Source organism: Cyrtonyx montezumae, unplaced genomic scaffold, assembly GCF_038088225.1.
Source record: "Cyrtonyx montezumae isolate F1298 unplaced genomic scaffold, pur_monq_1.0 scaffold_0, whole genome shotgun sequence".
NCBI classification, from domain to species: Eukaryota; Metazoa; Chordata; class Aves; order Galliformes; family Odontophoridae; genus Cyrtonyx; species Cyrtonyx montezumae.
Window position 1 is genome coordinate 6,041,459 of NW_027071824.1, and position 144,179 is coordinate 6,185,637.

At 39.9% G+C, this 144,179-nt stretch overlaps 2 protein-coding genes across 2 annotated transcripts; both read right to left on the reverse strand.

The window, feature by feature from the left end:
* Window positions 1–33,629: 33,629 nt before the first annotated feature.
* Window positions 33,630–93,981, reverse strand: TGFB2 (transforming growth factor beta 2). The gene is made up of 7 exons (XM_065742626.1): window positions 93,411–93,981; window positions 57,353–57,516; window positions 42,966–43,098; window positions 42,739–42,849; window positions 40,217–40,391; window positions 39,485–39,638; window positions 33,630–37,047 (listed from the first exon to the last, which is right to left on the reverse strand). Exons 1-7 carry the CDS (start codon window positions 93,751–93,753, stop codon window positions 36,889–36,891), a joined length of 1,239 nt encoding a protein of 412 aa, XP_065598698.1. The 5' UTR covers window positions 93,754–93,981; the 3' UTR covers window positions 33,630–36,888.
* Window positions 93,982–104,734: 10,753 nt separating this feature from the next.
* On the reverse strand, window positions 104,735–128,010 carry RRP15 (ribosomal RNA processing 15 homolog). Its single transcript, XM_065743924.1, has 5 exons — window positions 127,930–128,010; window positions 124,465–124,739; window positions 122,315–122,412; window positions 121,264–121,465; window positions 104,735–105,375 (listed from the first exon to the last, which is right to left on the reverse strand). Exons 1-5 carry the CDS (start codon window positions 127,988–127,990, stop codon window positions 105,223–105,225), a joined length of 789 nt encoding a protein of 262 aa, XP_065599996.1. The 5' UTR covers window positions 127,991–128,010; the 3' UTR covers window positions 104,735–105,222.
* Window positions 128,011–144,179: the final 16,169 nt, after the last annotated feature.

The window sequence follows — 144,179 nt, forward strand, 5'->3', positions numbered from 1 at the left end:
CATAAACTGCTGACAGACACTACAAATAGACCAATTTCTTTGGCTGTTTTTATTGCTTCTTCTAGCCATTGGCTGGGAATCAAGGTAGTCTTGTTCCAGCAGTAGCCACACTGTCCAGCACATGCCTGATGGGCTACTGTCATTTTTCCACCTCTGATTCAACTGCTCTGAAGCTTCAGCTTAGGAATGGATGTTCAAATGTAAGGGCTGTGAAAGTGCTCGTCAAGTTGGTAACAAAGGCTGAAGAGAGGAATTTCACCGGCTTCTCTTTCTTTTCCACTCCATATTTGAAAGCTAGTTACTGTAATCAGTGTATTGGATTTGTTTTTGTATCAAACACCCAGTGGAAAAAAAGCACTGGGGAAAATACCTGGGTACACAGCAAAAGAATATATGCTGTCAACTTCAAAATTTGAAAATGAAGAGTTTGTCCAAAAAAACATGAGATCAGCATGGAAATTGTATGTTTGGTTTCCTTGCATTTGATTACATATTTCTGAGCTTCTAAGAAAACTTTTTCAGACAACTTCCCTTGCCTTGCCTCCCAAACACACTCAGCTGAACAATATTCATGAAGCAGAGCTCAAGGAAAGGAGTTATGGTTGGATTTCTATCTGCTTCAGCATCTGCACGAGCAAGTGTAGAAGAGCTCCAAGAGAAGGTGAGGGAAACAGGTTTGTTTCACAGGTACTAATATTGCAAGTGGTGATCCTAGTTGTCTTCTAATAAGATACTTCATGCTTATAATCCACATTCTTATTCAATAGCACAGTGCTCTGTCCTATAGGTTACACAAATTGGAGTACAGTACTGTCCTGCAGTCCCTGGATGCAAAGGCTTTCATGCAATACCATTATTCTGTCACCTAGTTTCCCCTCAGTACAAAAGTGATACATTGTGTTGCAGAAAAGAACTAATTTTACAAAATGGGAGAAGGCTCCTCCATGTGACTGCTGCATAATCCGATCCATCAGCATGTCCTGATAAGCAGAGCTGTGATCACAAATTTTAGACCCATTCATTTTAAAGATGGGGCATTTTATTCCTTTGTGGTGAGCTCCACGAAGAGATAACACATCAGTTTTCTTTGCATCTCTGCTGCTGCTGTAACCTCATTATTCTTTTAATTATCTTGGCTGTTAGTCATTTTTTAGGTTCAGTTGGTGCCATCTTGTCTGTAAGGCACTACAGTTGAAAGTACAATACAAAGAAAGGTCAGAGCACAAAAGCAAGCCATTCTCTGTCTTCTAGCAGTTGCAGGACTCCTTTCATTTCATAATTGTTCATTTTCTATTTAGCCGGCTTTCTGTTCTTGGCAACTGAGTGATATCATCCTGCTCATGCTGTTCATGTGAATGTCCAGTGAACGCTAGAAAAGTTCCCTTTCTTCCTTCACACTGCCTGTTTTTACCATTTCCACTGGAGCTCTGTAACTGGGGTGAGGTAACACACCCTCATGACTTAAAACAGCTCATCTCCAGCAGCACAATAACCAAGAAGCCTTGTGTACACTGTCTTGTCACTAGAAGGTAATATTCAGCATTGAACTATGAGAGGATTTAAGTAAAAGACTTTTCCCTTCTCCCCACACCACATCTCTCTTTACAAAATGAATATCTGATTCATGCAAAAATAATGTATGAACTGTTTGCACTGCATTAAAAAGAATCTGTTTGTTATTTTGAGACAATTCTGCCTTCTTCTGCTTGAAATCATACTGCTCTGCTTCAGATAACTTAGAAGTGTGCCAAAAATATAGGGTGGTATTTGCCAAAATATAGAAGCTAGAAGTATAGATATGTTAGTATAAAAATGGGAAAAACAGTTTGCAACAGACTTTAGAGCAGCTGTGAGAGCAGGAGAAACATTCCTACAGCAACTGCTTTCCAGTGGTAAGTATCATTTCTATATCACAGAATCACAGAACTGTAGTAATGTAACATGCAGTAATTGCCATTAAATGTTATGCTACCACTTGCCAGTGGTGTCTACAGAATGGTACAGCATGACCGCAGCATTCCTCTGCACTTAAAATAGACATTAGCAGCATAAATCCATTCTTATGGTCTAAGGGTGGGTAACAATTACCAGCTTTGCACGGTCATTCAGTATGAGGTGGCTTCTTTGCTCCATATCCACTGCAGTAGGGAGGAGGTGGCTGTGCTTCCTCTGCCCCAGCACTTTACATTCCTTCCCCTTTTGTGGCTCTTACTACTCTTTGAACGGAAACTACCATTGTTTCCTTAGTGCAGTGCTTATTCAAATGGTTTTCAAATGGTTTTCAAGATCTAAATGGGGACTATAAGAAGGAACAGGACAGGCTCTTCAGCAGGGTCTGCCATGTTAGGACAAGGGGATACAGTTTCAAACAGAAAGAGGGGAGATTTAGATTGGATACGAGGAAGAAGGTTTTTACAGTCAGGGAGGCGAGACACTGAAACAGGTTACCCAGCTAGATGGTAAATGTCCCGTTCCTGAAAACATCCAGGATCAGTCTGGACAGGACTCAGCAATCTGATCAGCTATAGTTGCCCCCATCATTGCAGGGGAATTGGACTAGATGGTTTTTAAGCATCCCTTCCAACTCAAACAGTTCTATGATTCAATTATTCTACTTGCTTAAGGTTAAACAGTATTAAAGACCATTTCAGAATCCTGACGTTTTCTAAATTAGGAGCCCCATTAGCTGCTCATCTCATATGATGGAATTTAATTTATTTGGCATATTCTAAATCACTTCCCAGGCAGAAGTTAAATTCTGATTACACGCATTCCCAACTTCCTCAAAATCCTTTTTGAACAGATTGCTTTTTGCTCTGTAAACTCCTATTGGGTTCACACATTTTTAGTTCATTGAATTATCCTTCACATATTTTTAAACATTTAAGGTCTAAGTTCACTTCTGAAGTCAAATGGGTGAAATGCTGTTGACTTTCAGGCAATTCTGAAAGTGACAATTTTCTTTCACATTAATTACCATATTTCCTGTTATTTATTATACGGCACTGCTATTTCACTCATACAATTTTTCTGTTCCCATAAAATTTTCCATCTGGTGTATAATTTTTAATCCTTCTGTAAACCCATGTATTTCGTTTCACATCTTAAAGAAACTTAATAGCATCAATCTGCAGTATTCTTTTATAGAGACAGATAATCTAAAGTTCTCAGTAAAGAAATCATTGGCTTACAGTCTGCCTGCAGGCACACCACCTCAGAATAGAGAGTGCTCTAGAGTTTAAGTTACCCTCATGTGAAATCATCATACACGAGAAGTTCATCTAGCTGAAAATGGTCTTTGCTTCCATGCAGAAGAGGAAAGTGTGGAAGAACAGCAGGAAATCGTGAACTCAGTTGGGGGTAGGGGGTGGGGAGGAGAAAAAAGAAATATCAAGTAGGATTTTTTTTACTAGTGGAACAGTCAAGTGCAAATCTTATGCATTTCTGTTTTATCCCAGAGGAACAGGAGAATCTATACAGCCATGGACCATGTGAGAACAAAGGCAGAGGTATGGTATAGATATAAAGCATGTGATAGCATTTAATTACTGACAGAACAAAATGGTAATCATCTATTTTTGTTAGGACAGCATTTCCAGTGGCCTTATGATACAGGTCTTATTTTAATCTGAGGCAACTTTCCAATTTAATTTGTTCTGCACATAGTAAGAGTCCATTGGAAACATCTTATTTTTCTCCACATCAGAAATATTTCTGGTTCAATTTCTTTTTCTACTTCTAGAATATACCTGTTATTTTGCCACTAATCCTCAAGACCTTTATGTCATTGTGAGGAACATTTGCTTGGAAAACTCTTTAAGTGGTGGCAAATTTATTAGCCTGATATTATAAAACCAAAAGAACTGAACTAACAATGATCCACACATTCTCTGTCAGGGCTACAATTCACTGAAACAGCTGAAGCAATGAAGAGGAAAGGCCAGAGGGTCAGGATTAGGGATGAAATGTGTTCTTGAAAGGACTTCTTGCCTCCACTGCCTCCTGGCATATTATTATGGGAGCTGTGATCGAAGTGCTGAGTGCCACAGCAGTGATATATTTGCATTTCAGCAAATAATATTAGATACATATGGTGCCCTGTACTTTGAAATTTTACCAGAAGACTTTGAAAACCTTGAGCAATTTTTTTCCTCATAAGATACTGCACACCAGTTTTAGCGTACCCATTTCAATTGGTATTCTAGGATCCTGTTCCTCATGGATTTTAATTTGGTGGATCTTGGAGATACTCAAGATAAATTATCTCAGGCATCAGGAGGGATCTAGCAGGAAGAGCATGCAATATGGCACAGACTAATTCACTTTTCCAACAAGCTAGAAGTATTAACTTTTCTTCACAATTTAGTATTTGGCACTAAAACACATTTTACAATCAGCACTTTAAGAATGTTCTAAGTATTTTGTTCACTCAAAAACTTCTAAGTATCTTCCAGCCTTCAGCAGCTTATTTAAAGGCAGTGGTATGGAAAAGAAAAAGGGAATAAAATGACAGGTTTCAGAGGACTCAAAATTACCTTCACATTCATGTTCTCACTGATAAACAATTTTAACAAAATAAATTGGTGAGGGGGAATTGTGGAGATTATTTTATTCAGAAAATATATAAGTGATATTTGGGGATTTGTATGCTGGTTGGTTGGTAATTTTCATTTATTTATTCATTTAAATTTTAAGAAGCTCAAAATTCATTGGAATAATTAATTTCAAAATACATGACCCAAAATACATACTTTTTTTCTGTTTGTCATTGTTGTTTTGTTTTTTAATTTACTTTTACGTCACCAAAAAATATCATCAGTAACAGTGAATTTCTATTGTGGAGTTGCACAGGTCAACCCAAAACCCCTCTCGACTCAAGCAACTCCTTAAAGTTAGGCAAAAATGAATTGGGATCTTACTGGAGAGTGAGAGAGAAGTGCATGGGAGGACAGAGGGCAGAATTCTGTAAGAGGAAGGCCACTAGAAGTGGAACAATAAAGGTATTTCACTAAGAGAAAACCAGGAGTCCCATGCATATTTCCCTACCTTAAGACAAGTGTTACAGGCATAATGCTTAACATAAAAATTAATGACTACAGTAACTGCTGTCCTTAAACTGATCCAAAGTCAATCCGTCTGAGAAATGAAAAAAGCCTTCTGAATCTGCAGCAAAGAAGCTAAATTCAGAAAATCTTCCCAAATTCTGTTCTTTATGGCTGGGCTGTAGAAATACATATATTTTTTTCCTCTGAGGCCTTAAATTTTCTTCTAAAGAATATTGTTAACAGAAGGAAATCATCTGGTAAATGACTTACAACAAAGCAGCATTTGGCTTGTACTGAATTCTCAGAGATGTAGAACTTTCATTGTAGTCAGAATATTAATATATGAAATTGTAATAATGATTTATTAATTAACTAAGACTGTCATCACACTTTTCCATAGCTAATTTAAGTGGCAATCACACTGGGGCCTGTTTTGTTTCACTTTCTCCCTTTCAGTAAAATCAAGCACAGACACTTTGTTGGCCATCCAATATACTTTTATCTTCGCCTACACAGACCCAGGGGGAATGGAAGCAGGGAAAATATATGGAAAGTGGATTTGTACACCTCATGGTTTTGAGACTTCCCTTCAAACCCTGCATTTTTTTTACTCCCCTTTTCCTGTTCAATAAGATATCAAAGGAGAGAGCAAGAAAAAAGACAGAGAGAGGCAGGAGCATTGGTTTCAACTTTTTCCAGTGTCTAAACTCTCAGAACAAAAGAAAGATCTTTTAAGTTTTTCTGAGCCAGGATTAGAGATGGATTTTTCAAATTACAAAGTGAGGAAAGTAAATCTGGTTTTCATGTACTTACAGCAATCATCTCCAATCGGTAATTAAAATAAATCATGGGAAAGAAGGAGTTTCAGTACACAGGGAAGCAGTGTCTCTAAAAATACCCAACTGTATGGCAAAGCGTTGCAGTAGATGCCAAGAAAATTAATTCAGTTTCCTCCCAAATACTTACCATGTTTGCCAAGGCTAACGACGAGAGAGCTTATCATGTCACAGTTCACATTTAAAGTATATTAAAATTTTCAAAGGTTCCTTAGAGATTCAATAGTGAATCTAATTCTTAGGTGTTTACTAAAGATACATGAAGGCAGTGAATCCTGAATTTCAGATAGGAGCTACTAAAACTGATCTATCTTGGAACAAGAGAAAAGCCTTTCTTTTAGTCCGAGTACTCCTTTATATTAACTATGACAAGGTTTAGCAGATGACTGGTGAATATGTGGATGAGTAGGATAGACAGTGAAAGCAGATACACCTTCAGGAGTTGTGGCTTATAGCCCTGCCTGAATTAGAGTGCTTCAACTAACCTCAAAGCAGAAGAGTCAAATCTGCACTTCAGAAGAAGGTACCCACCTCATTTTTCTCCACAGTCATAATTACATTTGAAACTCAGCTTACTTCTGATGAAGTATGAGGTTGACAGTGGCAATTTTAGATACATGTATCATTCTATAACGTTTATAAATTTAGTAATAATACGCGTTAATAAAATGTCTTGAAGTATCTGACAACAAAATGCTTTGCAATGTTTTCTCCTCCTGTTATGAGCTATGACTCTTGCTATCAGCTCTTCTCTGTTACACAGTCTCACAGACAAACTCATAGATGGTTAAAGTCCCACAGATTTGTACTCTGTCTGTAACCTCTGCCCACATTGTAACAATTTATTACTTGAGTGTAAATCTAATACTTTTGGCTTGAAAACAAAGCATTAGACAATCTGCAACTATGAGCTCATCACTTTGGGCAAGGTGAAAAGGGTCTCTGATGCAGTGTACTCATTACTGGCACTCAGATATTAGTCAAAACTCTGAAAGGAAACCAGCTTTTAGCATGGTGTCTTTTTTCCTTTTCATTAGCCTTTTTTCCATCTCTGACTCTATCACAGTTTGATAGTCACTCCTTCCCTTTTGTGTGTTATTTGTGTTATGATTCAGCCTTCTAACATGTATTATCAAGCAGCTGTGTCTCGAAGAGAGTTTGTGGCAAACTTGAGTGAGAAGGGATTTATTTCATCATTTCACAAATTCTACCCTTCCCTGTCCCTAGCTCAGGTAGTTCTCTCTAAGAGCAAAGATTTGTAGATACTGTGAAAAACAAAACAAAAGAAAAAAAAAAAAACACCAATCAACTGAACAACCCAAATATGAGAGAGCACTAGAAAGCAGGAATCCTTGTATTTCAGCAGGTGTAAAACCTCAGATCTTTATTACACTGTAGTCTGTGCAGTTCCTCCTCTCCAATCAGTTAATACAGAGCTTGCAGCATGCCAGCTACTGGCAGGAGAAAGGTTCTATTCCAGAGCCTCACTTTTGGACTGCATATTTTAGCCTAAAAATGCTATTGCACTTTACTACCTTTTTTTCCTCCCTCTTTTTTTTCCTCTTTTCTATTTTTTTTCCCCAGAGAAGAATGACACACTTGCCAAAGCTAAGACTGATAGCAGCCAGAATGAACTTGAGCACAAAGATTTTATTAAAGCTTAAGAGATAATTTGTAGATAACTTGTTTAGCACTCAAATGTTTTGTTTTTGTTTCCACATATCAGACAATGCAAACTGCAGTAGAGTCCACTTCCAGCTCTAAACTGTTGGAGCTTTTAAAATCAGCCCAAGGAGACATGCAGGTGCACAAACTTCAGGTATCCACCCATAACTCAAATTCCTAGACAAAAAAAAATCTCTTCTTTAGACACTGTTTCAACTGACTCTGTTTTTCCATTTAAGAAACAAAACAGTAATAACCTTGAAACAAAGTATGAGAAGGAAAATCCTATCATCTTTTTTTTTTTTTTTTTACTTTTATTTTTATTTTTTAACTCATCTTTTTCATTTCCTCTCTGTTGCATCTTTTTCCAACTGAGTCTGCAGGCTGATTCATCTCCAGGAGATATTTTTTCTCACGGTACATCTGGGGGGAGTATAAACTCAATATTGGATTCCTATTCAACAGAACTGCTACTCTGTTCTTCAGACTTGTTACACTCAGGTTCTTCCTTACTGGACCCCAGGTTTATCAAGCAGAAAAGAGGCCACAGCTGGCCAGCCTTACTAAAACCACGTAGCAAGACATCTTTTTGACTGGCCTCCAAGTTCTTCAGGTTTAGAATAAAGTCATCGTTCTGGCAAATGGGAGAGAAAAGGAACCTGGTGTCAGCAAAGGTCAGCTCCTGCTAGGTTTGGAAATATCTAAGAACAAAAAATCAGGAAAGCCTCACGTCTTCCATGGGTACCTCTCAGTAAGGAAGTTTGCTGAGACAGAGCTACTGAAAGAGACCTGAATAACCCTAACTAACTTACTGAAAGCCAATAAACTTGGATCAGAAGCTCACAGTGATCACCTCAATCATTCTCCAGCTCTTTTAAGCACAATGATACATCACTAATAGCACATCTGCCCAAAATTTAGATTAGAAATATTAAGAAAGAGCTGTAGTAACTGAGGAATCTTTTTTGGCTCTTGTAGCTTGACTGCTGCAATAAAAGGAGTGGTAGAAACGTAGCAATTTCCTTTGAAGTCTGTGGGATCCTAAGATCTAGTATCTCAGATTGATTATTCCATGCTTAAAGCAAATAGTTGCAAGAAGGATAGGCAGAGAAAAATGAAAGAGGGAGGACAGGAGCTGTGTAGCTGACTACTAAAAACTATGAAAAATTGGCCCTAGATAGAACGAAGACTGTGATCAGTCAGAAACATTTTTCAAATTCAATCACAGTTTCAAGAAGAGTGAGGATATTGTGCCTGTTCAAGTAACAAATGGCACAAGGAATCAGGCTAGGAAAGAGATGTGGATGAGGACTCCTCTCCATCATGCTCACAGTCCCGGCTGGGAATAGCATGGCTTTCTATTGAGAACTGGGGAAATGGAAATAGATGCAGAATTGGATGAAGCCCTAAATCCAAGAAAAATTGCAGATTATAAAATGAACATGTCAGAGACTGTTGTGAGACCTTTAAGAAAGCACATTCTTTCAAAGCTTATGCATCTGCAGACAGAATAATAGGAAGAGCAGTCGCAGTGCTACACCAGGCCACAAGATGGCAAAACCCAGAAGCTGACCTCAAACCAGACTTCACCTAGAATAATGTAATAACATTAACATTCGAGGACTCAAACTGCTAAAACTATAACATTAATAAAACTTGCCATACTTCTTCTATCACTCCCTTGAATTTTAAGTTTAATGAATTGTCATCCTTTTTAAAACAAATCATTGTATGTAACTTCTTGCTGCGCCCCAACTTAATCCTTTTTATTTCCAGCCCCAAGTTCAATTCTTTGCTCTTCAGGAGCTGCAAAATACAAGCTAAAGACAATCGCTCATTGTCAGATTGTAATCTAAGATATAAGAGTTCCAGGAACATTATAAAAAGCCACAGCACCATTAATGGTTTCAATTTAGGTCTTTGGAGACAAATGTCTACACTGCACACAGCGTTTAAGGTTGCTGGTCTGGCCTCATTACGGTCAGTGGCTGCATTAGATCTTCCCTAGAAGCCTTCTTCCAGTGGTTCTCTGTTAATTAGCAACTGCTTTGACACAGTCAGCAGAGACTGAAAAAATCCCGAGAGGCTGAATTCTGGCTAAAATAGAATGCCAGCCTGATGTTAGACCATTTTCACAGTTACACATGTCCTGAAAACAAAGACAAGATATCCTGTCGACAGCAGGTTTTGTCAACTCCAATTGACATGCAAAATACTGCTCTCAATGAGCACAATCTCTTGAAATTTCTTCCAGCCTTATAGAACAAAAGAGACTATGAAAATTAAAAACAATAACTCCCTATTGGAAAAACGATTCCATAGAAAGCTTTCATCTGTTTAATGACTTGGGGTCTTCTAAGCAGCCTCTCTGATGAGTCTCTGAAAACATTTGGAGGAACATTTTCTTTGGCAAGCACCAAATCCTGATCCTTCAGGAAGAATCAAGCTGCAGCCATTCCTGTGCCTTTGCTACCCTACCCTCATATTTGGTCCTGGACATCATATTGCCAAAGCCAGTGTGATTCCAAAGCACACTGTCCACACGGTGGGCTGAGTCTGTGTGAGGGCTGTGGAATCCAGCACCCACCACATGCAAAACCACGTACAATTGGTGCATGTTAAGCATCTCAACACATTTGGAAGCACTCAGCCAGGACAGCCTTTATTTGTTCCCCCAGTCTTTTCACACTACACGGAAATTTCAAATGTTTTCAGAGCCATGGGAGAGCTAATTAAAACATTCAGTGGTTTTACTGTGTGAGCAACGTAGATATGATGTTAAAAGAAAATTAAGGAACATTTACACAGATACATACTTGTACACTGTAACTATAAAACCTAGCTGCAGGAACCTGGCAAGAGCAAGAGTCTCTTACACTTCAAAACAAGTTATTCAGCAAAAAAATTAGACACCAAGTTTCAGTGTGGAAGAGTTACTCTTTGTTATGCTCATCTTTAGTTCATTCCTCCAAAGCCACACTTATATTTTTTTCCCCCCTTGGTTTCAATTACTGGTCACTCAATTTACTGCTGAAATGGGTCAAAAGTTGATTTGAAACAAAATATTTGCTTCACACTCTTGAGGTCAGTCCACACACAAGCTTTTTTCCCTTTTACTCACGCAATAGTCTCTTTTGGGTAGTTAGTCCCAGTCACAGTGAGTAAGATCCTCTGAAATACTGGTGACAGGCTATGCCCAGGACAGGGAAGGCATTCTGGGGTATCGTATTTTCCAGTGCTGGTTGATGTTTCAGTCTGGGATTTCAAGAACACCGACTATGTTGTTTACACTGCAAAGAAAGGAGCTTTTTCATCAGAGTTAGCTGAGTCATTCCCTGTTAGTTTTATCATTTTGCAAAGAGCAAGAGCTGATGCCTGATCTTTCTCTGACCTTTTATTCAAACTTTTTTTTTTTTTTTGCTGGATTCTCAGGCTGTTGTATTCAACTTAATCATGTCTTGTTAATATTCAGAAGAATCAGACACTTTCTCATTTGATGTTAACACGATGTCATAGGCAAAAGCAGCAGAAATCCCATGAGGTTACTCTCCGTTCAAAATGGTTCAGTGAAAGGATGAGGCTTGATCCTAGAACTTTGTTTCTGGGTTCTGATCTATTTTCAGGGCTTTGTGGTATTGCTTTTTTTTTTTTTTTTTTTTTTGGGTGAGCAGGGTTGGGGGGGGAAGGTTGAGGTCTCTTGCTGTTTTTTTCCCACAGAGATCATAAGACAAACAGACCGCAGGTCAGGTAATGTAAGCAACAGACTGCAAAAACCTTGCCAGAAACTGTAGCCACCCAATTGGCTCTGGAGGAAAAAATTCATTTAAGTGACACATGTTAATAGTATTGAATTCAAAACAAGTATTTTGACATCCAGATGTTGGAAAGTGCCATATCCTCATTAACAAAAATATTTTCTGGTCTTTCAGATCTTCCTTTCTTATTTTGATCACAATTCAAGTTTTGGAGAAATTCTTTCCCACTACTGTCCACTGATCACATCACTGAAGTATTTCAAAATTTTAACTTCTTTCCTATAAGGAAAAAATGGAAAGCATAACCGCAAATATTTATGTTAGTGTCACTGCTTATTATTGGAAGCTTAGTTCAGTCTGCTGCAGTGCCGTTGCAAGAGCATACCATCAGATATGGCAACCAGCTCTTCCAGGCATTTTACAACAACATCAACACACACAATCTTTATAACCTGGGAGAGAGCATGTATCCCAAATGGAAAGGTGTGAGTGACATGCAGAAAAAGTCCCCATGCAATTTCTTCTAACTGCAAGGCATTGGAAAGATACAGCAGCATTACCAACTGGAAGAAACTCTGGATGTAAGAGTTTTGAAGAATCATGCTCACAAAAATAGAGTTAACATGGAAAAATATTAACTCTTTCAGAGTAGGTGCTGCCACTGTGATGTTCTGCAGTCAGGTGGATGTTTTGCTGTCTACTCTCTTTTACTAAGTCAGGACCCCGCATTTTCCTGTAATATGAAAGTATGGAGAGAGGAGAAATTTCATGAAGAGAGAAATTTAGGTGAGTATTTAATAATCAGCTTCCAATTTGACTTTTAATTCTTTCTAAGGATACAGCAGGTGAAATTCCCAAGTTCAGAAAAGCTTGTTTACAGTGAAGGTACCCATATTTTTAAGGGAAAAGAGTCATCAGGAATCAAGATGCCAAAGCACAGTTCTACCTTAATAAAAGGGAAAATTATTGTCATAGAGAAAGAAGTTTGGGATTGAAGGCACAATGTTAATAGTAGCCTACCTTTATTTTATCCTTCAGGTACTTGATCCTAATGTTATCCTTATCACTAAAGATCCCCAATGGAGTCTTATTAATTACTTAACATTAATTATTAATTAATTAACATTCAATAAAGCAAGTCTTACAGCAATGGTGAAGGCTTATGCAATGTTCTACTTTGTCTCTTATGTCTCAGACTACTTTACAGCTAAGGCAGAAAATATTTGCTACAACAGAAAAGCCTTCTGATTGTTATATCTCCTATATCTTTTTTCAGATGAGGAAATAAAGGGCCTTCTCTTGTGAAAGGTTTTTTAGTCTGTCAACAGAAGAGGCTAAGTTACTGAAACGCAAAGGCTATGCCAACAAAGAAAGAGAGCATCTTAATAGTCTAATCACAAGCAAGAAATAGCTTCAGGTCTGGTCAAGAACAGAATTTGAGTTCCCCATCCTCAGATCAGAGCCATAACAATTATATTCTATTTCTCTAATTAGTGTACTTTGATACATAATTACCTATCAACCAAGCAGCCTCATTTTTTTAGAATTGCAAGGTTTACAGCCCACTTCTGTTCCCTCCTTTACTTTATGGGAAAGACATAGAATGATCTACATCACAAATATTGGGTAACATCTTGCAAAGCCTTGTCCTAACCTAACATGACTGAGTAGTGTAGGAGGAGGAAGTAATGACTTCCCCCTGACCTGTGTAGCTGACATGAAGCCTGCCAAGAATCACAGTCCTTTTGCTCAAGGGAACACAGGAGCAACTCTTCGGAGAGGAGGCAGGGAGTCGGGGCCAAGGGAGGGTAGAAGCATGTCTCCACCTCCTCCTGTGATCCACACAACAGAAGAAAGTGGCTGCACCACTTAAAAAGAAATAGTAAATTTCACCTTCCACTCACATGCAGTTTGTTTCTGAAAGGTGGGGCAGCATAGATGCTGCTCCTCACACTGGTACAGTTTTGCTGTACCCACCATGTGGGGTAGCATATAAAATGCACAGACTAGCCTATTTGGAAAAGAAAATGGTTTTCCTGCATGGGCAAAGAGACAGGGCTGTGCTGTGAGGATGGAATTTCACAACAGAGCAAAAATAAAACACAAGACTGTTTCAGAATTTCTTGATTCTTATTCTAAATAGCAATAAACCCACCTCCGGAACTCCAGCCAGTACAAAATATTAGCATTCCCTCCATTCTGGTTACAGCTCTCATCCCTCTTAATACGCCCTGCTCTGCCATGAACTATTTGTATAAGAAAGGCTTATGTTTGAACTGGAATTGGCACAAATAGTTACCCATTGGATATTCCTTTTCTGCAGAAATCTGATCTCTTTCAGTGCTTCACAAATCACAGAATCCACTAAGGACAGAAGCCTCTGTTTTCTTCTTCTCCAAAGAGAGTAAAAAAATCGCCAGTAACCCTGACAGCTTCCTGTAGTGTGGCTCTCACAGCTTATTCCAGATGAGCTGAACATTAAACTTGCCATAAAAGTGTTATGTTGGGAGGATGTATCTCTCACAGTACTCAGAAATTATTTAGTGAGTTTTGCCATCATCACCCCCAGGCTGTAACTATTCCCCAGCTCTTCTGAGAAGTGAAAGCAACAGGAATAAACTTAAATCCAAGCCATAACGTTGACAAATAAAAACAGCTACCATAAGCAACAAGGCAGAAGAGGCTGTTGAGTCTGTGTACTTTGTGAACAGCTTAACCTCACCTATTTGATATGGTAAAGAAGTCTGCAAGGGTACACCTATGACTGTAGGCAGGCAGGACAGAAGTCAGACAGAATCATAGAATCACTGAATCATTAACATTTGTAACGAGCTCTAAAATCATCCAGTCCAACCATCCACCTACCATTAATACTGCTCACAGAACCACGTCCTTCAGTACCATTTCTTGAGCACCACCAGTGACAGCCACTCCATCACTTCCCTAGGCAGCCTGTTCCAGCACATCACCACCTTAGCAGAGTCTTTCCTAATATTCAACCTGAAACTCTTCTGGTGCAACTTACCTCTCATCCTATCACTGTTATCCAGGAGAAAAGGCCAAACCCCACCCCACCCTCCATTCAGGCAGCTGTAGAGAGGCCAGCCTTATTAGTGGGAGAATGTGTCTTTCCTGCCTCCACTGCTTCCTCACTGTGAGATGACAGTAATTACACAATGTGATAAATATTCATTGCATACAAAAATCCCTGCAGGAAAAGGACATTTGTGCTCTTTATGGACCACTGTGGACAACCAGGCACTATTTTTGCCAGCAGTTGCCCACTAAGGAACTTCCTCCCCTGGTTTTCTTCTACCTGTGCAGCTGCTCTTCCATCATAGCCTACTTGGTTATGTCATCAGTAGCTTGTTCGATACAGGTAAGAAACCTTGGAAATGCTTCACGTTCTCAAGAGATCTGGATTTTCTCAAGAAAAAAAATTCCAATGTTTCTCAAGCCTCCCTCCCTTCCTCCTTTAGAAAAGGTTTTAAAAACATGGAATGTTGTGGGAAATTACTCAGAATGTAATAAAAATGTACATGTAAAAAAATCTAGCTCAGAGCCTCCTTGGCTAGAGTGATGTCCCAGGGCTGGATCCAGCTCAGCAATGCTCTTTGGCCTTTCTGTAGTTTTCTCTTTCCAGGATCACATCCTTCATTCTGTCTCTGCTTCCAGGACCCTCTCCCTCACCCACACACACCACATAAATACACAGACACATACAGCTCTGACATACATTTATTTCTAGGGCACAGAAATACATTTATTTCTAGGCACCCCAAAGCTTGTTTTCTATTTTGCAAAGTCAAGGCAGTCCCTCAGCAGAGCATCTCCCTCCTTTGTTCCCTGGTCTCCAGCTAGATACAAACTCTCCAAACACTATTTATTGGATCTGCTTTTCTTAACCACTCAATAGCCACACCAGCCATTTCTCCTCTATGCATACTTTACAAAAATTAACAAATCCAATATAGGAAAGCATTAGTTTTCCTTGTTTTTGTACCTCATGATGTTATTTTGAATGCTCTTTCTACACACATGCACACTTGTGGCCACCAAAATATCACTGACAAAAACTGAAAAAAAATCTCTTAAAAATGGGGATATTATTTTTTCAAAAAGTTTTCTTAATGTTCTTTAAATGTGCCTCTAAAAATTAAAAAAAATATTTAAATATATAGAAGGGTGTTACTCCAAAATTTTCCAAATAAAAACAGTCCAAAATTTCATTGGTTTCATAACAGTTTTAACCTTTGCATCAAGAAGTAGCTTCAGTGTTCAGAGCTATACATCCATGAGTCATTCCCTCCACCTCTTTTATACCTCCAAATGTTCCTGCTGTTACTGTTTAGCAAATAGCATTTTATTTACGTGTTTTATGTGAGGAAGCAGAACGTTTTTGTAATTGAAAGGTCTATTGATGGTGATAATTGCTATTCAGAAGATTATTACAGACTTCAGCTTGCTGACTTGAGACTCACACTGAATTAAATGACTCACACACAATTCAGCAGTATAGAGATGGGTTTTCCAAAGCCAGTTAAAAGCACAAATTGAGGAATTTATTTCATGATGGCACTAAACTCTAAGCAAGGAATAGCATTGCTGAGGCTGATTAGAGAGTTTGCATGCTTAAATACAGACTTTAGTACCTTGCTTGGTCATGTCATAAATGAGTATAGCTTAGATACATAAATAGTTTAGAAAACACTCTGTACTTAAAATAACTCTTTACCCTTTATAAATCCTTGTACATTTCAAGTTTTCCATCCCATAGGTCTCATTGCCATAGAAGCATAAAGTGCAGAGCATGTCACACCCCTTGGTGTGCCTGAGGGTCGCTTTCTGTTCAGGATTCACTCGGAACTGGTCAGAATGCCCCTTCCAGTCCAATGCACTAGACCTGATGCTCTCAGGGCACTGAAAAATTCCCACTCAACTCCATTGCAAGTTTTCAGGTAGGAATTAAGCAAAGCAGGGACCTCCAAAAGGATAAGCTTCACCCAACAAGTTGCAGGACACATCCTGAAGCCACATGCTGCCCGCCTCCCAGAACTACAGCTGAACACAGTGGCAGAAGGCAGGCCTCCAAGACTGTAAATTTTACCATTTACATCTATTATTCAAGCTTTGAAGACACTGCTTTGGGGAACACTTACACTTCTGACACCCTTGTAATATTCTGCAAGCCTCCCATGCTGATGAGAAGCAAAAAGGGGTCAACACACTCTCTGCACTGTGCTAGTTTTTTCCAGGTTGATAGCCAACACTGACATTAGTCTGTTTTCCAAGATAGTTGTTCTTTGGATGAACAGCTTCCTAGGAAGGCTACAAAAACCATCATGAAGAGAAAAAGATGCAGCACATTTATATTTAGTACCTTTCAGTCATTACACTCAAGGCATTACACTTAGTTCCCTTCAGTCAGGTGGCATACATTTATCTCCACATTTTGTGCAGCACGAAGTGGGCAGAAATACAGAGACAAAGAAGACATGAGGCTGAGTCTTTCCTAACAACTTTTTTGAATACTCTTGCAGGCAGCGGGACTGCTCTAGAGACTCATCTAGAGAAGTGTTTGCTTGTATAGCAGAAATTGCCTATACACATAACAAACATAGATTATAACTACCCCAAAGATGTTACAGCCAGAATAAGAGATGCTTTACAAAAAGTATTTGTACTGGTAAGCTTTGGTGTTCTGCAGAAAATAATTCTCCAGCCAGTTACATACATGGCTTGATAACTGCAGGTGATTTAAATTTAACCTAAATAACATTTGCAAATGAGACAGCATAAAGAGGAGTAACTTAGTCTCCTGCAGAGAGCTGTCAAAGCATATATCCAAAGTTATTATGGTTTACTAACAATGCCACACATGCTTTGGTTGTGTAAATCTAAATATTATATCGATAGGCACAGCAGCCATTCTTTGTCTACCATGGCATATGTAATACTATGGAAAGCACAGCAACTTTAGCAGAGAAGCAAAGTCCCAGGTTACAGCAAACGAGGACTCATTCAAATGCAACAGCCATAGGCACAGAAATAAAGGAAAGAGCCTGCTTACCTTTAAGCAATCTCAGATACTCAGGAACCTCAAGAAAAACAACCGTGCCTCCACAGCCAATCCTTAAAACAGGTCAGAGAAGGAGCAGATCCTGGCACCACCTCTTCTGGTCAATCGGGTACAGCACATACACCTGGGCTCCCCTGGGTTGGCCCTACCTTCTCACCAGGTGCTCAATCACTGGTTCAGGCTGTGACTTAGCATTTCTGCTGCAGCTTGTCACTACCATAGCATGTAACATGTAAATCAAAACAACTCTGTGCTGACAGGCAAAGATCTTGGTGCTTTCAACAAATACTGGCTACATCTCAGCTGCATAAAATGCTTAAAGTCTCCCAGAGAAGAGCCCAAAGCAGTGGAAAGTTGTACTTATCTTTAATAAAATTCCGAATTCAGTGTTTGGCATTCAGGTGAAGGAATGATAATAAGCAATAAAAAATAATAATAAAAAAAGGATGGGTAATTCTACCACTCATTATACTGTGATGCCTTAAAAAAAGGAACTTGTGGAACCACTCATACACCTTTTTAGTGCCAATGTGAAAATTACATCCAGATTACTTTGCTTGAACAGTAATGACACTGGAGAGACAGGCAATGTTAATTGCAGTTTGTGCTACAGCCTAGGAAATTAGTGAACGCACCTGCCTTACATAAATGGCAGCACACTCCATGCTATGAAATTACCTCTAAAACAAACACTGGCAAAATTTATTGAGGTTTCTTGCACGTTTGAGAGATCTGCTCTGCGTGATGCAGAGAACTCAACTGCACAAGGTGCCTAGTACTGAAGGGCTTGAACTTTACAGTGAATGGCAGACAATCTAATAGGTAATTAAGCAAAGGGCTGTTCTAGTACTCAGCTTTAACGAGGACTGTATTCCAGGGGTGAAAGTATGGAAAAGTAGTTAGATATGATTTGCTGAGAGACTTAAAAGGAACCTCAGTGCACACATAAGGACGATGTTGACATGGAAGAATAGCTGACCATTTAGTCTGAGTAAACTATTACATAACAGCTAAGCTATAATAAAACCCTGATTCCAAATCAAATAAGTCTCCCAGACTGCTTAAAGTGAGTCACCAACAGCTTTATAAACATACAAAATACTTGACAAGGAAGTCTCTGATAATTTTTTAGTAATTATGTCTGTGAATTGTTCTCTGTTGACATCACTATTAGAAATGGTTTCCCATAAGTTTGCACTGCCTGTTAACATCTGCTCATTAATCACTGAGGCTTTGAATATTTCTTTCATTACAAGTTTATTATGGAGTTTACACGATCCTGAATCTGGTTGTTCAGAGAGATGTTTAATTAGTGCAGGAACAATAGCTGAAGACAATACAATTTTACTTCGTATGGATTTTTATGGCTTCAAAAACCTCTTAACAAGACATGATTTCACAAGACAGTCACAGATGATTAAATATCCGTGCATCTCAGAAATTTATGAGCAAGAGAAAACCATTTTTCACAGGCTTCAAGGACACTTTCAAGCATTGTCTGCGGTCTGAATAAAGCAATAAAAGTTTCGTATGAAGTATGATTTGGAAGCAAATGCAGAACCAAAGTTAGAGGTCAAGCAGTGCTTCCTTAAGACCATCCTGCAGGGCTGATACAGTAATCAGATACAATTGGCCTAAAAGAAAACACGAAAAAGGAAGGATATAAGCAGGGTCTGATGAAAGAAGATGTTCCTGGATAATATGATTTTTGAGGAGAGATGAGTTACAACACTGTGTTTTAGAGACAGGAAGGTCCTAAGTTCAGTGGGAACTAAAGTATCACCAGGGGCAGTTCTCCTGACCTTTGTGGTACCTCAGTCAGCTAAGCTGTAAGACTGGGTCCCATTGAAATCCAGATGTTGCCTCTGAATTAAACTACCCTGAGTAAATAAATTACCAGGAGAACTGCACATCTGAAAAATGCCCTAGCCAGAGGTTACTAAAGGATATTACCGATGACAGAGAAATGAGGAACATCAGAGACTGCCATATTTGTAGATACTTCAGCCAGGGATGCTACTTTATGTAATGCTTGGAAGCAAATAAATAACGAATTTCATTATGAAGGGAAGGGAAGGCCACAGCGCAAAGACAGATTCTACTCTTAAATGAAAGCTAAAATGCTTTCAGAATCAGCAAGCCAGTGATGGAAACTTCTCATTGCCTTCATAAGCTTTAAAAGCTCAAATGAAATCTCATGCAATCTGCCTTAAAAAACACAAATTTATGGCCAGAAAGAAAATATTTCAGGTATCCAGTGAACTCTTGCACTACACTGCCTATAAGAAAGTGGATACCAGCCTGCTCCCATGCAGGTGGTGAAAATGTATCAATGGAAAGAATCCTTGAGGAATCAAATGGGAAGTGATGATGACAGACCCAAGGCCATGACCCCAGCCCAACCTGGCTTTGAACAGGGTGGGTGCAAGTAAAGCCCTCTAGCAGGCAGGTATGTTGGCAATTCACTCAGCTTTACACTTCATTGTCCAACTAGCATTTCAGGCCAAAAATTACAGGATGACAGCTATTTTTCTTCCAATTGTGCAGAAGAAAGCAAAAAATGTCTTAAGAAAGTGGGAAAATGGTACTCTGCTTGCCTTCATTTTCTGTAACCTCCTTGATGGAATCAAACTCAGATTATGTTATAGATGCACTGTTTGTCTCTTTAGCACAATTGAGTATGCAGCTGAAATAGATTCCTTAATAAGAGGTGTTCCTGTTGCTAAACTCTTTGAATGAGCAGGTTGTACCATATCAAACTACAGAGAGTGCTGATGCCCTGAAATGCGGATCAGCAAAATCAGCAAAAATCTTGTTATGAAACCCAATAGCAAAACATGTGGCAGTATTGTTAGAATTAGGATTTAAGCCAATTTCTTAATGCTACATCATAATTTGACTTGATGCAGCTGCACACAAAGAAGATTGAGGATCCTGATGTGTACACACTGGTTTGTGGTTCTTGTAATTGGATGGGGGAATGGGACTGCCTGCTGTTTACTTCCTCTAAGTAGCAGTTTCGGATGAAAGACTGGCAGCAGAGGGAAATGGATGATGATAGGTGGATGCATGGGACTAGAGACAGGATATAATTAATTTCTGTCTTCATCAAGACCAAATTACTTCGTTCTGTACCTTGCAAAAATAACTCCTGTGGCAGCTGCTTTTATGCACTGTCTATAACTGAGGACTATATAAAATGTCATAGCATGATCATATGTAGCAACCAGATCATGGGCTAAACTACGGGAGAAAGAAACACAGTTGATGGTGATTGTAAGCCTGAAGACAATGGACAGAGCTCTGAGCCTTATGATTACATTTTTCTAGTCATCACTTGCATATATTTTTCCTTTTTTCTTTATTTCTCTCTCTTTCCTCCAACAAGAAGAGTGGCAAGAGCTCTACCTAGGATGTGTTGCTATATTGGAGTGGGATGGACTTCAGTGTTTACACCTTTCTTCTACACAAGCAGCTTTGGTTTGAAAATAGTGTCTAGAAATGAATAGGGATTTTGCCATTTTTTTATTAAGTGCAAAATGCTAGGAATGTTTAAAAGTAACAGTAACCAAAGTAACAGGGAATAGGAAATAAGAGAGACATTTATCCCCTTAGAAACAGCTTTATTCTCCTTGCATTTCTACAGGAGCATAGACGTTTTCTGTCTGCTTTGGCATGAAAAGCAACTTTTTTAAACATCAGGAATTTTTCTGCTTTTTAAAAGGGTTGCATATATTGGACGTGAGAGCAACAAAATGGGCTTCAGTTTTAAAACACTTTATCACTGCTACCAGCAGGACAGTGTAACAAATAAGAAACTCTCAGAACAATAAAGGCCACTAAAGGAATATATAATTTCACTGCACTCCAAATAATTTCTTACTTTGTAGCTAGCTCTTTGTCTGATCCTCTGATCTAATGACATCAAAGCAGCTGAAATATGTAGACTTGGTTAAGATGAATGTGTGTGTTGCTTATACTCTCCTGATTGGGAAGAAAGTACATTACATCATTAAAAGACAGGCATTTTTATTGTGACTGTGATCCAGCAAAATCAGTCACAAGGGACTTAATCCAATGTCCATTAACATCCATGGAAGATGAAAGTTTTTCCATTGATTTCATAGCCTTTTAATCAGGCCCGCTACCACTCCTACAAAATCCATCTACTCTGATTTTCAAAGAGAACATTAGCACAAGGCAAGTGATGTGTATGCTGCCATGAAGGTCATATTCATGGATCTACTATAGCGTATGCAGATGTAGGCAGAATGTTGTGTACCCTGAGTTGCCATCAGGAGCAATTTAGAGGAGAGTATTGAATAACAGGCTTTCAAATACAGTCATTATAAGATCTTTGAAACAAATACTACTATTGCAATTTGGGAAGCCTAAGGAATTTAATCAGCCATTCTTGATCTAATTGCCAGTATGATTTTCACCCTATCAGATGAGATTTGTAATCATTTTGGAAAAGTTTGACATTCAATAGGTTTCTGAGTTCTCCTTACCAAAAATACTTTCTTTTATTAGACAACTTTCTCAGTACAGTAGATAATCTGGTTTGAAATTCTTGCCCTTTTTCCTAGGGCACACTGAAGTAAGTACTGAAATGACCATAGGAATGGCTCTGGAAAGCTATGACAGCTAGTAAGGGCTGAGTTATTGATAGTTACAAAAGGCCAGAAAACCCTTTGTGTTAACATCCACTATTCTAATTTTAATGGAGCAAAGTATAAATCTTTGTCTGAAATCCCATAGTACAGGGACATCGTCAGGAAAATGAAAGGAAATACTTCTTCACAGTGTGGAATTCATTGCTGCAGGAAACAGCGTAGTCAAATAATGCGTCTGGATTTCCAAAGGACTGCAGTGGCATTACTGGTAACAACTGTGATTTCAATTCATGACCCCAACTCTGCACAAAACAAAATTTTTGCAGGATCTGGACTTTGATTTGCAGATTTGCTGTGGCAGGAACCTATCTTCAGATTTATTCCTGAAAATTACACAGGGCATGCAGACAGTGGGAAGATATTGTGAAGCTGAGCTGGCACGATGTCCCAGCAACAGCTGATGTCCTCCATTAAAATACCAAGAGTTTTTACTACATGGCTCAGGTGAAAGTTCTCCTTCAGCTGCAAAAATTGCAAGCATAAAGCAGTTCAGGGGTAATGCATGTCTTCCAGCTTTCCTACATTCAGCATAACAGGGGGGCTGTGGAAAGAGTAGCAAATAGTTCCCATCGTTTGGGCGTGATCAGGTAGCTGCGCAGCCTTCAGTACCTCCAGTGAAGGAGAAAATGGGAAAGTGCTGTCTGTGAACAGAGGAGTCCAGGAGGGGAACGTCAGGAGGCTGTACAGAAATGTGATGCAACACAACCTGGGCCTGATCCAGAGCTCAGTGGAGCTGATGGAAAGACTCATAATGACTGTTGGATCCCACTCATGACGCATTGTAACCGGCTCTGTGGGGAGCACTGTACCCATCTTCACTACTCTCAGAGCACACAGCTATCCTCCAGCTGGGCTGTCCCAAACGGCACTGAAACGATGTTTGTTATTGTTATTGTTATTGTTGAAAGAAGCATTTTCACAGCAGTGAAGGTCAGCTACAAATGATGACTCACTTGCACCACCGATCTACACAAATAGCATGTGCTAAGATTACCATCTGGTATAACAATCTACATCACAAGACTCCACATTTCCTGTTACCCAGGGTAAGTAAATTTCAAGCATGAGGGAAAATTTTAGCAAGTTTCCCCAAGTACCTTTGCAGAAAGAATAATGTGGCTTACACAGAGGGGGGAAGAGAAAGGGAAATTATGAGGTAAACGTTATTTCCCTCCCTTCTGCCCCCTCATCTCACAAGAAGAAAAACATATTAAGCTCACCATTCTCATTTCTATCGCATTTAAAAAGCTGGATCTATGTAATGAATACCTGCCTGGAGGGAGGCCAGCAGGATGCTGACAGCCAGCCTGTCTGGGCGCAGAGGGCGTGCGTTTCCCCCTCTCCCTTTCCCTGTCTCCATGTTATATGTGGTGCGAGGGCAGCCTCAGGTGAGGAGAGGGGCATCTCTGAAGATTTCTGTTAGTTCCTGTGACACTGCACAAGGTGCTGGGGTGTAATCTATCCTCTGGACAAGTCTCCCATCACCACCACACTTTTGATTCCCTCTGTCCCACCTGTCCTTGGCAGTGAGACAGTGTCTCTGCTGGATGCAAGGCTGAAGCTCCCTCTCAGAGCCAAGCTGTGACCCCAAAATCTCTGCTGGTGGCCAAAAGCTTGTCACTGAGGCCACCCCTGCAGCCCAGCCATGCCTTCATTATGGTGGGCCCCTGTTCCAATACCTCCTGAGGGACACAGGCTGGCCCTTCCTCAAGCAAGGCTCCCAGAATGTGTGACTATAGGATCTGGCAGAAGCTGAGAGAAAGACCCGAGTCTGGGAGGAAAAACAGATGAGTCTTTTCCAGACAAAATAGAGGTAAATCAAATAAAAAACACTGGGCAAGCTACTGGATGCCAGCGGCATTGTGCATGAGTGAGGTGGCTGGGAATCCCCTCTGGGATCCTGGCAAGCAGGAGCTGATGATGTCTCTCACCATGAGTCAGTGCCCTTCAACATGCACAGCTCAGAGACAGGCCTCTGCAAAGACGGGAGAGATTTCATCTCTTGCTGGCATTTCAGCCAAAACCAAACACTCAGCAGAAGGCTTCACTCTGTCTGCCTGTTAATAAGGGCTGGGGTGGCCACTCCTGAGACCTGGTCCCTGATGGGGGTTACTTGAGGCAGCAGAGCAAGAAATGAAATAATAAAACCACACAAGAATAGGTGCTTTGCTTTACAGGTGCCAGGCAGCCTTCTTGGCTGCCCTGCCCTGCCCTGCCATGGCACACTCCTGAATTTTCCTTCCCAAAATCTTCCTTTCTTGATTTATGTGTGTTTTAAACCACCTCATGGGTAACACTGCTGACTAGGCAAGGGCAAATCTTCAGCCAGGATAAACTGCTGCAGCTCTGTCAAAGAGGCCACAGATGAACATCTTCTGAAAAGAAAATTTCATTTCCTTACTATTAAGTGAAGAACTTTCATCAACGCCTGGCTGAGCCTTGCAGTGATATAAATCAGATCACTCTTGAAACCACTGAACTGAACTAAAACAGCAGAGAACCAGCTCAAAGGTTCAGTGTGCATCGGGATGGTTTGTGATGTGTTACAGTCATGTACGACTTCATGTCTCATCGAAACGAAGCAAAAATGCCCCATTAATTCTGTATCATTTGTTTAAAGCATGATGCCCTGGACACAGCAGATTAGAAAAGTCAAAACTGGATAACTGTAGGGATATTTCACACAGTTTGAGGATGAAAATTATTAGGAGTGGGGCATTTTTTAATTGTGTTTGCTTAGTTTGAAAAATCATTGCCTAAACCCACCTCTGAAACTGCAGTACCAAGAGTACAGATTTCATTCTCATTTCTACAAGATTAAAACTGTGTCTTCATCACTTCTGAGTTATTTTTAACATGAGCCATTTTCTAGAGAATCCAAGCCTTTGATCAACTTTACAAGAAATACCTGCAACAGAAGGAAAACATTTAATGAGTCAGAGATGTCAATTACAAGCATACAAGCAGTGTTATGCCCTATAATGCATTAAAACCAATATAGTTTAAAAGGGATTTTATCATGCTATGAATGTCTTGAACTATCCTTTTAAATATTTTCATTTTTTTTTCATTTGTTTGTTTCTTCATATGTTTCATGGTCTTTCATGGCATAAAGCAAAACAAACAGTGAACAAACCAGCAGAGCTGCACAGATATTGTAAATTTCAAATGAAACACTTCTGTATTTCTTATTTCAATCAACTCTTGTTTGAATGGATATACAATGATTTTTGTTTTTCAATATTTATGTTTTTATGCTTTTTCTTATGTTCTCCCTTTTTGACCATTGAATCATTGTACTTGAGGACCTGGTCCTGCATCAGTGATACTAAAGAGAAACACCACTGACTTTGAGGAAAAAAAACAAACACATATGCATTAATCATAATCTTCGAAAGATTATTTTAGACATCTTTATTGTTAGTGTCTATTTTTAGGTGCCTTACTCTGCCTTGATTTTCAGAAAATGCTGAATTCCAGTTTCCTGAACTACACAACCATTGTAGGGCTTGAAAGCAGATGTCTTGTCTTGTATATCTCTTTGCCTACATGGATTCTGCTCTTCAGCCCTGAAGTTTAGTGAAGCTCTCTATCAGTGTGAAAGAAACTCTGAACACTGGTAGAACAAGAAGTAATAAATTCATCCTATTTTAACCTTTCAAGGCTCAAGTAGACTGAATTCTACTTTTCATTATTATCAGTAAAATTTAACTGGGAAGCAACAGAACATTTCCCTTATGCAACTAGACAAATATCCAGAGAAAATGTTAAAACTTTCAAATGAACTTTTGTCCTTAAACAGAGGGTGGGCTAAATCCCAACTACTTCAAAAGTGCTTTCATAATTTTGCATTTTTCAGGCCTATCTGTAACACCTTCTGCTTCCATTTTGTAAAGTTTCTTGCAAAACGTATTAGCCTCAGTAAGAAATCTTCAATTCCCACGGAGAATTACATTTCAAAATGATGCTCCATGCTAGTAAGTAATATTTTTCCTGGGCTTCCACATATGGCAATATTTATCTTCAAAGTTTTCCTCTTTGGCTCGTAGGCTGGTTTGTAAACCAGATGGTCTTGTGTGGCCTAATTGTAAGATGATTTGTTGTGTGATTCAGTAGCATTGTTTATTTGTACAGTGGTTTGATGGAATTTGTAAACTGCATAATATTGTTTTACTGTGTTTTCTTTTATGAAAGAGCCACATCTTGCTCTGGCATTTGTGGCAGCTATTGTAATTAAATGTAGTTCTCAAGATACTTTGATCTCTGTTTGCTTACTGCTTTAAACTACTAACATAAAACAAAATATTTCTCATTTAAGCATGGAACCTGTGCTAGATTTGAAGGCTGAATGCATCAGGTTCAGTATTACAAAAGAAAAAATACAATAATTAAAAAGAAAGTTAATTGACTGGTGGAAATCTGATGGCTTTTCAGCAGCGTCAGCTGTATGATTTATTTGGAGCTAACATTTTTGTCCCCCTTTTAACAAACTTATTCCACATTGTCCCTACAGAGACGTATTTTTGTTCTACTTGTTCACTGCATATGGTTACTTCCACTTGTATGAGTATTCTTTAGCTGTGAATATATTTAGGCTGCCAAGTCTATAAAAAGATCTAAGTGTTTTCTGGCTTTCTCAGTCTGTTTCCATCATGAAAGGTGCCTTCTGGGGTCTGTTTGGTTTCTGGTAGGCAGACTTCTGGAGGGGTGAACGGGACCAGCAACCAAAGAAATACTTGGAAGAACAGGATTCTGAGCTTAGAAAAGGCTTCTTCTACTTTAAGACATGTGGCTACAGTCTAAGGCACTTTACTCAAGGTCATATGAGTGTCTCCTAGTTATTGATGTCCTGTTTGGAGATTTGATGGACTAAGTTCAATTCCATATTCTTTTCCAAGTGATGTCCCCATCACATACAAGAAAATCAACACCAAGCACCAGAGGAACACTAGCTACTTTATTAAGCAATCTCTGACTGTTTGGGTAACTGTCCAAATCTCAGAAGGCAGGCTGCATAAGGAAGACATGCAAGAATCAGTTTAATATTTAGCCTCTGGGAGAAGATCAGACTGCTGACCATAATATTCCCTATGCCTCAGGATTTTATTTTATTTATTTTTTTGTGGAAGAAGAAATTAAAGACCATGGTCTCCTGCTTCTAAAAGTGTGTGTTGATGGGAACTAACAAACAGAAAAATTGTTGATATGAATTAGGAGTTATTTTAGTGCAGACATGCTGACTGTGTAACATCTCGCAAGTAATTTATAACCTATTTGGAATAAAGCAGAAGAATCATAGTCTTACGAACAAATCTTGCAATTATTCCAGCAGGAAATAAGGATATAATGGTGATTCATGCAAAAAGAGTCTGATTGACCTTTAATTTGGACACTTGCTACTTTTTATCCCTTTATACAAACACATTCTATACAGATTTACACTTGAAAAAAATAATAATAATTGGAGAAATAGATCAAGAGTCAGAGACAGGAGCATACCAGTAAGTAAAGCAAGTTCACGAGGAAGCTTGAACTAGACTGCAAAGAGGTTACTCCCACGCAGTGCCTGGCCAGCCCTGAGATATGTCATCATTTTTTAAGTGTCTTAACAGAGATAGTCAGTGTTCTTACACTGTTCTGAGTACGTCTTTGTTTGGGATTAAAACCTCTCATTCTGCCTGTTGGTCTCTGGAGATGCAGCTTGCAGTTCTTGCTCTTTGCGGTCATTTTTTTTTGCTGAATAAGATTCCTTCATACTTAGATTTTCTCTTAGGTCAGGCAGTAGTTGAACATCAAGACATGTCTGAACACAGAATAAAACTCGAGATCCACCTTATCTCAATAAGCTATCACAGCTTCATTGTCTTGTCTGGTTGCCACTAATCAGCTGTGGATAAAAGACCTCTTGGAAGGGAGAAGCACGGCTCTGAACTGAAGAACAGCCTGCCTTTCCTTCCCATTAAATTGGCCCTGAGGTGCTTCATCTTGTTCTCAAAGAGAGGAGGGGACTTCTCTGATTCCAGAGGGACTTCTCATTCAGATATACGTACAGATGCATCACTTTATGCTGCAAATATATATTACTTGATTTCTGGAGAGAATATTAGCCAGACTGAAAGCAGTTTAGATCTGCTGTTTCTTTTTCTCATCATGGATCTGAAAACCTGAAGCTTTCTTTCTTGTTTCTTAATATCCGAGAAAGAAGAAAACCGTTTCACTTGGGAGATTTTTTCTACTGAATGCCACAAGCACCAGGGAGAAGTCATTTCTCTAAGCCGAGCATTTAACTGAAAATACACAAGTAACAGCACTTCACTCAGAGCTTTGTTCAGTTATTCTGCAGATTCAAGTAGATGTTACTCTGTTAATTCAAAACAGCTCATGATTTTAAGTGTTTCTTTATGGCCAGGAACACTGGAAATCTACTTTCATGTTTGAAATGAAAACCGATATACTAATCTAACTATATGACCCCAACAACTTTGAGTGCCTTTGTCTGAGTTCTGCTTTCAAGTTGAGCTATGAGTGCACAGCATTTCTGATTGGAGAGTAAAAGGCAAATATACTTGCCTGTTCTCTCAGAAGTGAAAGATTTCTCAACAAAGCCTGATAAAACTCTGTACATAAATTTATCTCTGGTCTGAATTTCAGTATCAAAAGTTCAGCCTGAAAATGATCCAAGAAAGGTGTAAGCAACAGAAAAGAATAGGTTCCCCTATCTATAGTAGTATGAAACACACATTCAGTAAGTATAGCGCAAGAACTGAATCCAGTAAGAAAGTATACTATTTTCAGTACTGTTGGATGAGATCAGATGACAGCAACACCGTGCTAAATGTACTGATCTAAGTAATAATAGGATTAATTTTCTCCTTCTGAAAACTATCATATTCTTATTTCTCTAGGTTTCAAATATAAAATCAAATGCAGAATACGGATGCCTTCACGTAGACTGTTGTGGCAATCCATGCTCAAATATTTTTTACAAACACACATGCTGTATGCAAAGTCATAAGTGAAATGACAAACAGCTTATCTGTTCTTGTACAAATGACATTAAATTCTGGCGTGTCCCCTATTGAAACAGTTGTGCTGGAGTAAAGCTAATGCAAGAGCTGGGAATAAGACCAGGCAGTTCAATTCTGCTGCCTCCAAAAGTCATTTCCTGCATTTAGCAACACAAGTTACAAAAACAACCTGCTATTGCTGGAGTAACCCAGAAGTGAAAGAGTCTGAAATTTCCTTTTTTAACTCCCTGGGGCCATACAGTAAGACTGCTAAGAATATAACTAGTGAAGTGGTCCAGAAAGTGCAAAGATACTTAGCAAATGGAGCAAGAGACTTAAGAATACGGAAGAAGCTATATAAACATTGCAGAGGCCTGTGCAAATTTTAAAGAAGGCTCTAAATACGTATGCACCACCACCTGAGGATAGATTTCCCCCAGTGGTGGGCAAGTCACTGATTCCTCCTGCCCTGCTTACAGGCTGGGGAAGGAGTTCTGTGATCAGTGGGACAGTTGCCTGGGTACAACCCTGAGGGCTATGTGGAGACCAGAACACCATATGTTTGCATTACTTACACGGATTACCCATTGCTGGCACTGCATTTGAGGCCCTCTTTATGCCCAGCGTGAAGAGCACTTGGATATAGAGGGCTTCTTGAAGGGACTTGGCACTAGAGAAACCCATGGTTATAGTGCATGAATTTTCTCGTTTAGTTCCTGGAGTACTCAATGGAATTTCAACTACCTGATAGACATCGTCTGTTGTCACAATGCAGTGGAGGAAATTTTAATACTAAAATATAACACCGAGGTCAGAGAAGAAGCTAGGGGCCCGTAGCTGCTGGAAAAGTTTATTAAGGTCTTGTTAATGACTCATTTAAACTATGTTTCCTGACTGGTAAAAATTTAAAAATATGTCAGTGACTTTGTTATTCCCAGGTAAATTCCTTCCTCCCTAAAGATGACTCTATTGTAAGACAAAGTATAAGAAATGGGAACAGCCGTTTGTGGTACGGAACTATAGTCAAGGCCAAAGCAAAAAGTACAGCAAAAAAAGAGTGTATTTATCCTGTGGATTTATTTAGGTCATATACTTTATGCTGACATAATCCTTCTGTTGTATTCATCTTTCCTGCTCTGCTTTCTGTGACCTGGCTCTGCATACATCATCTGGCTGTCGTTGAGAGCCAAGATTTGTGGTGATTCACCTTCCGTGTAGCACATATCGTAACTGGGTATCAGAGTAAAAGTCAGATCATATTCTTATTTACAATCCTGTGATTTTTCTTGTGATTGGAAGTTTTGCAGGAGTGGAGGAAACATTGCATTTCAGAGTCTCTCTAAATCCAGCTTTCACTCCCAAATGTTCACAAATTGATCCAGACCACCTCTTTGAGAACAGGTTACACACTGCAGAGGAATGCATAACTTGCCCATGAACTGCAGCATGTTTTCTCTTTTGTATTTACATTTTTCCAAAGTAAGAAAAATAAGCACATTTTTCCTGATAAATATATTTTCCTCTTTTGATGAATGAAATTAGTCTGCATATCCTTGGAGACACACAACAAGTTTACACTAGGAACTGGAATGAAGCTGTTGATTTGTTTCACAAGGGTTCCATCAGAACAAAAAAGAACCATCACTTTGTCCCATACTGCTGGTCCTTCAATCACTGAAGAATGAAGTGACCTGAAATCTGATATCCCACTACCAGTCTCCTGGAAATGAACTTGGTCTGGAGGGACACTTTGTCTGACTGCCATTTCTACAAATGGCAATTAGACTTATACTTCTCTGTGCTTGGGAAAAATCCAGCACTCCTTTGAGACTTGTACCTGCCTAAGAGCTACCCAGCTATGAAAAAACTCTGGCACTTGTAAAAGCCTTATGTCTCCCAGCAGTGAATCTGGTGATTACAGTTTGATTATAAACCAGTTGTGATGATTGAGCCTAACTCAGTTTTGGAAAAGTGATCCAGACTACTTGAAAATCAGAACTCTAAATACCTGATTTGTGTATTTGGTAAAATGCAGACTCATGTGTTAACATTTGGGGTCACTCCACCTCTAATTAACTGGATGAAACATGTAATAATTATTTTCTGTGCCTTGTGGTGTATTTCGTATAACAAAATGAGACTCAGTTCCCTTTTACCATTTGAATCTACCTTGTTCTATTTATTGTAGAAGAGTATTCCACACAATTTGCATGGATCTTTTAACTGGAAGTAGCCTATAGTATGGGAAAAGAGTGCTGAGACCAACGATCAGTGACCACTGACCCTTCCTCCCTACTATCATCTTGCTTTGGCTCTAGAACACATCATTCAAACAAACTATTTCTTTCTTGGACCACCATATGTTTTAAGAAAGCTTTATACCCCAGGGGTTCTGTTTTAGATTCCAGCAGGTTACTTCATTAAATGAGCATATCAAATTTGATTGGAAGTTCTCATCAGCTTTCTGTTCCATTTAATTTTATTTTTATACAGATGAAGAAATTACTGTTACACCCATACCCACTGACAAGCCAACTACATTACTTCACATCTACTTTATAACCACATATAATTACATAACCTCTTGGTTTATTTTCTTCCAGAACTCATGGCTCCTCACAGAATCTATTTCGTCTGATCTAAGAGGCAGATTTTGGCCTTAAAACTGGTTTTCAAGACATTTACATGGTTTGGATTTTCCTATATTGAATATTCCACATTCATTAACCACAATTTGATTCAAGCAGAGCAGAAGAACTTTTATTAGAGTATGGTGAGGCTGTGTTAGTGGTGGTAAAAGACAAATCCAGCACCAAACTATTCTGCATAGATGTTATTATTGTGGGGGAACATCCATCTTTTCAGCCCCACACTGTAAAATCTCGGCACACACTGTTCATTCCCATTTTTGCTCTTTAATCATAAGTACCACAATGACTTTCCTATCTAAAAGATCAAATCAGCGTATCTCCTCCAACTCTCCTTTTACTCACTGATTTCAGAATTAAGGCAGCCAGAATTGCAGAGTATTCTCACCAGCATAAACTGAGTTCTACCTTTGATAGGAACAGAGCTGGCTGATTACATATATGTAAAAAGCATGTAACTGGGTAACTAAAAATACAGTGAAAATTAATATCTGTCAAATTTTGCAGGACCACAGTTTAACACTAATGTAAACTCACTGACATCAGTTAAGGTTCCACTGTAAGACTGGAGCGTAATGGTGGTAAAATGGCCCCTAAGATTGTTTTCACTGCTTATCCCAAGTTGCATTCCTAAACACATATTCACAGACCACAGGGTCCATTTGTTGTAATTTATCACAATAGCACTAAACAATCTGGCATAAACATATTCTTTCTTTCATGCCAAGAAATATGCACCCCTTAGGTCCCAGACAAAGCACATGGAAGAGATGGTAAGGTGTTCAGCCCCTCTTGGCACTAGTCCATCTTCTGGAAGCATGATCTGTTCCTGCAGCTCTTCCTCCAACCAGCTTTATTTACATGACTAGTGCTGCTGAAGGGCTAGCAAAGAAAAGCTGCAATACCCGGCTCTCTACTTCTTATTTCTTAGATAATGCAGTTATATATTGCAGAGTGCATGGAGAGAGGCTTAACTGTGGAATCCTATTTCTTGCTATAAAAAAATGCAAACAAACAAAACTAAACTAAACTAAAAGCTCTTCAAGATGAGTATGTGGCTGCTGTTAACATGCAGAATTAGCTGAAATGGTTGAGAAACAAATAAATTATTGGGTTCAAGTGCAATCATTTGCATCTTCGTGGGGATGAGCAGGGGTCTCCAGGATCCCAACCTTCTTCTCAGAGCAGGTGCAGTGGGAGCAGGCTGCCCAGCCTTGCTCAGCAGGTTTTGAGCAACTCCAAGGATGGAGATGTCACGCCACCTGTTCCAGGGCTTGGCCACCTCCACTCCACAAATATTTTCCTTGCATGAAGCCAGAATTTGCCTTGTTCTAACTTGTGTCTGTTGCCTCTCCTCCGATACATCACCTCGTCCCATTGCAGGCTATTTTGTTCAATGTATGACATAACAAGTTTCATCTGTTCTTTTAGGGTGTGATGGTGTGAGACCATTCACTGCCCAGGCATCTCCAAATTGACTCAGATCACCTTCTCACCTTCTTTGGCACTACAGGCATGAGGAAGGAGTTACTTTGAAATCCACTACTGAAGAGGAAAGCCACAGTAATGGTGCCTGGAGCAACAGCCATGCAGAGGGTCCCTTAACTATCTGGGAGGGGCAGTCGTGAAAGACAGGGCACAATGAGGTCATGAGGTAACACTGCTCCTATCTGGGGCAGTCTTTGTCCTATGGATACTTGGAACAGGGCAGCTGCTCAGAGCAGTCAACCAGAAGCCACTTCTTGTCTGCAGACCAAGGCATAATCTGCAGTTGCTGAGGGCAAAGCAATCCTCAGAGCAGATGTGCTGGACCACATCAAGGTTCCCAACAAAAAAAATGCTTGCCACCAATTAAGCTGAGCCTGAGCTGAGGAACTGTCTGTGCCAGAAAAACACTGTCATATGAACAACACCAGCATACAATTGAAATAATTTATTTACCACTAGAGCACCACAAAAACAGACATACAATGTGTTAAAATACAGAGTAATCGATCACCAAAGTACAACACAGCTGTCCTTAAGATCCTTTTTTTTTTTTTCTTTTAAACCATGCCAACCATACAATTGTGTTGTTGCTAAACACATAAAAAATGCTGTCCTAACCCACTCAGCTAAGTGCTAAGACCCCCCTCAGGCTCACACAGCTCCTTTGGGTCTGACCTTTCAAAGTGTGGAACATTTCCTGCCAGGTGCTGGGCATCACCAACGCTCAGGGACTCTGCTGAGATGGTAGCAGCTACCTACTCATTGTGACAGTCTTTGAACTGTTGCAGTCCCGTCTAAACATCACTTGACGGGAGAGGGGGGAGTAATCAACATCAGACCTGAGTGGTGTTTGGCCTCACATCACACCACTCTATAGAGGGGTATTTAACCCATGAGTTCTGCACATCGTAGGATCAGGTCTAATAGCATCCTTGGTAATTAAGGGGAATACATGCCTAATAAACTGGAGGAAAAAAAAAAGTTATAGGAGCTCTGTAAGAGTATTTCAAATACTATCAGTGCATTTTGAAGAAAAAAAAGTTAAAAAAAAAAGTATCTGATCTTGTGGTAATGATTTACAGAAATAAGGCTTTGTATTTAAATTTAGACAACAAAAACTCCAAACCCAAACCAAAATCTTCAGCTGCGTCCAGCGCATAGTGAGTATAATTGGACAACTATGCTATCTTGTATTCCACTTCTCCAAAGCTTCAAATCCACTCTGAGTTGCATTCCCATAGCAGAGAATTGCAAAAATGTTTTTAAGTTTTTTGAAATGTGTTCGTCCTTGTCTCCCTTCCTGTCCAACAAAAATACAGTTCTCATACTGAACCTGATAAAACTAATTTTGCTGCTGTATGCAGCAAAATCCAGAGTATTTACTACCCTGAGGAGTTTCACTGAGTTCAGTGCATCTTCTCAATGGAGCAAGTCTGGCTCAAGCAAGTGTTAGCAGGACAGATTTTTCACTTGTTCATCTCAACTCACTAAATTAATCAGAAGTCTAACGTACCTCCTCCTCTGTGCTGAGTCAGTGGGTGGGATTAGATCACCTGTGGGGCTACATGTCCATGTAGGCAATAAGCATAGACTCTGCTGAAGTCCCAAGGAGCAGCAAGTGCAAGCTGCTGCGGTACTTCAGCTTTGCATCAGTGTTCTGCTGAAGTCAAAGAGATTGCACATCTTAAAACTGGAGCTGACAACATAAAGCTCAGGAGCATCTTCCTGACACCACTCAGGTCAATGACAGAAAATGTCCTTCTCATCCAAGCAGCGTGTTTCTAATGCAGTTTTCAAGCTTTGCCATGCAAAACCATTCATCATATGAAATGAACTGATCGCATCTTCTTCATTACTTTTTTGCCAATTTAAAGGTTTTACAAAAGAAACGTATGTTGTGGATTATTTTTCAACTCCCTCTACAATATTCAAAGGTGTAACAGCAACAAAGCCCTAGAGACCCCATATTTCTTCCTCCATTTTTTCTTTCAATATGTTTAAAAACTCAAAAAAAAAAAAAAAATCAAGAGTTTGACCCTGCAAATCCTGCCGTGCCACTGCAGAAGTTAAAGGCAAGCCTCTGTTACTGTGCTGGGGGCAGGATCAGTAGTGCCACAGCTTAAGGGCAGAGCAAGTCCTGCTGCTTGCAAGCTCAGGGCAGCCTGCTTCCATGCATGCCCCAAGCAAAGGCACTGCTGAGGCAGATACTCTGTACCAGCCCTCTGCACAGGAGTGGGTGTCACTCTCTGCCTCTGAACCACATTACGATTCAAGTGTTACAAATGGGGATGAGTGAGGAGGGAGGGAAGGAAGGAGGGGAGGAGAGAGCACTTAAATCCATCCTTTTTTATAAAACTAACAAACAAAAAAAAAATCATCAAATGGAGTCAGGTAGCTTATGTCATAATGATGAACAATATACAAAGCACATGTATAGCAATTATTATAAAACATGTATTTGTAGTGCAAGTCAAAATATAGGGACTCTACTCATACTGGCCAGCTAGAGGGAAACACGTGATTCTGAGTGATCAAAAAGAGCCCCAAATTCAAATTCAAACTCATGAGAGCTGACAGTATTACAGAGTACAAAAATATGGTGAAAATTTACACATTACACATAAAGTACTTAATTTTTTAATAGTTTACAAATAGAGATCTACAGATATGTTTCCAATTAAGCTGGCTTTTACTACCCACCTATTGCAATACTCTAGGTATGGTTACATATACCAAAAGAACAAAAAATCCCATAGCATAGCTATACAGCAACATATTAAGGTCTGAAGATTAGACCAGTACATGTTAAATATTTCACTGGCTTACTAAACTGACATTTAAATCATTTACAGTAAAAAAAAAAATCTTATAGACTTGTCTTTGAGACTGAAACAGAGTGTCCTTTATTAGTAAGTTATTCAGTATTTAAAACAAGGGTTTGAGACCTTACAAGAAGCCTCTCCTGGCAGCTGGCATGAAAATAAGGTATTTTAAAGGCAGAGTTTCTCAATAGTGTCATAAATGATTTCTATTTAAATCCAACTAAACTAACCATTACTTTTTGAAACTTCTGAGCTTGTGTTCCTTCAGACTTTCTACGTATTTCTGGCAGCTTATTTGGTCTCCGTTTTGTCCACATTTGCTGGTTTTCCTTTTCCAATGGCGATATGGAAATGTTCATTTGATAGTTTTTACACACAAATAAATAACGCACTGTTAACTCTACAACTAAGAGGAATGGGTAGGATGCCTATTGCATAACGATACAGAGAGATCAAGTAAGGCACGGGACAGATACAGCAACTCCACTTCATGGGATTTTCCTGTTTTTTTCCTTTCACATAGTAACACTAACAAATTTCTTCCAGTGTTTATTTTTTAAAAGGTTTTTTTTTTCCTTTGACTTTGCTTCTTGTCTATCTCACACTATGTGTAGGTGAAATGTAAGATAAAGGCCTTCAATGCCAGTTTAAAAAAAAAAACAAAAAAAACAAGCTTTCAAACAGTTCAGACTAGTACCGTTTTTTTCTTCTTTGTTTTCTTTTTTTTTTTTCCTTTTAACACTGATGAACCTGGGTTTTCGTTTTGCTTTCTTTCCTCCTCGCTCTCTCTTTCTTTTTTCCTTGGTTATTTACTGATCGATTGATTTACTGATGCAAACACTTTTCATGCTGTTTCTGGGGTATCCTTTAGCTGCATTTGCAAGACTTTACAATCATGTTGGACAGCTGTTCAATTTTGGGTGTTTTGCCGATGTAGTAGAGGATAGTGAGGGGTTCTAAATCCTGGGACACGCAGCATGGAGAGGCAGAAGCTTCTGGATTTATGGTGTTATACAAGCTGAGTACCTAGAAGGAGAAAGGAAATAAGAGATTAAGACAGATTCCTCTGCCTGCTCAACTCTGCAAAGCAAATTCCTTTCTGCATCACTTCCTCCTCCAATGCCTGGGAAAAAGCCCAGAGAAATCAGAAAAAAAGATGCCTGGATTTGAATATTTTTGCATGCTTCTCCAGTTCAACCTGGAGTCACAAACCATCTGAGCTTCCTAATGTTTTATCCCCACAGCCTTAAATCTTAAAACACATATGTGCCTGCAGCCTGTCCTGAAAGCGTAGTCACACTGCATTGATAGGGAAGGAAGAAATCAAATGGTTTTTATCTGCATCTTCAGATTGTCATTTACTTTTACAGGATTTTGGTTTTACAAGAGCACCGAAGGGAGAGTCCTTCAGCACATGAGTACTGCTTTGCTTCTCATCCCTGGATACTTTAAGTCCACTAATGCCACACTGCAAGAACCATGACTACTTCTGCAGTTCCTCCGACCGAGGATCAGCTGAGGCTGAGGATCAGCACCTCTGGTGCTGTATGTCACGTTGGATTCATATACATGGTTCTCTGCAAGGGAAGTATGTAGGGTTACCCACTGATGATTCAGAGGAATTTCCGAGGATGCCATTAATGTGTTAGCTAAACACTAAATGACCTTTTCCTAGAGCTTCAACACAACATTTACAGCTTTGAGAGACAGAAGACCTGTTCAGGACAGCAACACTAACTACTTTATTAAGCAACCTCTGCCTATTTGGGTAACTATCCAAACCACATATTTGTGACCATGACAGTTATTCTTCCTCTTTCCTTTAAAAACAAGTGCTGCTCCCAACAGTGTACACTACTACTCCACACAAGCATTGAAATATAAGTTCTATTAAAAAATATTTACCACTGTCAGCTGACAGCCACTGCTGATACTACAATGCCACAGCCACTGACAAAAAAAACCCTACGTTTAGGTTTGTACATTCAAGATGAATTCACTATTGTGCCTTTACAGACCAAAAAGGAAAGAAGTCTCTCCCTTGAAGCTGACATTGATGTGATGTTTTAAAGGTTTGGAAAAAGGGAGACATCATCCTTAGTATGGACCTGAGGGTGAAATTCTTTCTTTATGACAACTGCAGTGCAAATGCCTGCCTCATGTGTTTACAGTCTAGACATCCTCATTGACAGTTGAGAAAAATAAGCATTTCACAGCAGAATATCACTCATGGTAAAGCACTTGGCTAGAATAACACATCCAATCCCTAAAGTAAAAGATTGTTGTAGATGGTTTACAGGCTGGTTCGGCCTGGTTCCATAATGGATGGAGCAAGGGGACCCAAGGACCCATGCCCCAGGAAAGGGAAAAGGGCAGGGAGATGGACCTTAAAAAACAACAAAAGAGTGGCGACGATCTGAGGAGGAAAGCCAATTTACTAAATAAGATATCGGAATGCAAAATAACACAATATATAACAATATAATTCGAATTGAAGCTAACAAATCAAATAAAATGAGCATGTCCAAAAACCAAAGATGTTACTCTAATGCTGAAGGTGAGATGGCTAGGAAGCACACATGCTGCTGGGATGATCTGAAAGGGAAAAGAGGGATCTCGTGACTTGCCAACAGTTTTCTCTTTCCCTTTGAACAAAAAATGGAAATTAAAAAAAGAGTAACGCTCTGTGGTAGGTAGTTCTTCTCTTTTGAGACAGGTATACCTGGAACTACTGATGATCCACAGAACTGGAGCATTAACTCCTCAACTCCCAGTGCACTACATGTTATGATGTGGAATATCGATAACAAAAAATGATAAAAAACATGACAATTGTATCCCAACCATTTGTCAGTTCATAAGCATCCCAGACACAAGGTAATTCTTGCTCAAATTTTCAGTGTACAAAAATGAATGCCTCTGTTGAAGAAGTACAGCTATCCCTATGATAGGTGCTTCGTCTGACAGAACCCACTGTCGTCTTGTACTCATTCTCTTTACTGACTAGTCCCTTTTCAGGCAGCCTTCCAAAGCTGTATCGTGCTCATAGTCACAAAGAGTTCTGGATACATTTATACATCGTGCTGATGACCGTATTAAAAAATATATATATAGATTGATGGATCAACACATGACTTCAGCTTCAACTCCAGTCTGATGCCATATTCAAGTCCCTCTTTAGGGCCATATTTCCTTATTTACTGAGATAATAAATGGAAGCTTTAGGCTCTCATGCTGATGATAGTCCTAGAAATATATTTAACTCTGCAGTTATAAAATAGAAGCTAACACATGTCCCTGAGTGCTACACCTACCCTTTTCTTGAACACCTCCAGGGACAGTGATCACTTCCCTGGGCAGACTGTGCCAATAATTCACCTCTCTTTCCAAAAGGAAATTTTTCCTATTATCCACCCTGAATCTCCTCCTTAAGGCTATTATCTGCACCAAAATCTTTACTTACTCTGCTGTGCTGAGTGTCTGAACTCCATAAATATGGGCAGGCTCCTGCACAGAAATTGGCATGATATCCTTTAGGTTCATGAATCCATTTCCAGCCAAGATCCCTCTTGAAGTCAATATAAAGTGGACGCAGGCAGCAATTATCCTGCACATTCCTAAAAAATAAAATACAGACAAATGCATTGGCCATAACAAAGACAACAGAGAGAATAAAAATAATCCAGTTGTTTGCTCCCTGCATGATGGTTTAAAAACAAAGTAGAGCCTCAAAAATTCACAACCTCATCGCATCTGTTGTGGCTTGTACTGTAAATGAAAGGAGATGCTTATACATGGCAAGGCTTGCTTATAGAGAGCTAATGGAAGACCACTGAAGTACTTTTCTCCAGGTCCTACCGAGTCACCCCTCTGATTAGATGAGCACAGTGGAGGTGATAATTTGACTATAATTATGAAGTTGATAGGCTTGGGAATCACCCCAAGTGGAACTCAGTTTCTGCATTCCAAGCTCCTAATCTTCCTCTTCAGGCACTGTCTCCACGGGAGTGGAGTGCTCTGGGCAGATACCCACTGGGCACGGACACTGCGGGTCTGTGGACAAGGGCCACACTCTGTAAAATGCCTACCACAAAGAAATGTCTGTTTACGTGATAAGCAACTGCTTTCAATTGCAACTGCAATTCAGAAGCTGGCACAGTTATGTAAAGTATACTAAATATAGATGCATAGTTACCTAAAACAATAGGCAGCATCTAGAGCACGCTTCTTCCGCCGACTGGGCTGTTGCGACTCAAGTCTGTAGGAGGGTAACAACATTAGCAGAAGATGTGGGGTCTTCCCACTGTATTTTTTCCTATTGGACTTTAAAGCTTTCACATCACCACTGGAATATGTGTAGTCATCAATACCTTCAAAAAATACATTTTGGTGATAAACATTATGTTGCTATTTTCTTCACAAATTAAATAAACCATCTGTTTAAAAAAAAAATGCTCTCAGGAACTGGGCAATGATGGTGTCAGCTGAGCACGTTTACTGGTAAAGTTGAGCCAAATTTCAGCCCGAGTTCCTAAATATATTCACAGTTCTCATGCATTTATTTTATCAGCCCTCCCATATTCATAGCCATTTGATGGCATTTCAGTACACTTACCAAAGCTGTTGACGTGAATAACAGAAAAGACATATGAAGTCCCTTCAGCCAATGCATCTACATTGCGTAAACTAGTTTCAAATGCCCAAAGCAATGATACTTCTACTACTTCACTTAGGGCAGTATTTCCATCCACTAATAGCTGTGCTCCTTTCTAAACCTTGTAATAGCATTAAAGTTGCTCTGGATAATTAACCTGCATTTCCCACTGTTTACTTTCAACTCATTAGTTTTTCCCATCACTTTTATGTCTTTCTAATGCTTGTAAATTCTGTCTCTCATTGTTAGTTTATCAAATTCTGCTAATTCTTCCATTAAAATTTGTAATTCTAGCTCCTTTTCCTGTATGGTCATGGCAAGGACACTGATCAAAATACTTATTTTTGTAGTGGAAATCAATGATCTCACATTTTGTATTTTCCCTTGAAACTCTAACTGCCTGACTAGCTTTCTTATCATAGCAATAGGATGGGCAAAAGAGCCCAGGTTTTAGACTTTCCCAGGAATTAAACAGCTCCTATTATGCCTGTTCCTGAGAACCTTTTGAAAATTAACCTTCTGAACAAGATAATGCTATGTAAAGGAAAAAGTTACTTTCTGTAACATTCAAAATACAGTGATCAAATATCACACTACCATTTTGTTAAAATACACATAATGGCTTCATTCACACCTACAATGCATATATTTACTTAGAGAAAAAAAATTCCAATGCAGTGAAACAATGGTCAAATAAATGTAATTCATGACAAGGAATACAGTCAAATCCTTGGAAAACCAATAAACCAAACCAGGATAAATTTGAATAAATGAAGACTTGATAAACAGCATGAATTGGTTCTAATATAGGCTAGACTTCAATACATACTGATTGATGATAACTCTGGCATCATCAGTTAAAATAAATTTTCCCTTTTAGAAAGTGAAACCCGAATGGCTTAAGAACACATTGGAGCTTCTACTTCCTATACATCACTTTGTCTGCTGTCCATAGAAAGCACATATATCCATAACCCTTATTACATAGTTCTTTCTTTTTATTCTTTATTTAATTCATTCTTTTAGTTTTTACTAAACTATCAGTATAAAAAAAACATTTGTGCAACTAATATGTTAGTAACAATGAGCTGCAGACGCCAATGATGGAGAGTATATGTATTTAGATAACCAATATTATACAGTGTATTTCTGTTGACTTCACCTGAGACTAAGACTTACACTGCTTGAAGTGGGAGCACATTAAGCAGGCATATATCTTCTGTTACTACAACCCACAACATGCTTGCAGTGGAGCACTGCTGTGCATTTATTCAAGTCTGGCACCTATTGTTTGGTTGCTTCTGAAGCTACTGATATCATTGCTCAGATGAATTTTACTATTACTGATACAAATGACAAGAAAAAAAAACAAAAAAAAAAAGCTGGAGTTGTTAGGTGGTTCCAAACAGCTACAAGCACTTCTGCAGGTATTTAAAAATACCGAGGCCCTTTATACACAAATTAAGGTGCCTCTGTAAGGAAATCAACCTACTATTGCCTTACCTACTGTTTGGAAATTTGCCATAACAAGTATTGTTTTCTCAAATATAATCTCAAAACACACCATGCTCACACACATCTACTGTAAGCAGCATGTGTGCCAAACACTATCTTAATTGGCTCTACTGAAGCCTGAACTGTTACAGTGCTAGGATGGACAGCAAAGGGTTTATTCTGAAAGCATTCAGTAAGTTTTTTCTTGATTATCCCATAGTGAATGATCTTCTGTGCATGACTCTTTCCTGCATCTAAAACTGTATGTACTATATCCAGTGTGGATGCTGCAAACTGTAACATAGATATTTAAAGACACAGAAGCTGCAAGCATGGAATGAGACAGCTTATTCAAGTCATTTGGTTTTAGAGTAGTTCAGTTGGTTTTAGAACTGTTCAGCTGACATATTCTACCTTTGTGCCTTAGCACCGTTTCATACCAATTAAGCATCAAGATTCTCAAATTAGTAAGTTTTCAATTAGCTGAATTCCATTTTAGAGGTAAGTGATCTTCGTTTCCCCCTCAAACATTTACACATTGAAACAAACAAACAAAAGAATGTTGTTACCTGCAAATCTTGCTTCAAGCTCCTCACTTTTATTTGGGATGATATAATTGTTGGAAGGCACAAAGGTGCAGCATGGACAATGTAAGCTTATTTTAAATCCAAGGTTCCTGTCTGCAAAATATGAAAGTAAGTGGAATAGGTTTTTACGAGTGGAATGAGCCTGAAATACTGCTGAGTTAACAGATGACCACTTGGGGCAGGAGTGAAGACAAAACACTGCTTGTCACCTCTGTGATGGAGCCATTCATGTACAGCCTCAGTAACATCAAAAGACAACCATTCTCCTTCAGCTCTTGTTTTAACCACTTTGCTGTCGATGTAGCGCTGTCCTGGTGATGATAATTCTTTGGATTTCAGAACCTGCAAGAAATAATAAAGATGATTGTCTGCAGGTTAATATTTAGCAGATTTGCACTGAAGTGGACAACCAGCACTATAAAAGAGTAGAAGAAATTATTACAGCTCAAATTTCTATGCAACAAATGTACATTCAGTCAAGTTTTCAGTACTGAAATACAGCGTGTCTTAGGATTCTTCTTTAGGTGTGTGGGGAGAGAAAGGTGATGAAAAAAAAACATCAAGGAAACCAGTTTTTGTCCCCAAGAAAAACATGTCGTCACATACTTCTTACTAAGAGAATTCACACAGGACAACTGCACTGAAAATCTGTCCTGCCACACAAGTGGTCAAAGGAATCACAGCAACAGGAACATCCAAACAAAGGCTATCCACCTTCTAATAACACACCAGCTAGAGCATATCCAACATAGGGCTGACTGGGAAGACCAAGGGACTGGAACATCTCTCATATGAGGAGATGCTGAGAGAGCTGATATTGTTCAGCTTGGAGAAGGCTTGGGAAGGATCTTAATGTGTGTAAATGCCTGAACGGAGGATGCAGAGAAAATGGTATCAGGCTCTTTTCAGTGGTATCAGAGGTTCTGCCTGAACACCAGTAAGCACTTCTTTACTGTGTAGGCGTCAGAACACTGGAATGGATTGCTCAGAAGTTGTGGAGTCTCCTCCTTGGAGATGTTCAAAAGCCACTTGGTCACAGTCCTGGGCAACCTTGAGGTGTCCTTGCTTCAGCAGGAGGTTGGACCAGATAACCTCAAGAAGACCTCAACCATACAATTTTGTGATATCTAAAGCTAAATTAAAAAATAGTCTATGCACTGAAGATATCGTTTAGCCTTAACTAACCTGCACAGTACTGACTTATTAATGCTTTCAGCCTTCCCTATGAATTTCAGCACTGGTTACACACTAAACATGAAAAAAGAGCATTGTCTATACAGGTAACTTGTGGGCATGCAAAACCAGCCAGGTGTGAAAAAAGATGTGTGCAACAGATGATTCTGCTTCTGTCCAAACCTGGATGCCAGCTGTGTTTGTATTTGAGTCAGAAGTTTCAGCAAAGCTTGCTGCTGAGCATGCAATAAAAATTACCTATACAAAACCCCTCAACTCCTCACGTTCACCGAAGGCACAGAACCGCATGCCTGGAATTTCAAGTACTCACAGTCTTCCTTATATCTAAACAACTTGAGTGACTGCTTTCTCACATATAAGCACAGGCTGCTATTATGTACCTTACCTCTAGGATGAAAACAACGGGGCTTTCAGCTGCTAAAAGGTTTCTGGTTTCCAAGTTATTGCTACGTTGATAGTTTTGTGATGCAGGAAGTTGGAATAACACACCATGTTAAGTCAACTCCAATCAACATACCATATGATAACATCACTTTGTAACTTTCAGCATGCCAGCAGCGTGAGTTTGTATTTTGTTTTGGGTTCTTCCTCTCTTTAGCCATCCAAGTCCATCTCCAAATGAGTAACTGTCAGACATGTCTCATTGTTTCCTCCTATTTTCAGCCCAGACCAGCCCAATATCTAACAAACTACTCATATAAAGCAATGATGAAACTGCATAATGTATATGCAGAAAGGTATTTCAAAAGAGGTGTGAAATTATGTCACCATAATAAAATCAATCTTTTCATAATGAAACAGAAAAGCAAGCTCGAAAAAGCCAGATTATGTCCAACATGTAGAGATTCCTCCCTCTTTATTTCAAGTGAATACTAGATCTCTCAAAAGTCAACAGTGCAGCAACAGGTCCCACAATATCAACTGTCCTACAAAAAGAACAGTAATCTGATAAACTCTTTGCCTTTCTCCTGATCATCACAAATACAGCAGGAGAAGAGAAGAAGAAAGACATGAGAAGGTGTTGGTACCAATCCAGAAAATTAAAAAAAACACTGCTAGTAGGGGATACTAATGTCTCCATTAGAAATTAAGGGCACTCAAACATTCAACATTCGGACTCCTTTTTATAAGGCACCCTTAGAGCAAAGTGTTTGAACAACTGTTTACAGAGAATCTGGCAGCAGCAAGGGGACTACCATTGCCCAGAAGTGCCAAAGAGATGAGACAACCCACAATCAATGCTGGGAAAGTCCCAGAGAAGTACAAATATAACTCTGCCTTCCCTTTGGTCTTTATCAAGGCAACTCAAGTGTTTCAGAGGATGTAATGCAGCTGTCACTCTGCAGCGACATGCTGGGGGTGGAGGGGCAGGGCAGCAAATGGGACACAAGAACTTGGCTAATTTTTCTTCCTTTCTGCACAGTCATATCTTTCCACAGACTCCAGAAACTGCATACCTCACAGTTTTGGCAGTGATGTAAGGATCTAAAAGTAAGCAATGTGCCAAAAGTAATCTCTTGCTGTTAACTATAATTGGTCTTAGATGTGTTTTGAAAACTCAGTTGTGCTTTGGTATCCAAAAGAGAATGTCTTTACCCCAGACTCACTCCTATGAAAGGACAAAGTCAAGGATTGGCAGTGTCCAATTGGTATGAAAGGCATTTATAAAAAGTACAAGAGATCATCACTGCACATATTCAATATTACAGAGAACATCCATCCTGACCTATGAACTGAACTGTAAGAAAAGTGATTGCATGTCTCAGAACTGAAGGACAGGATGGACAGCATGGATTAAAACAGCTGGATAAAAACCATCCTTCAATGTCTATGATATCTGAAACTGAGGGTTCTCTCCTTGTGGTTTATGTACTGCGTTCAGGAAAAAAAAAAACAAAACAAAAAAAAACCATGAGGAATGAGCTAAAAAGTAAAAAAAACTAAGTATAGCATAAGTAATTTCCACAACTGACATCATGCATTAAACAGGCACTAGTAATTCTCAAGCAAAATGTTGCTGAGTATAATATGAGTGCCACACACAGTGAAATTAGCAGGCCTGCTTCAACCTCAAGCAAAAATGATCTTTTAGCCTCACTGTTTCCATTTCCCCTTTCTTCTTCTTTTTTTTTTTCCTCTCAGAAATAGCAGTCCTAACACAGAGCTAATGGATGATAAAATCCTAGGCTCATCAGTCTGTTTCCTCCCACAAACCCACCAGATGAATGACTCTCTTTTCTACAGTGCATTCTATTTCAGTCCACACTGAAGCAACTACTCTCTGCACAGTAAGAATTAAAATGGCCTCTTTGTTGGAACCTATCAGAAAATCTTAAGGTTAACAATACATTCTTCCAACACATTCCCAATAAATTATTACATGAGAGTACTTCCTACTAGATCAACTAGCTTAGTTCAAAAAAAAAAAAAACAACCAAGACTTCTGTATGCCTTGCGGCTCTAGTGCTTGAAAGCTTGTCTACTTCTTCCAACTATACTAGAGCTCTTAGAAGAGATATTAACCTTACCTATAAACACAGCTTTCTCTGTAAACATTGCCTTGCCTTTATGCTTAGCCCATTGCAACTACATCTAACACAATCAAAAACGTCATTTCTCAACTTGTATCTGGGATGCCTGAAAGGTGAATGTTTTTGTCCAGCAGTTTTCAGTGCTCCGAGTATATTAACATAGATAAGAAAAAAGAATATGAGAGAGAAAGAAGACTGAACTAAACTTGGAGTTCAATCCCTTCTCATTTCCTCCTGGAACCACATCCAAAAAAACCTATCTTCAGGAGGCAGGAGGACTTTGGTATGTCTACGGATTATGACCTGGATTGCTACAGCTTACAGGGCTGGGAGTATCATGTAGGGGAGTGTACCACCTACACATAGAAATGACATCCAATCACTTGCTAAGTAGGAGACAAAACTTCCACACACAACATCTCACCCCCATCACCTACAAGCGTACGCACAAATAGTTGACAGTGCACAAAAACTGCATGGGTGCAACTATGAAAATGCACATCTTTATATATGCATGAGTGAAAGCTCACGACAAACAAAACTCAAAATTCAAGTTGTGCAAAACCTTTATAGCTTCTAAATGTGGGGATGTTTTTCCACATATAGCTCTTTACAAAGTGATAATGCAATGCTGCCTTTTCTATAAAAGGATTATGCATATGATCACATTATATAAGGATTGGCTGAATAGGAAGAAGTGTTACAAAAGGAGTATCCAGCAGATTTTTAGCAAAGCATACAGAATAGATCTCCTTCAGTATCACTGCTCTTACTTTTAAGAACAATTTGGCTTTGTCTGCCTTCCTTTTGGAGCAGTGTTCTACCCACTCCTCAAGTCCTTCAAGAGAGGTTTTGTTCTGCTGGCTAGAATTTATCTGTGCTCATTTGTTAGAAGAGGCTGTTAGTATCATGTAAGTATATTCCAAATCACCAGGACCAGGTGTTCAGTGACGAAGTAGCTTAATTTTGTCATAAACTGGCTGCAGAAGAATGACAAGCCAATTTCCATAAAAAACTGAGCTTCTGCCATTCATTCTGATTGCTTTTTGGACCAACTATACATCATAAAGTAATATATATTTTTAAATTTAATTATCAAAGTAGCTGAAATCTTCATGAAATACTGGAAGATATAAATGGTTTATTTATATGCACATACGTTCATACTCCTAAGAAACTGTAACACAAGTAAGAAAAGGCATTATCTTAGTCTGCATTTTATAAACAGCAGTGTATGCTGAGAACACTAAAGGTCACTGATAAAGCAGAACATTTGCAAAATCAGTAGAATCATGATTTATTTCAAAATGGAGCCTAACAGATGCTGATCTAAGCAGAATACCAGGACTCGGCATCAGTGAAATTACACCAGTTGAAAACAAAAACCTCCAAAACTGAGGAGTCTTCTAATAGGAAAAATGAATACTTTGCTCAAATTTTCCTTTGCCTACTCTCCTTCTCATATATATTTTTATATAGTTATATATTATATTTAAAGTAGGGGATAACTCAATGAGCACATTAGTGTATATATTTTAAACAATAACCACTCAGAGCAGACACCAAGAGAGCCTGTCTTCATGACTCATTACACACATAAAAGGAAAAAGACTGTCAGAAAGTAACACTGGTTCTTTCACGCAACAAGCTCCACAACAGCAACTTGCTTAGTCTATTTCAGATTTGACTGCCTTGACAGTAACTCCTACTCTCCAATAGTTACCACAATAAATTTCAAAAGAATTGGATAATTGCAATTAAGTACAACATACATTGGGAAAGTTATGACTAATAAATTTATCACCTTCCTAGAAAGCAAGCAAGCAAACAAAACTGAAGTAGGGATGGTGATAGGAGGATGGTTGGACTAGATGATCTTGTAAGTCCTTTCCAACCTAATGAACGTATGAACCTATGAATGTGGGTCAGGAGTGATGATACACAGGCTGATGCATCAGTGACATATCTGCTACAGCCAAAAAAAAAAAAAAACCAAACCCTAGGCACACATCAAAAGCCAAATGTCAGCAACAAAGGCATTTTATAGTTGGGTCTGAGAATTACAGTCACCAATTGTTTGGAAATATTTTTGGTGACTTATGTTTTCTTAAAACAAGTTTCAAAACACAGTAACAAGATTATATGGCCACCTAAAAATATCTATTGTGTCTGCTGTGCTGCCCTGGTACTTATGGTGGTCACAGCTGTCAGACAGTGTGGGATCTGCCATCACCAAGTAATAGTAAAGATGGTATTATCTTGTAAAAACCTGCTATGAATCTGTTTTTCCTCTTCATTTATTCTGGGCTGTCTGATCTCCTCTCTCCAGATGCTGTTGGCTCTCCGATAACTTCCTTCCTTCCCTTCTCTTCTTTGTCATCTCAGACTTCTGTGATGTTCTTGTATTACAACATTTTGGCAGACTCACGAATCTTTCCCTTACTTATCAACATTACCCATGGTTTCCATTTGAACTTCAAGGGCCTTTTTTACAATAATGGAAATAACCTGACATGTACTTGTGAGCTCAAAGTAAATAAGCCCAAACAATGAGATCCAGTGCTAAATGATGTGCTAATGATAGTTAACATCAGAGCAGAGAGAAATCCACTATGCAGAACATTGTGGCTACAAACTGCCATCCAGGATAACCTCCTTCTAGGCTAGCAGAATGCTGCAGGGGACTCCAGCCTAACCCCAGTGCAGAGTAATAACCGGATTCCCAAGGTCTGCATACGCAGCTGCTTGTGGTTTCCAAATTTTTATGTACTATTCACCCTACTGAAAGAACCACTCGCTGCCTCAGTCCAGATTTCAAAGGTCTCCTCAGACAGCTCTCGTGGACTTCATCCAGCCCTTTCCAAAGCTTCAAACTTTTTTTGTTTGTTTGTTTGTTTTTAAAAAGACCATGCTAATTCTCAGTTCTTTCTCACTCTCTCGTTAAGTTCAAAGTCTTGGATCCTATCTTGGATGTGAGGATAAGCAAATCCTTAATTCTGCTGCAGACCACTACAGTCCCTCCCATCCAGTCTCTTACTCATCGTACGTGGAGATGTATGTTGTAAAGTGCCAAAACCTCAGTACCAGATAATTGGGAGTCTACCAGCTGTCAGAATCTTAACTTTCTTATCACCACTAGAGCAAGAGAGACCATGTATTTCTTTCCAAAATTCTTGGTGCTAGCTTTCACACTTCTTTTGTAACCACTTTTGGAAAAGAGTAATTCAGAAACTGCCATCAGTGCGATGGAGTTAAAAGGGCTTTACAGTCCCCTTGCTCATCAGTGGAAGCCTTTCCATTACTTGCAAAGGCCTCCAAATCAGGCTCAAACTGAGGGCAGAATCTTTAGAGACTAGTATATGAAATGCAGAATTCCTGCCAAAATACAAAGGTATGGAGTACTTGCCAAAGTCTTAAAAAAAGCCATAGCTGTATGATCCATCTGCTCAGAACTTGCCAGACACGTTCTTCATGCAAACTCGCAAATAAAAAGAACATATTGCACACATAACCCAACCCCTTTTATATCTGGATGGACTACAGCTGTGGCAGAATTCCCTTAGTGTCGGCTGCTACTCGCTTAAAGGTAAAAGAAGGTGAAGTGTGAGGGGGCAAGGAGAAGTGCAGCTAAAGCAGGTCAGAAAGGGAGGGGAAGTGAAGTATGTCAAGGAACTGTTGTAGCTGGTTCACTGTTTTACCCCGTGGCAAGGGGATGAGCCCAAGGGAAGAGGATGAAGACTGAGAAGGGATTTCCTCTGCACTCCTTCCCCAAGTAGGACCTTCCACCTGCCATGGCAAATCCATGTGCTGGGTACAGTGGGGATGCAGCCCTGCGGCTGCTCAGTTTCATTTACATTTAAGTAGGCAGGAAGACTGCCTTGTGAAAGCAATAAATAAGAATAGAGGGTCTGGGGTCCTTCTCCTGGAAGATTTTGAAATATTGAGTGCAATTTCCTGCTGTTTAGGAGATTTTAAGATAGCTCCAAAGAAAGATTTTAAGTAAAATGAAGCAAAACAAAAAAAATCCTGTAAACTTATCTAGCATTTAGCTTTAACTTGCCAGAGGCACATTATGTTTTATTAAAATATCATCAAAGAGCAGCCAAAGTCAACAAAAACAGAGTGGGCTCTCCTGTCTCCCAGCCAAACTATGTGTCCAGCAGGGTACTCCCGTGCTCACCTCCTCTCTGAGCTCAGTTCTCCCAGCCCCCTCCTTCTCCTCAGTTCTGTACACAACAGCCACATTGATGTTTACATGCATTTTCTTGCAATATTTTGGCATGAAGCTTTCTTTGCTTTTTAATATTCAGACCTACTGCTTCTCTCATGATGATATCTTCTTCCACAAGTCACTCCTTTTCTTTCCTTCCTTCTGCCTGCACTGTTCTCCTTCCATCACCATCCTTAGGGTTTTCTCTTCCCACCACACTCTTATCCTCCATTTTCTTCCATCATCTATTCTTCTTCATACAGGCTCCTCCCTCATAAAGCTTCATGTTGTTTTCCAATACCTCTCATCCACAGCTTTTCTTCATATGCCCACTACTGGACAGTGTAGCAGGGCATAAAGGGGACCAACGTCCTTTTGTTGTCTCATCACTGCTGAACAATATCGGGATCATTTATTTTTGTTAGAACATTTTGCTGAGGGTCCATCACTTTTAAATATGGCAAGGTTCTACAGCACAGTTTTAATTTTTTTGGACCCAAGTGCTGCTCTTTCACCTCTCTTCCAGACATTTCTGTTCCCTAGCTAGCCCTGAGATTAACTATCTGATGACAAAGCTCCCCAGCCTTCCTCAATGCCTAACTCACCCGTGATAGGCTTTTTAGCACCAGTTTGATGTTCCCCAGTCTAATAACTACCAAGCTGCAGTGCTGGTTAAAACTTGGGCATGCCTGTGTGTCTGGTTACCTTGCCAGACTGCAGCCTGAATAGCAGGAATCTGAATTCAGAGGCTTGTTTCTGACCTATGTACTAAATTCCTACGTTCCCCATAATGTACACACACCGCAAACTGTAATAAATCTGTCTATCATCTCAGTGCCCTACATTTCAGTAGGGCTGAGATGGGAGTACGCACCAGCTCGTGCCAGTAGCTAATAGGGTTTTATGTACCACTTCAAACTGTCTTCAGTAAGCTCACAGCTCCTGGTAAAAGCTGGCTGCATAGGAGATAAGTTCTCAAATGGCAGAGAAAACGACAAACTGACAAACACTTCCCTTCACCCGTGCTCAGATTATTTATCAAAGGTACTCTACACACGGTCTAAAATGTACTGAATGTTTTGTAGGTACAATCTTTGGAACGACAATAAAAAAAGGATTCTTGTCTAAAATATGCTAAAAGTTAACCTCCTCTTATCCTCTGGTCTTCAGTTGCTGGTATTTGGTGGATAAAGATGAAAGTTGTTAAGTGCACACTTTATACTGAATTCAGCACTACAAAAAGCACTGCACATTTGCCACTTGATTGTAACCTTGCAAGCAATCTGCGTGCAAGAGCCATGCCTCAGGACATAAATTGTGGGATCCAAATATACTACTTGAAATTCGGGTCAGAGCAACGGTTGGAAGTGAATGCTACTAGGAGATATCTGTAACCCACGCCAGCTCAGTGACACAAATTCTGCTTCCTGGTACTTTGTTTTGTGGTGTGACAGATGGCACTTCTGGTCCAAAAAAAGAGCAAGGCCCCTTTGCTCTCGATTATATTGAGATCAGTCTGGAGCAACACTACTGTGGCCAGTGTAAATTGCCTCAGATTTGCACCACTGAGATCTGGCCCAAATCTATAGCAGCTCATTTTAAATGTACTCCCTAACTGAAAAACAAGACACTGTCTGAATCGAAGGCATTTGAAAGACTGACTGTGGTTTAAATTTAAATCTGACTCATAGTGGGGTAATACGTTCCACTGCATCTTCCTCCTTATACCTCCAAGGGAGGAGAGAGGCCCTTAAAGAAACCAGGTCTGATAGTGTCTGGAGGATGGCTACTTCTCCCTAAGCCCCACACAAGTGCTATGGATGCCCTTGGCATAGATGGGACCAGACCCAATTGTAGAATCTCCCAAGGTGGAAGGGACCCATAAGGATCATTGAGTCCAATTCCTGCAGAGTTGGAAAGACCAAAGATCAGCTGCTCCTGGTGACTTCCAGTTTCACATCCTAATGTTCCCCTGGGCATTAGCCTAGTGCTGCACAATTGCTTGGACACCTCATATGGTAAGTACTCCTATTCACCACACAGCAGCTACCTACCCACGTGGGAGCCTAGGACAATGACACCAAAAAACAACTCTTTGGATGTATTTTCTGTTTCTATGCCTCGTGATACACTACCAAAACATAGTACTGCTTCCATAAGAAGCAATTATTACTTGTTATTCTTTGACAGTCAGTACACAATACGACTACCTCAAAAACAATACTGCAACACACTCCAAAGCACCACTTTACACCCCACAAGGGTTTTCACTTGTGCAGCTTTGCAGTGGTGCCCATTTATTTTTTGGAATGCTTATTCATAAAAAGCAAGCTTTTTTCTGAAGGGTGCAGGGACTTTATTCATAAATACAGAAGCACCTTAATAAAAGAAAAATGTGATGAAGTCTTCAATGTGGGCAAGAAAACTGATGAACAAAGACATTCCCATAACAACCGAGCTTTATCTGATCAAATTCCAATAAAGCCTGCATTTGGCATAAATCTTTAAAAACATAGTGAGGGCCACTGGAGGATGCTAAAACTTGTTTATTTAATATTACTCCTCCTCTCTCCCCCTTAAAGTATTTTATCCTCTCAATATTTTCTGAAGACTTGGTGCACGTTAAGAAGTGCATCAAATGAGGATGGTGCATTGGAAAGTGAAGTACGGAGCTGCTGCCTCCGGGGTTCCACTGCTTTCTTCCTTCCCTGCAGTTTCCCACTCCTCAGTGTGCTGATGCTCAGCAGCACTAGGGATTAGCCTTTGCTTTCAGGCAGAAGAAATAACAGAAAAGATGGTGCCTTTAAAGAATTAAAATTTATGTGGCTTCACTTAACTAGAGCCAAGAAAAGACAGAAGCTTTTATACCAACCTTATAAAAGAAGCTTAATTCCCACTTCTATTAGTTGTTTGGGTTTTTTTTTTCATCATGAGACTACTTAATATGTGATTCCCATCTGCACAGGAACACACAGATGTGACTGACTAATCCTAAAATACCCAGAAAAGTATTTTGGGTGAAAACAGACATTAAAGAAACTGTTTCTGCTCTCGGGGATTACCGTTTGCTCCCCCTGGCTTCAGGAGAGGAGTTGAAAGAAGATGGCGAGGTGCAGCACATCTCACTGAGCTGCTGTCAGAGCTTTGCTCAGCACCCTGCAGGAGGTGAACAGAGGACAGCCAGCACTGTATAGGACTTTGAAAAGGGACTTAACCTTGGTCCCATGAATTCTCTGAATAGACTGCCCCATGTGTGCAAACATCCCAGCTGGAAACTGTGAACATGAGGCCAATGAGTTGCCTGGTTACCCATGGACCTGAAAGAAGGGATATATCCAGACCACTCTCAGGAGAATCCACCTCCCGAACCAATTGCTCAGCAAGACACTTGCACCATAAGGCATCAAGGTCCTCTTCATCTGAACGTGCTTAGGTGGGACAGGGTCTTGCTGGGAGCAAGAGGCCCAGGCTTGCCATGCCAGGCAGCCCCAGACTGCCTTCCTGCAGTCAGTGCAAATCAGGGCTCTGCAGGAAAACACAAAGTCCTCCTCTGATGTGGTTTGGAAAGAGGAGCCAAGTGTAGCCTGAGGAAAGTTTAAATGAGAAGGTGCAGTCTTGCATTTCTTTCTCATTTTAAGGGGCAGATCTCTAAGGTCAGAGGACCACACAAAGAAAGAATCAGGAGGAAAAACAAAATATTTATGTTTTGCTTGCTTTTTTTTTTTTTTCTATTTAACCAGCACATCTGTCTCTATCTATTCCTAAACTATGCTTTCAGAGTAGTAGCATCCTTTCTGCATCATTGGTAGATACACTGCTACTAAACTCCCGTTGGACAAAAACAGATTGCAATGGGGTACCTACACATGTCCAGGAGATCCCAGCCTCCCAGGGAATTACAACAGGAGAGCTCTGGCTCTCCCCAGGACACTTCTGCCTCTCATCTCCTACTTGACAGAAAAAGATGATGCACAGGAAGAGCCATTCCCTGAAACAAACAGGTATGAGAGGAATTTCAAAAAGCCTCATCCGGGAGAGCTCAGCAAAGCAAAACACCAGGCAACTTTAAAGTTGGTGAGAGGAAAAAAGAAAGAAAAAGGATTAAAGAAAAAAAAAAAAGACTAATAATTAAATGTTGCTTATGCAAGATGAAAAACCACATTGTTGCTTCTGGGCACAACAGCCCTGGCAAGCCCAGGACTATCTCACAAGACAGGAAGCAGCACTTATGCAGGGAGGAGGAGCAGCAGCTACACTTGCCAATCTACCAGCAATCTCCTCTGAGAGGCTCTCTACTCCATGCACGACTCCTCTAGCTCCAAGCAAATATACCTGAGAAAGTTTTCATCCCCTACAAGATGTATTTGCCTCTTCCACTTCCACTGAAATGAATTTCTTCTCCATTCTCTTTTACCTCCCACATTTGTTCCCTCCTTCACTGTCACTCACTTCTATCATTGCACAACATTGAAGTCCCTCCAGCATCACCTTGCTCATCCTTCCTAACCTTGTGTTCCTCAGATTTCCCTTGTTTTACCATCTAAAATTTATATTCTTAGTTTTAGGATGCTTCTATAGCACTGTCCTAAGATAAATCCTCCTCCTTGTGCTTGCCTCACCTGTTAAAATGCTGCATGCAGCCTCAGGCATTGTGATGCAGAGATGTAGGAGAGTTGAGGAACTCCTGGTAAGAAATCCATGCAGTTCAGATCAGTTCATCACAGAGCTAATATAATACCTACATACAGGCTTTTGAGGAGTGCTGTATGTGCGACTGTAAGAAGGGGTGAAGATGACCAACAGGCAGAGCAGTGACAGAGAAAAGCATTAGAAGGCAACTCTTATTAACTGATGAGCCCCCTGAAGGAAATGCTCCAGTGACATCTTGCCTCCCTACAGGCAGAGCAGCAAGTAACACGTGTAATGTAAACCCAGCACAAACACACTCACCTTGCTGCCTCTGGTACATCTGATTAGATATAGAAAAGCTCCAGCTCTGCAATAACTTGCACTCACTACTTACCCAGTGCTTCTCTCTGCATACCTCCCATCCATTCTAAAAAGGAGATTGCCTTTCTCCCTGGCTATATATTTATATAAAGAACCCAAGTATCTGCTGTGGGTGCAGGTGTCAGTTATTTTCATGGGCACTGGCTTGCTGGAATCAGCCTCTCTCAAATGAGCTCCAGCTGTTTCTCATCACAAGGCAAATTCCCAGCTGTCCAAAGGCCCTTTCTTCCCTGCTTCCACCGAACCCTTTCTGTCCCACATTCCTCAAACATGGAGGTGCAATGAGCCAAGCTCAGACTATCTCAGCTGTATTCCTTCCAGGTGCATGATTAACAGCTCTCAGAAAGCCCAGGGATGCCATTATCTCCATTTAGGATGTCTGAACAGTGAGGTCAAGCCAGAATATATGATTGTTTTGACAGGCTGGTGCGACACCATCACAGAGACTCATAGTGTGATTCTTTGTGATGGCTGTCAGACGCTGAGCACAGCAGTGGCTTTCATCAAAGGCTCCTGTTACCCCTCTCTTTTAACAAGTGAAATGTTATTTAGGCACCTTTTCTGCCTGCTTGTTCTTGGGAATGCACGTGGCCAGGTTGCAGCCTTGACAGCAAGCGCCCAGTGACCACCTGCAGACCTGAACCCCATTCAGTGGGGAATCACACTTCTCTTCTGTTTAAATCATGTTTAAAACTCCAGTGCAACATTTCCTGCCCTCAATCTCTAAGTCAGGCTTATACTGTCACTTCAAGAAGCATGAGCACAAATTCTGCTCTATCTGCTCCCAGCTTGGTTTGCGCTTAAGCAAATCAGGCAGCAAAATATGAACTTTGAAAGTAAGGGTGATGACTAACTCAAATTTATACCCACAGGATCTGATCCAGGCTCTGTGGTACAGCATACTCCCAGCAGTGCAGATGTAGAACAAATAAGAATTGCAAAAACAGAGCTAAAGAGGGGCTCGGAGTGGTTTATTTTACAAGAAGGCTTCCTACTTAGCAGGTTTTCAGCTGAACAAGTGCTGGGTTGATGGAGCAACCATGAGTTTTACCCAGTAAATTACTGAGGAGAGTTGAACTCCTTTTGAATTTCTCAGTAAAATGAACTATGCTTTACATGAAATACACTCTAGCCAGTGTTTCCACAAACAAATGCACAGAATCCTTGCAGTTGAGTTTAATGGATTTAGCATGTGTGCAAGCTGACTCACTATCTAGCTAGAGGAGCCTCGGCTTGAGTTTGTTTACACACAGAGGAAGTTTTGTGGGGTTGTGATGGTTTCTATGCAAGACTGAATTTGCTTCTTCAAGTGACAGCACCATCTCACCAAATTCATAAATCATCTAATGCCACCAGCTGAACAGGAAGGTGCAATTGGAAAACAAACAAAAGAGAGATACATCCTAATGACACTCCAGAGTAAAAAAAATGTTTTCATATCATTTTCTTCCTCTCTCTTCAAACCCTGAATTTCCCACTGCCTTGCTTTAAGCCCTGGGCTACCATATGGAAGTCAAGCTAAACACTGAAAGCTGAACTAGAAAAGTATATTCATTTCAGCTTCATAAGACTGTGAACGAAGCTGTTTCCAGGAGAGACACAGGAAATAAGTTAGTTTTTTTACAGACAGCAGTAACAGCTGGAGCCCTACCTGGTACAGCTCTATCCGCTGCTCCGAGACCCGTGCCTTTGAGTTCTGCAGGCGGAAGACCCTGAACTCAGCCTTCACCAAGTTGGACGCATTCTTCTCCATCGCCGAGACGTCAAATCTAACAATTCTGAAGTAAAGGCTGTAATAGCTTGGTGGGATGGCATCTGCAAGAAGGAAATGTAATTATATATTTTCTTAAATGATAAAATACATTGTTCTTTCATCTGTTTTAATGCAAGGCAGCCAGAAGGTACTATGGGAAATATCTGTAGCATGATTCAGTTTCCAATGGCCAATTTAGTATCATTAACAAATTAACCCCCCAAAAAATAATCCCACATGTGTCTGATTATAGGTATAACAGATTTGATAGAGATTAACAACCATTTCCAACTCTATTTCAGGGCACGCATTTAACCCCTTTCCTTTGACAAATGGGTGGAAAATCCTGGATGCTTACACATTGAAAAAAAAATCCTACGAGTTTGTAGCTGGCAATTGCCTTCAGACTTGTAAAGAGTTCACAAGAGATATACCAAGAAGACAGGAAATCGTTTGATCTGTATGTTCTCATATCCATTTTCTCCTAGGGCATGGCATATAAATTAGCCAGCTTCAGGTTTTGTTTTCTATTTACTTATTAAGGATTTTATTGGAATAAAATATTCATTTTCATTACAACAAGGGCAGGAGTAGAAGAGAAAGAGGAAAAGGAAGAAAAAAGCAAGCAGGTAGTAGACAAATAGAATTACATGAATTCTGTAAACAGTAAAAGTCATAAATTTAACCAACCGCCATGATATGTTGCAGGGATGTTAGAAAAAAAAAGAAAAAGAAAAAAACACCACAAAGATAGAATCAAGTCTTCAGTAATGATGGCAAAAGTATCAGTTCAGGTTTCAAAACAATCCTTTCCTCCTTTGCAGCTGTAAACCCTTACTGAGGTTAAGCAGCAAAGTACTTTTGCACAATTCGAATTACCCTGAAGGGTTCAGCGATCATCTCAGGCTGTTCCACCTAATTCTGGCCAAAAGCACAAACAGAAAACCATGTGCAGAAATCTCTGAACATGCTCTGTATGTGTGACATTCTCCACACCCTGTTGTTTGGCAAGATTTTCCTCAAATTGCAGAGTGGGCACGGTGAGCCAAATTCAGGGATGAGTCAAAATGACTCAAAGGCCCTGATAAAATCTCCATTCAAGCTAGGGAAAGGTTTCCTTTCCTCTTACATTTTGAAATGTACAAAGAAGCAGAAAAAAAAATATGAAAACTGGGGAGGAAGATCTTCATCAGAAGAAGCAAACTTCACAGGTTTCCTTGGGGTCACACCAGCACAAAGTCTTTGGATAATGATTATAAAACATTAAATTTTCCCACTAGTGGCATAGCTTAGGATTTGCCATGTAGTGGTGGGAGACAACAGTCTGTACATTAAGAGAGGTGAGAAATTAAGCTCCCATCAGGGACCCAGGCAGTGCCATAAATCCTGGTGAAGCCTCCTGTGGGCCTGTCCCAGCTTTCTGCTATAGAAAACTCCAAGACTAATATTTGTTTCTCAGCCAAACCTAATCCTATTAGGAATACAATTTGGCACAATAATATGTATGTATAAGATTGATGCTTCCAGGATGAGTTGTAAGTTGTCCTTCCCTGTCATTTATTTGAGGCATCAGCCTACAATTTCCTACCCTGTGGACAAACCAAACTAGCAGACAGTCACTTGCCCTGGCACAGACAAACTCAGTCCATCTTGATTTTATTTCAGATGCAGAAGCCCTATTTAACTGTCTAGTTGATTTATATTTAGCTTCTAAGTTATTTCTAGAACTTTGTTGGACTTTATTTGTAGTCTTCCTTTTCAGTTTTTGTATTCTAGATACCATACATTATAAATTTGTGAATATGCAACCAAAAGAGTTTTCCTAAACCATTTGTATATTTTCCCTCATTTATAAAGGAAACAAACACAGCTAGAGAAGGAATATTCTTTCACTGTGCATGTTTTTGCATTTCTGTATACGCAATACAAAGTGAATGAGTATTTACCCTCTGTTGGACACCAACCATGGAAAAGAATGAATTCTTATCTTAAGTAAGTTTCATTTCTTTCACAGGGCAGTTTTATACCTTGCAACAGACCATAAGAAATTTGACTTATTTATTCTACCATTCACAACAGCGTCCATGGGAAATCAATTCAGGAAAAGGCATTATCTGTGGATAACTTAAAATAGGCTTTTTACTAGCTGGAGCTCATCCCCTGTGAAAGCATGGCTGTCTGCAGACTTGGGGCTCACATGAAAATTCATGTACATGAGGACTGAGAATAGAGACTTGCAACTCTCTGTGAGGGAATGGGAGGAACCCTATGGAGTTTACAAGGGTTTTGACTAGCCTTGTAAGTGGTCTCAAATGCTGCAATTTATGTCTCTGTCACTCCACCTTAACCTGGCATACATATCTATGTAGTCTCAGTTGGATATCTCTGGATTTCACTCTGATTTGGCCCAATGTCTCCAGTAGACACCAGGATGACTCTGAGCAACTCTGCAAAGACAGTAACACTATTGCAGACAGGACTCCATAAGTATTCTTTGAAAGATTATCATTAATTAGTGAAATTGTATCAATATGTTTCCTGTAGCTTGGAAAAAAACAATTTTCTTTTGGTTTGGAGAAAGGGGAATAGTAAACGCACTGGAAGATTCCACTTTTATCATCTTTCAACTATTCATTAATTCAGACCCCCCAAAATACTGAAGACTTCCAGCTGTAATAATCATAATCACATTCATCACAGTAAGGATGAGATGAGTTATAAAACAATTGGAGAAGGTGAAGGCGTTTCCCCTCCTCTTTCCTTGAACGGAGCAGATTGGAACATCAACAGGAGACTGCACATACCCCCTCACTGACCATCCAAAATAGCAGTAGACCCCAAGATGTTCCTCATGGAAGAGAGTGAGATGGGTTTGAACTCCCTCAAGCCAAAAGTATGAACTGAAGGAGGTTGAACCCTGAGATTTTCTCCTGGAGATACTCCCAGAGTCAGAGACTTCTTGCATAACAGGACAACACTTGTCTTCAACTGTTGTGTCATAAAACTAAGGCTTTTCTCACAAGTATTACGGGTACAAACATTTCCAGAGGAAAAAAAAACACTGACACAGCAGAGAGTTCTGGTTGTTTTCTGGAAAGGAAAAATTCCTAAATCCAGTTGTATCTGAACAAGGGATTTTTTTTCCTCTGAATTTTCATTTTCTCTATTGAAACAAACAAACAACAAAAATAATGAATTATTTGCACAGCCCAAGATAGACAATATAAGTAACTTTCTTTTCTCTTTGGAAGAGGCTAGACATGCTGACTTCATGCATACACTCAAACCAGAAAGACTGAGAGCTTCAATCCAATCCTTCCATCAGGGGCTTGCAATAAATGCTCCAAAGATTTATTTTTATTCGCTTTTGTGTTTATTAAACTTTGGAGGGCTTCTTTTCCTTTTTTCTTCTCTTTCTGGTGCTCTGCCCATTCCTTATTACAGCAGCTACAAAAAAATGGAGTGCCCTTTTTTTCTCGCCTTCTTTTTTTCCCTCCTCTTGTCTCTAACTCAGAACATGAATGGCCATGTAGTAGGCTTTGAAGCAGCGCATGCAAATATTTACAAAATTAACTTGATTGTTATTAAACGCAGTTGTTACGCTTTCCTCTCTCTGGCAGACTTCCCTAAACCCTCTGACTATTAGGACTATTTAAGCTGTTAAGATTTCAGCTCACTGATAGAAAAGCCTCCTTGTTTTTTGTTTGTTTGTTTGTTTTGCAACAAACAACAAAACTGCTGACAACACAGTGAATAAGGCCTTGTCTCTGGAGCAGCCTTCCTGTCTGAACAGGGTATGCACCCATGTGCAGTGCAACACAAGTCACAATGTCTGTGCACTGTTACTGCACCTGTTCTGGATGAAGTAACCATCCCAACAGCAGGTAACAAGGCATCTATCACTTAATGAATCCTAGATATGCAATTTATCCAAGGGAAAGGGTTGTGGATGATTCATGATGTCACACTACCTAATACTTTCAGTCAACACTTAACAAAAGAGATGGACGGGTGTTAAAAAAGGAAGGCAGAAATAATTTCATTGGGAAGACAGAATGAGAACAGTTCGGGATCGAATTGCTGTATGGCCCTTTTAAAGGTCAGAGCAAAGAAGGACTGAAATCTAAAGGCTCCTTCCTCTTTTACCACCACTACTGATTGCTGGACCTGTCAACCTAGTCAAATGGGGAAGCCTCAGCATATTTTCACTAAGACGGCACATCTTACAGTCCTAACATAATTCTCCTTGGAATAAAAACGAAGAAATCAGACCTTATTCCCACAGCGCTTCCTGCTGTAGCTATTTAAGCAGGACAGTTTTCCACCAGTTACGCTAACTGAAGCCAACTCTGAAGACATTTTCTTATTTTAGCAACTATCTACTATATAGATCAACTATATGTCTTAATATATATTAGCTAATTTTCTCTTCTTTGTAATGAAGACCCACTGAGCTCCTGACATTCAACAGGAAATACATACACGTAATTATTATTCCATGAACTGGCTACATGGGCTCAATACATGCCACTAGCAAACTCCCAGGTACCCATAGATGCCTGGCATTGCTTACATTGCACAAATGTATGGCTTATTTTTCTGCTTACACAATCTGTTAAGCTTCACACATCCACAAAGAATACACCAGTGAAGGTCCACACAGGCACAGATTTAGAACAAGGTAATTACCAGACTTTGTGACATATATCCCCCTGCTGCACCACTTAATATTCCTCTTTTAAAATACACCAAGATCTATGAGAACGTATGAAAAGGAATCAACCCCAAGATGCTCTCTTGTTCGAAAAGTTAGGCACAATGATGCAAATATAGAGGTTTTCTGAAGACACAATTATGATATGTGCTCCTTAATGTCTGACAAGGAGCTTCTGGATTGGCTGCTACTTTCTCATCACCTCACCAAGTCTGAAGCAAATAAAGACTAGTCAACTATGAGCTCAATAGCCCAGTAATCTGGTTGTCTGATATCCAGCTACCCAAATATTTAATTCTTCCAGAGTACTACTGCTGCTCTGGGATTTGATAGGCTTTGGCACTTCTAAATAATTCTTTTTATACTCTTTGTTTCTATAATTATGAAAAAATCCTCCAGTGGTCTTTGGGTCAAAATGCAGCTGGCAGCGAAGTGTAATTAGCCCCTGGAAAATGACAATTAGGGATTAAGTTGAGTTCACAAAGACAGGCTGTAAAATGAAACTCTAATCACCAGAGGTGTCTAAGCAAAGATGAACTGGATTCTTGTCAAAAAGTGGATTTGTGGGTCATATTGAAGACAGATAGAGAATGGCATCTTGCTACATGCTTCCTAATTTGTGTCACTTCATCTCTAGTAGCATGCTGGAGTTGGATATGATTCCTAGAGCGAGCATCAAACCCTGCCAAGAAAAGCAGCTATTGCCATTTTAAGACTGTAACAATATAAGATGTTTTAGAACTTCAGGGTTGTTTTTTTGTTTTGTTTTGTTTTTGTTTTTTGTTTTTTTTTTAATTGATTGATTGATTGATTAATTTATTGTAATTGTTCTCCCTGGGCTGCACTGGGCCAGGCCAAAACAAGTTACAAGTTAAGCCTTAACTGTATTTACATGCTGCAACTGAAACTGACTTCGGATCTTCCTTAATTTGGTCTAGAGACCACTGTAGAAAAGACCATAACTTTCATGTATCACTGAATTGGCCAACTTAACTGAATCTAAACATCCAGAAATCCCTCATTTCAATCTTTTTTTTTTTCCCCCATTGGAATTACTATGCCACCCTTTTACAGTTATTCCAAGGAAGCTACCAGTTTGCAAACTCCACCTGAAACATAATTTAGCCTGAAAAAATCCACACCGTTTAAACCAATTAAAGGTAGGTAAAATAAGTATTTTGAACAATCAATCATGGCTCCTTTTTTTCATCTCTTCTTCACCCTACAAGTACCATATGAAGGAAAACTGCTGGGGCAACACCATACATGTTTGTGCATCTCCTGCATGGTGCAACACCAAGAGTCAAGAAGTCTAGGCTAAGTTAGACCCCACTAATGAGCCCTTTATGATAAAAATTCACAGCTATTCTATTATTCTATTCAGAGAAATTAAATTTAGTATCTAAGAGAAAAACTGCACAGTGCTTTATCTGAAAAGGTGACCTAAAGCATCACACAGAGCCCGTGACAATGATGGGGGTGTTGCTTGCAGCAGGACAGTGAGTTAATGTGACCATAAGCTAGCACAGAAAGATCCAGTTTCTTCTCCCAGACTCTGCTACCAATGCTGACATCCAGCAAGCAGAAATAAGTTAACTGCTTTTGTGCTTAAACCCAGACCTTAAAGACTAGAGCAGATTTTCAGATGTCAAGCAGCCTTTCTTCATTTTTTTTTTCTTTTCTGAAATTCCAGTGTTGCAATTGGATGTTTCTGGCCTGATTTTCAGAGGTCCTAACTGTTCTTGTGATCTTTTGAAAACCAGTTTTGATGCTGAAGTGGAACTGGATCTCTCTTGACCTGACTGCTCCAGCTGTGGGTGCCGAGACATACAGAAAATCTTAACGTCAAATCTTGCCTCTTCCTTGGCTCAACTTGCCCAAAAACATGAAAGAAAAGTTCTTAGTCAGTCTCTGTGAACTGGGGTATATACATTTATGGAAAATATATATAATTATATAATAAATAATAATTAAAAAAAATAAAAAAATACATCTGCAGTACCAGAAGCCAAGCAAAAAGTCTACCAGAAGATAACAAAAAGAAAAGAACCCTCAAATAAGCTGAAAAATCACAAAAATCCCTTGTGTACCTTTTGATAACAAGTATCATCTCCAGCCTTCATCTAACTGGTCCACTCTGGGTGCTGCTGCAACTGGCTCCTGTTTTTTCACCGTGGGAAGGGGGTTGGACTAGGTGATATTTAAGGTCCCTTCCAGCTCAAGCTATTCTATGATTCCATGAGGTGAGTTATCCATGTAAGCTGTCCCGAGCAAAAAAGGAAATATCTATGGAATGTATAAGAATAGATCTGAAAGTAAGGTGTACAGACAGCTTACATCAGGTTTATGTCTTCAAATGTCTGTCATGATGAATCAGCAGAGATTTCAAAAACATTTGTCATTGCTCCTTTACAGCCACAGGCACTTACAAGCCAGAGTCTTGCTCATTTGCAAACTCTCCTGTCCCAAGACCGCATTCTGTTGAACAAGACTAAATTCCTGCTTTCATTTTCTTCTGCAGGTTTTAGGAAATCGAGAACTGCCTTGAAGACTGTTTCTTCTATAAAACAAAATTCTTAAGTATTAACTTCTCGCACAGTCAGACTGAGTATTAAGCTGTAACCTCTAAAGTTGGAGAAAGATCAAAAGCCAGCTCAAGCTGCTGAAACTCATAGCTAAAATAAAAGGGGAAACTATCCAGTCTCTTTTAGGAAAGCAAAAAAGCAAAACAAAACAAAACACAACCAATGAAAACCAAATGACAGATGTGATATGACCAGTGCTGAACAATGCTAATTCATGGCGACCCTCCCCGACTATGCACCCCTGCTCTCAGGATAAAGCAGCACATGTAGCACAGACCTGCACCCCACCTCTATCTCCCTAGAAAAACAGCAATGTACCTGATCACAAAAGCTGAATTAACTGGAAATGTGAGCTAGCACCTTGCATGGACTACCTGCAGAGCCCTTGGATGCGTGCTGGTCTGCAAAAGTTTTCTGCCATTCAGAATGCTTGAAAATAAATCTCCTGAGGAAAAATTCTGCAACATGAAACTCACCCGACTCTCCTCTCTCCTTGACTCTAAGTCTTTCCAGGCTCTTGGCTTGCTTTCCCTCTCCCATGCCGAAACATAGGGGCTGGGTAATGCGAAAACACTAATGCACCACAAGAGAGCTATATTCAGGTCTTAATTTTGAGCCATTGTGCAATGTTTAATTGAGGTAACTTAATTACTTGGGAATATTCTGGAGAGTGGCAAATGCCAGTTTTTTTCCATTCTGGACCTTCTTTCAGCATAAACAAATCTCCACACATTTTAGAAAGCTCAAAAGGTCTGACCCCAGTTCTCGCCTCCACAAAGTCCTATTTACACATCTCCTGTCACACAGAGGAGCCAAAAAGGAAAGCAAATACAAACCATGCTGCTATCTATGTTACTCAACAAAGAAATCTTAATCTTGTGGCAGATTAAAGCACATGTAGAGAAGAAACATCAGACCAGCCCTCTTTCTCAAACTTAATCCCCACTATAATCTTACTGTTGCTTATGCAACACTACATTGTTAAAAGCAACAGAGAAAAACACATCCTCAGGTGCGTCCTTCACTCTGGGTCTCAGACATAGGCAGCACACCCATGGTCATTCATTCCCAATAGGAGCCAATAGATCCTTTTCTGCTGTGAAGACACCCAGCAAGCTAGCGGGAAAGCAGCAGCATCTATCAACAGGAATTAGCCCAAGTTACAAAGGTACCAAAGCCTCTCTGAAATGTGTGTGACGCTTTGGTCCTATTGAAGTCACTGACAAAACATTCCCACTGCTTTCAAAAGATCCAGGAATTTACCCCCATACTTGTACGAACTGAGAGGATTTTCAGCACAAGTAAACCATCTCCAGCTTCTCTGCTTCCTGTTCTCTGTAGATTTAGGTTGCCAACAAAAGGTCCTTTGGCTTTCAGCAGTTATTCTGTGAACATTCAAGGAAGAACTCTTTTCAAATCCCCATCAGGATCCTTTGACTGAGATCCCAGGTTATCATGTATCACCACTGAAATCAAATATGTAAATAGATTTGTGTTGTGTTTGGAAAATTCTCAGGTATGTACTTTGCTATTCGGCTTACACTGGAATGTAAGAAAAATACTCCTAGTGTCTTTCATCTCTCTCCATGAAGGGCTGCTCCTCTTTCAGCTAAGAATCATAAGCAAGAATTGCAAGTACAATCTCCTATCTCTGAAAAGAAAAAAAAAAAAAAAAAGGATAAAAAGTACAAGAAAACCTTGTCAGGGTACAGGAGCCAGCTCTCCCCAATGGCAAAAAAAAAAAAAAAGTTGGACAAGCAAGCATTGTGACTGTTAACGACTATGGTGATCTAAACCTGATTCGATTAACCTTCCATTGACAAGATGGAGCGACATCTGTCCTCATTACAAAGTTAATTTTTTCTCTCCCATCTCCCAATCTTTTTCTCAGTTCACACTGCTGAAGTGGTACCTTTGGAAGTAATCTGTAACCAGAGATCTCTCCATCAGAATCACAGAATCACTAAGGTTGGAAAAGATCTCTAGCATCATCTAGTCCAACCATTTACCTACCTCCAATACTGCCCAGTAACCACATCCCGCAGTGCCACATCACTACATTTCCTGAACACCTCCAGGGACAGTGACTCCACCACCTCCCTGGGCAGCCTGTGCTACTGCATCACCGCTTTTTATGAGCAGATTTCCTAAGGTACAAACAGAACTTCCTTCGGTGCAACTTGAGGCCATTCAGTGAGCTGAAGGGCCAGATACAATCACAAGCCCAACTGCATTCCTCATGCACTGTGCTCCTTTATACAGGATGCTGCCTGGAGCAGCTACAAACCCCCCAAGGAAGCTTCATGCTCCCTAAAGCCCAGTAACCCTGAGTCATTTTCATCTAAGAAAATATTTTCCCTCCTCCTCTCAACAGCAGATTAGGTATAAGGTTAGATGTATGGGTGTGTGTTTGAGAAAAGGACTATATAAGTTTTTTGTTTTCCCTCTAAATCCTTCCTCTCCTTGGCAGCATTCTCATGAATTTCATTCGCACTGACAGCCCAGCCAGCAGGATTAAAACTGGCTTCTTGGTGTTATCTCTGTGCCAACTTACTAATGAGCTACATTTAAAAAAAATACATTGTGCAGACATACTTTTATTGAATCCATCAGAATCCATCAAAAACTGAGAAGGCAAGCCAGGTGAAGAAAGCAGGGCTCCTCCAGCTGTGCCGCAGGCAGGGAGGGCAAGAGATGGTGCTGTTCACAGGTGGGACCTGGCAGCCCACCCAGCAGGCAGCAGCACTGAGAGGGATGGGGGTTAAACCTAACCTTTAGGCAGGAGTGCAGGCAGTGAAAAATCAGGTTAGCATGTTTTTAAAACTTGCCCCTCTAAGGAGAGGGACTCAATACATATTTTAATATGAGCCATGGTTATCCATCATATGTCTCTGTCTGTAAAATTAGGCCATTCACCAGATTGGTGCAGCTTGCAAATCCTACAGCAGACATGCTCTTCGCAGGCTCCGACTTGTGCCTTTAGTGCTGGATGACTTGAACTGCTCTTTAAGTCTGTAGTACACATCAGCATTTTAATTTTCTATGTGGAAGGGCTCCTAATCACAAGTATTGTTATGAAATCCAAGAGGATGGCTGGAAATCCCTTGGATATATCCTCAGGATTATACACTGTCAAGGCAAAACAATACTATACAAAAGTCTTTACCAAAAAAATGTACAACTGCAGAACAAAGCCATGCTAGAAAGAAAGGAAAAAAAAGAAAGAAAAAAGAAAAAAAAACCTGGAAAACATTCTGAATTATTTAAGGAACTACTAAGAAAACTTTCCCCAAATCCAATTTTCTCCAGCAGTGTCACAACAACCACAAAGCCGTCATACATGACAAACTCAGTAGTGTTGAAATCAAGGAAATGGCAGTGAAAAGACATTCTTGGGCTATTTCACAATTTAATTTAAGCTATTCGTACTGCTGTGTTTGTGGGTCTCTCTACCTTAGTACAGAATAATCCAAATTTCATTTATCTTGTTTTCTAGGCAAATGTTTTGTTTTGCCTCTATTCATCTGCAGTTCACCAACTGCAAATGGACATCTGTGAGATGAGCCATAAAATGAGTTTGGATGTTCCATAGGAGAGCAGGGTAAGAAGCCTATCACTCTGCTGCAGACAAAGAACAAAGGCATTTGCTTTACTTTAACATAGTGCTGATGAATTCATCTTCTGCGCTTTCCTGAGAGGTCACATGCTTAAAAACCTTTCTGTCTCAGAGTGCCTAACAGTAAGGGAGAACGTCAGGAATCCTGGCCTCACAATGGTCCTAGAGTGAGATCTCACAGGACCAAATCCTTGATGCTTCTCATGTTCCCAACATGATTTTCATTACTGCTTTTCCATCTCATCCAAGCCCTACATTTTGGGGAGATCTCCAGGTGGGAGGGATATGAGTGTTACTTTTCATGCCCTTGCTGTCAGTGGCATTCTGGTTCAAACTCCCAGTGTAAGATGGTGAGTGCCAATTTTCTGAGAGCATGCAGAGATTTACCTAGCAGGTCAAGACTGTCTCATCCATCTCAAGCTGGCTAAACGACATCCACCTGCTATTAATGCCCTCCAGACCTTCTCAGCCTGGATGAAATTTCAGCCTATACAGAGCCATTCAGTCTCCCCCAGATTTGTCACTATAAATGGGAAAAAAGTACAGTTCTAATTGACAGAAGTTGGTTAATGAAGATCTCTTGCACAACAGAAAGTTATTTCTATAGAACTCAGCAGGGCAGTGATCTTCGCTCCACCACGGATATCCTTACAGAGGAAGAGATTACCATAATCAATGTCCTACAGTCATGTAGGACCTGAAAGTGTTGATATTCTACTGTCACAGATCTGGAGTACAAAGTCCTGCCTGTTACTTATGGCTGCAGGCTGCTGTATAAGGCAACATGCCTTCAAACTGCCATCTCCTGAACTATCCTCTTCCACTCTCTCCCTCATACAGCTCCCATGACCACAGCTGTTAAGTGTACATCTATTATTCATTGCAGTTTGCGGTAACTCTTTTACTTTTTTTGCTGCCTCATCTCACTTGGAGCTCTCCCGTCATTTCATTCCTTTAAACCACTGTGCATTTTCCCTTCTCCAATTAGCCCTTTAAAACTTTCCTTCCTCTTTAGGCTTGTGATTATTCTTTCATTAGAGCATTTTGTGGTGCCCTCTAAGGAGAACAAAATTAAATTTAAAAACAAAATAAACAAGAAAAAAAAAAGAAAAAAACAGTATAATTATGCTGTCATGTTCTGTTCACTCCAATAATGTACAATCTGTAAGAAACTGAGCCAACATGCAGATCGATAATGGAGTTCACCAAGCTTTTCTCTCTTTTGTAAGAGAAAGAGAGTAAAACTGACTACGGAATCATAAAACATAAAATAAATGAAATGAAATAAGGTTCTGCAAATGAAACTTGACTGTGAAAACAGTTTCCAGGTCTATGGTTTTAATTACTACACAAATGAATGGAAAAACAGATTAAGGAATTCACACAATTGTAACACATCATAGTTGGAATTGCAGCATTTTTTTTCAGCTACAATAGCATGGAGGCATAATCAAATAAAATCCAACTGAACCGGCTCCAGCTTCTCACTGATGTTTCAGTTTATTAAGGCAAGAATGTGAAATCATACTCCAGAGCATTCGGATGGGAGTGAAATATGAGGTATCTGGCTGATTGTGCAGATCTTCCTCATTTCTTCTCAGAACTTCAGGATTTGCACAAATTAAAACTGTTCATGAGTTCCAGTCATTCAGCACTGCTCATTACTGGCCCTGTTTGTAAACAAGATTTCTAGCACTGACTGAGCCATAGTCCATGGTCTCTTCTGAAGAAGAAGCCTTGTGAGTAGGCAAAGCCAACTGCTTGCCAACCCAAAGCATGCACAGGAGCAACAGTGTTACTACTGCTCTTGCACTACCCTAAGAGTTAGTTCCTATGTTTGGAGACACAATATCCTCAGCAAATCCTATGGATTTTCATCCATGGCTAGAGTAGGCCTTCCATTTTTTAATTCTTCCTTCCTCTGTTTTCCTCTTACTACCATGCATACTGATTTCAGCCCAAACAAACTGCCCATGAGTGACTGCTCTTTACACTGTCTTCACTTAAGTCAATTAGCCAGGAAGAATGTGGCATGCTTTACCAACTCATTCAAGCTTTTCTTCCTCAAGCCTAACAGCTCCTCTCTCCTCCAAAGGCCTGCTCTTCATCTCCAGCCAGACTGAAATCTGGTAAATATTACTCTTACAAGGTAACAGGTCTGGAATGTGAAGCATCCAAAGCTCAGCAGAGTCCCTTCTTGGCACCTCAGTACATGCACTCCTTTGCCAGCTGCCAAACAGAATTCAACTGACCTTATTTAATTCAAATGAAGATACTAAATCTCAGGTTTGTGGAAACACTGTTTACCAATCAAGACCACAATTAAAAGAAATGCCTTTGTAAAGAAAGAGCCAAGTGCTAGTTGCCTTTCTAGCATCGCCTGAAAAGTGTGTTGTCATGAAATAATCTTGCAACTCAGAATACACATTTACATTTTTGGGTATGATCCTTCATAAATATAAGAGAAGTGAAGGAAGATAAGGCGTGGCTTGCTGTACTTTTTCCTCTCATAGCAGCTTTCCCCTTGGCAGTATCTCCTGCACAACAGCAAGGACCAATGCATGCAGATCCTGACATTTTATCACAAGCTCTACAGAATGGTACTGTAAGCCAGCTGAAGGCCTTTCCTGAAGGAAAGATCTGGCATATATGTGATCACTGCCCTTCTTTATACAGAACTTTTCCAAGCATTCAATGAATTCTTGAAATTGAATGGAAAAATTCAAGAAACCAGACCAAAAGCATCTGCTTAACAATATCCTCCACAACAAAGAAGACAGAGGATGCATCTATCTGGTCTTATCCTCATGCACAAAAGATATGCCTAGAGTAAAATCACATGCAGACTGAAAAATGATCAAATTTTATTATTACATATATATATATTTAATGCAATATAAGCATATTTTATACTTCAGTGTTCTAGTGTCTGGAATAGAAGACAAGAGCTGGGGAGAAGGGAGGACAACACACAAATTAGTGCAGGAATATACAAGATAACACAGGTCATGACAGATGCTCAACCATCACTTTATAGTACAGTCCCTCCTTGTGACAGGTTAACACTTGAGAAACAAATGACAAAACCATAATAGGCATTCCATTCTTCTCTGTGCTATTTATTCATAGCTGATTGTTCATGGTCACAAGACTAGTCTTATTTTCTTGCACCTGAAGTGGAAGAGCTAGATGGATCCAGATGGCTTTTCCAAAACACAAGACAAAATGTCTTTCACCAACACACTAAGAGTATTAGTCACTAGGAGTGTGGCTACCTCCTTCAGGTCATCCACAGAGAACTGGCTTTTAAAGATGCATCACTGAGTTTCTTATCCCTTACTACAGCCACATTGGTAGCTACCATTACATACCAACAAAACATTCCTCACATCACAGCAATAAACCTCTGCATCAAGAGTAACTGAGTGATAGGGTACAAACAGACACCTCAGGCCCCACAGGCAGGCTCACAGAATTGCCAAGTCCATGGAATTACATCCAGACCTAACAACTGATGGCTTTTTGCCTACTACTCCTAACAGTAATTTTTGCTCAATTAATTTCAACCCTGTACCTCTCCCTGAAATTTCATCTATTATGTTTTACTTTACCAGTTTGTTCTCCACTGAGTAATAACTGCAAAAAAAGTTGGCTTTGTATTTACAAGCAGCTTATTTTCTGTTTTCCTGAGCATGAAGAAATGTTTGAGACAAAATTCGCTAGAGAAGGAGGCATATATGCTAACGCTCTCACACACACATAAGCATACTAAGAAACCAAAAATATAGAAGAATATATATTTCAGACTAACAAGATTATTTCCAACTAAATATTAGAAAAAGATGTTCTGACCATTTATGGTTCAGAAGGATCCAAAACTAACGCAGACTCCAGACAGAGATCGCATTCAATGAAAGAACTCCACAAATTGCATCATACTACACCATGACTGCGATAATGAATATTGATAGCAATTACAGAGTCTATGTCTGCACTTCTTAAAGATCAAAACAGACTAGGAATGCATCAGCAGCTTCTCAGAATAGCCTAAAGAATAACTTTCAAACACATTTGTTCAAAGAAGCATGAAAACTATGGTAGCACTTCACAGGAGATTGTAAATCATCTGCTCTGTATGCACTATTAGTCACAGTTCCTACTGATAGGGTTCTGCAGATATTCAACTAACCAATGCCTATGGAAGTAGGACTTCAGAAATACTCTTTGTTGCTTTAGTTGCATGGCACTGGTTCAAATTCCACAGAACATTTAAGCTTCTAAAGAAACATATTCTGAGGGTTCACCAATGCTGGAAAGAAGCCTGTGAAATAGGGAACAGTCCAGAGGGCTTGTTGTTGAACCCAACAACAAACAACAGAACCTAAGGTTCTGACCTACTATCAAAAGGAAAAGCTCCACAGTACACAGCTTGAAATTTAGAATACGTGAGGAAAGTGTCTTCATAATGCACATGAAAATTACATCTATAATCATGAGGAGGTGATGCCTTTTTCCTGGCTTCTTATATTGAGCACGCATAAATTATAACACTAAAGGATGACACTTTTGAATAAGAAGTAAGGGACACCAGATAACCACCCTATAGTCACGTGAGGTAACAGAGGAAATATTTGCCATTTTTGAACTTACACATAATGGGTAATACGTTCTTTTACATTCACTAAAGCTTTGCTGGAACCTAGAAAGAGCAAAACTGTAATAAGAACTAAATGTAACTATTAAAATGACTGAGAAAATAATCCAAATCCTGGCTAAATTTCAAGGACAATGCAAAACAGGGTATGGCAGATAACTAAGCTCACACTGCACCACTGCAGAAGAAATAAAATGCTCTCAGACTACAAAAAAAAAAAAAAAAAAAAAAAAAAAAAGGGTGAAAGTAAGCCTTTTACCACAGAAATTAATTGAGATTACATCACAGATCTTTCTTCTATTGATGAACATCTCTGTCCATTAGGAGTGTGGAAAAAATAGACTGAAGTCAGAGGTAAGAAAAGAGATCCAGAGACTCCAGAATCTGATAAAAGACAACACAGACTGAATAGCTGAATGAAAGGCAGAGGAAAGGGTCAAAATTCAACTATGCAGACATTTGAAGCAAGTAAGCATCAAAAACAATAGCATTTTTAGGGTAATAACATCATATCTTTGGAATCCATCCTGTTTTTAAGAGTAGTCACAGAATTGCTACATAGCTTTTTCTTTGGCACTCTTGGCCTAACAATGATAAATACTGAGAAGGCAACTGAGTGAACCAGAAGCAGTAAATTAAGTAAAAGAACCACCCCACAAAAATAAAAAGCTTATGGTGCACATAAGGCAAATACAGCACTTTCTTGCTTTGACAAAGTTCTATGCTTCAACTAGCTGTAGCTGGCAGTTAAGGATCTGTTCTAAAATAATAACCCACTTGGCCTTTAAAAGCAGTGGGAAAGGTAACTGCTAAAAACTTATGTGCTTGGTTACAACTACTATGAGAAGACTAAATGAAAAAGGAAACACCAGCAGTAGTGGAAAGACAGTAACTAGCCAAGCAAATCCTTTGTAACCTCAGCTTATTGCTGTACGTAGTCCAGTGGACAAACTTGAGCTCTCAACTGCATTGTCCTGAAGAAAGGTGTAATCAATGCTTCTCTCACCAAAACTCCTGTACGCATATAGCTCTCACAGGTTTAAACAGAAGTTACTTTCAGATACAGATATTAAATATAGGAACAGGGATTAGAACCATGCTATAAACATTCATGATTAACTATGGCACACCTAACCTCGAGATTTGCTACTTAAGAAATTAAAATGTTGCTACTTCATTCAAACTGGTGAGGTCACACCTTGAATACCATATTCAGTTTTTGGACCTCTCACTACAAGAAAGACATTGAAGACCTGGGACATGGCCAGAGAAGCTGTAAAGGGTCTGGAGAACAGGTTTTATGGGGAGTGGCTGAGGGAACTGGGATTGTTTGGTCTGGAGAAGAGGAGGCTCGGGAGAGACCTTTTTGCTCTCTACAACTGCCTGACAGGAGCTTGTGGTGAGGTGGGGATGGGTTATAACCTCCTGGATAACAGCAATAGGACCAGTGGGAATGGCCTCATGTTGCACAAATGGAGGTTCTGGTTGGATATTAGGAAAAACTTCTCAGAAAAAGTGGTTAATCAGTGGCACAGGCTGCCCAGGGAGGTGGTGGGGCCACTGAACATCTCCCTGGAGATGTTCAAGAGCCATGTGGGTTCGGCACTGAGGGATGTGATTAATGGGCATGGTGGGGATGGGTTGGCACTTAGAAGGCGATTTTAGAGGTCTTTTTCAATCTTAACGATTCTATGTCTCTATGAAAAGAAACACTGTGCAAGTGTATCAGAAGCAGAAAGCTGATCAGTTCCCCTGCCATTCCCTTGCATAACTTTCCACAAAGCTCTGGGAGGAGAAATCCAGCTGGTGCCCATGCAGATGAACAACAACACAGCACTAGTTAAATTGTTGTACCTCGTCCTGGTATTGTGCTAATAGAAAACTCATATGGTCCATATCCAAACTCAATTCTGATTCTCATAAATATCAGTTGTATGATCTGGAATAGCAAATCTAGCTTAGTTGGACATTCAGCCAGATAGCTGATACTAGTTTGCTTTTATTTCTTAAAGAGAGCATTTAAAAGTTACTTCCGTTTTATATGGTTACTTCAAAATATGGGCCATGAAAAAAGTGCTCACAAGTTTTTTTTCTCCATTCTTTTCACAGGTTCCATGTTTGAAAGGACATCAAATCCTAATTCCATCTGAAAAGAGGAACATTAATGAAAATGTAAGATGAGGTTAGATATGATATCTGTTCTTACAGGCTCCTGTGTCAGGCAGCTTTAGAAATTCTCAAGTAGCAGACAGTGAAGAGCACTACTCAATGTGCCCTGGATTGATTTTAAAAAGTGTGCTGGTGACACTATACTAAATTGACAAGCGACTTTCACACACAGTCAGTACATCTGTTCGCTGCAATCTGTTTTCACAGAAGGGATTCACCAAGTGCAGAACAAACAGAAAAACAGTGAAGGGAACACTTAGTGAACAAAGACTGAAGCACACTAAAAACTGACATGCTCACTTTGTGCTTAGAGGCAGAGAACCAGGCTCAGATATGTAACACACAATAAGGCAGTTTGCTTTCAGTCCCACCGTCCATTCTCCTACCATTCTCATACAAACAATGCAGGGCCAATGCACTCCCATGGCACAAAAGACTGTGGGCACCTGCATTATTTTTTCCACTTACTAGGATTTCTGCCACAAATTAATACATTAGTCTTTACCTATTTTACTGTCCCTTATTGATTCTACTAGCAACTACATATAAGAAAATAGAATATAGTCTCACATATGCAGTATCAACAGACTGGATTAGAGCACATCTTATCTATATATAAGGAAAAGGGAAAATAAGTAGTGAGGAATTAAAGACAGAAGTAGAGTGGAAAAAGATTTAAATGAACTATTTGTTAGCACCTGGAAGAAAACAAGGAGTTGAGTAATAGCTCACATGGACTTGTCAAAAGCAATTAGTGTCCAAACAACCTGAAATGCCTTCAGGACTGGATAACAAGCTTTGCAAATAGCAGAGAAACCACAGATGACATTTATCTTGACTTCAATATGTTTGGACACTGACATGCCCATTAACAAACAGGGGGAATATGGTCGAGAAAACAAATAAATAAATAAATAAATAACAAGGTTCAATGACCAGAAAACTGGACCAAGAAGTTTATACACCAACAGCTTATGGTCGAACCAGAAGTATCCATACAACTAGGTGCTGCAGAGCAATAAACAGACTAATAGGTTAATTTGGGTTGCTCAGACAAAATGAGAGAAGATTGAAGTTGCCGTAATAAAACAATCTTCAGCTATGCCAAGAGCTTCTGTTAAAGCATGGAATGACCCATTTTCCATGCCCATAATGGATGAAGCATGAGCAGTTCCGAGTTGCAGCAAGGAATGTTTCTGCTAGGTGACATGAAAACCTTTGGATATCAGGGATAATGAAACACTAGAACTGCATGTGAAGGCAGTAGTGGCAACTTCAAGTCTCTAGGAAAAATTATCCCAAATATCTGCCTGTAATACACTGAAGTCTACACTCTCTTTCAATGCAGGACCAGCTGAGTGGCCTCTTGAAGCCACTCTGTCTCTGTATGTCTTCTTTGACAACAGGCTGCTAGCAAACAGCCTGCATCTCTGAACAAACGTTATGAATGTATCCATTGATACCTATACACGTCAGATATATTCATGCAAAGTAATTCAGGAATGCATGTCATTAGGTCAGGTCCCAGAGCATACAGATCAATACATCAACTCTATTAACATCAACAGAACCTGGCCCCATGTGCAGCAAGGAAATAACAGCTGCAAGGATGGAGGTGAAGCCGTCAGGCACAGAAAGCTCCCATGACAGCCCGTGTGGACGAGAGGCTTACCAAACTCTTTCTGTGGAAATGACTTGTACATGCTACTAAATAAAAACACACAGACAACTTTAAACATTTAACATTCCTGCGTAATCCACTCAGAAGTCTGCTGTGATCATCCTGAAACTGGCTAGCTAATAAACTGTAACAGCTCCTTAAGATAAGGAGATAAGGCATGTGTTAAAATAATTTATACCAAGATATTTGAAATGTGTAATAATGCAAATATAAAAAGTAAAATCTCTGTGGTATTAATGTTAAGTTCATGCTTAAAACAACACCATATATAATTATGACTAATACTCCATCCCCTGGTTTTCAATTCCCCAATCTAGGATGCTACATTGTTCACTGCTTTCCTCCACTGGTGATTCATTATCTTGGGTTAGCTTGTTAAAGAAGAGTTATATTCAGTGCAAAGAGTGATGGTGAAGTTTTAGTAAAATCACTGTAACATGCTCTTTTCTTAGTTTTTGGCTTTATTTCATCATAAACTTCGAACTTGCTGCTTCTGCTGATGTACATTTCAAATTTAAAGTGAAACAGGCCAATAGCTGAAGCCAAAAGTTTGACCTCCAGTACAACTGTTGTAATCTTCTGGGACAATATCCTCTTGACTCTAATTTCTCTTTTCAGACTCACCATGCTGCTGATGAGAAATAAGTTACTGGAGGTCATGATTAATGACTGGCCTCGAAAAAAGCAGAAGAACAAACCAACCAACCAAACAAAAAAACACCAGTAGTTCTGAATGACACAAGAAGTTTCTCCACTTCTCATGTACAACAGCTTCCTAGATAAGCATGCTGGACTAGTGTAGCCATGAGATGAACACTATCCCTTGAAGACATATTTAAACTCATATTCAAGTCTTGGTTTCTAAGCACACATGCTCTTTGCATTGTAAATGATTAAACAATGAAGCACCCTTATCTGACTTTCAGTTCAGACAGGAAAGTTTGTAGGGCTGAGGGAAGTACACTGAGATCAACAGCACCTCTCACAATGGGCTCCTGATCTTTCACTGCAGCTTGAGCAACCGTAACACAAATATTGCGGCATTCTTCACTTTGCCTCAATTGGATAGTGTTGTTAGATGGATGCAGAATGTTTCTATCAAGAAATATTTGGCTGTGCTTCCACTGGAGTGAAATGATCCCTGTAAACACATGGACAAATTGTGGCTGGCCCTTGGCTCCACACATCAGAAAACCTTTCTGTCAGCAGCTGCAGTATGGGGTGAAAGTTGGCTGAGGCACTCATAAGACCAGAATGGGAGCAAAGAAAAGGATCTCTGTCACAGGAGCTCTGGAGAGCCCTGACTCATCAAACGTGGGCAGCTACAGCTGCCCCAGCTGGACTGTTCCTACCCATGGATGTTTTACTTAGCACCTCTCAATAAGAAGGGGGGGAAAAAAAAAGAATATCCAGAGTGAAGTTCTTTCTTTTTTTCCACTTTTCCAGCACAGAAAAACAAGACTCCTTTCATATCATTTTTTTTTGGCGAAATCAATAAAAGTCTAAATTCCTTGTCAAAAGCGATGAGAAAATTATTAATGACCCAGCACAGCTGCCATAGATGCCAATTTCATTGAACTAAGAGTGCTTGTGCCTACCTGTTCAGCTGTCAATACCCAAAAACAGTATCACTGCTTCATAATGCTGAAGGTAAGATAGGAATTCTCATATTTACTTTAGGCTAGCCAAAACTCTGTAACAGGAGGATCTCAGCTGCTCCAACTTCCAGTCAGAAACAAGAATTCTTACCAAAAAGACTCTGCTGGAGAAAATGCTCTTTGCACAGCACAAACCTCATGTATTTGCACTGGGTGATACTGTATGCTTTTGGGCAAGTCAGCCATGGGCAATTTTGGAGCCCAACCTGAATAGCATGAATTGCATCAAACCAGTCTGAAAGTGTGTAAATACCAGCTCACCCTATCTAGAATTTCACAAAAACAGGTAAACAAAGACACTTTCATGTATCAAAGAAATTATTTCTTCCTCCCTGCTTCCTAATGTTACCAAGGTTTTGTGCTTTGGGAAGGATACCCATGCTGTTGATGCTAGTGTAACAATCAGTTCTTCAGACGAGTTACTTTTGGTCACCACTGCTTCTGTCAGTTGTGACTTTAGCTCAAGCCAGAAGCCCCTCATCATTTGCTGACTTTATACTCAGAGAATGCTGAAAGATGTAGGTACATCAGTCAGACCTGGAGGCAAACAACAGAAAACATTACACATAGAAGTGATTTTCACACCAGAACCTCTTCCAAATTGTATTTGTGATGAAACCATGAAAGAGGACGGACATTTTTGGACATCTCAGACGCTTAGAAGATAACTCTTCTCACTTGTGCATTTCTGTTAAAGATTCCAACAGGGTAGACCAAGGAATTGAGTTTAATTGGGTTTTACCAGAAAGCCTGCAAAATTTCATTTCAAAGAACATCTCATTAAATAAAGGATTTGTTATGTTGCTGACAGCAACCTGTCTGCAAGTCACTAAAAACAACTACAGTGCTGAAGCACTCCTCTGCCCAGCACTTCACCTCAGCAAAAGGGCTCAGATATTCCGCAAAGCTCAGTGCTCCACAACCAAACCCACAAATCCAAATGTCCCCAGAGCTTTAAAAACAGATAAAGCACAGACCTGGATCCTATTTGTAACACAAGAATTGAATGTGCATGATTACACAATGAGAGGATTCACTGAAGGTGATAGTGATGGCTGCCAGGCAGATGGGAGTGCCCATCCTCCCTGCTTCAAAATCACACCCATAGAAACTCGCTCTGGATTGTCCAGCACAGACTAGCATTTTTTCTTCTATTATTTATAAGAGAAAGAAGCTCTTTTCTAATTAAAAATATTAATAAAAAAGAGTATGCCTCAGTGCTCAGCTATTCTAACTGGTAGATAAAAATGCAGTCAGGAGATTTCAGTGCTGCCTTGTTGAGTGCAGGAGATGAAAGCGAGTCCCACGGCACAGGCAGGGCTCCTCTGGCCCCACCTCTGCCAGGAAGCGCTCCTGTTCCCTTGGCAGCCTGTGCAGCTGGCTGCCTCCTGCTCAGCCAAGGGTCCAGGGAACTGAGTTTCCAAACTATTCCCTGGCTGAAGGAGGAAATGAAAGCAAGTCATTTTCAAGAAAAGCAGGTTGGATTGTCCAACTCTTGCACTCTGGGGAGCAAAAAAAAAAAAAGGAAAAAAGAAAAAAGAAAAGGAATTATACAAGAAGTAATAGAAGTATAATGGAAAGGAAAAGCAAAAGAAATAGACTATTTTTGTGTGCTGTGGAGAAGTCAAGATTCACAGACTCAAAGCATCTTTAAACGATTAAGACAAAGACAGCGGGTAATAGATGAATGTTAGAGACAGAGAGAAGTGAGCATTTTTAACCACACTGAAATCATGCAAAATTTCCTGCTTCAGAGCAGTAATTACAATTAAAATTATTTACATCCTGCTCTGGTGTAAATCAGGAAATTAAAAGGACAGAGAAAGGTGATCCTCTGTTTGGGAGAGCAATCTCACCCACAGAAGTTACTGCCCTGAGCTGCCAGGGCACAGGAAGTGCACACCTGCCATCTCAGCTTTCATCTCCTTCCTCTGCTTTCCACCCAGTCTGGCCTAAGCAGATCCTTAAAATGCTTCAAGGACTGTCAGATGCTTGTTGAGGCCTGAGACTAGTATGGAGCTCAACACAGAGGGGTTAGGAACTGCAGAACAAACAGAACAGTACCACACAGCTTGAAGGAGTGTATCCGAGGAGCTTCATGTATAACTGGTTTCAAATCAAGGTACAGAATCCTGGTTATCAGACATAAGATTAATTTTGAAAAGCTGGTTATTCTGTTTTATAGAGTAACTTGTCCAAATCAGACTATTCCCTGAAGACAAGAATGACTCGTTTAGCTGTAAGAGGAAAGACTTAAACAGAGCAACAACTCTACTATTTAAGTACAGTCATTCCTAATTTAAGGTCTTTTTATCAATTCCTGAAAACCAGGATGAATTATGACCCATCCTACCATCTACGGCATGTTCAACACATTCTTTATAGTCTAAGAGCTCAGTTGACTGAGTAGCTCCCCATTTATATTTCTTTCTTGATGAGATACTATTCTCTGATCAGCTGGTTTCTAAAGACCTCTTATCTTAGGTATCCAGCCTTCCTTGGGCACTGCAAAGGAAGCCTGGCCACCAAAAGACCTGACACTGCAACACAACCATGCTTCAGCAAACTAAGCACCTTCAAGGACACAAATTAAGCACCAGTTTACTTTGAGGTCTTTTGGCTACCCAGATAAGACTCAAAAGATTTGCAGCTGAGGTAAAACTAATCTTGGTATCATCTTCTGCACAAAATCACACAGGTGCTACTTCATGTGCATTCAGGTTTAGTATTATGAAGGAGACAGTCGTACAAAGATTGATACAATGCAATCATGAGACACAATAGTTGGACAGAAGTATTTACAGAGAAAAGTGGAAAGGAATATGGAAAAAGAAATTAGTGTCCTGGGTGGGCAGGAATCCCATAATCAACAGGTAAGACCTCTCGAGACAGAAAACTGTGCCAGACCCTGACTGCAACTATAAGAAGATAACATTAAAAACGACCATATATTACCAGTAAAAGTCATAGCTGCTGAGAACAGAACATAACAGCATCAGAAAATAAGAACTACAGATAGAAATTGAGAAAATCAAGTGGGCATAAGAGCTTAAAGGCCAAGAAATTTAAAGATGAAATGTAATAATGTGGTACTCATCCAATACAAGAGGAAACCATTGAAGTTAACAGAACAGGAATGCAAAATACATTTCTGTACATAAAAAAGCCAGGCAGCCCTAAGATGAAAAGATGACTTTTGTGGTCCAGCAGCAACTCAAAAGGTCCTAAAACAACAGTTAATGCAATCAAACATTGTGAAATGAGCAAGACCAGGTAACTACGTAAAGAGCTGTCTGAGGAGGTATCTAATTCAGTGTTACTGGCTTTCAACAGATCACAAACATTGGACAGTATCTTAAGGATTATAATTAAGGAATATATCTGCTTATATATACTGTCTAGACAGAGTAACCCATGCTATCTCACATACACAGTCAGCTTTCTATTGATCCCAGACAAAAGATGCAAATACAGAAATGAGAATCAATTCATAGGAATTAAAGGAATATAAACAACATGAAAACAGATCCCACTGATCCAGAATCTCAGTGAGCAGGGCCAGTCGTCCTGTTGATAAAACAACTGTTTAAACATAATATACTTGTGTAGCTGTTAGACATTTAAGCTGGTGTTACATAATGATTTCATTAAGAATCAGGAACAGCAGGACATCAACGTGGCCACACAGTAAAGGAATCAAAGCCTTGCTTTTTTATGAGATTCAAAATATAATGGTAGACAGGAAACCACTATTGAAAGACAGCCTTCTAATAAGGTCCCATAAGGCTTATTTTTACAGTCCTCTGTTATGTAATATTTTTTATCAGTGACCTGTAAGGAAACTAAGCAGAACTACCATTGCAGATGAAATAATCATAGAGATGTGACAAATAACGAAGGTGTTGCATTGCAAATACAGGTGACTTAGATTGCTTGCTATGCACAGATACAAAACAAAAGAAGTCAGCAGGATCAATATAAAAATATAACCCTAGGAAGAGAGGATCGAGATCATACTTACAGAGTAGGAGATTCCATCCTGAGATTCAGCACCTCTGAAAAAGACCTGGGGAGGGGAATGCCCTGGTTGGTAATTAGTCAAATATGAATTTTACCTCTCCTAGCAGAGCTCCTCACAAAGTTACTGCTGAAATTAGCTGTATAAACTGTGGAATCATGAATAAGAGCAGAGATTGTAATATATGCATGTGTTTGATAACAGCACAATCTGTTGGAACTGCTCTGAAATGCTGTTTTCCACAATCCCACCACTGTGTAAATAAAGCAGAGGGATTTCAGATGGGAGTTGTGAAAACAGCGCCACAAGGGCTAGGAAATGCCTCAAGGAGCACAGGACATTAGCCTTAAAAACTGTCTCAGTCAAAGTCTGCGGATCTGAAACTTGCACAAAGCTGGGTAAAGCAGCCCACACTGAGCTCCTGGCAGCCCCATTTCACAAACCCTGAAATAGGATCATCACCCATACAAAAACTTCTTCCTCTTGCAGATGCCTATATGATGGGAGACAAATATGACAGAAGTCTTCCAAACAGCAAGTGAAGGTTTAAACTGGGTCAAAAGTTAAAAACTGATGCTCAACAACTTAAATTACCAAGATGCTTGTTTCAAATGTACATAATTAGTTGCTGGAACAATTCAATGAATTCAGGGAAATTTTATGGACTGAAAAATGCATGTAGTGAGATCAGAAGATCATAATGGTGGCTTCCAATCAGTGTCCATTCTACAATGACTCATGGCCTTCTAGAGCAACATAAGCTTGAGCCACCCAAAAACACAGTACAGTATTGATCATTTGCTACAACTGAGCCTACATGCTGAAATGAAAATCTACTTCAGCTGAGAGGTAACATCAAGGTTCACTCAGAAACCTGCTTGCAGGTATGGTATATTAAGGAACTTAACACCTTATGACACTATCTTACTGCCTTAGATTAGATAGGAATCAAGCCTTGTGGGTTTTGTATCTCACATCAAATTGTTTGGGATTGAATTTTGTTCAACATGACACAGGAAGTGCCACAATAGAGGTGATTTTGTCTGATAAAATATATACATTTTCTCTTTTTTTTTCCTTCAACTTTTTTGATATGTGTAGAGGCTATTTAGTATTCCAGTCTTTGAAAAATACGTAGTAGTTAATACAAGCATGATACAAAACAGAAACCCGGACATTTCTAATCAGCAGAGCAGATTTACCTGACTCAGGCTTTATCTAAGTAAGAGGCTGGGATCTTAAAAGTAACAATCAGGAGTGAAATTCCTAGCTCCTTTAGAGGTGCTTCTTAAAACCCCAGCCACAATGACGGTTCTGCTTGCCTAAACAATCACTGCACAGATTCCAATTTCAACAGCACAAGGGAAAAATCTGGAGTGGCTTTACCGACTCAAAATTAAACTGTTCCAAACTTTCATCCATGAAAAAAAATAAAATAAAATAAAAGTACCATAGAAGTTAACTCATTACTTCGAAAGGCACTTTGTGACATATCTACTCAGAGGGGCTTTACGGAAAACCACATGCACTTTCATGCTATCAGCACAGCTCTTGCTCCTGCACTACCTGGCTTTCCAGCCTGTAAACTCAGCATTTATCATGCAGTAAATTGACTTTCAGAAGTTGTTTTAGTGGCTCTGGCTCTATTCAGAACTGACTTTCAGGATTTTATTGATAACATTAAAACACCTCATTGGCTTAGGCCTGACCTTTCTTCACAGTCCACTGCTCAGGGATTTGCCACATTCTTATTCACAGCCTTGAGATTCTGGATGCCAAGGTCTGATTTTATCCCTGTTTGTAAGAAGCCTCAGGATGCAGAGGGATGAACTTTAAGACAAAAACTCACTGTGGGGAAGATGATAGAGATATATTATGGCATGTTTATTTGCCAAGACCTTTGCATTCACATGGTCATTTATTTTAGATAGGGTGAGGTGTGGAATACCTAAGAAGTACATGACATGAATTCATGCCTCCTTTTCTGCAGTTCTGGCCATATTGCTGCCATATGCTGTTCCCAGATGACATCTGCCATCAAATGCTCCTACCAATAAGCTACTATGGTGTATGCTTTTAAGGTGATTTTTTTTTTTTTTTTGCAAAGCTTTCTGCAGAAGAACATCTCTGGCGGTAACTCAATAAAAGGGAAAGTACCACATTAGAGTAACACGTCCCAACATATCTTGAAGATGTGGCTGTTCTCTGAAACAAAGGAACAGTACTTAATGCTTGATCCAAAGACTTTTGCAGTCAATGGAAAGACTTTCAGTGTTTTCAGCAGGCTTTGGACCATAGCCCTTAATCTGGGGAACATACTCTCAAAAGGCAGAAGAATGGAAAGGTTTGGCTGTATCACATGTATAGCTGGCCTTGTGGCAAGCATGCATTAGGCAGATTTCTTTCCAAACTCTACCTCAACAAATACACTTCCAGCCAGAGAAAATTAAGTCTCCCAGTAAAGTGGGTAAATAGTAAGACTCCAACTTGGAAGGAGGCAAGTTCCTTCAGACACATGATAGTGTTGTAACTCAGCCTCTGGCCACCTTTATAAAGATCTCTTTATCTAGATCCTTTTGGGGTTCTTTTATTCCCTGATTAGTAAGGGGGATGTGCAGTTTCCAAATATATGGCTCTGAGCATCGAGGAGAAAGATAAACCAGGATAAAGAATCCAGATTGAGAGAGAGAGACAGTTCTGACTGCTCAAGTCCATCCTAAATGGGACTAAGATGCTTACTTAGCTCCCTTCCTTTCCAAACTGTATACCCTGGCAGGGAGCCTCTCAGATCCTATCACTCCACCAGATCAGAGCAGCAAATTTATTTTCAAGAAAGCTGGAACTTGTTCCTCACTTGCAAACCTAAAGCTGTATGTACTGTCTGCTGCAAGAGCCTGCCATTATACACTAGGTAAACATGCAACAAGAACCACAAATGAAATGTACAGGCATCTTTCAGCATACCTTAATGTTGAAATGCGGCTACTTCACTTCCAAAATGTGCATCAGAGAAAAAAAACTGATATAGAGCAGTGATTGGCACAAGACATATGTAGCCCTTGGTCTGCCAGGGAAGCCCAGAGCCAGTTATAACAGCCAAGAAAACTGGGCTGGATCTCTCATAGATTGGGCGAGAATGAGAACATCAAGGATTTGAATAGATCCAACACATCTCCAGGCAGACTAAAATGATCTATCATGTCAGAGAACACAATATACTGTTTATCCTTCCCAAAGGGCAAATATCCCCTATGGAAGCATTGCCTGTAGGCACATGTATAAATAAACAAACTGCTGGTATCATACATGTCAGTAGAACTGACCCCAGTTTCCATAAATTTTACTTATGAGGTATTCATGGAGTGATACTACCCAGTCAACTGGACTGACTCCTGCATTAAACCCTAGAAGTGTGACTGCAAGAAGTTCAGTGCAAAGGGAAACGCTGCTCCTCTGCTGCTGTGTTCCCAGAGCAGCAGTGACACCTCCCAGCTTTCTCAACTGTCCCAGCCTTGGAAACAAGTAACTGAAAGTAACTAAAGGAGAAGCAGCCTACCAGAGGCTACAGTGAGCATTGGACTGTGATCACATCGTGATTGACAGCCTTTTCTGACATTATTTTAACCCACCACTGTATCCAAAGAGGACAGATTTGTTGCATCACGTTTATACCTGACTGGAAATGAAAAGTTCTGCATGGGTTGTCCTTTCCTAGAACTCATCTGGGCAGTCCAGGAGAAGTGCTTCATTACTGCTGACCTTGAAAAAACAATTTATACAATGCTCACCCATACGAGCATATGATCAGCCTGAGGTACTAGAGATCATCTGTATGCACAAAAGCAGGCTCAGCTTTATTAATTATTACTGCCCAGAAGCCTTTTTCAAGTATAGGATTGCTAGGTGCTCTCTGACACTTCCAGAGAGTCAGGGCTGCTAGTTCTTCACTTTCCTGAGTACAACGTCCACTCATGGAGATGTTGGTTTTTCATTTATTATTCCTCCCCCCACCTCCCCCAAGTAATGAAAATCAACATGTTCTGACTGCTATCTTTCAATCATCGCTATGATAAAGATAAGTTAGCATCAGCTGAGCTTGCTGCTGAATCCCAAACGCTATACATAAACAAAAACAAGAGAAGGAACTTCAGCAGGCTTAGCTTGCCTTTTAAAATTCAAGGCAGGGGTTTAAAAGAGATGAAGCCAGGGAAAACATTGGATACTAACACCGGCCAAACAGGGAAAAATAACGAAGTTGTAAGACTAAAAAACTGAAATGGAAAGAATGACAGATTTACTGCTGCATTTGATGCACATAACCACTGATAGACTCTCCCCAGGAAGTGTTGAAATTACCATCACTGAAATGAATCCAGAAGCTAAAAATTAAATTATCCTTCCCAGAACATTCCAATTTGGGCTTTGGCAACACCAGATGTTTCAAAACTCTGAAATATATGCACGCGCGTGTGTGCACGCATGCACATGCACACACACATACTTAAGCACAGTATCCTCTTTCACGCAAGACCTCCCTCCTGGTTTTCACAAAGTCGGACTGAACGGACGGTCATTTTGCAAAGCCTTTTCTTTAAAGTCTCCACTCAAACTGTCAGATTAAGCAACCACTACGGAGCCTTGCAGCAGCTCCAAGTTATGAATGAATGGCTATTTGTGAACGCGCCTGTCAAGACAGATGCGGTATTTGTCAGTGCAGTGTGGGTTAGATATGGTGAGAAGGAGCCAAACAAACAAAGCAAAAGGTCAGCATCACAACATTTCCCTTTCTGCCCCTCAGTTTGCCTAAAGGATGCTACGGCTTTTGCTGAAATGTAATACAATACCCTACTTACAAGCAACCTATGATGCTTATTTGAAAAGAAACATTCCCACAAGAAAAATAAAAGAAAAATGGGGGCAGAGGGTAGAAGAACAGGAACTTTTGGGAGCAAGGAAGCTATGATGCAGAGGAACAAACACAAGATTCACAGAAAAAAGCACATCCTAAGAAACTTGGTGATTCTAGACCACCCTATGGATTTTGAAACAACACACATTGTTTTTCTCGTTCTTAAAATTACTATTATGAGGATCAAAGGTTAATTCAAGTTGCAAGGGACATCTAGTCCAATCTCCAGTTCAAAACAGGGTCAGCTATAAGGTCAACTTATCATTTGTAATAACTTGTATGGTTATTTACAATAACCTGAAGCCAGGCTACTATGAATAAGCTGTTTCCATTGCAGTAGTATGTCAGAATCTCACACTTACCAGCACCTCATCATGCTAGGTCTTGTCTAAAAACTAAAAGAGGCTTCTGCCCTAAGATTTCAGTGGAAATGGCTTAACTATATTGGGAAGATCCTAAAAAAAACAAACAAACAAAATACAGCAAACCCTTCTCATCTTCCAAATGAAAACCTGAATGAGGGAGTGAGTTCTAAGGGTCCTTCCCATGCTCTCTGCCACAAATCTGCTGCAGGGATGGCTGCAAAGTCTCACATCACCTCTAAACCAAAGGTGGGTGCTGAAGAACATATACTACAGGGTAAGAGGTATTTCAGGGGGGCCTATCATATTAGTAGGGAATAAGCAACAACCAGTCACACTGGAAGGAGGTAAAATGCAACCTTTCATGCCATGTTTCTTCAATTTCTCATCCTGTTGTGCCATACAAATCTGCAAGTTTCAGCAAGGACATGCATAGGCAAGGTGCTTTAAGAACCAAATTTCTCTGGATGGACCCTGCAGGCAGCCCACCGACAGCAATGCTGCAGCTAAGTACGGAGAGAATGGGTTGAAAACAAATAGCAGCCTGGTGTGGAAGGCAGGATGGGAAAGTCCACTGAACAAAGAACACAAACAATAGTATTAATCTGAACAAATAAGATCAAAAATCCCCAGCACAGCACTACATTAAACAATACCTGGGGAAATTACAATTCTCAGGCTAAAAACTGCCTGATCAAAAAACAGCATGTAGTTTCACAACAGACACAACTCTGCACCACTTTTCCTTCTGACTGGGCTCTGATGCCCAAATGGCAGATTTAAAAGAAGCAAGAGGGATTTGAGCTGTCTGGATTTCTGCATTTCTGCAAACATCCCACGAACCAGGCCCCACTTCAGGAAGCTAATCGGGCACACACATATCCTTAGTGTTAATGAGTCCATTCACATGTGTGCTTCAGCATCTTGCTGAAGAAGTTCACTGAGGTCATCAGCCCGGGGCCTTCATTCATCTTCTTGCTCAGCAATAACACAAGCAGGAGCCTCAAAATCAGAAATACTCTCAAAGTAGCAACTTCAAAATAATGCAAGACATTAAAGACCACCACTGATCTGAAGCAGTGCATCAAAGCCAAAAGCAGCAGCTGATTAAGATTAGGATTGTCTCTTGTCTCTGCACATCCACCAGCATTCCCGCAGCCCTGCAAACCAGGCAGTATTGTCAGCTCCAGCCTCAGGAAGGCCCAGCACATCTCCAGACATGGACCTTCTCCACTACTTTTGGAAAGGCTCCACCAGCACAAGACTAGGACACAGTTTCAGGTGGGCCTCTGGGATGGCAAAACTCCCACACTCCTAATGGGCTGGGTGCAGCAGAGGCAGTGATGCTCAGCTAACCTTTCACTCAACAAATGGCAGAGTGGAAGTGTTTCTTTAAAACAGACCCAAGGAGAGCCGTGACAATGGCTTCATACAACAGACCTATGCTTCCGTCTTGCAATGGTAGGAACCCAAGTTGGGACATGGGTCTTTGTTTTTCTGTAGGCTTCTCTGGAAGAACCATGGCGATGGAGGATTCACCACAGCAGACTACAACCTCCCAGCAGTAGTGGATGGTTTGGGAGGCAGCAGGCTATATGCAATGCACCCCACAGCTGCTCAACACGAGCAGGAGCTAAAGAAGAAAGCTTCTCTGATTTCACCCAGTCAGCGTCCCAGAGCACATTATTTTATTATCCCTCGTAGCATGTTGATGACTACTGTCCAGAAAATAACCCAGCCTCTTTTTAAAGCCATCTGCAATTTCCTGTTTTTTACATCCCCACATAGGAGGCCTGTAATAAGTGCTGTTCATAAGCAAGGAGCTGTTCCTCCCACGTCCCTCCCGGGGAAAAAGCCTTCCCATCGCTTCAGGTCCTCTCTGTGCTGAACAGGAGGCAGTATCCCAAAGTGTCGCTTTGGGATAGAAGCTAGAAGGTTTCAATCTAAGGTGTTCCTCTCAGGGCTGCTTTTGTATCATTAACAACATCAGAAATCCCCAAACATTAAGTTCTCTGTTGTGCTAAATGTACATGCATGTGAGCTGCACGGCCGGAGCCAGTCACATCGTGGTGCTGATGCTGGTGGTGCAGGGAGGCCAGAGCACAGCAACTCCAGTGCCCTGAAGAAAAGGAGCCCACATAGGTGTACTTGCTGGTAAATCAAGTCCTTGTTGACAAAGTAGAAGCATGGCATTGTGCGCAAGCAGTTCATAATGTTGGCTTTCATTAAGTGAATGCTCAGTAGAATGACAGCCTGTGTAAAGCAGTATTTGTGGCACAGAGCTCTCAAAATCACAGAATCATAGACTGTCCCAAGTTGATGATGCTTATGGGTCTCTGCTCAGTCCAACTCCCAAACCCACCACCAAGCTCAGGCAGGAATGTGAGGAGGCACCCCAAAGCACCTCAAAATCTACACGACACCAGGCCCAGGTGGACTGCAATATCTTAGGCTACTGAGCCATCCCCCAGCATGCAGAAGGCTCACCATCTGCCTTGTAAAGCTTTCAGCAAGCAGTACTGACCGACTCATTGTCTGCAGTAAGAACTGCTGTGAAGAAAGATAACAGAATCAGTCTCATCCCTTGCATACACGTGCTGCCTATTTTTCTCAAGTACCCCAGCTGTGCATTAGCATTATAATTTGCTGTGCTGGCATTAAATTTCTGTTTATTATCAGCACAGCGATGATTATCACTCAGCCTCATATCAATAATAACTAGGCTGAGTTAATAGCCTAGATCATCCACGAGGAACTGATAAATACCAAATCTCTAACGTGACTCAATTTCTGGCTGCCGAAGGCTCTTGGGAGGGAGTTAAGCTCCCAGCAGCTAGCCCACGCTGCCACAAGCACAACACACGCAGGCATGCTTCACAAACAAAAGCCTTTGGGTTTTTCAAAACCTCTTTGTAGTATTTTTTCCGCCACTGCTTTTCACGTCTGTTGGTTTTGGGTCTGGCAGTCCCCAGCTCGCTGAATTTCCACATCTATTTCCACACTGGATGTGTCTTTAACCTCAAGTGGACTGTCAAGCCAGATGCCAGATGCCCCCTTACTTCCTCAGTGCAAACTATCGGTAAACCTTAGCATAACTTTACTTTGAGCCTTAAACTAACAGCATGTGAAAAGATTAATATGAATAAATTCAAAACTAATCAGATCCCTTCTTTAAATGTTGACACAGTATTATTTATATCCCATAAATACCTTCTTGACTAAAATTCATCCCAGGAGATTGGCACCTCGCCAGTTCTATTCATATTTACTGTATTTATACAGTACAGTTGGCCAAGGATAATATTTAAGACAAAATATGCCTTAGGGTATATACAATATCTCTTATAGTTTTCCTTTTAAATCTCCTCATTGCTAAAAATATTTAGTCTGAACTTTATAAAATGCCCCACAAAGACCTATCAGCGAGCTGCAGTGATATATGGCCGACTATGAGTATAATTAGAGCATATTTGTAATACTTGGGTCGCAGGCAGTTGCCGAGTGCTCACGGCTCACAGCGGGGACTGAACCACTGATCTTTCCCATGCCTTCCTCCCGGCAGCCTGCAACCCTCCTCTCCCTCCTGCCTCTCCCAAGCGTGGAGAAAACACAGAGTTAAAGAAATCTGCTCTGAGACGCTGCGGAGCTGTGCTTTCGAGTTCTTCCTTTAAAATATGGTGGGGCAATTTCATCCCTGCTGTCTTTTTTGGAAAGGTTCGCTCCGTTCGGTATAACTCGAGAGCAGTGGAAAAGTAGTTAACCTACTTACTGGGATGTTAGCGGCAGCGCGCACAGCAGTACGGGATCTGCTGCCACAGGGCCCTCTGATCCCAAACTTGTGATGCACTCTGTTGGTGGGTACCTGCAATCTCCTCTGCTCGTCCAAAGCCTGGATTGATCCTTCAGTGCACATCTGGCCCCCCAACAAGGCTTTATAATGAGATTCTTTTTTTTGCCACAACACTCAAGAGGCACAGTGCAGGTATCTGTGCTTTCTGGACCGTCGGTCTTTGCGAGTCTTCCCACACCAGAGCGCATACAGACAGAGCGCATTTCACCTCCAGAGACCGTCCCTCGTTTGGCTCTCAGCCATTCTAACCCTGCCCATAGGTGCCCATCGCTCCTCCAAGACCCAGGAGGTCCCAAAACAGAAGTGGTGGCTTTCAACAAATCGCAGTGAAACCCCACTGACCTGAACACTGACTGGCTCCTATTGCTGCAAATTACTCCTTGCTCCAAATGTATATTTTTTCCAAACAAACAAAAAAAGTATTTCTTCCCTCAGGGTAACAAGGGTGGAGTGTATTTACCATGGCTATTAAGGATGGTGCCATAATTACGGTACTAAAACGGCTCCGACTGTCAGGGTGTCCCATAGCTGATGCTGTCATTTAACAACAAAGGGAGGCAGCTGCACCCAGCGCGGGGCTCAGATGCCTTGGCTGCCATCCTGGGACGATCACATGCAAGACAGAGCAAGCCTCAAAGCTACAACTCACTCAACTAAAAATAAATAAGAGAAAACGCAATTAGAAACTCTAGGATAAAGTTACCAAGATGGCTGCATTATCTGTGTGAGTCGGAGGGATGTGCTTTGCCGACCCAGCCGGTGAGGAGACGGGGCGTCCAGTGGTGGGAGGGGAGGCAGAGGGAAGGGAGCGAGGCGAAATAGTGGGGATGCGGCTCTGGGTACGCGAGCGGAGGAGTTACTTTCTGCTTCTGCTATTTCACTTTCCTCGGCGCGATGATGATCGAGATTCTTTTAAGGGAGTGCTGTGTTTTTCCTTTTGCTTTTTTCTCCCTATACACTTAAACCTCACAACCCAAGCAAAAAGGCGCGTCGGTGTGATTCTTAGTCGCGCACAGCGGATCCGGTCAGCCCAGTGCGTTTGTACCCTTCCACTGCACAAAACGTGGCACGGATCGCCAGAAAGCGGTTAACAGCCGCGAGAAGGCAGACGGGCTGAGACAGGTTCCAAACAGCCAGGCTACCCAGAAGGGAAAACTTTTCCTCTACCTGAAATGAAAGCGCCCATGCACTGAGCGGGTGGGCGGGGAGGGATAGAGGGGGAAGCCCGAGCCCTCAGAGCACGGACCCGTGGGACAGAGTGCTGGAGGGGCGAAGGGAATCCAGGAGGGAATGCTGGGGATTTTGTTGTGGGTTGTTTTTTTTTTTTTTTCTGGATTTTTTTTTTTTCTCTTCTTAAGACCTCCTTTTCTTTTCAGTTCTGGAGAGATGGAAACTTGCCCGACCCAGACACTCCAAGGGAAACAACGGCAGCGGAATGATGTTGGCTCCTCTCAGAGGCTGCACCCGGGGCAGCGGGGCGGCTGCACGGGCACCCCTGGGGACTCCATAGAGTGACCTCAGCGGCGATACGAAACGCCGTGAGGTTGGGGTCAACCAAGTACCCCCCGCCCGCTCCTCCCCCCCCCCCCCCCCATTCAACGTATTCATTCCCCCCATCTAAAGGAAGCTCTATAAGCAACCTGACGGGATGCTGAGAGCAAAAGGAGAAAAGAGGGAGGGGTTGTGATGCACGGGGCTGGTGGGCACCGCCAAGCGAAATCACGTCCGCAGAGCACTTACTTTCGGGGTAAAAAGGCTGCATGTCTATTTTGTAAACTTCTTTGGCGTAGTACTCCTCGTCGCTCCGCTCCCTCTCGCAAGTGGCAGCTCTGTGGTTGGCTTTCTCCTGCAGCAGGTCCCTGGTGCTGTTGTAGATGGAGATGACCTCCGGGGGCACCTCCTCGGGCTCGGGGTACTCGTCCGGGGGGCTGGTGAGCTTCAGCTTGCTCAGGATCTGCCCCCGGATCGCCTCGATTCTCTTGCGCATGAACTGATCCATGTCGAGGGTGCTGCAGGTAGACAGGCTGAGAGCCACGGCGGCCAGATCCAGGGTGAGGAACACGCTCAGGAGATAGCAGTGCATCTTAAGTGCTTAAATACAGCGCCCCCCAAAAAAAGAGTGACTTTAACCACGAACGACAACGACGGGGGGAGGGCGGCGGGGGGGGGGGGGGGGGTTGATATTAAAAAATAACAGGGGGATGTGTGCAAACAAAGGGAGGATCTGCAGACAAAATGCAGTGAACAACCGGACTGCAAGGACGGCTTGCAATCCACTAACGCACGGGAGTCGCCAGTGGAAAAAATACCAATAGTGATACAAAAAAAAAAAAAAAAAAAAGCAGCTTAGTGAGAGTCGGGGGGTGGAGAGAACGGCAGGAAAAAAAAAATGGGGGAGAGGATAAAAAAAAAATAGCGAATAGATAAACTCGCAAATCAAGTAAATAGAAAAGAGTCTGTTCACAGAGAGCTGGCGGCGCAGGGTGGAAAACCCAAAAGAAAAAAAAAAAAAAAAGAGGGGGGAGAAAAAAGGAGGGGGAAGAAGTGATGGGCAGAAGGGCGCTGCCGCAGCCGGCGCCGAGCCGAGCCGAGCCCCGCGGTGCCGGCGCTCAGCCCCCGCGGCGGCGGCGACAGAGGCGCGCACGTGTGCGCCCGGCGGCGCGCAGCCCCGGCCCCGCGGCGGCGCCCGGCCCCGGCGCTGAGCGGCGGAGCTGCGGCGGCGGCTGCTGCTGCTGCTGCTGCTCGTCCGCCCGCCGCGTCCCGCAGGCTGCCGCGTGCGCCCCGCGCCGCATGCACCGACCCACCCCCGGCCGGGCCGCTGCGCGCTGCTGCGGGGCTTTTTCCAGCTCCCTCCTCTTCCTTCTCCTTCCGCCGCGACTCAGCGAGGCCGCCGCCGCCGCCCCGACGGCCTCCCGCGGATCGCAGGCGCGGAGCGGCCGCCCGGGGCTGGCCGCAGCTCCGCTCTGCCGGCCGGCCTCCCCCGCGGGGCTGGCCCTAGCGCTCCGCCCGGCGCCCCCCGCCTCCCCCGGCCCCGCGGCGCTCCCTGCGAGGAGGGGACGGGTGCCAGCAGATAACATCACGGCCGCGCAGGGAGAGGGAGATTTATAAGGGCTCCCCGCCCCACGTGCTCGCCTCGCCGCGAAGTGACGTGGTGGGGCTGCGGACAGAGAGCGGAGGGCTCCGCCGCCGCCGCCCGCCTATTTATTCCCCTCCGCGCGTGGCGGGGATCGGCAGCCCCAGCGCAGCCCTTTTCTTCTACGAAAAGGACGGCTACAGCGCCTCTCGGCCCTCTTATTAGGGTAACTGGGTCAAACGGCACCCTCGCCCCAATTAAGCGCTGGGATATGGTTCCGTGAAAGAGGGCAGGACGAAGAGCTCACGTACCATCAGTTCGGGGCTTCGCACTGCCCCACTCTTACTTGTCACTTCCATACACAATTTCCAGCGGGAAGCAGGATCAGCTCCGGCCCCGGGCTCTCCCCTCCTGCTCTCCTACTCACTGCACTTGACAGAAGCTCTCAAGCCCCGCATTCTCAGGCTGTCTCTGCAATTCAACTTTTCCACTGCCTCTTTCGGCCACAGCGCACATCGCAGCCTGAGCCCGGAGCTGCGTGCAGGCAAGGGCCGGGCTCTGACCTCGGGCCTCACTCTGCCCTACAGAAATGACCTTGCACACCCCTCAGCCTTATGCCATAAAGCAAACTGTCCAGAAGAAAAAGGCTATTAAGCGATTTCCTTCCAAAGCTGCAGCTGAAACCGTGGAGAAATACCTCACACCAAACCTACAGCCCCACAATGCTTGGTTGCTGGCAGTGGACTGCCCATCACTTGCCTCGGGGGCTTCACAGCCATCAAGGGTTGGACTACTAGGTGAGCATAGTGGTTTTTCCAACCTTAATGATTCTATAAAAGCACTCTGCTCTTTCCTTCACTAGGAAACTGTTACCTCTGGAGAGCTCTGCAGGAATCATCCTGCCAGATCCATGCAGTTCATTCCAATTTGAAGAAAAAGTCCCCAGACTTTGCCATCTCCTTCACAAGAACAGCCCTGGAGCCTTGGCAGTGCCATGAGTACAGGCTGGGATGTCCCTGTAGCCATGGGTGCTGGGCTCCAAGTTCCAGCGTGCCTTACAGAAGCCACCAGAGATGCAGCCAGGCTGACAGCAAACCCATCTGACCAGATTTTGCTGAGATTCCTCCTCATTTGGCAGCCTGGATAGGAAAATACTGTTGTTACATTAGAGAGAAACCCTTTGCTTCTATTTCTAACCCTTGGTATGGCACAGGGTGTTGGGTCCACCCAGGCTCACATCTCAGCTTTGCCTCTCTGCTGCAATGATGCTCAGTTCCCTACAACCTCCTGCTGTCCCCACAGCGATGCATTTGCCAGGTAGAACTTCCCAGGAATAGCAGTCAGGCTTTGGCCTTTCTGCTCCCAAAGCCCTGGCTGCTTGAGCTAAACTTCCAGCATCTGCAGCAGGCCACAGCATTGTGCCTCAACTGCTCCATCTGCCTCGAGAGAGGACACCTTCCTACTTGCTGGACCACTGCAATGCACACTGATACTCACAGACACCAACTAGAATGTACACACAGTGACATACACATCACGATTTATCTGATCTTATTTTCTGAATCACAGAATGGCTTGGGGTGGAAGGACCTCACAGATCACCTAGTGCCAACCACCACTTGCATTCGGTATCTTTTACCTCAGGGTACTGCAAACCAGACTCCAGATGGGTGATATTTTTAAGTTGCTAAAGCAATGTCCAGAATAAAATGTTCAAAACTACCTAGCCAAACTCCATCTACTCGTCAAAGCCAAAGAGCTGTAATGCTAAAATACACTTAAGGCATGATCTTCTGCACAGGTTAACTCAGCTTTCACATTCTACCTTTAAGACTCAGGACCAATGTATCTGTCAAAACCCATCTTAATTACAGCTTTGTGTTTTATCCTGAAAAGCCCTCTATTCTTATCTGTTTCTAAACAGTTTGCATATAAGGAGTACCCATCAGCTTCAAAAGCTGCAGGGATTATCAGGCACTAAAGCTGAACTGAACAAGCACTTACCTCTCCCTCTGGCTCCACAAAGCAGAGGGACTTACCCTGTGCGCCTGCTGTCAGTGGGAGCTTTGTAAACCAGAAAGCAGGATCTGGCCATCCCCGTTCACACAGGGAAAGAACAGAACTTATCTGTTCCGAAGCTTTTAATTTCAAACAATACTGTCTTTTAATATATTGAGATATATATATATATATATATATATATATTAATAAACAGTAACTGTTTATTAGAAAAACAGGGACACCTGGAAAGTTACTTCACTAAACTTAAAAGTTTCATGTTTCCTATTAACTTAAAAATTATGTGGTCAGGGTTTTACAATTTGTGGTTTCTTTTGAGATTGTTTTGGTTATACGCAAATGTGCTGCGTGAAATACAAAGGCAATAATCTTTCTAAAACTGCTGACGACCAGGTCATTAAGTAAGGTGGCTGGCCACATTTCATAAACTAAAGAACACTGTTGGAAGAGGAATAACTTTTAAAAGTTAAGAGGTGACTTTTGTAAACTTGCACGCCGATGACGACTGCAGGATGCTTGCACAATTAATTCTTTGTGGCACGCACAGAAATCTGCAGTGGTTGCTGTGGTCACGCAGAACCTCAGCTATTCTGATGCAGGGTGCTAGGCAAAAACTTTTGAACTCTCCTTTTTATAAAAGTGCACGTACGAGGGCTCAGCCTGAAGAGCTAAGGTGGCACCTAATAAAGGTACAGCAAAAAGGAGACGACAAATAATGGAAAATTTCAATATATACAGCATAATAAACAGTAAAACCTAGGGGTTTATTATCCTTACTGAAGTAGAAGCCCATACCTCTGCGCCGTACATTTCATTAGTGTGTGCAGTAATGCCTATATGAATTCTGAGAGCAGATCCTGCTGACCTTACTAATACAAGCGGCCCCACTGCCAGTGGGATTGCATTTCACACAACCACAGCCCGCTCCTGCAACGCTCACGTTCCAGAAGATAATGGCTACTTTATATAACATACTGCCTAACACGCACGACTGCTATCCACATATACACGCACATATGTAACTACTTGCCAACTTGCAAATCAAAGGTATGTTCCTGATACACATGTATAACTATAAATAAATAGAAGTAGAATATATACATAGATGAAAGTTCTCATTCCTGCAGATAGAGTAAGTTCAGTGAAAACAATCACAAGAGAGCCATCAACAGGATGTGGCCCAAAAGCCATTCACCTCAACCACCAAGTGAGAACACGGGATTACAGCAAGCCCTTATGTCCACAACGCAGTGTGCAATCTGCATTTAAAACCATACCTTGATGAAAGGCATCCAGAATGCAATCACAGAAATAACAGTGACTTCAGACAGGATCCTGATCCCAACAATTCAAGCCAGAATGACCAAAATTTGAAGGCAAGGGGAATGCTCAGGAGGTGTTGAGATATTATGGCTCCCAGGGAATCAACACATTTATCAGTGGGCTGAATTTTTTGTCCTGAAAATAGACATTTTTCTACGAAGGCTGCACACATCAGTGCTGCATTCAAAGGAGTTCCTTCTTCTAACAGACAGTTCCATCTTCAAAATTAGTTAAGACTCAAGTTGTGAGAAGAATTTTATGAATGCCAGAGTTCTTCCCCCATGCTTACACCTCCCAGTTCGATCCTCTCGTATACTCTTCCAAATCTGTTTGTCAGCCCCGGGGTTACCACACTAATCTTCTCTGTATCACTCCAGTTTAAGTGTGTGTATCACCAAAAAAAGAAAAAGAAAGGCTTTCCTTAATCCTAGCACCTGTGGTTTTTAATCACCACAGGAAATTCCGTTTCCACTCAAGTCAGTAAGATTTCTCCTGTAAATATCAGCTGAGAAAAATGAACAGGTTCACTATCTAAAAATACAAATTACAAAACAAAACAAAAAACAAAAAAACAAAAAAAAAAAGAACAGGAGAAGCACAGTGGTTTATGTACTACAGGGTCTTGACATCCACTTACAACAAGCATGACAAAGTAAAGACAGTAGAGCAGAAGTCATCCCTTTAATCTCAGCATCTGAATCCCTGACCTGTATCTCATTCTCAGCATTACGGCTCCTGTATGCTATTCTTGAACTGCTTGATGATGATTTGGGTTGTGCTCCACTAAATAACATACAAATGATACCTATAAATACTGCATTCCTAGCAGAGAATCTACAGGAGTCTATTCAGGAAATTAAAATGATGCAACTTGAGTCAGAATACGCATCCACACTGCACTTCAGAGAGTTTAAGGAGATTACATATACAACAAGATTAATTGGCAGCAAATTCAAAAAAATGGGCCAGCCAGTAATGCAATATTTAACCTAGTGAGAGCCAGACAGCCTTGGGACTCAAGTCCCAGCTTCTTCACAAGCTGCTGGTCAAGTCCACACACAAGAAAAGCTTTAATAACTTAATGCCGCTTCAGAGTTTCCTTTCCTAACACATTTTAAGCAACACACACTTGAGATGATCCTAATGAATTTTCAGAACTATACGTTCAATTACCTCAGAAATAAAGGTGTTTTTTTTTGTTAGAGTTTTCTGCTGCACTCAAACAACTAGTTCCAGAGAAGTCTTTGTATTCTACCTCTCCTTTCTTCTCCCACCATTACACATTTTTAAACCTTTCTATTCTTAGCTACTGAAATCAATATTATTGAGTGGTCTTTCAGAAAGCTCCATTTCAGCTTAGCTGGGATTCCTCTCCCTGCAGCAGAGGTTTATGCGAGGCTGGCAGGCCCTTATCCTGAGGGCTGCTGCTCTTTAGGGTACCAAGCACAAGAAGAACTGCCACCCTGAGCTTGTCCCTGGACCTACTACACTGCTCCACACCTGCCTAGGGATAATAATGAGCCTCAGTTTTACATCTAAGTAAACACTGTTTGATTCTGTGATGGTGGTAATTCAGATGCAAATCTAGACGATTTCCAAACCAGATCTAGACCAGGCCACCTAGAAGTCGTTGCCTTCTAAGATTTCACTGAAGCTTTTTGGCTTTCAGAGGTCAAATTCAGCAAGCCAGGGGCAAGCTACCTGCATGATGACATCAAAATACAACAGGAGGGTAAGAATTGCGCAGTACTCACTGCAGATTTATTGACAGTTTGGTGGGTCATCTTGATTATATTAACCTCAAATAATAGTAGTGTTCTTATGATACTAGCTATTTTAAAATAGCAACATGCAGAGACAGTGCACACATCTCCACTGGAACAAGAAATACTTAATTCTGTAGTACAGTAATTAAAAAAAGTCATTATGCAGGTGGTTCCACATTATGCTTCACCATAATTGTTGAATTCTTATTAGCTGTAGTGAATGAGAAACAAAGTCTGCCTCCACTAAACACAATATTGATACTACAGGAAGACAAATAGTTAAATGAATTCTCTTCTGACTTGAATATTCTTCACGCAGAATATATGTTGCTTCTACTTTAGTTCTAGATAGTGACACCAAAAATTGTACAACAAAAAAACAACAGCATTGCAATAAAAGTAATGAACACAGCAGATGGAGAGAACAGCAATGGTACTGGCAGCCTCGGCCTCACCTGGTTGCACTGAAACAACATCAGAAAAGTGCCCTATGTCTTGTCCCTACAAGTAACAATAACAGTAACAAAGAGCAGTAAGCTCTGATACCCAACCCTATAGAGACAGTTTTCATTCAGGTACACAACTTCAGGCACCCTGTCTGAAATGGATGCACACCAAAATTTGTTCCTGGACACAAAGCACTAAAATATAAGGATGATTTTAAAGCATGCTGTTAGGAAGCTACAGAGTAGAGAATTAAGCCCAGAATGATTAATTTCTATCCACAGCTTCTCATTCTAATACATCATTGCCCACAAGCTCTGTAATTCATGGATCTCTTGGAAAACAAAGGAAACTCTTTTTAAATAAATTGTACACAATGTATAATCAATGCAGTAAATAGTCAAGGTAATAATTATAAACATCCACAATTAGAATGCTTTTAGCTACCATTCTGTAAGGGTCAAGCAACATTTAGATTTCTGTTCTGAAGAATGGTAATGAATGTCCTTCCTAACTGGGAAAGGAAAAGTTTAAAAGCAACAAAGTGATTATGGAGCCAAGGATCACAATCTGCAAGATTACATTCATAATGCAGTATATAAAGGGCCCTAGAATGGTTAGTGGAAACTCCAAATACTTCTATATTTAAGCATGACAATAGGTTTTAGACATACAGCAAACAGCCCTATGCTACTTCCTAATTGTGATATTACAACTTTAATACACAATTTAAAGACTTGATTGATTAGTATGCAACAGCAGCAGGTTGTATATTTAACCATTTTTAAGCCACACATTAAGTTTCTGATAAGAAGCACAGCCAGTATTTCTTTCTAAATTATACTATTTTTATTAATTAGCTAATTCTGAGAACATCTGCCTGCAAGAAATTGTATCAAATCTCAACATAAATTTGATCTGAGCTAGTGGCTCACAATTAACAACACACGTAACAAAAACAGAATTAAGAATAATTGAAAATGTTGAAAACAATGCTTGAAGAGTTTACTTCCCAACATGGGAAGATAGGCTATTTGAATGATTGAGACACTATGAGGAAATAACACTTCCTCCTAAAATCACCTTCCAAAGTATTTCTCAGAAGTAGTTTGTATTCATGTGACCACACTGGGAAGCTTGAAGAAAGCATAATTCATCTTAAAAACTGATAAACACATATGTTTAAACAGAAATCATCCCCAAGGATGAAGCACTGCACCAAGACAAGCATCTCTTGTGCTGAAGCTATTTAATGTGACCAGATTTTTATTCTGCATGACCCTTAAGAGAGAAGAGCAATTACAAAGATACTTTTAGACAAAGCTTTTTGTTTTTGAATGCATCAGCCACTTTGTATCTGATTAAGTACAACTAAGGAAGAGCCCTTATCTGCTACACCACCTACAGAGGTGAAACCTTTGAGGTTTATAAATTGGCAGGGGTTAACAGCCATTGCTTTAGGACAATAGCAAAGGAAACAGACAGCCTTCCCCCATCTGTTAACCAAGAACTTGTCCCATCTCTCACACCTATCACTGAGGACCCAGAGTCTAAAGTTTAATGTTTTATTTAGCACTAGGATTCCATTCATTTAATCCAAGCTTAAACTTCAACATTTAAATCCTCCTCCTGGCCCTCTCTCATTTCTTACCTCAGCAAGTCTTGATGAAATCGTTGAGCAATTTGCAGGGGTTGGAAGTAAGCAACATTGATGACTGCTCTGTGTGGACATTAACTATGCCAGGATTCATTTCATAAGAACAAGGAGTTCATCATTTTAAGTTGTGCAGTACTGTGTGCCAGATGACTTCTGCCTTCCTCCCTTAAGACAGCTACTGAGCCAGCTCTGAGCAGATGCAGCTTTACAGGCCACCTTCTTCGGGAAGCGTCAGATAGTCAAAACACTTTCATGGCCTCTGAACAAAAAGAGAACCTTATCTCCCTACTCCCACTAGGAAGTAGTTTCCAGTTCTTTTGCTCTTCCCAGCTTGTGAATCTCAGGATAACCTGCCTCAAAGCTGCAGAAGTGGGACCTCATCCCTCTGTTTTAGCAGAAAAGACCAGGTGATGCAGTAGCATCAGGTACAATGATATGCCATCTAAAGTCTTTCCTTAGCAGCATACTAGAAGCAGTGAAATGGTCCTTTTTTCCATCAGCCAAATCGTGCTCTCATTGCTGAGAAACTAGAAAGGAGAACAGACATGGGAAGAGCTGACCCTGTGCCTTCTCTTATTAAAGCAAACCTCGTTACTTGCATGCAATCCATAGAATATTGAACTCCACATACTTGAAGCCTAACAAACTGGAACCACCCCATCTTTATTGGCTTTATATAGATAGGTACAGAAATATACAAAGTTAAAATGATTCATGCTCTCTGGAATGAAGGGCAGCAGCAGAGTTCTGCCTAAGCAGAGATATTCATGGGAGCAGGCAAAATAGACTGAAAGCAGTGACAGCTGGAGAAAAACAGCTAAAGGCTGTTCTTTTAAAGCTATCAAAAAGAAGAATATTACTGAAAAAGCTGGTAGGGAGGCAGGTGAGACAAATGATCCTACAATCAAGAAAGGAGATTGGAAGATCTCAGGTCCAAAGACTTTTGACTTGTTACTCAAACTTGTGAAATAAATCAGTGACAAATGCCTAAAATTAAACTACACTACACTCATCTGCCACAACAATCCTAAGTTTATCTTTTCAAGTTACCTGTTTAAGTTACTTAAGTTACTCTAGAAGCTTCTCCATACACGGCACAACCAGAGGGCAAAATACAGTATCAGAATTACAAAACTATTCAATATAGAAGTCCAACTATCGTGCCCCACGTAAGGCAGGAAATGCTCTTAAACTACAGGCAAAATATTTAAGCACAGCTATGCATTTTAAGCAGAATGGACACTCAGGATAAGCAACTTATAAAATTAATAAACATCTGAGTATTCCTCAAGTATTCTGAAAGTCATCTCAGGACATCACAGTTCCTAAGAAAGACTAGCTTAATTTTCAAAAGCTTGATCTCAGACAGGGACTGCAAATACTAATCTAGAGAGGGACAGTAGATTTAAAGGTGCTGATGTAGTTCTTCTGTACAAAGTAACTAAACTCTACAGAAAGAAAACAATGTCAGATTAGACTATTATGCTGTTTTATACACTCCAAATTCATTGTAGTATATTTTCTTATTGCTCTAGGAGATGCCAGCTCTCGCTGAACAGCTGTACAGATGTCTAACCTTCAGAAGCTGGGATAACCATATGTCAAACTTCTGTGGTTTTGCCACTTGATATTTTGGGTGCATGCCTTCATTTGTGATAATAAATATCAGGCCACAAACTAATGTCTACGCAGATATCTAATATGTTTAACACTCAAAGCAGCTTGAAAATCCAAACATTACTGCTGTTAGCTTTGAGTTCTCCTCAAAGAATTATGCTACAATGTATACCAGATGAATAGGCTAGGGATAACACAACCACTGCCAGTTGTTAGGATGGGTTTCTCTGTATCATTTTGTATGTATATTTTTAAGCTGTAACATACACAAAGTTCATCTCCCCGCCCTCCTCAATGCTTTCATTAAAAACCCAAATCCATTATTCTACCACACATTTCAGTACTGAAGAATGAAAATGTAAGGCTGCTCCTAATCATTTCTTTGTAATTGCTTACATGCAAGATAGGTCTGTATCTATATTTTCTTTCATACAACAGAATAGTACTATATATACACACACACACACACACACACACAATTAATGGGCCCCAAAGCATTCTCTTCACATGGCAAATGAGGAAACGTGATAGCAGAGTTAAACAACCTGCACAGGATTAGAAAGAGACTCCAAAACGAAGGAAGCAGAATTCAGCCCTAGCCTCTCACCTAAAACTCCTTAAGCACCACACTATTCCTTCTGTAATATATTTGCTTATAGCACTTGTATTATGCAGTTAGTTTCTGCACCTTTGCAACCCAACAATCTACTAGGAGAAACTGGGGTAGCATAATCAAAGCCAACATTCGGCATCCTTGCAGTATGCATCTAAGAGAAAGGGCTTTTGTTTGACCCTCTGCAGACCTGAGGAATTAGCATTATAGTTGACTAAACCCAGAGTATGCCTCAGAGGTCCAGTTCCCTACTGAAAAAGACCAGAACACCAGAACTGCAGATGAAGCAATGCTGAATACAATTTTATAGTGTTGCTAGCAAAGACCTTCCTGCCCCAACAAACACAATAGCAATGACTGTCTTTTTCCTCTCTTACTGGTCTCTTAACACATGTAACTTCAGACTTCAGTGGAAAAACATACATACAAAAAAGTAAGTATAAAAGTATACATATATATACACAAACAAAGCCAATGAGTAGGGTCAACTCATTTTACAATTACGTTTCCATAGTCGTCTTCAATCAGATTAATGCTCCAAGACCAGAACTATCACATTAATGGTTACTTTATTATCAACAAAACCTTTCCTAGCCAAAGTAATAAAGTCTCTATAGGAGCCCGATAACTTTACAAGGTGACAGCATTTCTGTGTTTATTGTAAGCCATTTCTACCGTGAATTGCTAACAACTTTTCAAAGGGTAACACTGATTTGGAAATGCAGGCATACTAATACATCAATTGCCATGACTAATGTATAAACTTTTAATGACCTTGGCAAAATCCATCTTTCATTGGGCAAGTGCCACTATTTTGACTGCACAAAATGTTTTGGAAATATGTTGAAAATTATACATGTTTTGAAACATATTTCAGGATTTCAGTACAGCAGATGAAGCTATATTTATAAAGTTGGATACTGAGGAAGAAACACACTCAAGTTGTGCAAGACTTTTTAAGAAGAGACAGCTTCCAAGTATTGTACATTCACAGAATGTTGACTTTTTAATCCAAATAAAATATCTCAAAAAATTTTCATTCAATCACTGTCATCTTCTTGTTTTAGACCACCTCCTTGTTCAATACTGCCCTCTCCATCACTTTCCTTATCCCAGTCTTTCATAGATGCTCCCATCATGAAGTCATCACGCAGTATATTCCATTCAGGTCCCTCTTCAGACTTCACTTCACCCTGTGTGTTTGAGGGGAGGAGAAGGAAGAGGATGATGAGATGAATGTGAAAGGGGCAATAGAAAATGAAAAGCCTTCACATAACCACAATAATGCCTGACATAAACTTGCACTGGGAGATATACCAAAGGCCAGCACCTTGTGCAAGTGTTACACAGATAGACAGGGGAATCGTAACTACCTGATGCAAATAAGTGAATTTGTTTTAACCAACCAATAAAATGAATACAGAAAAAAAAAAGTTATTCCCTGTGGATGAAACAGTCAACCTTGGGCATGGCTTCCTTTATTAAAATCTTTCTTGGCAATCAAAATGGATTCATGATATCATTTATTAACCCCCAGGTACTGCTTCATTAGAACACTTCTTGGCACATTTCTAAAACACAAATATGGATTTAATAAAGGCTTTAAAAAAACAAATTTAATATTTAACATATTCCACGCTACATGAACCAAATCCCCTTTATGTGGATTATTACCTCACTACCTGGACTTGTCATATGGTGCAAAGCTGCCTCTAAAAGAAACTGAAAGTTGATCTACACTCAGCAAGCCAACAACACCTTATTCCAAATTTTGCGCTTCTTCAAAGTGGATAAACTGAGGCCATGCTAAACAGACCGGTGAATAATAAAGAAGAATGACAGGAGCCTTAGTTTCAGTTAGCACTGAAAACATTGCTAGGCTGTAGTTCTGAGTGACAGCACACACTTGGGCAGTGCAACAGCCCCATCCTGTGGCAACAGTCTTAAAGAACAGGCTGAAGTAATTCAGACATTTGAACGTTACTGAAGGAAAACACTGAAAAACGCTCAATATGCCAAAGAAGGACTTCAGACATTTAAGCCTCAGTAACAAAATACTTCTGAGGAACAATACAGCATAGTGTCCAACGTGCACACAAAAAATTATTCTACCAAGGGGGAATTGAAAACAATTTACTTTTGTAACATCTTCGAAACAAAGGTATATAAGCATCTCATACCACTGTCTTTCCCACTCCCCTGCTCAAATTGGGGAAATTGCTCAAAATGAGGGGAACTGATTCACCCTCATTTAATTACCACCTTCTGATGCTGTACTATCAGACAGGGGTTATTTGTTACAGTATCCTCTGCAGATGCAGATCATGTAGTTTCTGGGAGAAAATAGCATATAACTTAAAAGTAAGAGAAATAATTAGAAGAAAATGCAGATCTGTTACTGCAAACATAACATCACACCAAGAGAAGCTACCTGAGCATGAGAAGTCTGCCAGACAATATATTTTTCAGTTGATTTTAAAACGTGACTTGCCCTGCAGCTCTCTTTGAAAGGTGACTCTCACAAAAATAAGATTACATGACTTGACATCTTCTCTTCCAAAATGAATCTGTGAGGGCCAGTTCAGTAACAACCATCAACTAAAGCTGTTCAAAATGCAGTTTCTTATTCTTCTTCTTTTATTTTGTCTTCAAAGCTGCTTTAATTAGTGGCTATTTCTAACTACAACTCTCCCATCTCCAGCAGCAGTGGAAAAACAGCAATTCATTTCTTCCCCAGGAGAGTGACTCCTACTTTCACTGTTGAAGCAATTCACTACAAATGCTATACCCAGTAAAGTCTGAAATCATCTCATACAGGGTAATCAATTGACTGGAATTAAAAGAGTCACAGACAGTGTAGGTCCCATACAATGAAGGTCTGTAGGGAGACCTTAAGATATTCTCAGTGGAATAAGACATACTAGTGAAAATTCTGGTATTGTTCTGCACATTTACCTTTCCAGATTAGAGTAAGGTCAGAATGATTACAAAAAAACAATTGTTTTTTCTTTTTTAAATCCCAGATCTTTTCGAAATAATCATTATTTGAACATAGAGTAAAACGTAAAATACTCAACTGGAAAATCCCCATTTTCTTTACAAAAATCCAATTTTCTTTTCGCAGTAATAATGAAACCAACAGAGATATCATTTGTATTTCCCACACACTCAGAACAGACATTGTCAGCAGCAACAGCAAAAGGCTACTCAAGCTTTGACAAGCCAATGCTCAAATATCACAATCCACTATTCAGCAAGTGAACAAGAGAACAAAAGCAGAACCTGAACAAAGGGGAATGCTGATCCTCCACAGCACTACCCACTATGCATGGAACCACAGAGGTTTGAATAGAGGTTTATACACACACTAAGAAGATGGACAGAGGCAGCATATCCATTCCTGAAAGATGAAGATTAAATACTTGAAAGCAAACATTTAATCAATTTTAAGCATGCTCCCAAGTGAAGAAAACCTGACATTTAGTATCTTCATTCCTAACTCATTTATCCTTCTATTTTTCCATCACAGTAAAAACCATCCATACCCATTCTATCACAAAAAATTCCTGGGGTCTAAAGAAAATATGCAGCAAGAATATTTGTACAATTAACAATTAGTTCAACTCCAATACTGCTTCCCAACTTGTTTTATAAAAGAATGTTAATGCACTTGGGTTTTCAATACTATAATCTAGCCCCATCTAAGTAAAACAGAAGTGATTCTTGGCACTTGAAAACTAAATCAGCTTCCATTCTATACAACTGCCTTTGAACTCCAGTCAGCTGTTCATCCACCTCTCCCCACATACCACCGCAACACTGAAGTCCCCTTTGAACATCCCCAAAGGCAAACAGAACAGGCTATATAAACATAAGTGCTTAACACTATGGGAAACAGTAAGGTAGGGAGTGAACAATTGTTTTTGTGGGTTTTTTTGTTTTGTTTTCCCTTTTATACACAGATTTGAATGGGTTTGTTCTTTGCCTGAAGGTGTGGAACCTATTTTAGAGGGTCAGAGAGGGAGCAGTTAGTAACGTGCCTCCAGAGTCACTAGTACACAGTGATGCATTTGCTATCATTAGCTGCAATGAGAGACCAAAACCTGAAGCTGTGTTTACTCCACAGCAGATTCCCATTTGCTGGCAAAGACAAATAGCCACCTGAGGAGAGATGATTATACCACAAACGCCATCTCACATGCTTGATGTGCCACTTAAACTATCACAGCGATGGCTCAAGTCTGATACAACAAGGATTTTGCACTGGTGATATATTTCCCAAACTAATACTGGCTAGAAGAAGTTATTTCTGAAAGCTGCACCAGAACAAGAACTGAAATTACTGAAGTCCTAACACAAACAAATCAAACAACCAACAAACAACAAAGCTTAGGTCTGTCACCCAGAACAAGCAACCATCACTTGCAGGATCCAGGCTGGAATTGTCTCCTGGATGCTTCTGGAGTAACACAGAGTTTTACATAGCACAGGCTGATGAAAATGCTATAATATTTATTGGTGACAGTATAAAAAGGTATACCCTGAATGTAGAGCAAACAAATTAAAGACGGCATTTGTGCCACTCCAACATCTGCACTTGCACAACAGCAAAAAACCCTCTTGCAACATAGAGATTCCCCTAAAGTCCCAATTCCTCTACTGTTCAGAAGACAAAAACTTCAGGGCTTTTCAAACATAAGAATTACAATCAGCACACTGGGCTCCCATGTCTATGCACTGTGAAGAAGATTAAATACCAGAGCTTGCAGGGGCATCTCTCCTTAACATCACATACATTAAACGTTTATTTGTACCTGTCAGGGAAGGAATTTCTAACATAAATATCTCTAAAGCAATGACTTCAAGCCCTGAGAAAACAATCCTAACACATCTAATTAATTTGAACTGCCTCCTCAGGTTCGTCTGTTTTGCTCAATTTAAGAACATGAAATACAGGGAGGCTTTTGTCACTGCAAAGAAGTTAAAAAGTGTATCTGCCAAAATGCATTCTCACATACAGCTCACAATCACCCTCCCTGCCAGGCTACATCTTTCTCCAAATGACTGCTGCTATTCTCTTCCTTATCCCCAAGAAAGCTGACATAAGCCTAGCTCAAAAAACCCACACACATACACTGACCTACGTTAAATCTCTATTAAAATATAAGAACGTGCGCGCACACACACACACAGAAAAAAGCACTTGAGAAGAGGAAAAAATGCAAGACAAAGAACACCAGGAAAATCTTTACCTCTAAAGTTCATTTTCAGTAACACTCAAGTTCACACACTAAGAAAATGTTTCCTCGGTTTTATCTCAGCTAGAAGTAAATAGAACTATAGCTTAAGTATCTCAAGCAACAACACAAAGAGAGCCCAAAATGTAATCATATATAACAGGGGAAAAAAAAAAGACTAAAAACACTTGGGCTTAATCATCATTACTCCTTGCAATTTTAACTTATTTGAAATACAGTGAAACCTTTAATATAAGAAAGTTTCCTACATGCACCTGACCCCCCAAAAGACAAAAAAAATCCCCAAAGATCTGGAGACTGAGACTATGTGCTGTACCTGTCATTGACTTAAACTTCTGAGCTTAAATCTCAGAAACTCACTTGGATTTTGGAAAGCACTCCTAAGCTTAGGGCATGCAGTTTACATAATAGAAGTCTACTCTTAAGTAAAGGAATGCTACACAAACATTTTTGTCTTAAAACAAGAATCACTGAAGTATCATTTACACTCTCTTAATGAGACTGAACTCAATTACCTTGCTATATTTGAAGTGACACAATGCCAAGCATGGTATGGGAAATATATTCAGACCACAAAGCTTCCTGCACTCACTAGAAGCTACAGTTACAATGCTAGTACACAAATACAAAAATGAGTTTGCGCAACGTTTTGAATCCTGGTGGTTCCCAGTCAAACTTCTCAGCAACTAAAGCACTGGAATTGTTATTAAAAGGCAAGGGAAACACAACAAACACTGACTTTTTTTGAGCACAGCCAGAAGACCACCCAGAACTTAATGATCAGCAGGAGAGATCTCCCCATCCTGATATTCTCCTTTGGGGTTTACTACAACCAGGGATGTGTGAACGAGAAAGAATGCTATGGGCTGGCATGCAGAAGCTTAAATATGTTACAACCTTGGAAAGGTCAGAATTGCACCACAGAAATTCTAAAAACAAGCATTCATCTGGACTTCAGAAAAAAAAAAAAAGATCAGCATCATTATGAAATGCTCAACTGCAGAAGAGAATCACAGGCATTTGAGAAAACAGATTTCTTCAGCCTCAGCTCATTAGAAACCTCATAAATCAGTATTTGTCAGAAAAAGCAAAAACATTCAAAGAATTCAAGTGTAACATAGGGTCCTTCTGCATACAGGAAGATCTGGAGCTCTTCAGCTCTTGCAATGCTTCAGTTCGGACAGCAGCTGTCTCAGAAATCCTTCTGCTGCACAAGGAATCTTACCACTTGCTGCTGCAAGAGTATGCTCAACTGCACAGGCATTCTCCTCACATTTTTAAAGCAATAATACACAGTACAGAAAAACTACACCTGAGAGCTACTCACATAAAACAAACAAACGCCATCGTATGTGTTCCTGAAGGTATCATGCACCTTCCAGGGAACACAACTCTGCATATAACTCGTGAAATCAGTTTAATCATCTCCTGTTCTCAGTCAGAAGACAGAGTTCAAAGTTTCTTGAAGCAACTTACATGGTCCAGATCCTTCTAACTGATGACTTCAGTTAATGCGCACACTTCGCCCTGCTATAGTGTTTAAAATAAAATTCAACCACCTACATACACAAGAAAAGTCAAAGCAAAAGAAAACAACAAACAGGGCACGTTCTTTACTTCTTCTTAGTAGTAATTTAAATTTTAATGAGTATTTAGAAAAGGATAGGCTTTTTTAAAATGTTTAAGTTGTTGGGTTGTTTTAAGAAAAAAAGTAGGCATGCTAAAGTATATCTTGTTCTACTTCTAATAACTTACAAACACCTTCTCTTGCATAGGAAGCCATTGTAACAGAAGAGCTAAGAAATTGTTAGTAATTCAGCATACTAATTCCTTTTAGACCACTCCTATGCATACTAGAAGAAAGCCACCACACCTGAAGATAACCTTTGCCTAAAGAAATATAGACCTTGGAGTTGATTCACAACAAAGATACAAAATATTACAAGTTAGCTATATTAACAGTTCCCCTTGAGGAATGTATTCTACTATGTTTAACTCACATTCTGTAAAACACAAAGCAAGATGACCCTGTCCTAAAGATCAAGCATCTCCAACTGTCAGACAAAAATACCTCCCCAGAAAGTCCACAAAAAAGCATTTTTAAAGTAGGTACCACAGGGCTGTACCTCTGGGCATGGTACACCTCCCACAGGAGGAATTTTTTTTTCCTTTTTCTTGTTGCAATATGTGGAGTAGCCACAGGACCCATAGCAGGAGCAACTGCACACTCATCACAAGGGTTAGAGCAACAGCAGAGTCTGTTGCAATGCTCAGAGCACTGCAGGAACTGGAGCTGCTGCAGAGTTTATCTCAGGAGGTGGTGGGACTGCTGTGTTGTCATCAGATCCAGAAGCATCTTCCTCCGTTTGAGGATGCTGAATAGCACTGAACTGAGCTTGACAGGCCAGGCCCCAGCATGCTGCAGTGATTTGTACCTCTTTAGAATTGTGAGGGTGACAGCAGACCTTTTCCACATATTCTACTAGTCTTACAGGATTCTGCAGTTGTTCAGAGGTTAAGTTCCAAACACCTGCCCATACCATCCCACCCCACCTGCCACTCAGAACTATCCCATTTCAGGGCACATCTCTGGGCACCACGATTCTCAAACAATTGTTTTATTTTAAACATAACCTCAAATGCATTCATGACACAGCAATAGGAGCACACTGGATTGAACAACCCACAGATTTTCAAAATTCTCAAGAGCTATTGTAAGTAGCTCTTGAGCTCTAGGAAAAGAAGGAAAAGTGAAAAGGAGGTTGAGAACTGTTGGAAAGCATTCTCCTCCATAGCTAGGCTCCCCAAGCTCTGGTCGGATCAGCTGTTATCTTAACCCTGTTAGTCTCACATTGGGTGTCAAATTGACTGCTGTGGTGTAACCTGGCAGGTAGCTGAGCACCACACAGACATTTGCTCACTTCCTCCCCTTTCCAGTGGGATGGGAGACTGAATCGGGAAACAAACAAAAAAACAAGAGTAGAACTCATGGGTTGAGATAAAATTATTTACTATGATAGAGAAAAGAAAGAGTGTAATAGTTATGACATATATACATATATACACATGAATGTATATAACAAGTGATGCACAAGTAATTGCTCACCACACTCCAACCAATGCCCAGCTAGCCAGCAAGCAGAGGAAGAAAGAACTCCCACCCCCTTCAAAACACCCTCCACATGATGTTACATGGTATGGAATATCCCTTAGGCAAGTCAACTGTCCTAATTCTCCTCCCTCCCAGCTCCTTAGGCTCTTTGCAACACTGTTTAGCAGCAGCTATAAACATTGGTGCATTACAAACATTGTTTTTCCTCCTACAACTAAAATACAGCATCCTACCAGACACTATGACATGAACAATTTCATCCCAGCTGAAACTAAGACATAAATAAAACTAGGTCAAAGCAGATTGCAAATTATTATAGAGAAAATAGCTGGAAATATAAAGTCCCTGTATTAGGTTGTCACAGAAAACATCTGGAAGCACATTTCCAGACAGTGTACCTTTCCAGTATGTCATCACTGCTAATTTTCATGTTTACCTCTTTTTCCTCCTGTTAAAAAGCAAACTTCATCATTCCCCGTTTGCTTTTACACTCGCATCTGCAACGTCTACTTATCAGCCTTTATACCAACAACAGTGAAATTACTGCCTACCACACTGGCCACTACTATCGCAGCATTCACCTATTACTTCTGTTCCTTCTTCATCTGGCAATCACCATACACCTTTCATGTTTCATCTACTTAACAACAGGATCCTTAAAGCAAAGATGACACAGAACTTAGCTTGATAAATCCTTGACAGCAATCCAATGAGTAGTATAATAGCACATAATCAAAGCACCATATTATGTTATAAACAACAGCTTTACTTTCAGTGCTTATCAGACAAGAATTTATATTGCTAGCTATGGTACTCAAATTACTTTAGTTGTAATCTCTTTGTTCATAAGACAGTAAGGATAAGGTAGCTGCACCACTTCACTGAGAATCTTCATTTTGACTTGGATAAGACCACATTGTCCATTAGAAAGAAAAGCTCTTAGTCCTAGGTAGCACTGAACCTCAGTTAACTACAATCTACTAAATACTGTCCATTATGTAACAGACCATCAGCCGTTACTGGTTAATTACCAAGAATAAACTTAAATGCACTCCTCCTTACCAGTTCCTAGCGATATTACTGAAAGTAAAATAACGAACCAAGTATATTCCTGTTTGGATGTGATTAATAATAAAAGAAAGAACTTTTCCAAATACTTAGCATTTCAGCCTGGGAAACAAAAAAGCAATTCAGAAAAGATAAAGAGACCGGGCCCACATTTCTAAATACATACTTAGTGCAGTAATGAAGACATGGGGGAGTTTAAGGATCAGCTTTCCCTCGAAACATAACCCAGATCCACAACATCCTTGTAACAAGGTGCAGTTTCTGAGCCCTTGCAGCATATCTGGAAAACACACAATTACAGCAGAGGTACCTAGGAGCAACGGTTCAAGATGAAGTCCTTTTATACACCATCCTTCAGAAGTCCAGTAATAATGCCTTTTAATAGCTTACTTCAGAGCAAACAGTTTCAATTCAGAACAGATTTTTTCAGTTGTCACCCCTTTATGAAAGACACTTAGATTTCAAGCTGAGACAGTTGCCTAAGACTTTCTGCATGCTATTAATAGAAGCTTGCCTGCCAACACAGTAAGGAAGCACACAGCATATTGACTGTCCAGGGTATTTTCATCCAATTTTTAAAATGAATTATCAGTTTGCAGATTTCTGAATTATAAGAAAGATCTGTATTGCATTCAGGTAAACGATGCTGAAATAATCCAGTTTTCCATTAAGACTCAACAAGAGACATAGCAAAACAAGCCCAGAAGGTTGTTTCAAATGAAGACTGTAAAAATAACCCAGTCTCTTACTTCCAGCACTTAAGAAATCATATCAGCTGATTAGGAAGAAGTGGGCTAATAGCCTTCTTTTTCTGACTCAGGATTTCCACTTACATTTGAGTCCTGAAACAAATACAGCTAGGCAAAACATAAAAGGAGAAAATAAACAATGAACTGCCTCTTGCATATTTTCATTACTAAATATGAAATACTGAAGTTTTTATGACTACTAAGCACCTTGCCTGGCTAAATGCTCCTGCTCTCATAGTCCATACTTTAACTTAAATAGCACTCAGCAAACAGCTTTCCCAGAGAGGCTCTGGATGCCCCCTCCCTGGAGGCATTCAAACCCAGGCTGGAAGAGGCTGCAAACAACCTGATTTAGTGGGACGTGTCCCTACCTATAGAGAGGGGGTTGAAACTATACAAACTTATAGGTCTCTTCCAACCCAAACCATTCTATAATTCTAAGATTTTGCAACTGTAAAGAAAATCAATACCAAGTTTGAATTACCCCCAAAAAGGGTCACAGTTACAATAAGAAAGATTTGCTTACCTATCCCAAGAATCAACATTCACCAAATACTCCAAAAGGAAGAATCTCCAGATAGCTGTTGCAGGCACCCCTTAAATGAGGCTTAGGGAAGAGTGGAACCAGGCTCCACCCGTTCCAGTCACACAGGTGAATTGCTTTCACCTGTGCTCCCAGGTCTGGCTGTGTCCCTTCACCAGGTGCTCCATCATTGGTTCAGGCTGTGACTTAGCAATTCCCATAGCACCGCTATTTCCCTCACATCTTTGCGTGCAAACTCATTAAGAAACAGATTATACACCTGGATATTCCCAGGCTGCTTTTCAGAAGTTAAAAAATGAGAGTGAACACTGCCACCCAATCTTTCCTACTTTCAGAAACCCTCTTCTATAAACTCTGTGAAATGTTTAGCTATGTTTTCTCTTATTTCATCACTCTGTCTATAAGAGAGTTATGAAAAACACAGGAAGAGGACAGCAGCTTTTACTAAGGGTTCCAACTCAATTTACCAGGTAAAAGTGGAATGCCTTTTTAAAAACAAAAACAAAAAATATGTCTTCTCATTAAGACAAAGCTGTGTCCACAGTCCTAACCTCTTGAGATATTCTCAGGGACTGTGTTGGTTGAAAATTTTAAGCTGATTCATTTAGAAGCAGTAATCAGAAGTCATTAAATATCAGTTTGGTGGGATGCAGTCAGTGGTCAGCAGCAATTAGGGATGCAGCTGTTTGACAGTTGAGGCATTTTCTACAGAAAAGCCTGAATGAACTGAAATTTGGAAATAATTTATGTTCCCAATAGAATAAGGACCTGAAACATTCAGAAAAGAGCATTCTGTCACTGCTGCAGGAAAAAAAAAGCATAATTAAAAGAAATAATGGAAAGATTTTCCCCAGCTCTCATTGTCACACAGTACACTTCTACAACTTGAGTAAAAAAAAAAACCAAACAGATTAAGCTGAAGACAAATTTCCTTTTAACGTAATTCTGCAGATCATCATTTTACACTTCAGTACAACAATTCTAATAGAATTTGACATTTTGGATGTCTGTGCTTTGTATACTTACAAAAAGATCAAAAGATGATGTATACCACAAGTTTGTGGTTATTTTAGACATAGTTTTACTGAAAACCAGCTTGGCAACATTGTCCAAGAAAACAGAACAATACCACAGCCCCCCAGTGCATTAATAATGAAATAGGCACGTTACTCGAATATTACAGATGGAGCTGTTTCAATATTGCCTGACATTTCAATTGTTAGTCTCTGTTTATATTCACTTAAACTTGCCAAATTTCAACTACATTAGGCTGAAATTTTCCATTGCAGTCACCTGCCTCAGGCTGAAGTTTTTGCAATGTTTCAGCTAAAATTACTTCAACCAGTTTCAAGGAAAGAGGAACTTAGAACATTTTGTCTACAGCCCTAAAGAGGAAAGAAGTATTTCCTACAGGCACTCATTAAAGTCTTGTCATGCATTCTTTTTGAACTTGAAAAAAAACATTAGATTACTATTTTGGAGTTGTGAATACATCTTTTGCTATCTCCATTACCATATTCCCAAATCTGGCCAAGTTTTATAAATATCTGGGGGTCCAGACTCCCCAGAGGGAAGTCATTGTCTCAGCTGATAAGTCAGTAGCCAAATTCTCTTAAAATATCTGTTCTCACTGATCACACACTAGATGCATCTTAGAAGCCTGCATTAAACTGGACCATGCATGAACAATGATGACAGAGAAAACAGGTTCTTTTATGCAAACAGTTGTTATGACTGCTGTAGCATTAGGAGCCAGAGCACAAGACTGCATGCTTGGCCCTAAAATTCAGAGGGAAAGCACCTGTTTGAACCACAAAATATGAAGAGGACTAAAAAAAAAAAAAAGAACAAAAGAGAAGTGGAAACAGTGCAAAAATCACAGCCCTTTCCCCTTTCTACCTACTATTTAAGAAAAAAACAGACCCTGCAGCAGAAAATAGAAGTGGAAATTTGAGGACACTAGAAAAAGGGTGAACCTGAGATCAGAACCACACAGTTTTTTTATTCCCTCTTACCTGGAAGTAAACTCACAATGTCAAGTTCTTGATATCTATCGATCAAGTAGACATAATTCTAGAAAACACCTACATTCCCATGCTGAAAGTCATGGGCATATGTCATCAGATAGAAAACAGTTTGTACATCTTAAACACTCAACACCACTGATGACCCAAAAGTCAGTCCATCTCTCTGCAAACAGATTTAAATGAAAGTTGTCATCATCAAATAGTTTCTATTTATAGTACAGCCACCTTTCATTTTAGGAACAAAAGGAAGATGGAGAATGGCACACTGGGTGGCAGGCTGCGCTGCACTACAGTTATCCGAAGGATATAAACTAGAATACAGGATGAAGTCAGGTCATTGGCAACTATTTGTACTAAAACCAAACTCCAAATATACAGGAGCTGACCTTCAAGAATGTACACACACGTGAGAGAGATGCAAATGCATGACTTAACAGTGAATTCGAGTTGAAGTTTCTGTGGATGCAATGGGAAAACATTTGTTAAAATTAGAAGAACAACCTCTACATTAGTCACAACTGAAATGCATTAATACTTGGCTGTCCCATCAAACTGTTGGCACACATGCATGCATTAGTTACTCCTTCAATTAGTTCTGTAAAGCCAGGACACAAGATTTGTAGCAATAAACCTGTGCGACTTTGAAATGTCATTATCACTTAAGATTAACACTTCCTTTTAAACTTGAGAGCTGCTGATGCATCTTAGCTAATTCATAGGAGAAGTGTATGCCTCCATCCTCACGTTTCAGGAACAAATTACTTCCTACAGCTGGTTAAAGAAATTGTTCTGACTTTCCCCACAGAAGAAGCATATAGAAAAAAAAAAATAATGGAAGTATTAATCCCCTCCCCAAATCTGTTATATGAAAACAGTGGAAAAAATGCAGAATGAGATGCCAACTGCCACTACTTAGCAAGAAAAAGAAGGCAGTCACTTGCATGTTTTAAACATATTAAATTTTAAGCTGGAAAGCACAGTTATATCTTTCTTCAATTAACTTGACAAATGAAAGCTCCACGTGACGACTTGCATCCCGGAGAAGAAAAACAAAACAGTCTTAAAATATCTTATAGGTGGGAAATAGCCAAGATCTAACCAATAAATACATGTGCTATGTAAGGATTTTGTTGAACAAGATTTGATAGCCATTGCATCTCCCAAGAAATGCTTCCAAAAAAAAAAAAAAAAACATTAAAAAACAAGAAAGCCACCACTCAAAACTTTATAAACCCACTAAAAAAAGCCCCCAAAGCATTGAGATTTTTTCCCCCCCATTATTACATTCTTATTCCTCATTACAAAGCTTTCAGATAAGATGATGGTGGAAGAAGGAAATTACATGATCTTACTCAGAGACAAGCATCGTGTACAGTATCTTGGAAGAAAAAAAATAAGGGAAAAACATTACACAAGTCAGCTGTCTCAGCAAGGATTAAGAAATACCTCGATAAACAGTTAGTGATATGAAAGGCAAAGTTTTTGGCTCCAGCTCAGAAGAGTAATTACTCCCATCTGGGCACAGAAAACCTGAAAATGGATTAGTTTCAAATGGCACAGAAAAAAAAAATCTCAGCCTGACAGTTCGTCTCTCACAGCTGCATTAGGTGGGTACACCACAAGCTGTTTGTGCCAATGGCTAGAAGTATGAGACTATAAGCAACAAGCATTGGCAGGGGTACAGGTTACCTGTTCTTCCCATGAAAGCATGACATGGGTGGAAAAAGAATGCACTTTTAAAAAGGTTTGTGCCACACCAAAATCCCACCACTACAGATAGTCTTTACAGAGCATTTGATTTATTTTTCTCATGCATACCTACCTATACTTGACTAAATACTCAACCACAACAGCACTCTTTAAGGGACATCTTCAACAATTCCTAACACTTAGGAGAAGCCAAACCCTCAAAAAGATGGCAGCAAATCTTTCATTCAAAAACCACTGTAGAGTAAAAAAACCTAATATTTGCCCATCCTCGCAAATATAGTAAAGCCTCCTTTCATAGCATAAGGAGTGGGCGAAGAAAGTACTGCTTTCATTGGGAAAACTTTATTCTGCTATTTTTCTTGCTGGCTGCTTGTTTTATGTGGGTGTGGTAGTGTTTTTATTGTTCTGGACTATATTTTAATTGATGGCACAAAGCCTAGAGTTTGGGATTGGCATCTCTTCCATCATTTATGTTAAAATAAATATCTTCCTCTCTCTTTAAAACAAACAAAAAAAATAGAATGAAATACATACTATACTCTCAATTGCTAAAAGAACGCAGGCTGTTACAAGAGGAGAAAACAAACAACTTGAAAACCAGCCTTAACAAACCTAACAAAAGCCTTCAGATGGCTCTGAAAATTTACCAGGATTCTGTTGTAAGAAAATCACCATCTCAAAGCCTCATCTCTACTCTTCTTACACTCTCTGAAACATACTCAAAAGACCAAGAAGCAAAATGTACAACTGTGGAAGCCAGCAGTACTGCCCAGTGGCAGGATGTCTGTATAAATCTGATGATAAGACTGAAGATCAAAACTTGACTTCAATCTCAGGAATTAACTACTAAGAAGACGGGAGCGTACTAAATTGGTAAAATACATTCCCATAAGTAATAATGGCAGATTAATAAAACTCCTCTTCAAGCTGTCATCAAAAAGTTTGGTTCAGCACTGAATGGAGAGGCACTGACACAAATACAACGGGACAGGGAAGGAAGAGAGTGGCTCTATCCAAGTAAACATTAATATAAAAAAAAACAAAACAGCAACAACAAAAAACAAACAAACCCACAAAATAGCCTCAAATTCATGATGAAAGACTCCTAAGTCTGAATTTCTCGTACACAAGCAACGTGAAAGCAGCAGCAACCAATGCTCAAAAATGACTTTTTACTAGTCAGTACCTAAAGTGTTCTCTACAGCACTTGAATGAAAATTCACTGTTAGCAGTGCTGCCAATAAGACACTTCTCCTGTGGTAAAGAAACATTTGCAACCTGTTTTCTGAACCAGTAATTAGAAAACTGTCCTTCTGACAAAGAAAAAAAAGAACCCCGGTTTTTACTCAGCTGTTGATTCATTGTCAGTCTGCCATGTTTCTGCAGCTGATAGATATTTCTCGTGACTGTTGAGTTAATAACAATCTTGACCAGCCTTTAACATCAGCAATAGTAGTAGGCAATGGTATTAGCAATGTTCTGCTATTCAAGGGAATAAAACAAAACACAAAACAAATAAAGACAAACAAGAAACCACACATGTGCCCTCCATCCAAACAAGCAAGCTGGAATTATTTAAGGAGAAATAAAGTGTCAGCACGAAGCTAAACTGCTCTCATTATCCAAGGAATTTAAAAAAAAATATTTTAATGTTACATTTGCATGAAAATTCTATGAGTTCTTCATGTCAGGCAGCATTTCAGCAAGCTCCCCAAGCACATACAAACAAAAAGCATATGACAAAATGTTGTCTCCCAGCTGATTAAAGTATTTTTTTCTGGCACCAAAAAGCCACTTAGTTAACTGCTGTGAGTCAACACCAACAGAAGTATTCCACCCACTATCAAGCACAAAGTTCAAACCTGAACACAAATGGAGTGTCAAAAACACACAGCTTCTGAAACACAAGAAACTGTGTGTCTGAACAACTTCTTTTTAACCCTGAGCTACTTACTGAATTGATTGGACTGATAAAAACTTAAACAAGTCCAAATAAACTGTCTACCTCACCTACGTTGGGAAAAAGGTGTGTTAAAATACTTCTTTCCAAAACATTTTATCAGCAATAAAACTCCACCAGTCTAACACACAAAGAAACTGAGAGAGAAAAAGCCTACAATTGTTTTAACATATTTGAGTTTCTCTCTGTTGTAGTGCTCACTTGTTATGTCAAAACCCTGAAGTTCCCTAATCCACATCAAACAAGTTTGAAATGCACTCATCTGTGGATACACACAAGTAGTACAGTCACAGACACCATTGTTCTTGACAATTTTAAAGAGCTCGTAACTGCTATTGCCCAAACTGCATATGTCATAATTCATTACAATCCAGCAGCTTGTTCCATGATGTGCAAAACTCAAGATAAAAAAAATAATAAAAATAGAATAATATATGTATTTTTAATAAAAACATAGGTAAAACAAGTTATTTGTACACAAGGCTCGATGTCCTGTCAGGAGAACTAAGTAAAGGCAAAAAAAAAAGGCTAAGTAATCAAACAAACAAACAAAAAAAAAAAGCAAAGCACCTGGATACAGCTGTTCTGCAGAGCAGACACATCAGGAGACTACATACAAATACACTGAGAAGGTACCTTGTATGCAAGCCTACCTGTTTTCTTTTTGTGGCCTTTCTAGCAGAATTAGGGTTTCCTTTAGCACCATCCATGCTTCTTAGAACATCGATGAAATCTTTCTTTGAAACAGATGACAGCAGTTTAGCACGTTGCCTTTCAGATTTTGCACCTTTCTTCACCTTCTCGTCAATGTTCTTTTGGTGTGTCCTGACAGCATTAAATAGCTGCACAACACCTCTAGGGAGGAGGTGAACAACAAAACAAAAAAAGCTTTTTAACTCAAGCTGCCTTTATAAATATGGACCTCCTATCAAAGAAACTAACCAGTTCAGATGTCAGCTGGCTTCTAGTTCCCAAAAGTGGTTACTCAGAACCTCCATTCTGTGAAGTAACATCCACTACAATACAGGAGGCTTTCAATTTTCAATCATCCTTTTCACTTATTACTAGAAACCAGCAGCAGAAATCCACACACAGCTTTTCAGATCCCAAAGCAAGCATGATACATTGCACTATGATCAATACAAAAACACATTTCAAGTCCAGAAGTATTCTAGTCATTCTACAACCAGCTATTAAATTCCTCATATAAGAGTTTAAGGGCAGCTGAAGCAGGGGTACAAAGAACAGGAGTGAATCTTGCAGGGAAACAAGCAGATACAGATCAACATGGTGTTCCACACAGAACTAGATGAGCACCACTACAATAGTGCAAATCAGGCAGCTGTGCATAGCAGCCATGGATCTGGTGAATCCTCTGCAGAGAAGGGAAAAATGGAACAGCAGAAACAATCGTTCCGCATTAAAGTAAGAAAATAAGGGAGTCTAACAAAGCACTTCTGTTAAGCAAACGTTACATTATTGTCTAAATTTTTATGCTTTCATAAACCTTCTGAAATCTTTGTTCAACTTGATACTGTAAAACATAGATCTGCATATAAATCACTTGGCTCCTGCTAGTCACTTCTTAAGAGTTCAATCTGATTGGAAACAGATTACCTGCATGGGCCTCTTTTTGGCCTTTTCCTCCCTTTAAGACATACATGTATTTAAGAAAAGCTTTAAAAAAAAAAACAACCTTCTTACCTTGTAGCAATTCTCTGAAGATTTCTCTCTCTTTCTCTGTCGTTGACAACATCTGGCTTCACTCGGCACATCATTTCCCACTCCCGCTTTTTATCAATCTGTTATAAATATTGTTACATGAAATAAGTGGCACGGGGCATTTGATAATGCAGCATACTCTAACAACATGTGGTAAGATGACCAAAGAAAAGATAAATCAACAAAGCTGTTTGGTTGAGGGTAAGGGCAGCTCCAGCACTGGACGACAGATCTGAGGCAAATCGCTTGTGCTGACAAAAATGGGGCCCCAATGAAATCTCAGTCATTTCCCTTCTATAACACAAAGTTGTGCCAGAGTGATGCCCCTGGATGAGTCAAGCAAAATGGGGTCTAGCAAAACACAAGTGCTTTCACGCTGACAGCTACAGGCAAGGAAATGATTCAAAAAGCAGTTCTGAACTCCAATACTTCACAAGCCCATCACAGAGAAACTTATAAATAATAAATCTATGGGCACATCAAGGCAAGCATAATATCCTATTTTGAGTATCAGTAATTTGACTTCCCCTACTGAATTAATCACGACGCAGGTTTTGTGATTGACAGCAATGCACTGCAAAGACTACAACAAGCAGAACTCAAGCGTAAGAGTACCAAATGCCCACTGGACAACTGTGACAGGACAAAGGGGAATGGACTTAAACTGATAGAGGGAAGGTTTAAATTACTAATATCTGAGGGGAGTAAGGCCCTGGCACAGTTGCCCAGAGAAGGTGTGGATGTCCCATCCCTGGAAGTGCTCAAAAGTAGGTATGATAGGCTCCTCAGCAGTCCTGCCCACAACAGGGGGCAGTAATTATCTAATCTCTGAGGTGCCACAAACCCATGCCATTCAATAACTCTGTGATTCCCTTCTACAACTCTATAACCACGATGTACAACACCAAATTTTATCTTTTTTGAGGTTCCCAACCCAGAACTGATCATCTGATCAAAGGCCACAACTCCAGCAGTAGGAATGCTATATTTCCCCAGCACCTCCATGAGGTATTAATTAAGAATACCCCAACATTCAACAATCTAACAGAGTTCTTAGTTCTGATGGTGTTTCATTAAGTCTGTTTTACACAGAACTTCAAAGCCCTTATCTTTATAACTCCAGGCAGACTATTATGAATTCACAGGTTTATGACCATGTTTTAACCTTTAATCAAAAGAACTGCCCTGTTCTAGCTCTCACCAGCAAGAAATTAAAAAAAGGCAGACTGATCTGAAGGGTCATTAGTGACTAGTGTGAACTGGTCAGCTTAAGAGACCTGCAGCTCACCTCTGCTTTGCAGTACTTCCACATTTATTGTATGAGAGAACGAGTATTTAGAACAGCTAGAATTGAGGAGATACCTTACCAAAGCACTATTGTAGGGGCAGACTGTGGCCTAACCACTGTATGTTCCACACTATCAGAAGGAAATCTGGTTGACTTAGTTCTAATGTTTCATCTTGCTAGTTCTGTTTGTCAATGCATTTTTAGACAGAAGGTGAATCAATTACAGTCTAGAATTAAAACTTCATATAAACACACAAAGAAACAACACAAACTACAGTTTCATTTTCTTTGTATCATTATCAGATTCAGAAGTAATTTAGGGAACAGACACCATCAAACTATCTACCATGAAAAACCGAAAAAAGGGCAAACCAAATCAAAAGCACATTATGAATTACTGTAATATTGAGGCCTTTGATTTATGAAGTCACAAAAGAATTTGACTGTTTTCTGCTCTTTCTTTTCCTTCCCTTCTATGAGAATTATTTCCACTTCTAATGCCAATAAAAGGAGTTATATTCCTGATTAGCAATAGCAAATAGAAGCCTGAGCTTAAGCTGCTTCCTTCATGCTCTCAACAAAAACACCTTAGGATTACTGACAGCAACAACCCCGCTGCCAAAGATCAGCTTGTCTGATGGCCCAGAAAATATAGTAAGAAAAAAGATCTACAGCATAACTGTCTGGCGGGACAAGAAAATGAAACTACCTGAGGGTCAGAATGGAGGAGAGATTCCAAAACCAATAAATGGGTGCAGTACTCTTCGAAGCCCCTGCTTAGGTGATCCTGCCCACATCCCTACCTAACTGACTGTACGATGAAACACTGAGTCTTTTTCCTCACCTTTCTCCTCTTCTCTAGTCTTTCTTGTTTCTCTTGTTCTCTCTCCTTCTCCAGTTTTTTACTCTTGGATAAGATGATGGACTTATTTTGTGGTATCTTTTTGTTAAGCACTTTTGCCATAGCATCTGCCCAGCCTGAACCTGGACCAGCTTTGGAGTTTGCTGCCTCTTCAGCCGCATGGCCATCAACTGCTGCTTCATCCTCATCATCTCCATCCAAGGCTTCACCCCCAGAAGAGTAGCTGTCATCTGAAAGTCCTGAGCTTATCTCAGAATCTAGGGATAAAACAAAAAACAGAAAAAAGAAAGATATCAAAATTTCTGTTTCTAAGAAAATTGTTTCTAAGTTGAACTTGTTTCATGCACAAATGTTATTAGGGTTGAGGTCCATACTCTACCTGATTTTACAATTAATTCCTCAGGATACTGCTCAAGCACACATGAAATCACCATTATGAATTTAGTAGAAAATATACAGTACAAGGGATTGCTCCCCTCAGCAATGTCTTACAGTGATTTAAGAGACTGAGTGAAAGGGAGAAGATAGCCTTAGAAATTATTACTAAAATAATGAGTATTTTTATGACTAGAACTGGGGAAAAAAATACATGTTCCCGTTAAAAGAAATTGTTAACTGTATATATACACATGTATCTAAATATATGTATATCTATACATACTTCTATATGAACTGCAACAGTGACACCTAGTGTTTAAATGCATGTAGCCAGACTAAATTGAAGGTAGGGGAGCATTTCATACATGAAAAGAGACGCATGCTTCAGGATAACGATTAGCTAAGCACGAAGGACACAAAGGTGAGAATATTCTCTGAAACTGAGAATCAGAAGATTTGTCAGGTACCTCAAAAGTAACAGAGCTTTTCTGTTCGGTTTTCTGTTTTGACTCAAGTACTTTGCACAAATAAAACACTCACATTCACTTACCCCACCCTCCCATCAAAACAAAAGGAGAAAATGGGAGTTAAAATACTCAAGACTGGCATCAAGGAATTGCAAGAGAGAAAAGAAAAGTCAACTTGACAGTAAACCAAAAACACACAAAGTGTATTCTACTACTTTCATTAGCTTGATCAGTTGGTCTAACAGTGAGGATGATAAACCAGAATGAAACTAGCTGCAAGCTTGGGGTGTGCCAAAACGTTTGCTTATTTGAGCATCGTGGGCAAGTAGTGTACTGTGACTGTTCACTCCCATTGCATTAATACTTGTGCAACCAGAAGTTTCAAATTACTTATTTAACTGTACAGCATACAAGGCTGTGAAGTCCACCAAGTGATCAGTAGAACAAAGCTGGTTTCTGACTCTCCTGCAGTCCCACCTGCAAAGGGACAGTCCCCACTGGTATTGAGACAGAATAGAATCACAGAGTTGGAAAAAGACCTTCAAGATCACCAAGTCCAACTGCAACCTAATCATACTACCCCAACTCTAATAAACCACCGCTGAAGCACAACTCTGAGCACCACAACCAAACAGGTTTTAAAGATGAGCTGACTGCTGCTCATCCACCTAACATGCAGCTCATTGCCTTTCATCCATCTACCACTCTTGCACTATTTCAGCAAGAGTACTGCAAAAACTGTAAGTCATGTTCCACCAGATCAAGTGCTTTAACTTTGTAAGCATTACTACATTCCTTCAATTACCTTTATCAACCATATCATTATGAGAATGAAGTCAGGATGCGCTTGTCAAGATCTGTTTTCCATAAAATAATGGAGACAGCTGTTAATGATAACTGTTTTAAATCCATCCTATCTATTCAATTAAAGATACACTCAGTGGCAAGACTAACTCATTACTTTGCTTTCTCTACATTCTTTTAAGCAGCAATAAAATACTGTAGCACCAAAACAGTGCTATAAACCAGTTTGAACAGTTTGCACATGGACACCAGCAATTGGTTATCTCTATATAACAAACATGGAAGTGAAATACTGGATGCTTGTTCATTACGTACATGACAAAAGACTGAAGTGTTCACTTTGAAGTTACTCTGTATGGAAAGAGGCATGATTTTTTACAACATCCCTTACTATAAAATTGAAATTAGGAAGTAGCAAACTTGCTCATCGCATTCCAAAATATACTACAAAGTTTATCCCTCCCCCCACCCCCTTTTGGTACATCTCCATATTCAGGATTCCAAATTTTTAAAGGGGAAAAAAAAACAGACCACACTTTTGCACTTAAAGAAGTAGTTGCACAACCACACCCCAGTTCCTACAAGTAAAATAACCTGTCAGATTTCCAAATCTAGGCCTCTTCCTAGCCAGGATATTGTCATCTAATTTGAAATAAGAGTCAGACAGCTAACGGATTTCAAGTGTGAATTCCACATACTGAGAAAAAACTTTCAGTTAGCTAAGAAAGAAAAAAAGCCTTCAAAAATAAAATATTAAAAAAGCTGCAACACCGTGCATCCATTTTCTCCCACGCATAACATCCTCTCCAAATAAGCTAAGAGAATAATGCTATATAACACCAAAAAACAAACAAACAAAAAAAAAACCCATATCTTGCAAGGTAATCAGCACTTTCAACAACTATAGAAAGACAAATGAGGGAGGCTATACATCAGTCAGCACTTTCAGTTTTGAACATGAGAGGACACGTCAACAGTATTATGTAAAGCAGAGATATCTCAAAGTAATGCAAATTGGATTAATTCTATCAGAACCGGTACTTGGAGCTCTGTACTAAATTAGAGAGAGTCCAACACAATTTCCACATAAAAAGACCTCATTATCAGGTGAGAATATACATAACATATAGAACTGTTTGAGTTGGAAAGAACCCTTAAAGTCCATCTAGTCCACCTCCCTTGCAATGAACAGGGACACCTACAACAGATCAACATATCAGAGCCCCACCCAGCCTGACCTTCAGGATCTCCAGGGATAGGGCATCCACCTACCCTCTGAGCACTCTGTATCAGCACCTTACCGCTCTGACGGCAAAGAACTTCCTCCTTATATCCAATCTGTATACCCCCTCTTACAGTTTGAAACTATTCCCCCTTGTCCTACTACAGCAGACCCTGCTAACCAGTCCATCCCCTCCTTTCTCACAGCTCCCACTCAGACACTGAAAGGCCACTCTCAGGACTCCACGGAGCCCTCTCTTCTCCACCCCCAGCTCTAAACATCTCCATGCTTCCCTCATCTGCAACCGTTCAGCGGTCTAGGTGCAGACACGCACAGAGCAGCCCAATTATTTGCCTGGGCCCCTGCTAGAAGCGGCGTGCCTGCTGTGCTCGGCGGGAGAAGCCGAAGGAACCCAGCAGCAGCCGAGTAGTGAGCAGGCACGGCCGGCAGTAAGAAAACCTGCGAGGGGAGCTCAGGCCTACAGCACCCCGCCGGCAAGCTCCTCGTACAGGGCAAGAGTGAGGGAGAGTAGCAACCCAAGAAGGGGAACGGGGGAGAGGAAAGCCACGCCGTTACCGCTAGCCGCCTCCTCGCCCGCCGCCTCCTGCCCTCGTGAGCTCGCCACGGCGGCCGCCATATTCCCCACGCCGCGTTCTTTTGAGCGCCTTCCGGTCCGACTCCCTCTCCAACAACCTCCGTTCCGCCCGACGAGGGTTCCGGGCCGGACCAGGGCGGCGGGTTGCTGTGGTTTGCTCCAGGCTTCCGCACAGCTGTACAGGAGTTAGTGAGGTAGCTCTGTCTGTGCTGAGGAACAGCTCATCCTAAGACACACAGACTTTTTTCAAGGCCTCAGCTGAGTCTCTCAAACCTACGTCGTGCATCTTTATGTTGCACTGTACATTATCTCGAAAGAGAGATGAATCTTTCTCACTGCCAGTCTCACAGATCCTTTATAAAAGGAGCCCACACGCGTTTTGAAGAGTCTATTCTAAACATGGTACAAACCCTCCCAGACTCAGTTTCTTTGTTATTGCTTTTGGATGAAAGACTTAATTTCTGAGGAGTATGAGAATAAGAAACTTCACTCTTCTCCCCTAGAGCACTTGAATCAAAATCTCAGTGAATATCTAGCACTCTACCTCCCATTTGCACTGGGAAACTGATATTCATGAAGAGTTAAGTCCTGATAAGTCTAAGAAATTTGTCAATAATTTTCTGTCATAAAGGTGTAACTTTGGAGGAGTTGTGAAAGTCACGTTAAAATACGAGGGACTTTCAGAGCTGTTGTTTCTCTGTTTTAGTGCCAGTGCTAATGCTTTCCTTTGACGTTGTTTCCTCTGGAGCTCTAAGTTAGCTAGAGAGATTTGTTGAACAGTTTGGTGAAGCTCTTGCAAAGCGATGAACCAGCACCAACAGTTTCAGAAAAAAACACTTGTGACCATAAATCTCACTCTTTTCAGAATCTTCAGTGCATGACTCATATCTAAGAACGTAATATTTTTTTTTTAATTTTTGGTGATTAACTAATAGTAACAGCTCTGCAGGCACACCAGGACTTCTCCCCATGCACTTCTACTGCTTCCACACTCTAATTTGTGGCCCTAATAAGAGTCAGAACATGATTTAGAGTAGGGATGAAGTTAAGGTGTAAATGCTTATAAGTCAAAGTTCAATGCATGATTCAGTAATGAATCTGAGACTCCCCAGAAAACTATATTCCAAAGAGAATGAATAAATGAAGAAAGACACATGGGTATGTGGACTTCCTCTCTAAACACACAACATATGTCATACCCATGACCCTGCAGTAACGCTGTGAATTTTCATCTCTTCACTTTATATTGATCCACAATTGTGGATCTAAATGCAGAGACTTGCTGCTTCAAGTGGCCTTTGGATCAAAATCTTCATGCTTAATTTTTAAAAGAATATACAAAAAACAAAATAAAAACAACAACAACAGAAAAACATTGTGATCATTTCTAAAGAATCATATTACCCCTTCTTTCTGTGCTAGGAATTGTTATTCTCTGTATCCATGAGAACTGAGCATTTTCACATTCCTTATATGTTTGTGGCATTATCCTCAACTTTACATGAATGGAGGCCTTATCTAGACAGAATGTTTCAGTATTTCAGATTTGTTTTCTTTTGTGACTGTCCCCTGTGGCTGCTACCATTCTATTCTTCTTTGCTTTATGAACAAATTGCCTTGAATCACACATATCCCCAGAACGATTGCCCTTTCAGTTCCAGTGAAGGCTGAATCCCAAGCCAATGTAGTAAAGTTTAAAATCTTTGCCACTTTCATAGGTCATATTCACAGCCTGGTTGCTGCACTAGATGTGATCAATAACTCCAGATAGAAGATGAGCATGATAAAGCACTCCAGTGCCCCAGGATTTAAACATGTTTATTCTCATTTCCATTTATTTGGCTTACATAGTGCCATTTTTTGGCCCCAGTTCTTCAGGGTATTACAGATGAAGAAAGAACAGCAGTCCATGAGTAAATCACAGAAACCGTTCTGTCACATGGTAACCACTGTTCTAATCTCATTTTCAGTAGAGCCATGAATTGACATTCAATAGATCATAATAAAATACTCCGTGATCTTTTGCTCCATGAAAGTTGCAATCCAGCAAGGTCAAGCAGAAACTTCCTTTTCATTGTCAGTGGGCATTCATTTGGACCTTGAGCCTTACAGCCACACAGCAAAGTAAATTTTAATGTATTAGAAAGGAGAAGAAACATAAAGATAACACATTTTAAAACCTATATTTGGAAACATAAACATGAATTTTAGAACTCAGATATCTACTTGAACAACTGTTATCCTCCTAAGCGATGAAAACCATATTGTACACAGAAGGGAGTTCTGGGGCTGAGAAATATGGCCTGAAATATGACACCAAACAGAAGGAGTGCATGGAATGCCTGGAATAATGCCAGGTAATCTAAAATTTCTGTTTTCCCAACTTTTAAGTGCTTGAGTTTGTAGCTATCTTTGTTATTTGACATTCTATATGCAGTTATTGATTATTTTATATCAGGTTTCAACCAAAACCATGACACCATTTGAAATATAAATCCCTAATTTAAGAGCTATGTAAGTTGATGAGCAATTATTTTCTTCTGTGTATGAGGAAATGGGAGAGAGATAAAAGGATTCGATGTATCTGGTAGGGTAAACCTTAAATTCTTCATTTCTTCTTTGCTAGTTCCATCAACTTCTTCAGTTTCTTCTTATTTCTGTATTCCATAGGAATGAATTATGTTAGTGATATATTAGTGCAATGGACTGCTAACTGGACTTTTAGGAATTCATGCTGGATGTTCTCCATTTTATCATTTGAATCACAGGAGTTAACTGGAGTGCTGGAGTTCCAATAAACAAATAAAAGAACTCATCTCTCAAAATGTGCTTTCATGACCCCAGTATATTTTAGATGTATAAGCACTCATAAAGCTGGGTAGACTGGAGAATAAAGCAAAGCAGCCAACACCTTTTCCTAATCTTTAAGGAGGCTTTTTCTTTTTTTTTTTTTTTTAATTAAAATTATACTTTGAAATTTGTAAGCTTTGAAATTTGTCTCCTGTTCTTTGGAAATCACAGAGAATACTATGACTTGAATCTGTGTATAGTAGAAACATATCCAAATTTTTAATATCCAAATCAAAATAGAAGTGTTCAATAGTGAAAAAAGTGCCAGAATAGAGACCTAGTTTGTATTCAATATGGGTTCTGCAGGGACAGTTCCTGTAAATTCTGTCAATACAAATGTCTCACCAGTTATAAAGTAGTAGACTGCTGAAAAAAAAGTAATTCTATAAGGTGATTATATATTTATTATTACAGAATTGTCTAATGGAAGTTTATACACATATGTATTGAAGAAGGTTATTTGTTACTTTAATCTTTTTAAGCTATATCTAATTATCTCAAATAATAAAATAATCCTGAGTCTACACTGTTAACAATTGTGACAGCCTCCATAAAGCCAAGCGATTTCACACTGACTATAAAAGTCATTATTAAATACAGATGTAGAAGGGCTAGCTAAAAATAGCATAGCTACAATGCAACTAGTATATTGTAGGATGATGAGATAATATCCCTGTACAATTATGTAAGAGCTAAAGAAAGATTTCATACTGAACTAGCTTGATTTTTTAACACATTTAACTGTAAGATAAGAAAGTTATGGGTGTTTTTTCTTTTGTTTGTTCATTTGTGTGGGTTTTTTTTTTGTTTGTTTGTTTTGTTTTTTTTAGCTGTACTTAACATTTACTTTCAAATTTGTTTTCACAAGATCAGCAACTGCAGCTGTTTTTATACCTCATTTAATATCAAGCTTTGGTACATCTATGTTCACTAACATCCAGTTGTGTGAGTTATCCTACTTCATAGGATATCCATAAGAAACCTCACTTCAAAAAGCTTCAGCAAGACTCTAAGTCTCTTCTGAAATCTTGGTACGTTAAATATCTGTTAGTGCTTGTTAGCTTGAAACATGCTAACTAAGCATGTGGTTAACTACCTGGATGCAGCCTAAATACACGAGAGTACAAGTTATGTGAGCTGTAACTGGGATGAGCTTCTTGCCCCCGAATACTGATGAAAAGTCACAGTTGTCATATCAGAACATCTTCAATAAAATGATTGTGTTTTCTACTGGCAGCTAATGTGAAATGTGAGTTGGTTTACAGCTGGTCTCTATCGTAGTCAAGCCACAGTATGTTTTTAGCAACCTGTACTTTGCTTGTAGCAAGATCACAAGAGCATATAAAATGCAAGAAACAAAACCTTGAATTCAGATACACTGCTACAAAGTAATGCATTTATAAAACTCAATTCCTCCTACTTCCCACAACATAAAACTCTGCAAATCAGTGAATCCAGCTAATTCTCCTGCAACTTATTTATACAATGTGAAATCTATCAAGAATCTTATATCTGGAACTTTTTTTAGAAGGTTCTAAGATTAAAAATGTATTACATGTATGTAGAAATGGAGATGTAAAAGGGAAAAAAAGTTAGCTCTATCACACAAGGAACACCATTTAAAGTGGGTGCTGGAGAGATTCATCATACAACTTGTCTTCACCAGGTTTTCTTTTCTATGTATTCTTACAACCTCAAAGATAATATTGTCATTATTCTTAAAAGTGTTTTAGGAGTCTTTTTCATCTTTTCTAGAAGACAAGCAGATAAATTCCTGCTTCCTCTACAATCAGTAACAGAGCTTCCACTTTGACTGGGGAAAAGAGATTTGTGTGTAATATTCCTCATACAAAAGCGTAACTAATGAAAACCAGTAACAGTTTTCAAGCTTCTTGCCTTTAAGCCTATATATTTACCTTGCCTATAGAATTATTAATAGATAGGTCATTACTGTGAAGTTATTCTTTTGGTTCTATCTAAATACTTACTTCATCTGAATACAAGCATTACCTAAACTTGATTTCCTTTTTTCCCTTCTCCAGTCCCAGCATAAATGATTATTGTCAAATGAACTCTCTGAATTCAGCAGTCAGGTTCCCTGCAAATGAAGTTACTAATCAGAAGAAAGACTTCAGCTGAACCTATGCAATCTATTTGTCACACTTCAAAGCAAAATGTGCCTGGGATTCCTTCACTTGTCTTGAGTCCATCTTTTATAGGATAGGGATTGCTACTGTCACCCTCTTTGGAGGCAACCACCCCACACAAAAACACAGGCATCTCTGGGTTGCAGCTACCACCAAGTACATGTTAGAAAGGTCTTCAGGTCATTCGCATATGGTTTTGTTTCAGTGTCATTATTGTTTACAAAGCTTTTGAGAAAAGGTTAATCTTTCAGGTCTTCATTTGAATCTATAGAGAAGCTGAATTTTGTGATTCAGTAGTTTACTGTTGCAGTGAGTGGACATTTGGGTCGGGCTTGAGAGAAATTGTTGAAAGAGCACAAAATCACAGAAATAATGCTTCTTATTCTGAAAACAATTATTTCTGTAGTTGCTCTTGTTTTTGTTTTGAGTGCTAGTTTTCCTGTCAACAGGTTCTTTATTTGTTTAGCAGGAATGCAGCTGCTAGGAGGTACCAGGGTGGCAGAAAGAAAAGCAACTTGGCTTTCAGTATCAGGACAAAAATATGTAGCTAGTCTGGAATTTGTGAAGAGACAGTTTAGAGTGTTTGTAGTGATCTCTATTAATAAATAGGCAGCTGCTTTTTGCATACAGATTTATTTTTCAGGTTGTGTGTCTTTGTTTCTAGATTTAACTCTGTCATTACTGTTCCTTAAGGATAAAAAGGAGGAAAATTTGGGAGAAGGTTAGAAGCTTGGCAGAAGGGCATACATTTTTTTATTATTATTATTTATTTATTTTGATACATTGTTTGCAGATAGTCATTAATATCTCAAGCTGATTTCTCAGACATGAAGGCTTACAATTCCAGGAAAAGTCAAAGAAAGATGTGAGTGAATCAGTACTTAAAACCAGATCCAGGGTTTCCAGCACCACTGACAACAATAAAATAAGCATACCTATGTCTATCTGAGATGAATGTGGAGCCCACACACGGATGTGAGCTCCCAATGAATCTCTGTGGTAGCTCTTTCTGCCTTTAGAAGAAAATGGTTCTGTTTATCCTTATTAGAAATCTATTGCTTGTAGCTATGGAATCTCTCATTTTTTTATTGCAAATAGGGCTCTAAATCTTACTTTAGAAATGAATATTGCACTATGTGCCAGTGCATGTGCAGAGGAAGCCATTAATAATCTTCATTATGAAAACCTGATCATAAGTGTTTTTAGTCCATTAGCTATTCAGCTTTATTTATGTCCTCTTTCAGGAAGAATTTGAAGCCAGAATTCAAAAAATAAAGTCTGGAAAAAAGCAACACATGAGGTTATAAAGTGCTGTCACATTCAGTATGTTAGAAAGTTATTTTCTTTCTTCAAGTTTTTCAATAAACTTTAAGAAGATGAATGAATATTTATCATCTCCTTCTTTTTCATCATTAAATTACAATGCTTTTAGGAAACGAAACTCTGATGAACTGGACCAAAATAATCTTCTACTTACACAAAACTCCACAGGCTGTATAAATGTACATCAAATAGCAGCAATTAGTCATAGGTTCATAGGTTCATTAGGTTGGAAAGGAGCTACAAGATCATCTAGTCCAACCATCCTCCTATCACTATCCCTACCCAACTACTAAATCAAATCCCTTAGCACCTCATCTAAACGCTTCTTGAACAGCGCTAGGGATGGTGCCTCAACCACCTCCCTAGGCAGGCCATTCCAGTGCCTGACCACTCTTTCAGAAAAGAAATGCTTCCTCAGGTCTAATCTAAATCTTCCCCGGCGCAACTTGTGGCCATTCCCTCTCGTCCTGTCATTATTTATCTTCCCCTCAAGGCTAGCATGATGTAACCATAATCTTAGTATGTCCTGTCTACCAAGACCTGTAGTACTCTGATCAGGGCTAGAACAGGAAATTCTTGAAATAAAATATTGAATATTTGCAGTCAACTTCCTATCTTTGTGGGCTTTCACTTTGTTTTAGTTACTATTTAAAAAATAAATAAATAATGTCTTGGCTCCAAAGCATCCTTTGGTCCTATTTTACAAAAGACATTCTCAGGAGAAAAGTTTTGCCTTGAACAAAATCATGCTGTGAGGTGGGTGAACACCTAATCATGTTATAAAAGAGAAATAATTTTTCTCTTGTAGAGTAACTCGATTTTTCTTGTTTTATTATTATTATTATTATTTAAAATACTATGAGAATTGCATCATCTTTGAATATTATAAATTACTTGTTTTTGCTATTTTAACTGATAAATAAAATCATGTAGCTGAAAATAACATTTTTACAACTTCCTTGGGTTATGGTTACTGTCAGCTCCTGAGACTTTTGGTATATTTTTAGTGTTCTAATGTGTTCCTGAAGCTGTGACTCGATCCTCTTGCACTTGGAAGTGTGAGATGCGAAATGTCAGCACAGGGAATGCTCTCAATGCATCACTTCTGCAGCAGTGGCACTAGTGGCCACCCCTCACAGCATCCATTGTTCAGACTTCACAAAAGCCTCAGGAAAATCCTTCTGAGAAATAATAAAAAGAGAAATAGTCTTAGATAATCTGTCTTCATCTTTGGTTAATATATCAAGAGTCACTGTGATTGTATACATTATTTTATAATGTGTAAGGAGACATTCTTCCTCTGGTTTACATAAAAAATACAATGGTTAGCCTGATGTAATCATTTGGCATTCAATGCTTTTTGATCAACCAGTGCTGAAAGGCTGAAGTGTTTTTTTTGCAGAAAGAGTAGGTTGCTAACTTCTAAATTAATTTCTGTAGGACACAATATAGATGCAATGTTTTTTAAGCTTAATTTAGATTCAAATTAATGTGAAGACATGCTCCTTGAGTCACCTAGTCTTTCTCTGTGGAATCATTTGTAATTGAATGTTAAGATCAAAGTTTAAGTTTATAAGAAAGAAAAACAAGTGCAGATAAATAGTTATTATCTGACATCCTTATGAAAATTCATGACCTGCTGCTTTATCAGAGACCTTTTAAGAATTCTAATTGTGAAGTATGCATAACTATTAAATGGCTAGAACGCTTCAGTCTCTTGATAAGAAGCGAGTTAAATAATTGTCCTGTTTAACTTGTGCTTGTTAACCTTTAAGGTCAACTAGTTTGAACATACGTTTAATGAAATCCTGGAGCCAGAATTTATGATACTGCTGCTGAATGTTAAATTGGACAATTTACATAAGCAGGACATTAACCTTCTGAGCACTAAATAGCATTTTAGCACTTAGCCGCTGGGGACAATAAGGGACATGTTCTATATATTTGTGATTAGCTTGCCTGGAAACTCTCATGATGACCAATTGGCCTACCAAGTTTAGCAGCATAATTAAATGAATGGACTCAGCCTAAGTAAATTATCAGTGCTGTGTACAGTATATCATTATAGTCCTAAGGAAAAAAAAGATATGAATAATTTAATATTACATTACTAATTTATCAATGCTAAGTGACTGTGAGGAGGCTCTTTGTAATTCGTTGTTCTAAATTTGATATTTGATTTACTGCCGGTGTGATTAAACTTGAACCTACTTCATTTCTTTATCAGAAATTTATGGTAACAGTACTTTTTTCTCAAGGTAACGGATGTTTTTCTTGTTTTCTTATGCTTTGATTATAATAGCAAATACAAAGTATTGCATGTTGCCAAACTAGTAATTAAGCAATTTGTCATGACAAGATGCATGTCATCTTTTGGCTGGAGGTCTTGTAGCAGATAAGGGCAGCAGACCCAGAGTTGTTAGCTTTCTGAACCTGAAGAGCATAGTGATAGCAGCTTGGGGTACACTATTCTTGCAAGTAAAAGATGCAGAACGATATTCTTGCTCTGCCTACCTGAGTTATGCTCTTGGGACAAGTTAAGGCCATATATCACAAATAAGTAACACACATTCTTTGGGAGTAGATGCTTTACTTGTTTGGATGACCATAATTTATTCAGGGGTAGTACTTGCTGGTCTTGTTCTGGTGCTGCACAGACACAGAAACAAATGTTCTGAAGGGCAGCGTTGGACCTGAGCCATTTCCCAAGGAGGAAATGGCTCAACATTGGAGGTTGCACTATACAGAGAAAATAAGAACAGGAGCTTGGATTCAAGGAGCTGGAGCCAAGTGGAAGAGGGTGGAGATGACTGGAGTTTTGACCATACTTCCAATAATGAATCAGAATGCAGCCAGTGTCTTCAGGAGCAATCTTTCAGCATTTCTGATTTTCCCCTAGATCCCAGCAGAAATTATTTCTGAAGATATACACCTGCCAATGATATTTTTCCTGTATTTGCAGGAACTTCTTTATTCAAAGTATTATAGATCAGGCATACTAGATAGCTTGTGAATAGATTGGAAATGGTACTGCTTAAAAAAGTTAACTGAATTCCCATGTTTTTCAATGGCTAGGCGAATCACCAGGGGTAGTTTGGATGCTGTGACTTAGCATTTGCTGGATAGGTGAGCATGCCAGTCTTTTCAATCTCACTTACTGATTGCACCATAGTTAGAAACGATTCTCATATTCTCAACACCTCGTATAGGACCATGAGCATTGTATTGCGTGATGCTGGGGAAAACTAGAATAAGTACTTTCTTTCACTTCATTAAATATGCAACCTGATTACAAGAGACACACTTTCCTTTCAGTAGGCCACTTCTGGTAAGTCCTGGGGTAGTCGGGGTAGTCTTTTGCTTAAGTCTAAAGATATTTGCAAGTACTTAAGTATTCTGATTATTAAAATGCAGCAGATAGATCAGTTGAATGGAACAGGCAAAACACTTTTCATCATGCCTTTTAAACTGCCAGTGCTAATTTACACCTACAGGAAACTGCACATATAAAATTACTGGCATTGCTTTGTCTTCATGCATTTTAGTTTTACCATTTAAAGATATCATCAGTTCCTTAACTATCCTGCATCTTCTATTTAAAAATGCTAATGACTATATAAGCAGAAACTGACACGCATAAGGAGTTGTTTTGAGTTACTGGAAACTATGGAGTCTGTCTCTTCATCCTTCTCTCTTCCTCCTACATTGTCTGACTAGTGAACTGTTCTGTTGTATCACTATTGCTAGTCAAAACTTATATGAAATGATGTTTTAAACAAGCTTAAAAGAACCTTCTGAAGTGGAAAAAAACCAAAAAAACAAACAAACAAACAAAAAAAAGTAGCACTCTGGCAGTCTATTTGAAGCAATTCTAAAATTCTTTCAGCCTTACTGTAGCTGCAAGACATCTTCCCACAAAACAACTGTTATCTTCTAAGAAAAAAGAAAGACATTTCTCTGGCTTGTTTTCCATACAGAAATTCTTAAATATAATTCCTTCTGTTGCTTTGGTAAGTCAATCACACTAACAGGTACCAGTTATTCAGTGACTGCCTTGGGCTAAATAGAGCAAGTGACAAAAACACTTTTAGGTTGTCATGTGTTAATGTAAAATGCTCCCAGACCTCAATGCTTATTCATCTTCATCTAGTTGACTAATGCTTTTCCCATGTTGTTACATGTTGGTAAATTAAAGAAGCCTTCCAGACAGTTCTGTCAACAGTTTACTGAAATGTACCTCATTAGTGAGGTTGAGCTGTCACATGAGTGTAATTTAATCCTATTGAATTATCACTCAAAAATGCTTGAATACCAGGCCTTTATATGCTGAGAAAAAAGGTTTTCTAGGAATACTGTCACGTTTTAAATTGATTAAATGTGAAGTATGCAAAGGAAAACCCCAGAGTTTTTTTATACTTGCAGTAAGACTTGTGACAGCCCTTTAACTGCAGTCTGTATTTTAGAGAATTGCACAGTCAGGTGAGCCTCTATTAAGCGTGTTTTTCTAGATCCATAGCAAAGCTGGGAGGCTGAACACCGTGTTTATGAAACTTTTATTTCACCCTCCCAAAATTAAGTTTCCTTAAGTAAGAAATTAAAAGTATAAAGACGGATTTCAATTATCTCAATCTTCAGTTGTCTCTAGTATCTCAGTAAACCACCTGCATTCATCACTCCTTTTTGAAGAGCACCAAGCATTTTGAAATCTTTGGAATCAGTTCTGTGTTACCTGATCATGACACATATGATATTAAGAATACAGTCTGGTTGCCTGTGTATCTATATGAGTGCCTGGGGTCTTTAAGTACATTCTGCTGCTACTGAGATAAAAAAACAATGGGTCTCATCATCTTGAGCATTATACGCTTTCAGAAAGCTCAAAACTGGCATTTTTAGGGGGAAAATCTAATTATTGAAACAGAATGCTTCCTTAAACATATTTTAATGGTTTCTATAGATCTGATCTGAGAAGACTCAGGAATGGGTTTCAGAATGAGAGACAAGGGTAAAATTTGCCTGATCATTGGCTTTTCTGACTGTGACTTAGAGTAGTGTTTCACTCTTGTGTTTCTTGTACCCTGGGTGTATGCTGAAAAGATGAATTGATCAGATTCCCAGGAGAAAATGCAAAAGATTGTGTCTACATTCCAAAAGAGAAAAAGAATGGTTTTTACATCTCATTCAAGAGGATAAGTGTTTCTCATTCACACCAACTTCCAGATGTGACAAATGAAGTGTGACATTTGCACATATATTTCTTTGCTATTGACAAACTGGGAGAGGAAATGGAGTGGCATTCCAGATGCAGGATGTCCATTAAGACAGCTTAGGAAAGCTTTCCAAGGTGCAGTCCTGTTCCCACTGAAGGACACCAAGGAGTCTCTGAGGAGTGCATCCCCAGTGCTCAGGGGCCAGCCCTACCTAGTTTCCTCTCCTGGTAGCTTGCTAGCTTTACATATTTAATGAAATTTTATGGTTTTAGGCATTGTAAATTATATTCGCTTTCTCAGACCTCTAAGACCTTCCTCCACCTTCCCTCCCTTACCTGTCAAGTTTCACTGAGTATGCTTTAAATTCTGGAGAGGAGAATACTGACTTTGCATAACATAAATGAAAGAACTGGAAAGCATTACATTTTCATACAAATTACATGAAACCCCAAGATTCTGTCCTTGAGGAGAGAGAGCAAGGAAGCAGGAGTGCAGAGAAACAACTTTTCTTTGTTTGTGTATTTGTGCAATAGTATTATATTATTCTTAGATAGAAAGGAAAATTCTTGTGCTTTGCAGATAGCAATTGTTAGACCAAACAGGATTTTACTTAGTTTTGTAAGACAAAGAATCTTTGCCGTAATCATACATAAAAAAATATGTATGTGTCTGAGGGGAGTTATTAAAAAAATATAATAAATAGCAGGTAAAGAAGCATTTGGAGTAGGGTGGTATTTTCCATTTCTTATTTCTCAGTGAAGCAAGCACTCCCTTTCACTAGGCATAAAAACTTCTCTTCTGAAACAGACACAACTACAGCCAAAGCATTTTCAATTATGAAAATGTACTGTTACATCTTGTGTACATGGCTGAACAACAGCTACAATAGACTACAACTGAGAATACATAACCTGTATGGAAAGATTTTCAGAGTCAGTGTACTGAAGGCAAGGAGAGATTAATACTGGTGGATGGGGTTATCAGCAGAAAACGAATCACTTCTTTGCCACTCCTAAGATACTGGTGCCACAAAGGCAGCTTATTTGTTCTTTCATCTCTCTGCAGGAGGCAACTGCCTGTTCAGAGTATGCCTGATATTTTGGGTGGTTGGACTGGATGATCTTGTAGGTAATTTACAACCTAGATGATTCTATGACAAGCAAGCATTTCCTTAGTGTGGTTGAACACTGGCATAGATTGTCTAGAGAGGCTATGGAGTTTGTCAAAATCAGGACACGGACCTAGACAACCTGGGAAACTGACATGAAGTTAAATGTGACTGAAATAAAGCCTAAAACTACTTTAATATTTTTAGTAGAAATTCTCCAGGCAAATGAAAGAGAAAAAGGGATTTTAGGTTAAAATGGAGTAGTTCCAAGATGTCAGACCAAGTTGCCTTTTCCTCTAGTACTGCCTTTAACTGATAGAAGCTCCTATGTTCACCAGGGACTGTAGTCCAGGTTCATGTAAAATGGGTGTTCTTTTTAGTCAGGTAGCTTTGGGAAAACCAGAGTTGCATATGTATTATTGTGACATTCAGTCCAAGTTCATGACAAGAAATCTTGAATAATATGATACTTTTTTTTTTTAATGTAGGTTCACCAGAAATATGACCTGCTGTATAGTATACCAGTGTTTTTCTTCTATACTTGGAACTATCAGTAAGTTTTCTTCTAGCTCAGGCCATGAAAGCAGTCTCTAAGAACAAATAAACAAACAATCAAATAAAATTCTATAACAAAATGCCAAAATGCACATAGAAAAGCCCAGAAATACAAAACCACTGAAACTCATTATTAGAGTCAGACCTAAAAATACTGAAATACAGAACTGCATGTCAGTTTCAACATCTATTTTCTTTTTGTTATCTAAAATATATGAAAAGTAAAACTGAATTTATAGAATAATTTCTATATTTTTAACAAAGAAATAATTACTATTAAAAAGCATCTCATACATTTATCAGTCAAACAACGTGCATTTTTGTCATACAAAAACCTTCTACTCAGATTTCAGTATGTTCCTGGACTACACCGAACATTCTAATTAAAAATATCATGTACATAATACTTGCCAAAAGCCTGAACTTCAACATGTAGTGTTCTAGTCTAATCACACTGTTTTTAATTTCCAGTCACATAAGCACAAAGCTACCTGTTGAATCCGTTGATTTGACTCATAACTGGAAGTTCACTGATGTCAACTGAAAGATTCCAGTCACCCTAACAAAATGTACATCAAGCTTTTTAATGGGACCTCTCATCTTTCATTTTTTTTAATTAATTTGTTTATTTTAAAGTGTTATATTTGTAATCATTGCTAGCAAAGTGCTGTAAGTCTCCTTTCTTTTGCTAATAGTTACTGTCATGGAATGAGCTCATAACATTACATACAGAGCTTTGTTATTCTTTTTATTAATTGGGAATGTATTTTTGAATATCTGGCATTCCTATGGCTTCTGCTTCACTCCACACTTCTTTGTAGGTAGCATGGGTCTCAATTATCAAGTGTGGTTCCCAATCATACTGTTTGTGTTGCCCAGGATCTCCTGTAGGATGCCATGGTCTTAAAGAACTAGGTGTCTGGCAAGTTGGCCTTTGATATATAAAAAGTTGGATCACTTTATTTTCTCAGGAAAGTAAAACTGATTAAAACAGTCTTTCCTTTTACACTGAAAGAGTGCTGAATAACTTTTTTTCTTTCCACCCCTATTTAGGGCATGATTTGAGAACATCAGTTTGTCAAAGGAAACAGCCCTCTTCCCATACAGTGTTGTTTCCTTAAGCCAGCCCTGGTATTAGTCTGATTCCTTGGTGAGCCAGCTCAGCTTACTATGCAGCCAGAAAGCTTTCTTCTTGCCAAATTTAGTCCTGTGCTAACAAGGGCACTGTAACAGGAACAAAAGGACTAGCAATTTGATTATATGAGATTATATGTGGTTGAGTATAGATTAAGTCCTTAGATTAAGTCCTGAACACTAGGAATCCCCCTTATAGAATTTGAGAAGTTAAATCAGTTACAAGCTGTCTGCATAATCTAAAAGCAGGTGTAAAAAACAGGGAAGGTGTTGCCTGAACCCTCTTCATACAGTAGTTCACCTACACCATCGATACATAATAAAATAATATACTGCAATATCATCCTGTGATATTAAGATCATAGCATTTTCCCTTGTGGAAAAGCAGAAACTGAATAGCTGAGCACAGGAGTGTAACATAAGAAAAGAGATAGTCATTATTCACAAAGAAAAATGAGAATATGAAAGCTGGTATGTCTAGGAATTTTTGCAGAGGGTGGGCATGCTCCCAGAACAGGCATATGCATGACTGGAAGAGGGCATTTGTATTTCAAGACAAATTTGCTGCTTGTTTTATTGTTACTTTAAAGCAGAGGAATAGCTTGCAAAATCAGATGGTTTGAAAGGGAAGATTAATCTTTTAAGAAAAAGAAAAAAGGTAACAAAAGCAACCATGGAAAGGCTAACCAGAATGGAAGGCATTCTTAAAACAGATGCTCCTAAATAAAAGTCTAAAAGGACTGATTTTTTCTGTTGTTCTGTCATTCTTGTCTGGTTGTTAGGGAAATCCTTGGCCTGTCTTTTTTCCAGCTGTCTTTCTTTTAGAGTTCTATTGAAATCTGTACATGCTTAAATAGAAACTTTGAGAGATTCTTTTTTCCCCATACCTCTCACGAAGTGCAACTGTGAAGGCAGTAGTGTGAGCATCACCACCCTGGTATAAACCATCTCTTCAAGTAACCTGTCCCTTACCTGCAAGAAATAGCCTCTAAAACCTTCAGTTCTTGTTACATGGTATGACTTAAGCCAAAACCATACATCGTATGATTTCCATGTTGATTAACAGATACTTTGTAAAATGGAGGCATAATGCAGAAGTAGTATTTTACGTACTCTTGATCTGCCTTGATAATGTAATCTTCCATAGAACAGATAATCTTGAATTTTTCCCTTCATGCATCTTCTACAGTTTCTTCTAGAAATCTTTCTGTGATGGTCCTTTCTGATAAGGCTTTCATCTAGGCCACAAAATACAAATATACTGTGTGGTACTATATCTGGGCAGCATTTCTAAAGTTTTGTCTCATCTCATAGATTAGGTGCAGCAAGCATCAAATTATTATGTAAAGCACCACTTTCCCCTTTAGTTATAATGTACAATGAGGCATGAAGAAGTCTTAATTAATTGAAATGAGGTGTGGCCTAAAAAGTAGAGAAATAACATGTTAAAAACATCCATACATCCATAACACTGCAGAATTAGAAGAAACTAGGCTGCCTAGACTTCTTTCAGGTTTATATTAGCCCTTCAAAAAACAGCAGACCAGATAAGCCTGTATTTACAAGTCCAAGAACAAGCCACAACAGCAGATAACCTCTGCATGAGAGGTTATTTGTGGCACACTGAGCCCATCGACACACTCACAACCCTGATTCAAGTGTCTGTCATAACTAAGTACGTAGCTTGAAACACAAGGTTAAAACTGTGTGGATGTCAGTGGTGAGAAGAACACAGAACTAGACATCTACTTCCTGCAGTGTGCTCCAATAAGCAGAGCTACTCTTAGATTGTTCTAATTAATGTCTGAACAGGGACTAAGGCAGTTTCAAAATTAAAAGCTCATATTCATAGTTCTGACAGTCCCCCTTTGTCATTTATCAAACATATATTGGCCAAAAAAATA

Bases quoted from the DNA above. Each gene is read 5' to 3' on its own strand.
- RRP15 (XM_065743924.1), bottom strand. From the start codon at position 127,990: ATGGCGGCCGCCGTGGCGAGCTCACGAGGGCAGGAGGCGGCGGGCGAG. The intron at 124,740-127,929 runs GTAACGGCGTGG...TTTTATCCCTAG, and splicing joins GGGCGAGGAGGCGGCTAGCG to ATTCTGAGATAAGCTCAGGA. The intron at 122,413-124,464 runs GTGAGGAAAAAG...TATTTATAACAG, and splicing joins GACTAGAGAAGAGGAGAAAG to ATTGATAAAAAGCGGGAGTG.
- TGFB2 (XM_065742626.1), bottom strand. From the start codon at position 93,753: ATGCACTGCTATCTCCTGAGCGTGTTCCTCACCCTGGATCTGGCCGCC. The intron at 40,392-42,738 runs GTAACAACATTC...TATTTTTTGAAG, and splicing joins GCTTGAAGCAAGATTTGCAG to GTATTGATGACTACACATAT. The intron at 39,639-40,216 runs GTAACTATGCAT...TTTATTTTTTAG, and splicing joins GATGCTGCCTATTGTTTTAG to GAATGTGCAGGATAATTGCT.